This window comes from Melospiza melodia, chromosome 1, assembly GCF_035770615.1.
Source record: "Melospiza melodia melodia isolate bMelMel2 chromosome 1, bMelMel2.pri, whole genome shotgun sequence".
In the NCBI taxonomy this organism is placed as follows: Eukaryota; Metazoa; Chordata; class Aves; order Passeriformes; family Passerellidae; genus Melospiza; species Melospiza melodia.
The window spans coordinates 86,499,048-86,643,226 of NC_086194.1; the positions used below are offsets into that span (position 1 = coordinate 86,499,048).

The 144,179-nt window shown below is 43.0% G+C and overlaps 2 protein-coding genes across 5 annotated transcripts in view; one reads left to right on the top strand and one right to left on the bottom strand.

The window, feature by feature from the left end:
• The first annotated feature begins 18,643 nt into the window (after positions 1-18,643).
• NEDD9 (neural precursor cell expressed, developmentally down-regulated 9) lies at positions 18,644-120,475 on the top strand. 4 transcript variants are annotated; one of them, XM_063160739.1, is made up of 9 exons: positions 18,644-18,780; positions 33,795-33,951; positions 47,294-47,507; positions 98,451-98,891; positions 113,895-113,996; positions 114,849-114,944; positions 115,373-116,596; positions 116,933-117,022; positions 117,879-120,475. In XM_063160739.1, the coding sequence occupies exons 3-9, from the start codon at positions 47,505-47,507 to the stop codon at positions 118,368-118,370; spliced, it is 2,448 nt and encodes an 815-aa protein (XP_063016809.1). In that variant the 5' UTR covers positions 18,644-18,780; positions 33,795-33,951; positions 47,294-47,504; the 3' UTR covers positions 118,371-120,475. The 4 variants fall into 4 exon arrangements, with proteins under 4 accessions (XP_063016809.1, XP_063016818.1, XP_063016805.1 ...); XM_063160748.1 differs by lacking the exon at positions 33,795-33,951 and having other exon boundaries at positions 18,670-18,780; XM_063160735.1 differs by lacking the exons at positions 18,644-18,780; positions 33,795-33,951; positions 47,294-47,507 and adding an exon at positions 83,273-83,322.
• A 13,139-nt stretch (positions 120,476-133,614) lies between these two features.
• SMIM13 (small integral membrane protein 13) overlaps positions 133,615-144,179 on the bottom strand; it is a 12,018-nt gene continuing 1,453 nt past the window's right edge. Inside the window, exon 2 of the mRNA XM_063160771.1 lies at positions 133,615-137,033. Coding sequence (XP_063016841.1) covers positions 136,840-137,033 — 194 coding nt within the window. The 3' untranslated portion in view covers positions 133,615-136,839. The remainder of the gene's footprint in view (positions 137,034-144,179) is intronic.

Below are 144,179 nucleotides of genomic sequence, written 5' to 3' on the forward strand. Positions count from 1 at the left end.
AAGCATTTTTGTGCAGTATAGAAACGAGTGGTCTTTTACACACAGTTTAATACACAAAGTAGGAGAAACACAGGTTTTTTACAGTGAAAGTCACATTTGTGCTCTTAGAAAATCTGGATGTTTTTCCAGAGAAAATTGTTAACATTAGAAAAAAGACAACACTTCCTCCTTCAAATTACAATGAACAATTGTGGGGTTTGATACACCTGGCCATTATTAGTTCTCTCAACTCTATTTATCTAAACTCCGTTTATAATCATAAACTCTCTTTATGATTATATCCAATATATAACACATATTGTAGCACGCCAATAAAACTAGATATAAGAGTCACACCTTAGACAATGCAGAGTTCAAGGACTTCACATTCATCTGTTGCTTTTATTGCTAGCTGTGGTGAACTAGGCCAGTTACTTCAGCCCTCCACCAGGAATGGAAAAATACCAGCATGGCAATTCATGTGATAGCAATCATCAGCTTTTGGGGTATGACCATACAAAAAAGGGAGCAAAACAATCCAGGGAAGGGCCACTACTGCTTTTGCCTAATGCTTTCACTCTGCGCTACAAATGTTGTAAGAACGAATCCCTAAACTTCCAGACTCCTTCACCCTGTGCCTGGCTCCCTTCCAGCTGGGGAAGCACACGAATACAGCAGCTGGAGACATGAGAAAACTCAAAGGAAATAGGTTAACTAGGGAATGTTTAAACTCCTTTTTTACAGGCCCTTGCTAAGGGCCTGAAACCAGGAACTGTAGAACTTTTAAGAGCTTATTTTGTATCATATTCAGCCCAGAGTATTTATTCTCTGTCTTTGTCACAGAACACAGGAAGGAGAGGATCTTCTGCTGGACTGACAAGGAACCTTACCACTCCTCTAATTTCCAAAGGTTCTATTGTGGTTCTTCCTTTAGGCCTTCCCAGGACAATGGGGCTCTCAACAACACCTGCAGACAGGACACAAAGCTGTCTCCCTGCCCTGCTGGGCTGCTTGGCATTGCTGCCCCCTGCACAAGCTCCCTGCAGCTTTGTGGGCAGCTGTGCAGTGCTGCCAGCCTCTGGAAACCACCTCCTTTTTCAGTGCCTAGCAAAGGGTTTCCTTTGAAAATTGTGGCCATCATCATTATCTGGCAGTTTAAGAAAAGGTGCACTAGATATTTCCCTGGAAGTCACAAAGTTCCTTATTGCCCTCTGATAAATATCTGACAACCATTAAAAGCCGTGTTCTGCAACAACCCAGGGCAGGGAAGTAGCATTTTCCTGTCCTCCAGAGCTTAGAAGTACAGGTGTGCCCAGCCCAGTGACACACTAAGCCAATATGGAATATCTGGCTCTTGTTGCAGGGCTTAAAAATATATGTTTCTCACAGGGCTCCCCTCTTCTCTCCACAATCTGGGGGCTGCTTTGGAGGAAGTAAACACACAACAGAGTTTTGAAGTGTTCCTGAAATCCACCTCCTGCCTCTTCCCACCCTGAGTCACTCAGAAAAGTGCTTTAAAAATCTGGATTCAAGCTACAGGAGGTCAGTGTTTGTCCAGCACACAGGACATACCTAGGAGCTTGGCCTGCTGTATTTCCTTGTCACACTGCAAAGGAAATGGGATCCCTCTGCTTTCCCAAGCCTCACACCTCCTACAGCCTCAGTGGCCCTCCATGACTACTCAGCCAGGAGAGCAGCAGGGCAGGGCAGGTTCTGCTGCTCCCCCCCAGGCTGTGGGGATGGGGAGAAGTGCAGGTACTTAGACCTGTGTCAGAGCTTTTGGTATCACAGAAATCCTCCAAATCCCCACCCAAAGCATAACCAGCTAGCAGTAACAACAACAAAATAACCCCTGAGCACACTAATGCCAATTTAAAAGGGCAATATCTCAGTTAGTGTCAAGCTGTTATGAAATCCAAAGGGGAGAGCAGCATTTCCCGTGGGCAAAGCAATGGGTTAGCTCTTAGGGGTTTGTCCCATGTGCAGTCAGAACTGATATCCTATTCTATTATGTTATGAACATGTTGGATCTAAAAAAGGAATAACTTTTAATGTTATCAGAAACATCTTCTCTTCATGTCCCTGTGCAAGAGCTGATAAGAAACACTATGGTGACTTGCTATCACTGTTTTTTGTACATATCTTTTAGAAAGGACAATGACAAATTGGATTTTGACTTCCTCCTCCTATTTTGTTTAGATTCAACTTAATAGTTGCTACAGTTTCATGTAATGGAGTCCACAAACACATTCTCTCACTGAATTTGTGGATTGTCTGTAAGAGGCTGAAAAGAACAATAAATCTGAGAGTGTTCCTTATTCAGAATGATGTCCCTAAACATTTCTCAAGCTGTACATAGTTCGTAATCACGTGGATTTCAATATTCAAAGTACAAGGCAGACTGGCTAAGTCTGAATGGCCTGATGGACCACATAGAATAGTTTTTGAAAAAAACATTTATACATCTCAGGTGCCCGTTGCAAAGGAAAGCCCCATTAAGAATAGAAGGTCATAACAGCTATACAAAAATTACAAGGATGGAAAAGAATAAAATAGTCAAAGAACAGAGTAACACAGGTCTATGAAATGCATTTGAGTCTGCAGCTCCTCTTACCCTTTCCATTTCAGGGGGAAAAAAATGCACTCATTGTGCCAATAAATCTGCACATTTGGAGGCATTTTAGTGCATGCCTAAATGCAAGTCTTGGCTTACAAAACCGAGGACTTAAAAGTTAAGAAATGGCAATAGGAGGATTTCTTTTGCAATCTGAGATATCTCCTGTCACATATGCAGGCATGCACACCTCAGTATGTAGTTATAGGTCTCCCAGGCGTAGCAGGGATAGAGAATCTGTCACATGTTCTCTCTGTCCTTCAAAGTACAAGGCCAGCTGCAGGAATGACACTTTGCTATCTGCTGGGGACAGGATGGAGTACATCCTAATCAAGAAAAAAGCTTATGGGTAGAAGCAAGGTTTTTCATTAGCCCAATTAGGATATTTAGGAAAAGGAGAAAACCTTATAGGTGGACAAGTGCTTTTACAGGTCAGAAACAGAATCAGCAAATTCCCAATAAAACTGCAGTCATTTGCTCTGAGAAAAAAAAGAAAAAAAAAAAAACAAACCCAAAACAACCAAAAAATCCCCCTCTGCAACACCAGGATCTGAGCTCCATGGAGGCAATGGCCTCCTCAGCAGACAATACAAATCCCTGAAGGTGAGTGCTTGTCTGTCACAAGGGTTGAGACCTGCTTTTCCCCCAAGCTGTGTTTCCTATCCTGGAGGGGCCCTGCCTCCCTGGCAATCACTGACTGTGGCTGCAGAGGTAGAGCAAATCAGGCTTCCCAACTGCTCTGGGGGACAGAAGAGTAATGGCACAGGCCATAGGAGGATGGAGGCAGCACAGGGCAGGAGCTAATCCCTCTGCACCCATGACAAGTCACGGCAGCCCCACCACCCAGCCCACAAGGTAGATTATATTATATATGGTCTCCCCTCCCCAGCTAAATCACCTGCAGCCAGCCTGAGGCATCACTGTGCTCCAGCTGCCCATCAGCACTTTGGCCCTTGCTCTCACAGATCTGTCTTCCAAGAAAAGTTATTTTTCTTGTATGCTTCCTCATGGTGTTGGCTGAAAGGTCTAAGAAATGCAGGAGCTGCATTATGGAAAGAAAAAAACCCAAAACAAATAGAAAAATAGAAAGGATAAATAGGAACATTATGAAAACAGTAGGACAGATACACCAAGATCTAAGGTGGGTCTGTTAGTAATTTGGAATGCATTTCTCATTTAGGACAGCTGGTACCAAGGGCTGCAGATCGTAGGTGAATCATCAGGTATTTACAGGAGAGTAAGGGGGGCAGTGGCTGACCTGGCAGCCTTGCTGATGTTTTTCTGAAACTGGAATATGCACATAGCAATTCTTTTCTCCTTATCTAGTCCTCAAAACTGCTTGTAAGTATGCATGCTTGCAAGTCACCCCAGGTTAGCTGTGTCAGAATAACAACTGATCATTCCACATACACAGGCCTGGCTTTTTGGAATTCCCTTTAAGGTTGAAAGCCACTAAGTTGACATGTTTTTCTCCGTGTGATTCTCCTGGTATGGCTTTGTGGTGGCCTGATGTCATACCTAACCACAAAAGATCATGATCTAATATACCATAACTGTTAAAAAAATATAGTGTCCAACACATTGGTTTCCAAACCTCACAGGGAAAATATTTATGCCATAAATCTTCGCAGCTTTTCAAAGAGAAGGGCTTTGAAAGATGACATTTAAAATACCATATGGTATACTTGATGAGTAGGAACATTAAATGGGTGAATTTTTTAAAATTATTATTATTTTACAAAAACATTTGGTACTTCTATAGAATATGGAAAATATTCTAGAGACGTGAAAGAATGTTCCTTTCAAAGCCCAGGTCTCTTTCATACCACACTGGCAGTTCAGCAGTTTGACATTACTGGAGCAGTATAAAGCAGCCTCTGGGTGAGAATCTGGTTTGGGCAGTGGGGAATTGCATTTTAACAAATCAATCATTTGCAGGCTGTAATTGAAGAAAATACTTATAGGAAAAAATACACAATTAATCTGTGGCAAAATGATGTTAGCGAGGGTTAGGCAGCAGAAGATATTTTCAGGACATTGTGAACAGGCAGGAGACTGAAGGGACAAAAGCATATTAAAAAGACAAACCCTTCAAGACAGACTTCAGTGTTGCCATTTATCGCTGTTTTGTTTCCAGCAGCTGAGACTCTGTGCCATTTTACAAACACGCTGTTTGTGTTTAGAGCTAAATGGGTTTATCTTGAAATGCAGCCCTTTTCCTGAGGCCTTGTGGCCTGTACAGCTTTCTTTCTGCCTTTTTTTTTCCCTTTGCCCAGCTATGGCTTCATTCCCACATTTGACCAAGGTGGAAGCTGGCAGTCCCTCAGAGGCAGGGGAAGGGCTGGAATTTTCCAGGTCACATGCAGGACTCCAACCTTCTCCCAGGCATGGGGCGCAGCCTCTGAGCAGGAAAGGTGCTTACAGCTGCTTTCTGCTCTCCAAGACAAGTTCAATAACGTCACTGTCTCAGTTAATTCGTCCTCTGCAGAGCAAGAAATACAATCAGCGCTAACACAGGCAATCCTCAATGCATGCATTTCCATTTCCCTCTCCTTGCAGTGAGTCAAGGAAAAGGTGTTGTTCATTTCTCTCCTCACTGATGTCTCACAGGATTTGTCCTGCAGCTGACTGTGGCACCTCAATGATCCCAAATCCAGAGATGAAGGCATGGGGGCATCAGACTTTCGTGGTTGCAAATCAGGCTTGGCCAGATTTTCCTGGGGGGCAGGCATCCCAGCTGGTCCCTTACTCTGGTCTGACACCAGGCTCCACATCTGGGCTGATGCAGACATAGATTTGGACCAGAGCTGCGTGTTTGGGACAGCTCCAGTGCCCTGGGCTCTGCCTCCGGTCTGGCAGGCGGAAACTTGGGCTGCAAAAGCTGGGAAATCAGTCTAAAAATATGTATTTCAGTAAAAGTTTGTTTTTCAGGTCTGTTTTTCTGCCTTACACGCTAGAAATGTTGGGCAAGTGGTTTTTGGTACCAAGAACTGCCTTTTCATTAGAAAAGAATGTCCCCACCAACCACATCCCCATGTAAGGAAAAAGCAGCAACTTACTGGTAAAGCTGTTAAGTGGGAAGGCAGAATTACATTCTCTGCTGAACCTTGCTGTCATTTCAGTGAGGTTCCATGGTTTCAGCAGCTCCTTACCAGGAGTGATGTACACACAGAGCCCACTGGGCTCAGCTGGGGGCTGCTGAAAGCAGGAGCCTCACCAGGGTGCCAGGCAGAGCCTCTGCTCCCTGCTGCACCCAGGGGCTGAGGTCTGTGTGTTTACAGAAATCAGAGAAAGCATGGGATGAAATGCTTCTTCATTAAGGCTGCAGCTGGGGTCGTGCCTTCCGATTCTTTGAAAAGCCCAGAAAAACAAACATTTTGCACTTACTGTTTTTGGATTGAAGGAGGAATGTCCCTCTGACAAAATGAATGCATGGAGAGTGTTATGGAAAGAGGTGAAAAAGTTTCTCTTACCTTGCACAGAAGTGTGCCACATGGGGCTTGATCTGTCAGCTGAGGGAACTCATAAGCTGTAACCAAAACTTAAAGGCCAAAAGGTAATCACTGCTGGGCATTTGTGTGAAGAAAAAAAATAATAGTTATCCATATACATATATATATATGTGTGTGTGTGTGTACATATATGCACACATATACATACACATATATATGTATATATACATATACATATATATATGTGTGTGTATATATATATACTGAAAATAAGAAAATAAAATAATAAAAAATAAAATAAAAAAATAAGAAAAGAAAAATAAGAAAACTGAAATCAGTTTTCAGTCTGATTTTGTACACAAATTCTGGTTTTACGATGGAACAATCTGAAATTGCAATACCTGGGGAAACAATAAGCAAAATGGAAAGTTTGGGAGATACAAAGTCTGGACACAGGATGGCATTTTGGAGCACGGATTCTTCTCCTGTTATAAACAAAACCAAATGCTGAACTCTTTAACCCAACCACAGCATCCTGCTGATTCAAGAAGCCCTTCCATTCAAAGAATGTAAACTCTGCTATGACAGGAGCTGAGAGCTCTCTTTTATGGAGAGCAGGAAACTTTTAGAAAAGGCCAGTTTATGACCTGGTTGGAGAGCTGGAAATAATTAAGTGTTCTTGTCAAAGGCCAAAGTCATAGGGTTAAATTCCTAGGAACTCAAAACAACCCTCGGTGACTGTGCCAAGACTGATCATTTGGCCCTTTCCTGCCCACAATGGGCAGGCACTGAGCAGCCTGGGACAGGAATGAGCCATGCCTCAGTTATCTGCTCTTTCCAAATCCAAGCCTGACATTTTTAGACTCATCACACGCTTGTGGTCTAAAAAAGCAAAGCTGAGGTTAAAAAAATAAAATCTGGAAATAAGAATTGCAGCCAAATGACCTATTTATATCCACTCCAAATATGAGCTAAACAATAAATGAAGATCCTGATTCATATTCTTCTTCTGATGTAACCCTGCTCGATTTGATGAGCCACCAGACTCTGCAGGAAGAATCTGGCCCTTGGGGAGCTGTCACGCTCTGCTGTGCACACTAAAACTGCAGGACCCTCTATACCTATAGGGATCTTGCTGCTTAAATTGAAGCTGTGCATGGTGTTCCTACTGAGCAGGGCTCAAAAATGTAGTGAGGGGGAAGGGGGAATTTGGTGATTTTTAACCAAATGATGACATCAGAGGAGCAACAGACTGTCTCCCCTTGTGACACTTAGCTGGAACACAGTGCAACAGTGGGTTGCCAACATCCCTAAAGCAAGTTATAAGTTTGTCCTGGTGACACTCTAACCGATGCACTCAGCGGAGGCAAGAGGAGAGCAGTGGTGGAGAGGACCAGGGCTTGCTCCACAAACTGTGTGACAGGGGAGAAATGTGCTGCTGCCCTCGGAGTTGCTTTTCCCATTGCTTCTCACTCAAAGTCTTTTGCCCTGGTGCCTCCAAAAACTATTTGACTCTTGCTTTGAGCATCTTTATAAGGCAAAAAAAAAATGCCCCTGAAATCCTCAGAGAGTGTTTCTCAGCTCTAATTGCAGTCAAATTGTCTGTTACAAGCCAAGCAGATTTTCCTTCTACACCAGAAGAGCAGAATTACAGTTTTGCTCCACTGCTTTAAGCTCAAAATCATCTCCACTCAGCCTTGTACAAGGAATTGGTTTGTCCAAATCCCTTGCTTCAGTCAAGGCAACTCATCTGGTATCAAACTTCTCCTTTAAAGGTCAAGGTCTCAGACCGGATCTGAAATGTTCACAAAACTTGGTGGACATCTTGCTTCACAATGGGATGAAATGAGGTCAAATTATAAATATTTCTGCAATTTTGCAGATCAGATCAGGTCCTGGCACAGTGGGATGAGCCAGTCTCTATTGAAGGTGGCCCTTCTGCTTGTGTCTCTTCTCAAGCTGTGGTTCTGCCAGTCCTCAAGCAATCCTGCTCCATCAATTCATCCTTATTCATCCCCCTCCTTCCTCCCTGTTCAAATTTCTAAACCTGAAGAGCAACTGAGACCATCCGGTGACCTCCTGAACTGACTGTTCTGTCTTTTGTGAATCTAAATTGATTTTCCTTGCATGGGAACATCCAGGATCTACCCTTTGACCTTCAGACTGAGGTTCTGTACTAGGAGTAAGAGAGAATGCAAAAGTGGCATTTGACTGTCAGTGTTGCCAAGAAATATGAGCCATTCTCTACTAGGAAACAGTCTGTTTGTGTCCAGTGCCTGGAAATATGGGAATTGCCAGACTTGCTTAGAAACAAGGGTCAATATCCTGTCCCTGATGCTAGCCAGCACCAGATGCTTGAGAGAAAGGTCTGGGAAGCCTGCAGCTGGGCAGATATGGGATAACTCCATCCTTATCTCCCTGCTTTGGGGAGCAGTATAGCAAGCATGGACACAAACACGGACACAAACACAGACACATGCACACAAATACATGCACACCGGAAACCATGTGCCTCAGAGAGCTCTTTTCCTGGGAATATTGCAGTATTCTGTGTCAAATCAAGAATTTTTAATATCCATTACCACGGCATTGAACAGGGATGTGGCTTTGTTAAGGAAGGGAGCGAATAAGGCACGGGATGATGAAGGTTCAGGAACTGTATTTAGCTCTTGGTTTTCCATCACCAGTGTGCAGCTAATAAGTCAAATTAAAATGGCCACTAAAAATAACCCTGTTCACATGCCCAGGAGCTAAAATACCATCATTTTGCAAAAGAACAGTGTTCTTGAAAGAAATTGCAAACCCTTCACCCATATTCTACATGTGGGCATATTTTATAACCCGAGTATATTCCTGATCATGGGTTAGGGCCCTTTTTCCATGCTTCTAGGGTCAACTGTTAGGCTTCCAGATTATTTTAGGCAGGTAGTCAATGGTCTTAAAGTCTCTCAGGTATGTTCAGCTTGCAGTAATGTTCCTTCTAGTCCCTACACACTGGAGGGGAGATGAAGTGGGACCAGGCTGAGCCTGGATGTGTTTCTACACTACCCTGAACAGATTGCCCTTTCTACCTATGATTTAATAATGCTGGATTTTGCTTTTTCCATAATGGCACTGATTCACAGGAAAAAAGAGGCTTTCTTTGTGTCAAGCTACAGCTGGGGATTTGATGTGAGGTTTGTCAGGGATTCTGGAAAGCTACTGGAACAACCACTGTGGATTTCCTGGCCCAATTTCTTTCTGTGTTTTGAGTATATCTGCTGTTACATAAATCTGATGATTATGAAAACACTACACTGTTTAATACCCACAGCTCAGATGAGAGGGGGAGGAGGAAGTTTGTGCTGACCTGTAAGAGAATCTTGTTATTGATACAGTTGAGGAAAACAGATCTCAGCACACTTTGCTTATTTAATTAGTGTCTGTTTCTATGCCTCAGCTGTCCCACATAACTCTTTCTGTACCAGTAATTAAAACACATAAAATTGTACAGAGCAATAAGATGATAATCCACATTATCTGATACTGCTGTTATTTGATAGCTCTTCAAACAAAGCACAAAGCAACCCTGACCTTCCTTACAGGTTTTACTCAGAAAGAGACTCAACACAAAGAGACATATAATTCTGCCCTCTAAAACCAGTGGGCATAGAAAATAGGATTGCAATTTCTTGGCCAAAAAAAGAAGTGTTTCCTTGGTGTTAGTGGAGTAAGCTGTTTTTAGTTTTGTTCTGAAATCTTTGTGAGGGGCCTCTCTGAATCAGTCCAAAACACAAAGTCCTCCCTAATCTGGAGAACATTGTACTCTTTCTCTTGCAATGCATGCTATTGAACAGCAAAAGAATAACCTCATGGGCAGGTTTTTCTGGAAAGGTTTCTCAAATAAAAGCACCTTCTGTCCTCCCTCATCCTTTGTAGATGCAGCTCCATCCAGGGCTTACCAGCTCCTCTGCAATCAAAGGACAGCCAGGGCTGAATTCCAGGATTAACTCTCTCCTAGGACTGTTCTGTGGGTATCACACTTTTTCCTCACTTCCCAGCAGGCAAACTTTCTTCCCTTTCTCTTTCTACTCCTCCCCATCCTTCCCTCAAGGGCAGACAAACCATAGAACTGCTTCTTTTTCTCAGGCAGGGCATAATTTAGGAGAAACAGTAATTCTCTAGATACTGCTAGTTGCTTATGGGAAACTGTCTGGCCATGTTGGGCAAAAGTCAATCTGATAGAAATTAATTCTGCTGGCTCAAGGTGATAAAGAAGTGTTGATGGTCACCCTGCATTGGCAGAATTAATACCAGGGCAGAGCTTTGCCAGCAGCACAAAGCCCCCATAGGAGTGTGGAATCAGCAGCATAAACCCTGTGCTGCAGTCATCATGTCCAAATGTCACTCCCTGGTGATGATCAAGCACATACTGAGGAGTGGCTGCTCTAGAGAGTCTTGCAACAACAAACATGATACTGGGTGCTCCAAGGTCCCAGCAGGTTTGGCAGTGCCATCCACCATTGCACCTCTGCACAGGGACTTCAAGAGGGGGAGGCATGATTCCAGCTTGTCAGATGCTTTCTGGCCTGCCAGGCAGAAAACCCTTCCTCACCCCAGGCTGTGGCATGGTCTTTCAGGCAACTGAGCCTCATCAGGCAGAGACATCCCCTTCACATGGGATCCTGAGGACACCAGCCCACACTGACTCCTGGCTGTCCCCAAGGGTGTACTTCAATCTGATGTGTCCCTGCAATACCAGTCTTCAACAGAAACACCAGTTTGCAACCAAGAAACCTCTCTTTATGTCTTGGTCCATCTTGCTTTCCCTGAGGAGCACAGCCCAGCACTGGTCCCTCACCTTGCCAAGCCAAGCCAAGCCAAGCCAAGCCAGCTGGTTCAGGGACTGCTTCCTGAGCATTCCCAAAGCTGCTTGGCAGCAGCTGCCCTGTAACTGATCCCACCAATCTTGGTGGGACAAGCCTGGGCTTTCCAAAAAGAGCCACCTTAGGATGTAACAGGAGAAATTTGGGGGCCTTACAGGCTCAGAGCCTTACAGGCTAAGTGCTGCCTCTGAGGATGCTGTTCAATGTGGCCAATCCCTGTATCTGCTAAGGAATAAATTGCTGCATAAAGTCATTCTGCAGTCAGATAGAGCCTCAGGAACATGACTGTCACCCGAGAGCTGTTGAGCCCTTGTAGTTAGTTGCTTGGTGTTACAAACACCCCCTAGGTTATAAAAGCTTGCAGGAAAAACATGTTCCCCCATAAGCCCTGTTGCTAGGGCTGAGGCTGTATAAGGTATGTGGTCCTGCTGGGCAGCCCATCACCTGGTCTTTGAGCTGAAACAAAACCTTTTTCCACTGCAAATGCCTTCCTATGTAAAAATCAGGGTGCTGGTTGAAATTATCCATCATGCCCACCTAATAGAGAGTAAAACATAACCACTTGTTAAAAGAATACCTTATATGCTCCCAAACTTAAAAAAAAATAATCAAAACACTCTAGATTTCAATATGCAGACCAAGTCAGTGTTTTCCACACAAAATGTTTTTTAAAAGAGTGTCTCTTTTAGAGGCACCATCCACCTTCCTATTTCCTCATTAAATAGTCAGGATCATACAACTGTTTTGCTGTTAACAGTAAAATAATGAAGTTATATGGGAAGTTCAGAAACAATTTTTTCCCTGCTTATCCGTTCATGATAAATTACATTTGGAAGAAATGTGAAGATATATGATTGTGGAATTTATTTTTTAACCGAAAGAAAACAGAGATAATTGCTTTCTTCTGATCTTGACATAAGTCTTTTTCCCTGGAGACTGCAGGAAGAATTTCCTGTATTTTCCCATTAGCGATGCCCTGCTCTGCTTGATGCCTTTCTATGGTGCTCCATTCTCAGGGATCACATTTGCCCATATGCCAAGGCCCTGCCCTTCTGCCTTCCAGCTTCCTCACTAACTTCACAGAGCTGTAGGAATTAAGTGGTATAATTGAGAAGGAAGATAATAGGCCTGAGTCCCGTAAAGTTTTCTTTTAGCAAGTTGAACAGCCTTCATGCTAAAGAGATAATGTGAAATGTTTCTCTTAAATTCAGAGGTTGAAGAACATCGCTCCCTCAGTGCTCCCCATCCATCTCTTTTTAGCCCTCATCCCTCTCCCTGCCTTAAGGATAGTAATAACTAATGAGTTCAGGAATAATTATTCCTTTTGTTATCTGTGCCATTTCCAGACTCTCAGTTGATTTCTAACTTTTACCAAGCCTGGAAGTTCTTAAACTACAGAAAAAACTTACATGAAAAGCGCAGTGCTCTGTTCTAAACAAAGCCCAAACGCATTTTCCTCATTTCTTTACAAAAGCACAGTGATAACATTGAAGCTATTGCCAAAGTATAACTTTACAATGAAGAGCCATTATGTGCAGTACCCCACTGTGTTTTTTGGGAATGGGAGGTATGAACATCCCTCACACGAACATAAAATGTGAATAATGATGATCCTTGCAGGTATGTGCTCTAAGAAGAAAAACATGGGTCCAAAAGCACTGCACATAACTTTTATCCCTGCGAGTGATTAAATGCAGATGGCTACCAGGAAAGCTGGGTTTCACAATAGCAATCATATAGGATCCTTCAGACTATTTGGCTAGTAATTTAAGTTAGGAAAGCTATTTGCAGAATGTGACCTCTGGAATGTAGTTCTTCCAGGAAGATGTAACATATTATCAAGGAGTGAATTCCAGGACTGAGTTATTTCTGGTAACAATTGAACTATGACAAAAATATTTACAACTAACTTATAAAATAAAAACATTCAAATATTTGACAAGGAGTTTATTTACAATGAAAAGTTTCTGCAGATCTCATTAGTTTCTACTTAGGAGAGAAATAAAAGGACAGGGACTTTGGAAATGATCCTGTGTGTTCATTTACAAGATACATACCATTCCCATTAATTTTAAACAACAGGCCTATAAACTGCAAAGGCTAACAAGACACGCAAGCCACAAACTGCTGCAAGTGCCCTGCTCATAGCTCAGCTCTTCACAGAGGTTCTCCATTTCTTCACAGCTGGTCTCCATATGAACCAACAGCTCGGTCCCAATGAGGACTTTTACCCTCGTCCAAATAAACCCAAAGCAAAGGTAACTCAGAGCAATGGTGCTGCAGCTCTTTGCACAGACCTGTGCAAGCACAAGGCACTAGAAACACGAGGGAAGATCTTAAATGCTTCCTGTGTAAAACTGCCCACCAACTAAAAAGATTTTGCTCTCACCACCAGATATTGTAAACTTTGCTGAAAATGAGGACAGAAGATTGGAAAGGATATTCCAACCCTGTGTCATACAATGCCTTTCCATCTGCATGTTCAATGGAGGTTTGTTTTTTATTCTACCAACACTCCCTGCTCTCATGGGTAGAGGTCTCCTTTCAGGGCTGACATGGAAAGCATTTGAGGTTCATTTATTCTTATGTCAGAGTTCTTCTTCAGCCTAAACAGCTTTCTTTTTTTTTGTCAGGGAGAATTTGCTGAAGTTTCTATAAGCAGCAACTGTATCTCCTTGAAGATTTTGTTTTGCAAAGCTAAACAAACCATTAGGCATTTTAATACCTTTTCCTAACAAAAAAACAACCCCTAATCATCTGCTTAATGAACCTAATGACCTCTCTTGGCATCTGTCCCAGTATGAATTGATTTTGCTTGGAAGTAGGTGACTAAATTTCTAGATAACATCTTGTTGGTACTTTACAAAATATCACTGCTATTTCTATGCCCTGCCTGGTAATTTAATTCCTTTTCCTTCAGGGCAGGTCACGTTAGTGACCCTGGGTGGTCTTGTGATCAATTAGTACACAACTGGCACCCTTGCATCTTTCCTTCCCCTCTCTACACAAACCAAGCATGGTGACTGCACAAGTCACATTCAGGCTGACCCAGCAGTTCCTTCATCTAAAGCTCCTCTTGCTCCCTACACCAGCCTTGGCCCAGAAATGCGGATTTGAATGGATGAATGGTATTTCACCCAAAAAAAAACTTTGCCTCTGAACACCTCCCACTTGTAAACAACCCACAGACCTTAACTGAGTGCCACATCTACGCCTTTCTCATTTTGCCTTCCCTGTACACTAATACCTGACTCTTCTCTCCAAAAAGGCCTCCCAACCACCCTGCTCACTCCTGTCTTGTCACAACACTGTACACTCGTCAGCCTCTGCACTGCTCAGGCACCCATGGAGTCAGGTTTTACACTGCCTCAGGGCCACCCTTGGCTGGTTTGCCTGGCACCCACAAAAAGGACAAATGCTTCACTCCCAGATGGTCTCTATTGCTCTGTCCTCTTCTTACCACACTAAAAATTACTGAACAATGCACAAACTCTTGCTCAAGCAATGCCAGTTACGTACTTCATTATTTCAGGGAGACCATTTTGCAATAGCTAAAGATAGCCCTTGAGTTTCTTATTTACTTAAGTGTGTGTTGAGCAGTCTAACCTTAGCACAGATAAACAAAGTATCCCAGAGAAATTTTAGCACAATAATCTATGTGTCCTTAGAGAAAGTCATGCCTCAGAAGCTTCCAGTTAGAAAGCAATAGGAAAATGGAATTTCAAGTGCAGCTCACTATACATTATTAAGCTGATAATTTCACAGTCCTTATTTCTATTATTTCTTTTGACTGCAAGCATCCCAAAGGTGGGAGGTGCATCAGAACCCTGAGGACAGCTGAATTGAATCTATCAGGCCCATTCCAATGGCTGTGCTTATGCTGTACCTTCCCTTCCCAGTGGTCCCAGAACTGCTTCATTTGAGAGACACAGGGCCCACCCAGACTGTTGTGCACTGTTGGCCCTGCTTCCTGCGAATTTCTCCTGCACTGAGGTACATAAGAAAGGGTTCAGCTTGCCCATTTATAACCCAGCTGTGTGTCATGCAACACCACACTCAGAATCCACCTCTTGGATATGTATTTTCAGTTTTGTAAAGCACACCTGGAAGCCACAGTTATCTTTTCCCCTCAGAGCCACTGTTTTACTCAGCATCCAAACCAACAGAAGTCAGGAATACCCTGTTTCCACTGGGTGAAAAACATATCAAATGCTTTGTCCTACAACCTCCCTGGCAAGACACAAAAGTCACTAAGTCATACTGATTTTCGGATTGCGATGTCAAAGCAGATGTAGGACCAGATTTGCTGTAAAAGGCTTCTTCTGGCCTATGAATGGTCCAGAAAACCTCTAATGCCCTGAGCACAGTTTGGAGCAATTATACCCTCACTCATAAACCCAATGAGATTTATCATTTCACATAATTTTGACACAAGCCCAGTTGAAACTCAGTGGATTATTTTACTTTTTGGTACCTGCCAATGCTTCAAGACAGCTTCATTCCCTCAGCAAAGGCGTTAAGTGTGGCAAAATGAGATAAAGACAGTTTGTACTGGTTTCAGTATCTCTATATTTGAGATATTTTAACACAGATTGTTGTCTCAGTGAAATATGAAAAGGTTTTTTGGAGTGCTTAGCAGAGTCAGAACCAAATCCCCAAAACACAGATCTATCTGAAATGCAAGTTTTCAGGAAATCCAAAAGAAGTTGTTCCCAGGACCTCACTGATCATACCTCACAGACACCCACAAGGTATAATTCCTATTTTTTAGAACCAAGTCTCACTAGTTCCTTTTTCTTTATTGCTATCATTTTTCAAGGTTTGTACTGAGGATCACTTCCAATGTATCCATCCATCTAATGTAGTGGCCAGGGGAAGAGGAAGTAGTTTGTAATGATGTTGAAAAAAACACAAGCCAACAGTCAGTCCTGACACAAAGAAGCTCTGCAGTTGATACTGCCAGGGAGAATAAGAGAAAAAGGGTATTAAAAAGATGCCAAAATTTCTTGTTAGAGACCACATTCCATAGCAGAGCTGGGAAAAAAGCCTCAAGCCTTTTAGCCTTCAGTCCACTGCCTTAACCTTCTATACCAGTTTTGTGAACACTTATCTTACACTGGGTGGCACATCCATCTCTTCCTGAGTATTGATTCTGCTTGCAAGCTTCATCACAGGTCAATTTACATCAAGGCATAGGAAAACTGGGAAAAAAATGCAAATGAGACACAACCAGGGGCTTGCTCTATTAAGCTTAATTAGCTAAGCAGTGCTCCAGGAGCAGCTGAGGGACTGCAGACCCTGTGTCAGAGGGCTGGACAGGACTGCCTGCCATGACAGCCACATTCCAGAGGCAGTGAAAATGGGAAAGGGGCAATTACAGAAATCTCCAAGACTGCTGTGTCATTTTGTGCAATATCTGTTTCGTGTCATGTCTCATGCAACAACTGTGCTACGTAAAGCAATTGGTGTAAAACTCCCTTTTCCTGAGGAACTGGGGTGCAGATAGAGAGAGAGCTCTGGGGGCTGAAGCTCAGACAGAGCCTGATGAGTCTAAACATTACAAGACACTAATTACCTCAAAGGGGGCCATAAACATACAGATTAGTGGGGCTGTGGAAAGATGATTTGGCCGCAGATTTATCTAGGAAAAAAGAAAATGTTGGCCACTGGGCTTTGGGGAAAATTATTACAGGTACTGTTTGGGAAAATGAATGGGTCTGTTGGACCAGTGTTGAATAGGAAAAGGATTTCTTTTAAATGAAGAACACCTCTGGAAATGTTGGCCAGGCAGCAGTGTAGGCAGTAAGAGAATAAAAGAATTAACAGACAGCAAATCATTCACCAGTAAAGCCACTGGTGTTTATACCATGAGTCCTTCTGTGAGGAAGAGGCTCTGTGAGCCAAAAGCGCAGCAGTAGCTGCACTCTGAAACAAGCTGAAGCTGCCTGAAAGGAAGAGTCTGTTTTCTTTTGGTGTTTGAGCAACACCTTCCTGGTGTTTTTCACCAACTCTGTGGCCATCAGGAAGGATTGCCAAATTTCTTTTTTAGGTCAAGAAAGCTTGGAATTTATTATGCAACCAAAAATTTTAGAGAATAATGAGTTTCATACGTGGAAGAACAAACTGACTTCCATGTCCATTTAAAATAACAAGACACACAGCTGGCACCAATCTGGACACACAGCATCAGTTTGTCCAGCTTTGGAAAATGAGAAGCTGGGAGTGAAGGCTTTGACTTGAAAGAGATGGGAAAACCTAAGTCAGTATATTTTTATGCTCAACAAATTGCAGAAAAAGCATCTGGTTATTCCTCTTCCTCTAAAGTCAACCTTTCATTTCTGAAGGAAGGAAGCTCCTCAGACATGTTTCTTTCCATTTACTGCAAGATTTCTATTATTTGACTTTTCCAGGAGCATCTATCCATATCCCAGCTGGAATTTCCTATTTGAAATCACATCTCAGAGTTTACAAGCCTATGATGAGGCTTCTGAGGATCAGGCAAATGCTCCATCTCTCCAGTGACACAGACAACAGCGATCTCCCCAGTGCAGCAGAATTTAATATCAAAAGGGTAATAAACACCTACAAAAATATAAATTATTTTTACCAGTAAGAGGTATCTTTTGTCGATATGCCACAGTATGCCCTGAGGACTGTGCAGGTTAAGAAAATAAAACTTTTACATCATCAGAATAACAAATCCAGCCTGTTCAGGCCTGATGTAGCGTAACTAGTTGGATTTCCTAAGGTTTTCAAATTCCTGAGCACCCTTTTTGTCTTCTGCCTGCCCTGTTAATTCAGAGGTAACAGATACAGCCCAAATACATGGTTGCAGCTCCTGCCTTTGCTAAGGAAGGTTCATTTCTGTGGGAAGCAGATTTCCAAACATGGCCCACAATAGCAGAGGTGTCTGCAGGCTCTGGGTCACCATCTAAACAAGGAAAAGGTGCAAATGGGGGAGGAGTCCTTGTTGCTGCAGCTTGGTGTCTGCCCTGCTTCAGCTGCAGCAGTCCAGCACAGATCGGGTCACAAGCCAGGAGCTCAGCCAGCGGGCTCTGTGGCCAGGTTGAAGTTGTCACCAGTCATTTTGGGACACATGGTCATACTCACAAAAGCAGGAGCTGGTACCTTAGCCAGGCTGCTGCACCTGCAGAGGTGATAACCTCTGGGCCAGGGCAAGGCAGGCAGCATGTTTTTGTGGACCTGAATCTGAAGCCCTGATATTGCCACCTCAAAATGCATTAGCAGCCATGGAGCTAGGAACTGCAGCCAGCTTGGATCATGAAGCAGAAAAGAAATACACTCTTAGGAAGGAGACCAGCATGACCATCTGCTGGACATTAGTGCCTTTCTCCTGAGTTAATTAGATTTTCCCCTGCCTTGATCTGACTTTTCAGAGCTGCAAGGCTCTTTTTTAGCACTGTAGCAAGACTAGAAAAATCCTCAGGAACTGGGACTGCCAAGGAAATCATGGTGACAAAATGAAATCATTACCCATCATAGCTCCACAAATTTGGTGACTACAAGGCAGTCACAGATGACCACTGGACTCTCCCTGTGGACTCTGATTCGAGGAGCACTCCTCCCGAATATCTGACAAATATCTGCAGCTTGCAAAAACAAGGCCTGCCAAGTAGAGGGGAAATAAGAAAACCGGAAGAAAAACACTTGTGGTTTCTCTCTTTCACCAAATGTTAAAAAAAAAAAAAAAAAGAGGGGGGAGGGAGTAAAAATGTACTCCTGCAGCCAAGCCTTACGGATGGAGCCAATGGACAGAGGTGGTTTCCTTGGACTACACTGACCTACCAAGGACTGGAGAAACCTGATGAGAAGGGCTGGGGAGGGAATCAGGAACAGAGCCCCTTGCAAGGTAAGGGCTGCCCAGCAAAACCTCTCTGTTTTGATTGCTGGTGTTTTGGAGAGGAGCTGCTGTCCTGTAGCTGAGCCTGAGCCTGCAAGCCTATAAACAACCTGGTCCCTCTCCATTTAGATGTGCAGCCACCTTCTTGAATTTCTCAACAACATAGATTTAAAGTCTGGGCTTGTAAAAGGCCAAATTAATTGCTGTTTTACCCTCAAGGGCTTTTTTTGTTGAAATATTTTTTTCTGTGTGACAACTGACCATCTCAATTTAACTCCTCTGACTGTTTGGGTCCTGCTAAGCTGTTTAATGAAGATGCATTTCATGAGTAATAAGGGAAGCTCTGCCTCATTTCCAAAGGCAAATCAGGAAGCTGGCTTGTAGCAGTGAATTTATTTGCCACTCCTGTTTGAAAAGGGGTCAAAACCCATGTACTTGGGGTTTGCCAAGAGGAAATACATTGTAAACTCTGTTGGACAAAGACCATCTTTATTCCAAGCTATATGTTACCAAACAGATCGTTATCTCTTAATTGTGTCACTGATTATATTTATCAGATAGGAAACTTTTAGTTTTCTCTTTAGCATTGAGTTTACAGTAAAGTACACTTCAGTCTGTCCTGGAAGCATCAGGCTATACTGATAGCTCTCTAAGCATAAGTTTAATATGTGACATAGTTAAAATATAATTAAAATAGAGTTTTAAAGACAAAATATATCACTCTTTGCAAGTGCAGATTTCACCCTAGGTCTGCATCAGTCATTCCAAGGCTTTCTAGCCTACAGATTTTCATGTGGATGAATTTATATTACAACTTCTTTTTTTTCTTTATTTAGGCAATTTGTAGTGATGGAGGAACATAATGTAATTGCTGTACTTTTTAGTCTGTGGTGGTCGGTGAGCTGTTTTCTAATGCTAGTGGCATTTGATTTCTGAAGTAAAATACATTTTGGTAAGAAAGCATCTGTGAACATTATTTGAATAATGACTACAAAGCTGTGTCAGCAGTACCTGCCCCTCTTTCACTTTTTGCAGCTGTTCACAACTGCTCTGTGACTGTACAGAGAATGAGTAAGAATACTCAGGAAATATTATGTGGACCTGCCACAGGCAGCCCAGCCTCTTTCCATATCACAATTCAGGGCATGGCAGGATATGACAAAAGGTTAATGAGGGTATGACTTGAGCCACATTTTGTACTGAAAGCAGCAAATGCATTATTTTGCCCTCTTTCAGACCATTTGAAGGAATTATTTCCTGGGCTAAAAAAATGCTCTAGGAAAAATGCTTGCAGAGTAAATTTTGCTAAGTAATTTGCAAGTATGGGGAATTTGTACTGAACTGAACAGTTCTGCCAAAAAGACAAGGCAAGGCTGGAGACACCTGTGCAGCAGCCTGAGCTCACTAAAAGCAACCCTCATCAATGTCCTTGTAAGGTGGCATCCACTAGCTGCACATCCAACAGAGGGACTTCTATTGATGCAGGGAGCCCCCGATGTGGGAGTAATGTGCTCTGACTCCATGATTCAGAATGCTGAACAATTGCTTTATTGAAACTATACTACATTACAGTAATACTATATTATACCTATACTAAAGAGATACTATACTATACTATACTATACTATACTATACTATACTATACTATACTATACTATACTATACTATACAAAAGATACTGAAGAAAAACCCGTGACTGTCTGAGACAGTCAGGACACAGTTTGGACTCAATTGGTTAAGGAATTAAAACAATCTTCAGTAGAATCTAATTGACAAACAACTTTGGGTAAAAAAATTCTATAATGCATTCCACAGGTGCTAAACAACAGGAGCAGTGAATAGAGATAAGAATTGTTTTCTCTTCTTTTCTGAGGTTCTCACTGCCTTCCCCAGGAAAAATCTTTGGGAAGCTGTGCCTGCTGCTCTCTGTGAAGAGAGCTGTGGCCAGAGATCTCCCTAAGCCAGGAAATCCATCTCAGTGCCCAGCCTTCTTCTGAAGCAATGCTGCCTCACAGGATCAGCTAAAAAAAATTAATCTTTGCTGGTAAAAGTGGGGTATGAGCAGTAGGCAAAGCTTAACCAGGGATGGGCGTTGGAGTGTTGCGCTGAGGTTAAGTGCATGGAACATGAAAAATTTTTGCCGGCTTCACAGGAAAACAAAAGAGAGCTGATAACAGCAACTAGTGTTTCAGTAGACAAGACACACTGTCTCTTGGGATGAGCTGTGACCCTTCCACTGGAAGAGCCAGGGAACCCACTGTGGCTGATAGATACAGCCTGCAACTGGAGAGCAGGAATAAATGAACGTGTGGGGACCAAGTCTTGAAGATGGGTGAGTCAAAACACCTCAGAGCAGGAGCATTCATAATTCAGGTCTGTGACAGAGGATGTAAGAGAAGTGGCAACAGGGAAGGAGGAATCTGGTTTTTCAAGTGGGAAGGGGGGTGAGGAAGGGAAAAGCATTTTGGGGAAGGTACGGCATTCTCCGTCATCCTCTGAACTGTCCACATGAATTTCTTCTGCCAGTATCCCACCTACTCTTCTCCCAGAAATGAATTTTTCTCCTTACCACTACACCACATGTTTTAATCTGCATGGTTTGCCACAGAGAGCACAAACTTGATGGAGCTGTTACACAAAAATGTAGATTCCTGTTAGCAATCCCCTAGTATGTATCCAGCCTGACCTCCTACATGCTAACTTAGGACTGTCCTCTGTTCCTGGAGTTTGCCCTCAGTAATCAAAGTGGGCTAATTGATAATGATAGTTGAGATGATTTTATAGTTACTCGGAATAACTTCAGTGGTAGGTTATGGCTTGGTTTTTTGCAAACAAAATACTTCTCATTAGCATACTCTCACTTAATTTCGCTCTTTCAAAGCAAAGTATTCTCTAAGTGCCCAACCATATAAGCTTGGTGGAAGGCATTTTATCAGAAGTAGTGTATTTTAAAGAAATATTGGCATTTTAAAGAAATCTTAAAGTTGTGCTTCTAAGAATAAAATGGGAAGCTATTGTTCTTGCCACTCAGTGGGAAAACGTTTTGAATGAATCACACACTAACCAAAGATTATGTCATGAATATAAAATACTTAAAACACTCCTAACAGCATCTGGGGAGCAGCCTGAAAAGCAGAGACTCTTTTCTGCCTGTGAATGATACAACAAATAGTGAAGCATATGCCATTACTTGGTTTGGAGCATGTGAGGGGCTGTGCCCAGACCCTCAGACATTCTGTCCAAGATCACATCAATAATTCTTCTCAGGCAGCAGTAAAAAAGAGATCTAAACAGATTCACAGAGGTTTTAGGCAGATCAGCATTTTGCAGAACAACAGTTAGTGGTCCTCAATTAATCTTCACAATCCCTCTGATTTAAAACTCAATGGTAGTGTTTACATGGCATGACAAAAAAGTTGGAAGGGCAATATGCCCATAATTGGTGCACCCTGTATTCTTTTTGGAGAGACTCTGAATATACATTGCCTACACATCTTCCCTTGGGTAAGGAACAAACAGGGATCAAACTCATCTATATATTTGTGATCTTCCCTCTGCCTAATCAAGGTCTTCCTGTCCTGTGCCTGAGCAGCACTGGGCTCCCTGCCCAAAATGGGTATTCCAGCTGTGCCTGTTGCTGCATCATGGGTTCCCTGGCCAGGTGAAGGAGCTGGAACTAGGTGGTGTTTAAAGTTCCTTCCAACCCAAACCATTCCATGATTCTGTGATCTTCTACTTATCTTTCAGAAAAAGTGTAATCTTTGTTTCTGGACCTTACCTGTTGTTGTGGAAATGACTGAAATGTCCGTGCATTCAGCATTAACAGGAAAAGCTCTAAAGGATTCTGTGGCCTTTAGGGATGCTTAAACCAGGGCTGCTCTAAGTTCTGTGACATTTTTTCTCTGGGTAGCTTGTCAATCTGTGGCTTCCTCCTACAGGTTGTCTGATCCTAGAAAGTGCCCAAAAGGTTCTGCTAGAGGGAATACCAGGGACTGAAACATCTGAGGAGAGGTTTATTGTTCATGTGTTCATGGAAAGACAGGAAAATGGCTCTTACTTTGCACATCATCTGAAGTGCAAGAAAAGACCTCTTCTCTCCAGGGTTCCAAGACTGAGGGATGCTGCCTTGGCTCGCTGGGCACCAGTGTGTCCTTTCCTCACAAGCTCCAGATGATGTGCTGAGGCAGGCAGTCATGATGGCCTGCTGCAGGGACTTGCTTATAGGGGGTAGATGACTCTGAATCACCCTCATCCCTATCCCCCTTCTTTGCCCCAAGCCACAAGGAAACAACTCTGCTTTTACCAAATGTCACCTCCGTCCAAACAATAGCTTATTTCTCTCTGAATGGACAAACTCCTGTCTGCCAATACAGCATCTCTAAATGCCTCAGGCAGGACACCTCAGCATGACTTTGCTTTGCATTACTCTGGTATGGCTTTCTAAAAATAAGACACCCTTGTGTGACAGTAGCACTGACTGTTTCTACTCCACTTCAAAGTAGAACAGAAAATGTTCTTTTTCTAAGATGTAACCAAGGAGCTTCAGAAATTTTGATTTTCAGAGGGGCTTTCTCCTTCCTCTACAGTTAACAGTTGGACATTGATAGACAGAAGTAGCAACTTATGCTGTTTCTGCATTAATTAAACAGCAAATTAAAAGTGGTACAGAGGTAAAACTTCTGTCATGCCCTGCCTAGACCCCCAAAAAACAACCCTCTTAACACAGAATGTCTTGAACTGAGGTGAGGGAAGAGGAGGAGGATTTTACAATCATTTAAGCCCCCATGCAGGTACACAGCTCACTTTTCAGCCCAGATAGGGACATGACCCGCTTCAACGGAGATGAGAAAAGAGCTCTGCCTTTCATGAGACAGATATTCCTCAATTTAGTTTATGGCTACAGATGATATAGCTGTCTAGAGGCACTCTGGTGAGGAGAAGAGCCAGTGTGGAGGTGGAGAGCTGCAACTCTGCCCCTCCATTTGATGTGGTCTCTTTTAAAGGTCACCCACCGGGACCTGACATCAATCAAACTATTTTAGTAAAAATGAAGATTTATATAACACATTTGTGCTATAGGTCTTGGTTCTTCTTTCTTAAATTACTTAAAGCAATATAATAACTTTCACAGGCACATCATAGGAGACTGCCAACATTTCAAACATTTCCTTGATGTAGGATGATCACAATTGAAAGGAATGTGAATTTTATCCAGCCGTCAGTGAGGTTTTGTTTTCCTTAATCCCTGAGACTAAATCATTGGATAGTTTTCAGCCTCCAAACTAAATCTTAATTGAGACAGTTGCCTAATGTCATTTAGGCAACTGCAGGACTCTTATAACAAAAGAACCTGGGTACATTTGAAGAGAGACTGGGGCAGTCCCTGGGATGGGGACCCTCAGCACTTCTCATTAGTGTGAGCTGGTTGTGCAAGAGCTCTCCAGTACATAGGAAAAAACTGGAGAAAAACTGGAAAAAAAAGGAACTTTATTACTGACAACAATCAAACTTTGTTGTCAGTAATAAAGTTCCTTCATTTGAAGTGCTCTTCCACTCATACCTGTGAGAGGTGCATGCCAGCCAGAGTTCCCACAGATTGGAAATAAAGCTGGTGGTTTGTGTCCCAGGAGAATGCCATTTTGCTTTATGCTGCATACACATGAGGGATTTTTTTTTTCCTCAACAGGAAAGGTCAGTTTATCTCTCAAACTGTACAAAGCCAGCACCTTCCATCCCCCAACAAAAGTCACTAGCAATAGGGTTCTATCTAGACCTCTTCAGAGGTGTTGAAGATAACAAGTGGTTCAGCTGTGACACTGAAACTAGGAGACAAGACTCTCACACAGAGGGGGAAATTACAGATATTTCAGTGCCATTTCTACTGCAATAACTTGGAATACCTCCAAGCACTCTGGCAGGCAAAAGGCAATATTTTTCCACAAAGTAAGTTAGGTCCCTTTTCATCAGGAGCAGAGGGCAGTTTCTGTACCCTTTGCCAGGATCATCCACATGATGGACGGAGATGAAAGGAGATGGGAATGGGAACACCAGGTACAGCCCTCTGTTCACCTCCCCAGCACCAACACCAGTGCAGGGAAAAACCAACCGCCCCAGCACCAACACCAATGCATGGAAAAAGTCCTGTCAAAGGTGGGAGTGAGGGAGGAAGAAGAGAATAGTGTGTTTGCCATGTCCCAAAGTTTTCCCTCCCACCCTCCACCCCCCTGCCAATCTCCATGGCACCCCTCAGGCAACACAAGGAATGGTCTGGAGGCTTTCTTTGATTTGGAGGAAAACCTAGAAGTACTCTCAGTTCTCTGTGACTTGTCTGGGGAAGAACCATTTTAGTTGTAATGCCAAGGCTTAGCTTTAATGAGGATTTTAGCCCCAAGCCTTACTTAAAGATTAATAATTTAGATGGGCTGCTCAGGTTGTGCCAGTGCCAGTGAAAACAGACAGGCTCTTTCTCACCCTGAAAACAAGTAGGGAAGGGGTGAAATCCAGGAAACCCTGCAGGGACCCATTTCTCCCTTTCTAGAAGGATTGTGGATTCCTAGCCTGGGACTGCATATCTTACATTCTGGCAATTAAAATTAGGTCAGAGGTGTCAGGCTTTCTGCACCATGGCTTCTCTCTGTTAAACAGAGAGTGAAACTCATTCCTGCTTCACAAGGGAGTCACAAGGATGAATTCAACGTTGTGCACATCAACGTTGTGCTGAGCACCAGCCTGAGCCCCTCAGCACTTCATAACTTTCATTCCAAACAGCACCAGCAACTCCTAGAAACAGAATTAAATGTTCTTTTCATGTGAGCTGGTGAAAGTTCACACATCAGTTTCATACTTTTTCATGTCAGGATTCAGCTAAATAATGAATCCCAGTGAGCATTTTGCTTTAGAAAAGGATTCCAAATAAATACCAACAGGCTTTTGATATTTTTGAAGCTATACTGAATGGACAGCTTAATGATAATGAATGGGTGACTGCTGCTTCTAATCACAGCTCTCGGCCATAGAAAAGTTTGCCAAAACCCTGCTAATGGAATATTACAGATTGGGGAGCAACTGGCTGCAGGAAGGGAGTGCTGGCAGGGAATGAGTTACGTGTGTGCTGGCAGCAGGGACAGCTGGCAGAGCCCTGGGCTGCACTGGCAGGAGCATGGCCGGCAGATGTGGTGAGGTGGATTTTCCCCTTTGCTCTGTGCTCATTGGGGCATATCTAGACACGGTGTCCAGTTTCATCCATCCCATCCCCCTGTGCCAATACAGGAAAGGCTCTGATAGCCTCGGGTGAATTCAGTGTAGGCCATTCAGCACAATGGCCATGGCTGGAGCACCCAGCTTTGAACAGAGGCTGAGGGACCAGGAATCATTCTGCCTGGAGAAACTGTGGCTTTGGGGTGATCTATCAGTGGCCTTACAGTACCTATGAGAAGGTTACCTTGAAGACCAAGACAGGCTCTTCAGAGGCACATGATGGGAGAATGAGAGACAAAAGCTGTACTTCAAAACAGGGGAATTTCTGATTGGATGTGAGGAAAGCAATTTTCCCCAAGGACAGCCAAAGCATCAGCAGGTTGCCCAGAGACATCACAACATCTCTGTCCTTGGAGGTTTTCAAGATCAGCTGAACAAAGCCCTGAGTGATCTGGGACCTACTGTGAGCAGGAGGTTGGGCTAGATGAGCTCAAAAGGTCCTTTTCCCACCTGAACTGTTCTGACATTCTTTATATTTGTCTTTCATGACAAATAACAGTACTGCAAACTGTTATTTGTCATGAAAGAAACAGTATCAATCATCACTGAGTATCCCTTGACACATAGGGCAGATAAGCTACAATGACCTGTGGGCCTTCTCTCCAAGAGCACTGTATCCCCTTAGTTAAGGGACTTCTGAGGCAAGAACTCCCAAAATTACTTTCATTATAACTACGTGAGCGGTCATGACTAAATGCTGATCTGTCAAGACCTGGTCTGGAGCCAGGTGAAGTAACTGGAAAGTTTGAGGGTACACATCAGCTGATGTAGATGTCCAAATTTGAACTCATTATTGGCAACTCAATTACGCTCCGTGAAAAGACGCACTTAGGCAGAAAACTAAAATAGGTCAGAGTGATTAATGCCAAAACACATTTGCTCTGCCCTGCTACAAAGGCAGCCTGACTACTCCAGCCATAGCTATGTGTAGTGCACACCTGTGCAGTCAGATCAGGAGGTTCCTGCCCCTACTGACTTCAGCAGGGGTATAAGGTGATGGATTATGCTTGAAGTCTATTGAGGTCAGCACAGTCAGACTCTGAACAAAAATGCAGAAAGTCCATGCAGAAATGTATTTCTGGTGCATCTTATTTGTTGAGAATATATTTTCCTCCTTCACTATCATGGGTGGTACTGTCTCAAGGATGATAACAAGAGACTGGGTGAAATTTTACCACAGAAATCATGAGGAAGGCCAAGGAGAAAAATACCTGACTACTAGCCATCTTACAAGTTATGACTGTGCTGGGGGATCTGATAACTTTTCCCTGAAGCCTAGATACATTGTGCCAAGCTTCTTCCCAAGTCCAGGACAAAGCCAATATGGGCCTGTTCTCACAGCCCCAGCAGAGGAAAAGGCTGGTGCCACCTTCCATGTTATCAGGGGGAATGTTTCCAGCAGATGGAGTTGAGCTGCCCAGGCTGAGAGGGGCTTTGGGAAGCATGAAGAAGCTGGGGTTAACTCTGTAGTTTCACAGTCTGTTTCTGTTGGCAGAGGCAGGAGGCCATGGGGTGAAGCCAATCAAGGCTCCAGGGTTAAAAATAATAGCGTGGGAGGAGAGGGCTGCTGGAGGGTGAGGAGGGAGAGAAGGGCAGTGGCCAGCTCTGCTTCCAGACAGGCAAGTGCCTGAAGGATGAAGGGTGGGACTGCTGCTCCAGGCAGCCATCAGCTCATGCTGGCTGGGACCTCCTCTAGAGGAAGCTCTGGCAGCTGAGGAGCTGAGCCTGGGTGAAGGAAGGTGAATGAGGGTCTGACTGCTGTCCCAAAACACCCCCAGTGGGGAAACAGAGCAGAAAAGAGTGAGTGACAACTGCTGAAAGACAGTGTCATTCCCACACACTGAAAATATGTTTATCCTGGTCAGTAATATGTTTAGGTTGGAAATTAGAATAAGGTTTCATTTCCTCTTCATTTCACTTATTTTCTTCAGTCTTCATCATTTTTGCCTCCACAAATAAAACAATGTCCAAACCAGAATCCCTCCAGCATCCACTCTCCATGAATAAATGCCTGAAAAATTACTTCTCTGTCTGCACCCTGGTGATGGGCAGAGCTACAGTACTACAAGAATATAAATGACAATCAGGTCTCAGAGAAGCAATAGCTTGCATTAGGCAAAATGAAATTAAGAAAACAACAGAAAAACTCCCAAGTACAGAGGTCTGAAGAAATGTCAGGTGCCCAAACCTTATTTGTTTCCTCTTAGCAAATATGCCAGCCTACAAGTGTGAACTTCCCCCATTCCCCACATTTTTCTGAGTTGTTAGGTTTTCAGCTCACACTGTCCATGTTTCCATTTTATTTCATTTCCATTTTGTTTTGCATTCCTCCTACATTTACTAAGCCACCTCCAGGTACTCACCACCTGTCTACCTACACAGTGGAGCTCAGGACACAAAGTGTTAAAAATGGGACAGAGATGATCATGAGGCACAGCATGAGCCCTGAAGGTCTTGCAGGCAGATCCAACACACTTGCCTAGGTACTTTGGAAACCCTTTGATAAAGATGTATCAAAGGTCCTGAGTATTCAGGCCTCACCTCTAGCTTTCCCCCTGCATATTTTACCCCTCTCCTCCTGCAGAGCCCTGACACTTGCTCTCTAAGTAGCTGGCAGCAGGCACACAATAAACTCTGGCTTGTGCTGCCTCAGCTGCCTCAGAAAAACCCACGCTGAATGAGCTGCACATCTAGAAACAGCTCCCACCCAAAGGAAAGTTTTACAATTACCATCACTATCACAATTACCACAATTAACATCTCATCTCAACCCCCAAACACGTAACAGAAAATTCACATCCATTTCAGACCCTCTTTTCCCACTTTTGGAAAGTGGCTTTGCAATTCTTGTGTAATTACTCAGGAAAAAAAAAAAGAAAGTAATAAAGCCAATTATCTTGTCCTTGAGTCATGCCACTTGCAGGCTTAGTGCTGCGAGCTGAATTCCCCAGCTGACCTCACTGAGAGCTCTGTGGAAAGTTGACACAGTGTTTGGGAATGCCAAGCCAAGCAAGCAAGCAGTTTATCAAAACAGACTTTTCTAAATCTGTCCCATGAAGCTGAACAAGCACATGGGTAACACCATCTCTATGGAAAGTGGGACCCCAGTCCTTAAACCAACTCCATACTTTGGCTCTAGCATAGCTGTGAAAATAAATTTCTGTTAAAAATCACCCCATCTAAAACCTGCTCAAAGGGAAGGCCCCAGTATGGACACAATCACATTAATGTCACAAGTCCTTCTTCTGATGGTAACATTTTTTCCAGTTGGGAAATTATTCTGGGCTACAAATGGGTGTAAAGTCAAGATTCTTTCAGCTTTCCAAGAAGTCAAAGTACATCAAAAAACAAGATATGTGTTACTCACTGCCTGTGCAAAAAGCCTTGCTCTGCAGTGTTTGTTTCAGAAGGAAGAGGAAGGCCTTACAGACAGAATCAAGAGGCCTTTTCAGTGTATTTGTTCTGCAGGCACTCATTCCTGGCCACGGCATGTTAAGCAGGATTGTTAAGGTATCAAACACTCACACAGAGGATGTGGATACACATACATTTTACCACATCAGTGCAGCTCACACATGCCAGAGGCTGCCCATGCTGACCTCTGAGGTGGTGGAGGCAGATTGCTCAAGAGTGAGACTGTTATCTCTACACTGAGTAATGACTCTGTGTCTCTCATTCAGCTCCTGTCTCCCCCTCAGAGAGGTTAGTGAGCCCCTGCCTCTCACTCCTACTTACCTCCCATCACACCTCACACTCTCCAGAGTGCAGTCACCTCATGTAAACCAGAGGTGCTCCTGCTCCCCTGTTATTTTCAGTCTCCTAAATCAGCAAGGAATGCCTTTGCAGTGTGCCTGCTACCTAACAGAGCATGCCCTCTCTTACATCCAAGAGCAGCCAATATCTAACATTCCATCCCTATTGCACCCATGGAGGAAAGCTGGCGATGGTCAATCTTGATTCACGTGTGTGCAAGCCAGTGCTTTCAATCACTGACAGGTTCCCACTGTCCCAAAACTAGGATTCAGATCCCACAGTTGACTGAGAAGCTCATCCTGATATAGACTTTCCTAAGTACAGATGTGCAGTACATCTGTTACTGCTCAGCCTTTAACGTGTCTATGTACAGTTTGCCTAACATTTGAATCTACATTATTTATATACTGATGATATAACAAATTTGAGAAACAGTTGTGGCACAAAAATTCAGTGCCTCACAGGCCCACAAAAAAGCCATCATTTTTATTACGAACTTTGTTCTTTTATTAAGAACTTTGTCCTTTCACATTCTTCTTGAAAGGCTGCCCACAGCCCAAAAACTACAGTGAAAATCTTCACTTTTGTTTATTGCTTGCAATGTTCAGAAGTGAAGCAAACCCAATAGTAACATCCTGGCTGCAGAACTAAGTAATTGGTAGCCATGAGGTGAAAATGATTATTAGATCTGTATTTCATCCTTGCCTGTGTTTTGAACAGGTTTGTGATACTGAGCCAAAGTCTGGCTTTCCTCTGCAGGGAATTTAATCTCTAGAATAGCACAAAGCACGTATAAGGACAGACCTTCCTCCCTAAGGCCCCCACAGTGTTACCACAGAACCACCCCAGTGAGCCTTTGCTGGGTCTCCTCACACATCTCAGCTCCTGAGCACAAGACGCCCTTGCCCAAGGGACCAAGGAAAAGCCTCAGGCTATGGAGATGGGGGTGTATCCTGCCTGCTTTAACACACACCAGGAATGGCAAACTGAGCTTAACACAGAGTGCTGGATGTGGGACAAATCAGCCCTGTCTAAAGCATTTGAAACTCATTAATTCTCTTAGTCTGGCCTGCTTGAACTATAATGCCCACTGTGCCTTTACCACAAGCTCTTCTTTACCAGAATTGTATTTTTTTGAAAAGGATTCAGTGCTTATTCCATGTAACAGGCAAACCCTACATCCTGAGTTAAGCAGTCAGTTGCTGGCACTGAAAGAAAAAGGCATTTTCAGTTGCCCTTTTTCTAACCTGTATTTGTCCACAACCAGCACCTAACCACCTTGCTATGTCCAGAGATAATCTGCCATTATTAATTGTCTCCCTGCTTTCAGTTGTTAGTGGCAGAATATAAAATGTCATCTTTGACAAAATAAATTTATTTGATAATAAATTGATTTAGATTCTCTTGCCTCTCTTTAGACAGCACAGTTCAGCCCATGCTCATGCAGCTCAGGCAGTCTCTGTTCTCGGCCCATCTGTCAAAATCCTTTTAAACCCATAAACACTTCAGAAACGGTCTCATTAATGCTGTACACATGGAAATGTCACCTCCTTGACCTTTACTCAGCAATCTGCTCCCATCAGGGACAGTAACATTTGCTTTTGGGTACACTGTATCACACAGGGAGTGCGTGTTTAGCTGGCTATCCATTACAAACAAGCCTGAGTCACTGGTTTCCAAAACACAAACTCCCAGGCAAATAGCACAGCTCTGAAAGCACATCTTTGGTCTGTTAGCACCTTGAATTTGGCTGAGGGTTCAAATACATATTTTTGGGGATGAGATCAGTTTACCAGACAATGCAGAAGATGCTAAAAAATAGGCATGTCCTTGACATTGTCATTTATTACTTCATGTCTGGTTGCATCACCATCATTGTCTTTGTCTAATGAAATAAGTCATGGGTTCTTAGGTAAGAGCCCAAGCAACTGAGTACTCTGAGCCTCAAAGAATGAGCCCCTTGGTAAATCCCTCAGGGACATCAATTCTGAATGCCTCCTCATTTACAATTACTTTAGAAAGCATGACTATTAGCTAGATTGCAATTAATTGGATGCCTTTATTTATTGTTATTGTCTAATATTGTTAGAGCGTGGGTGTTTTGTGTTTTTTTTTACTCAGAGCATCACGTGGAACAAAATCACGTCTCACAGAAATTTCAATAGGTGTGTGTTTAAGTTGGTATCAAAAACTTTACCAATCAAACAGACACCATTTTACCAAAAGTACATTGCAATTAGTTCACAAGACAGTTTTACATTGATTACCATGAATTATATCACCTTTTCCTAATCCCTTCCTAACTTCAGTTCTCTATTGGCTTTCCTGTGATTTGCCCTAGAATTTATCAGGTTGCTATCCACTTTTCAACTATTTGAGCTATTTTTTTCCTTATTTTTGGCTTCAATGTCCTGACAACTGACTTAATTATTTTCCAGTTCTTGGTGCTGAAACATGACAGAAGTACATATGAGTGCAGTAAATACTGAGAACACACTTTTTCTCAGGCTGCAGCAGAAAAAACTGATTTTTCTTTGTCATTCTAACTTCTTCTACATCATGTCTCCTCTGCTGGATTAGAAAGAAAATTTCTGCATATGTGCACAAACATGGCTGCTAGGGAAAAAAAAAAAAAAAAAAAAGAAAACCTTTTAAATGTTAAACTCTTAAAAAAACCCGAAACTTCAAACTCTCAAAAGTTTCACCTTTGCTCTTCTTTTGGTTAGGAGAAGAAACCTGTTGGAAGAGTTGCAGGTGGAATCTATCCCTTCTCACACCAACATCTTTCTGAAGTGATGCAACTCCATCACTCCGAGCCACATCATTTGTTAAGTTTTGGGCAGCACCAAAGTCAAACACAGCCAAATCTGACAGATCCCTGCACCAGCACTGCAGTGCAGTGATGAAAGGATAAACCAGTAATGAGGGGATAACCCTCCTGTCATCCTTCAGCACCACCTCCCCCTGAAAGGAGCAACGGGTTTAACTCAGGGCAAGGAAACAGGGCAGATCCAACATGGAAAGGAAAAGCCCCCACTCTAAGCATATTAGCCCTTGACTCCTCTGATTCCTTTAGGATAATCTCTCTCTATGGCACACAATTGGAGCAAAGGCAGACACCAGAGGAGGAAGGAAGGGACAAGTGGCCTTCAGGAGATGACCATTTCTGCTTGGTTCATCCCTGTGCATGGTCATTACCATAGGTCTGCACAACTTGTGCTATTTAAAGAAGGGATAAAGCTGTGACAATTTGAGATTAGCTGTCTGTGTAAAATGATAGTGAGAAACAGAACAGAAACATCCCAGCCTGGACCCGGTAAAATGGATTAGTAAAGACCAGTATCTCAAATTTCAGGCTGGAGTCCGCTGCTGTTTCTTGTTACATAAATGGAAACACAGGGCAATCTATCAATTCACTGCTACCTCACACTCTAACTCATGCTAAATGCCTGCAACAGGAGCTCAGGTCACCTTCCAAATCCAGGTGGAAGGTTTTAAGAACTGAATTATTACTTACATACCACAGGAAAGTAACTGATACTCTGAAGTGTCTTTGACGAATGTATTTTGTCTAACATTTAATGTGCTCCAAAATTGAGTCCTATTTATCACTTCTGGCAAGAAATAGGATCACTTGTGTGGCAAGCTTTACTGATTAAGGTTGAAAACAATTTGTCCAATATTATTGCCACCTCTGTTGAAGAAGGAACAGCTGCTACCCCTCACACCAGCTTTAAAGGGCAAAGATGGATGGCTGGAATCTGCACAGGCATTCATGTGGGAAGCAGGAGGAAAGGAAAACACTGGCAAGACCCATGCTATAAGCACATCTGGGCTCAGAGAACAGGCATCCACTATTTTAGGAATGGCTCCCTGATGCTCAGCTTTGAAACTGGAACAAATATTTAGTGCTGGCTCTGAATTTTCCAGCTTTTGAGTTTAGAGCAACATGAAACAGCCTTTGCAGCATGGAGCCATTCCACACTCATTTGCTCATTGGGTTTGGCTTACAGGGCTACTCTGGGGATGGCCAACCCTCAAGAGGTGATCCACTGTGCCTTGGCTGGCTCTGGAGTCAAGCCACCAAAGATCATCGGAGGTTTCCAGAGGCCTCATCATCGCCTCATTTAAGCACCATTTCCTTGCTGGTGCCCATACTTGGAAAACTAGGTAAGAGTTAAGGATTTTCTGGAATTAAACAGGGGTGTGACACAAGATGATTAAGAGGATTTTGGGAGGGGACCTTGCACAAAGTCTTGGACTCCACCTTTTTCTCCCTTTTCGTCAGCAACACGCTTCCTCTCCCACAGCCTGCCATGGTGTTCTCCCTGTGCCAAGCCCTCCCAGCAGGAAGGGCAGCAGCAGCTATCACAACAGCAGAGTGGCTCAAGCCTCACTGACCTAAGGTGTTTGACATAAAGCACGTTTATCAAGGAGCAGCAGGCAGCTGACCTGCTGGAAGGGACATTTTTCGTCAGCCTTTTTTAATGCAGGAAAGGGTGAGGATCATTTGTCTGAGGTGTCAGTGGAAGATGGAACAAGAATTATTACATAAAGCCTCTTTCAACCTAGCTCATGCTGTTTTCTCAGGGCAAGTCCTCTAGGACTTCCCCAGCAGCTCTACTGCTGTGCTTGTTCCTTTGAGAGAATTCTCTGCAATTTCAGATTGGAAATTTTAAAATATCATTACAGGACAAATAAGTATTAAGGCTGCCCTTGATGGCAGCAATGGATGGATTTGCTCAGACTCTGTTCATGGCAAGTCCTAGGCTGTGACTCTTCTCATTGGCTCTCAAAAGCAGCAGGGAGCAGGGGAGATAAAAAGGGAACAATAAAACTCTGAAGGAGGAAAACTCAGTGAAATAAAGCACCAAAGCAAAGAGGCAGAGAAGAGAGTTCCTGAAATTAAGTCTTATAGGAAGTGGCAGAACAGAAGAGTAGGTCAGCCTCCAACGCTTCCTGCTCAATCAGCAAACAAATCATCGCTCCCAGGATCTCATCCAGATTATTTACAAGCCTGTTTAGTGGCAGTGTCAGCAGCCCTACAGACTACACAGCATTGCTAATGGCTGTGGGACAAGCCATGGGTAAGGAGGGTGAATGATTTCAGTCCTGCTTGGTTGGTCCTACAGGGACCTACCTGTGTTGTTGGAAAACCCTGTAGGCACTGCAGCCTTCTTGAAAAGCCTTCTGTTCATCACAAGAGATGTCAAGAACACTCCCCCTTACCTACACACACCTTTGTGGTCTGTGGGGGAAACATCTCCAGCTCCTCAGCATGGCAAAAGAGGGTCTGGGCAGAGCTATCATGGCCGGGCCTCCACCTCCTCCACGGAGGTCTCTCCTCCCTTCCTGCAGGGTGAGGATGTCAGAGAAAGCTGGAGTCACTAGAGGAGAGCAGAGGAGGTAGGGTCAGGATAGAGCGCAACAAAATTCAGTTTTCCTGTTGTCTGGCCTCCAGGTTGTTGTCCGGCCTCCATGCTCGTGCATTCAATGGCACTTCCCTGCACAGCCCAAACCTCCCCACACCCCTCCCTTCAGAGACACCATCATTTTTATTTTATGAATGCTGTCTGGAAAGCATCAGAGAGAAAGTAAGTACCCCTAACATCATGTGGGAAAGGCCTCTGGTTTGAGTAGTTCCACTAAGAGACTGAATGGGCCAGATTTCCTTCCCTTCTCAAAGAGCATTTGCAAAACTGTCTGTCGTGGGGGACACTGCTTTACTGCTGAATCCATAATAAACTGGACTAGACACAAATCTTCTGCATCAGAGAAAACATTTCAGGCTTTAATGGAATTATTCTAGAGAATAACCTAAACGTACAAAACAAAAAAAAACTAAAATGCACCCAGCCCTTCTTTCTCTCATTTTTTGTTGGGTTTTTTTCCTGGCTTTGAGGACTTCAAAATATATTGATTTTTCCTAGTTTTGGGGTCCCTATGACTAAGTGTTAAAATTAAGGTAATTTTGAGGTAGAGCTTTAGTTTTGAGCAAGAGTTTACTATGCAAAAATATCAAACCAGGACATTCAAATAAAAAAATCTGAAATTTTCACAGCTAAGTCTCTCAGAACTACCAATTCTCATAGAAAAGGTTAGTTTTAGACAAAGTAGGATCTAGTTTTGATAAAAAAGGATCTGGAAAAAAAACATTCCCAAACAGCTTATCTCTAACCAGTCTGTCAAATGCCTTGTGTTCTCGTCCCAGGGAAACTGTTTTGTAAACTGAAACTTATTGCTATTGCAAAAGCAGGAAGACTCCTCTGACCTCCACAGCTTCCACGCTTAGAAAAGCACGTTCCAGTGCTACCAGAAAAAAACTGACCTCTTGTAATACTCCTCTGAATGCACAATCTCCTCTGTCATTCGCTCAACAACAGCAACAAAAAAGTTTATATGCAACTATGAGTTTGTGACGGCTGGCAGACCGAAGCAAAAAGATTGAAATTGCTTTCTGATTGCCCCTGTGTGCATCTGAGCGCTGCTAGGGCCACCAGAAAGTTACAAATCCCAATCCTGTCCAGTGTTAATCACTTGGCACATTTAAAAAATGTGTCACCTGTTGAAGGGCAAACCCATGTCCTCTTTCCCAGCGTTTGAATCTGCTGTCAGATTTGACAGAGTTGGCACAAGCAGTGGGATTCACTCCTCTCACAGCAGAAGGTTCCCACAGAATCAGGGGACCAAGTCATAAAAAAAATGGAGGAGTGGTATTTTAGACCTGTTTTCATTTGTTACATATAGGGGCAACCACATATTTTTATGGATACAGCCAGGTCTGCTAAACTAAGCAAACAGAATGACCCCTTTCATTTTCATTTGCTACTTTTCCCTTTGAAATCATTCTCAGCTGCAATTGAACATTAGTTCGTTGATGTTGTTCATTGCTGTTGTGCAGAACTAACCTGGGCAGAACCTCGAACTGTCAGGTCTTCACTGCAAATTGCTCAGTGGTTTCCCTCCAGAGACCTGCCTCAGGAAACTACAACTCTCCCTGATGCTCCAGTAGCTGCCTTTTTCCTGCACTGAGCTATTTGCACTGAAGACACAACACCATGTTCAAGGTTCTGCCCAGGTTAATTCTGCACAGCTACACTGCAGTGAACCAAAGTGATCAATTATCAGATCTATCTGTAGCCACAAAGCATGGAATAACTGTTCCACAGGCACATCCATCCAGACAGCCCAGAGATGAGAGCAACAGCTACAACAGCTCTTACTCCCACACAAAATGATGCGGTTGTGTGCCGTCCTGAACACCCCAGGGAAAAGGGATGGTCTTGCCCACAGGAGGAGCCGAGGACTCCAAATCATGGTCAGAGCTACACAACACACCACTGGACTGAGCCATTAACACTATATTCTAGAGTCATTGCCCTTGCAAGGGATCAAACTCTGGTTTGATTACCAGACCCTCTGAATGACAACAGATTTGCAGCACTGTGGGCAAAACAGTCCCAGCCCCACACTGCACCACGGCCTGGGCTCCCACGGGCTGAATTCCCCTGGAGCAGACCCAAGTCAGGGTCAGGCTTCAGTTCCTCATACCATCTCCTAGGGGTGCTAACCCCTGTGGCACAGCTGCTGGAGCATGAAACTCTCAAGAGTTGCTTTTGCACATGAGAAAACTGAATAACTGGTGTTATTTGCATGGGTGGCTGAGCCACCTCACACAGCACATTTCATCACAGCCCTGTTTGCCTGCCAGGGGGTGTCCACCCTGCTGCCACCCTGCACCCACCCCCCATCTGTGCCCTGAGCTCATCTGACCCCCAAGACAGTGAGTTCCAGGCAAGCATCCAATGCAACAATTCAGACCTTGCTGCAAACAAGTGTTTTTCATTATTGTTGGAGTTTAAGGAAAATAGCTTACAGAACTTTGGGGACAAATAAAAGGAAAACAACAAAAACAACCAAAACCCCATTGTATATTTGTATATATATATATATACATCTATGTCAGAGGATTGCTGAACTTGGAGAAGCATTTGGTGCCAAGTGGCTTGCCCTTCTTTTTGTCAGCAAAACCAACATATACATTTGGGCTTGGATGATTGCCTGACTGGGATGCTAAGGAGATGTTTATCTAGGGATGTAACTTGCTGTGACTGGGGGAGGAAAAGAAGCCCACAAAAACACAGAGGAAAAATGAATTACAAAAATGTCACCAGTGGTGTTTCTGTATTTATTCCAACCCTGAGAACAATTACCCTTTGGCAAATTTTCAAATTCTGTTTATTTGACAGTGCTGCACGTAAGCCAGGGGAAAATAAGCATGAAAGGGAACAAACTGATATTCCTGATGCAGAACTGGGTTGGCATTTAGAGGCAAGCATACCCAACTTAACCTCCAAATGTCATATGCACGTCATGACATGAAATGAACGAGGTACTATTTATAGGGCTTCAAATGAGTAGCTGACAACTGATACTTAACTAGGCACATTTAAATACATATCTTTCTTAGGTAACTCCTGCCTTTCCCATAAACACATTTGGTTTCAATGAAAGGGTATGCTTGGGGATTTATTTACTTTTTTTCCTCCTGCCTCTGGCACAGCATACAGCCAGTGTAAGCTCGTGTATGGTCAGAGCTGCTCTTCTGGGTTATGTTCACACAGGCAGGAGCAGTCTGGGACAATGACTTCCCCAAGGATCCTGGCTGCACAGAGGGGTCCCATCTCCTTCCAAATACATGGGCTTGAACAGGGTGGAACACCACCCTCCTGACAGCTGCCTAGGCAGAACCTGAAAAGTGCCTGCAGCTCCTCTCCACTGGCAGGCCAACCTGGGTTGCTCGTTTACTGCCTGGGACCATGCTGGTTCCTCATAAATTGAGCTTGTGTACCAGAGACTGCACAAGGCTACGGGTTGATGCCTATCTGCATCCATCAGGCACCAGGGGGGCTCCTGGCATGCTGATGGGAAGAGTAGGACTCCAGGAGGCAGAGTTTGGCACCCCCCAAGGCTCTGCTCTGCTGCCTGTGACTCATTCTTCACCTAAATTAGAACACGAGGGCTCCTGCTGATACATGCACTTCCAACAGGACAGCCAAGTGTTATTTTTTGTTAGCTCTCAACTATGGTATTTACTTTTACATTAACTCATGTCTGCTCTGTGTGCTGCTCATGAGGCCCTTTAGTACCCCCTGTTCCATGAGACTTGCCTCCTCCTACCCACACACACCCCTCAGGAATCAGTGGGTGGCAACAACACTGTGAATGGGATTAGGTGAGTCTGTAGATTTTCCCAGGAGCAAGTACGTGTACAGTAGGTGTAATCATCTTCCCCGGGCACTTCTCTCAGTCAGGACATGGGTTTGAAGCCTCTGGCTTTTCCACTGCCAGGCTGCACCTCCCAAAGTGTGGTGGGAAAGTGGCAGGGCCTGGTGCACACTGAGTGCTCACTGGTGCAGGACGTGATCCCTGTTGTTTGGAGGTTTAATCCCAACCAGAAACTAAGCGCCATGCAGCCACCCACTCTCAGACCCTGCCACCCCTGCAGTGGGATGGGGAGGAGAATTGGAAAAAGGTAAAGTCCACGGGGTTGAGATAAGAACAGTTTAATAATTGAAATAAGATGATAATTATAAAATAGTAATTGTAATGGAAAGAGAGACAACCAGAAGACAAAGAGAAATAAAATGTGAGAAGGACAAGTGATACAGAGCGCAGTTGCTCACCACCCACTCACTGATACCCAGCCTGTCCCCAAGCAGCCATCAGCCCCTCCTGGACAGCTCCCCCAGCTGACAGACTGAGCAGGATGCTCTATTGTATGGAAAATCCCTTTGGCCAGTAAGGGCCAGCTGTCCTGGTCATGCTCCTTCCTGCCTTCTTGTGTACTTCCTTGCTGGCAGAGCATGGGAAACTAGAAAATCCTTGACTTAGGGTAAGCTCTACAGAGTGACAACTAAAACATCAGTGTGCTATCAACATTACTCTCATACTAAATCCAAAAATACAGCACTGTGCCAGCTACAAGGAAGGAAATTGACTTTAACCCAGCCAAAACCAGGACTCGGATCAATCTCTTTATCATTGTTCCCTACTTGCAAATATGTTGAGAGAGGCCCAAAGCAACAGCTTATACCTAAAAGTTCTCAAAAGTGGAAAGTACAGAAGAGTATTACAGCGCTTGCATCCATCTGCTGTAACTGCCCATGCGGAATTTCCCAGCGTTTTCCTACTACTCTGCAACAGATGGGACAAAAGCTGCCAGACACTTCCAAGATGTAGCCCAGCTTGTTTTTTTCCTGAGCATTGAATTAGCACTGCTGAAAATCAGGCCTGGCACAGTTTGCTCAGGGAGCTGACAGAGCTCAACCCAGCAGCTACAGAGCATGCTGTCAACAGAGTGTCAGCAGCCTTTGCTGTGCCCCACAGAGAAAAGCTGCAACATCCACACTCCTCTGACATGGAAACACAAACAAATTTCATCCACCTCCAGGAGCAAAAGGCTGGAAAAACTAATCTTTGGTTTTGTTTTCTTCCTCTTGCTAACCTCAGGCAAGGCATTTACCATCCTGCTGCAACTTGTCGTGCCAAAACCAACACCTTGCGTCAGCAGGATATGTGCTGCAGCCCACTGTTTTTTTGTGAATTAATACGGCAAAATAACAGAGGCAGCCACCAAAACCTCTCTTCTCCCTTGTCCAAGTGCAGCCTCCCTACCGACACAAGAAGCATTGTGCATGCCACACTTAGCTGGTAGTGCAGGGCCCTGCATCACCCTGCTTGCTTACACCTCTCAGGAAGGCTGAGAAGCTTTAGGCCCCCACTGCCGAAACTGTCCTCTCACAGGCAGAATAAAGGCTGGGTGAATAAAAACCAAGCATGGATTTCACATCAGCATAAATGCTTTAAATATGTATGTCCATAGATGCACACACACATCAATCCTCCCTACAACATCTCAGTCCAGCACTACTAGCATGAAAAATGTTTACAAATTAAAAGAATACTGTAGCTACGATGTCGAGTACTCTGAACCCAGACTGTACAAAAACAGCCTCTGTGTCTGCATTTCTTAGCTTTAGTCCTCATGCACATGCCCTTTATCACCTACTATTTGCCCACAAGTCCCTTACCTCCTTCAGTGCCAGTACTTCAAGTGCTACTCAGGGGCTGTGCTCTAGTATCCTGTCTAGAAGAACCCTGCTTTATTTTCTGTAAAAAGTTATAATAAGCTGCTGAAGTAGTGAACATTGTATTGAAAGAAAAATCATGGCATCTTATACCAAAAATGCTTCCATAACTTCAGATTGTATCCATGACATTTGCACAGTTCCTGCAAAATGCCTATTACCTTATATAACCCCAGACTTTAAAAATAGTTAATTCATATTCATCTACTTCCAATTAGTTACACTGAAACATTTTTGGCCTGCTGTGCTAGGACGGTACATACATGCAACAACAACCAAAACCAGAGGGCTATACTTAAATTAATCAAGTAGCATAAGAAAAATGTTATGTATGAGTAAAAAGGGTTTGGGATTTCTTCCCCTTAATCTCACAGTTCATTTTGACCTTAAACAAATCTGGTTTTCATTTACACCAGCCTGTGAGCAAAGCTGGGACAAAATCAGTAAATAGTCGTCAGCAAGTATAACAAAAAATTCAAGCATTTAGGTTTACTCTTTCTCAAAACAAAACTGTTTAAGAACATAAGTATCTAAATTTTGATATTAAAAGCATGTTTAAGTGGAAATGAAAAAAATATTTTAGATTGCACGTTTTTACATCACTAACCCCCCCAAAAATTGGAAGCAACAGACTTCAGCTCAAGAGAGGTTTTAAACATGCCTTTCCTCACCCCTGAGAAGTGGCTCAGATGAGATGCCTGATGGCAGGTGCAGCACATCCTGCCCTGGATGATGATGAATTAACTTACTGTGCTCCTCTGCTCCTCCCAAAACATTGCCTCTCACCACTAGGCAGAAAAACACTGTATGGACATCTACAACAGCAGCACTACCTGAGAGCCAAACATAAAAATAACTACATTAGCTCTGGGCTGAAGGGGTCATAGAATATCCACCAGATCATGCATGGAGCCATACAATGTGAAAAGGAAACTGACTGAGTGTGCTGCATGACAGGGAGAAAAGTTTTATGATTCTCTTAACTTAAACTAAAGGTCATATAGATGACCTTGACTTTGGCATGTATCCACTATTGAAAGTACCATTAGAATTATTGAAATGCACAAACTCACATTAATAGGATGCTCCTAGTATCACTTAATGTTTTACAATAAATATACTGACACAACAGATTTTCACTTGTGAAAAGGGCTCTTTGAGCGACATTTACACCTCTCTGCTAGAGCTAGTGCAATAGCCTATTATTACTCCCTTTGGTCCCCCCAAAAGGTGGGTGAGACAGCTTCCAGCAGGTTTGCAGTCTATTGCTGAAAAAGGAAATGCAGACCTGAAGGAGAGTGACCTCTGGGGTAATGCTCCTCGACCAGTTACTCTCCAGATTGCTTAACAGGCTGAGAGTATTTATGGCCTAAGTGTGGAGATTAAAGTTGCAGCCCAGTGCAGCCATCAGACCTGGCCCGTGCAGCCGCATCAGGAACTGGGACTGGTTACAGGATCTGTGCCTGTGGTTTGACCCCAAAGCCATCAGCCCACCTGGTCTAAGCCTGGCAGACCTGTAAATGTCGGGATCTTTAGCTTGTCAGAGTGACCCTGAGAAAAGTTCTAAGGTCTCTTTTCTCAGCCCAGCACTTGAAGAAAGACTCAGGGCTCTTCATTTCTCGGTCTCAAGGTTGTTTATTGTATCTTATCTATAAAATTCTTTCTCCTGTCCTGCCGAGGTCTGTTCATCAGGTCAGACAGAGGCATTCTGCCTGCCCCTGGGGTGGTGTTATGTCTTTATACGAAAAATTACGTGTAAAATATTTACAATTACTTTCCAGTACCTATCACCTATGTTAGACAGTGAGCTTCTACTCTAAACCAATCTAAAAGTGCCACCATCACAGCAGAAGATGGAGGTCAAGAAGAAGGAGGAGAAAGGCTGGACACGCCCAGATCCCTCCATCTTGCCCCCTGAACCTCCATTCTAAAAACCCCAAAATTTACTTTTCCACCCCGCGATAACCTCACTATTATTCTACTTAAACTGTTGCGGCTTGCTGATCATATAAGGTTGATAATTTGCTCCACGGGTCATAATCAAACCCACAGGTGTTTTGGGCTCCGTGCCAGGGCTTCTGAGCCCCCCGGCAGGGATCTTGGCCGTCCTGGACAGCCAGAGGGGTGTCCTGGGTTCCCACATGTAAACAGCTCCAGGCAGGATCTTCCAAGCCAGAAGCATCTGACAATTCTCACTGCAGGTGATTTGGAAATTAGGACACATTCCCTGAATGTAGGGTATATTCTCAGTTCCCATGCACGTTCTGAACGGCAAAACCAAAGACTAACCAATCAAGGCTTATGTCTCAGCCATCTAGTGGGAGGTCTCTCTGTCCTTGGCAGTGGACTGGAACTAGATGATCTTTAAGGTCACTTCATACCTAAACCCAATTTTGAGGTGAAGTAAGGTCACTTCATACCCAATTTTTTGATTCTATGATCTATCCCTTTATTTAGTCAGCTTCTTCTGGTTCTCTCCACTCTTACCTACCAACACTTTCTTTTGCATTTCTACACCTAGAATTCTTCTCACTGGCTCCCCTGTAAACACAGTATGTTAGATAGCTATTTCCAGCTGCAAGGGACTACAGCTGGAATCCTGCCATAGAGAATTGGCAAAGATGAGACCTTCCCATGATGCCTAAAACGTGGACTCAGTTGCCCAAGCCACCCTTACAATTAATTTCAAACCCTCATCCCAGGGCTCACACTCTCACTGTTACCTGCTCAGCTCACAAGGATTGCCCCTGCAGCCTGTTCCTCAGACTCTTCTCCTAATCAGAATCCAGTAACTTCCTGCAGCACTTCATTTGTACCTGAAAGGGCAACAATTTGAAATACACTGGTGAAAACAATATACCTAAATAAAAGGTGAATTCGGCGTCAGGGAATAAATAATCTGTTTGTGAAGCAAAGGCAAAGAGCATTTGTTCATTATGGAGCAAGAGGAGGAGACAAAATCCCTTATGGCAGATCTGGAAGGCATGTGGGTTGTGCCTTATTTTCTTTCCTCACTGCTATGAGAGGGTACAAAATAAAACCATGGAGTACACAGAGCAGCAGTCAGCCCTCTCAGTACAGAGTTGCCCTTCTTTAGAAGAGGGGGGCTTAAGATTTTATGTTTGCATTTGACAAGGATTTATTTAGTGCTTTTATTTTAAAAAGTATTTTAACTATCTGTCTTTCCATCATCTTTAGTAGTATGGTTTACCCTCAAAAACCATATGGATCAATAATTTGCTCTGGTATCATCTGGGGAAAAAAAAGAGTTTTTTGTGTGCCTCAGACTGCACTACAGAACTGAAACTATTAATTGGAATGTCAGGGTACTGATCCCAAAACACTCATTTGAGAAACCCTTTTTTACCTCTGGAGTGCTATTTTGTCACCTAAGCTATAAAGTCAAGCTCAAGTATCCTGCAGGTTCATGGGATTTAGCATGAGGTCACTGCTGCCTAACACGGTGGCAAGAAATGCAATTTCCTTCAAGAGTCTCTGAAGTAAGCAAGAGAAATGAATGCTCTGAGCACTTCATAAACTGGTTTCATGCCTTACTCTTGGGCAGTGGCAAAATCCCACTCCAGCAGATGAAATAACATGTCAGCAGACTTCAGACTCGATGCCCTAAACAAAAGCCATTCTGCTTTGCTCTGTTATGTGGATTCCCAAACCAGTGGCTCTCTCCAGTTCTGTGTTCCTTCCCAGGCTCAGCATGCATCATCATCTCCAGATCACATCTCAGGAAAGCAAGGGACTGCTAGGATCAAACATATTGCCTGTCCTGCCATAGCTGAGAGTTATCACTTCATAAATATCTCAAGGGGACTGAGCTACACTCTTGATCCACAGGCATAGGCTCTGACACTGGCATCACTGCAATGGCATAACCTCACCCTACAGCCCTGCCTGCAGGATTCCCACTGCCTAAACAAACTCCAGCAGTGCTAGCACACTTCCTGGGGCACAGGAGAGATGTGTATTCAGCAGAAACAAGAAATCCTGCCCAAGCCATCACTCCCCTGAGTGGACACAGGGCAGGCACAGACAGCCCTTCCTCAAGGTCACACCTTACAGAGGAAAAGGTGCCCTGGAGGGAATACAAGAGAGGGAAATAAGGCTCCTGCCCTGTGCCTCAAGAGGAGGGACAAAAGCAGCCTATGAGTCACATACCACAGGGGCTGGAGAGGAGGAAGAGGGGAGCAAAAGTGATCACTAAAGCTTTTTCAAAACAGGGTCCAGAGAGAGATGAACTAAGTAAGGCCAGCAGCAGCAGCCCTGCAGCAAGGCAGAACATGCTGCTTTCATGAGGAGTCCCCTCAGAGCCATCTCCAACCTGGCCAAACTCTTTGGCAATGTCTGATCACAATTGTGACAATATATTGTACTAAATACCCTGGGTTTGGGGCATCACCTCTGGCTCCTTCATTCCTCTGAACTTGAGGTATGTGATGTACAGAGAAGTCTTTGATCCTGTTCTTTCAATCTTCTGCAGGCTGGATGAGGAGTAAGCAGTTGGGTCCAACATGTTGAAAACATTTCAGAAGTTAGGAGGACAGAGGGAGTAAACAAGAAAAAACGCAACCAGCAGCCAGCAGCTACTTGCACACAAAACTGTAATTTCTTTTTCTTTCCTGGGAAGTTCTGCTTCTGTGCTTAAGACCCAGACAGACAGGAAAAGCCCTTGCCAGGACATCAGTTTTCCTCATTTGTGGGAACAGAGAAGGGAGGCTGCTGTGCAACCTTTACCTACAGTCTTGCTGTCAGCTGAAGGACCCTACAGCTTACTCAGGGCCTTTCTTATAAATCTATTTTGGTTGGGAGTGGTGGCAGCTGTTAATGCCATGATGGAAGCATACTTTAAGGCAGCAGTCATTTTGTGCTGTCATGTCTCCTGTAACTTTGGACAAAGCATTAATGTAGTCTAGAAGACCTTGGGGCAGGAAGGAAGTCATGCCTCCTGAATTCTCCACATGCTACCAAGAGGATAGTGAAAGCATCTGAAGTGCAGGAGCCACTGCCACAGCTCAGAGACCCCCCCAGCCCCAGGAAGCCAAAAGAAACAGAGGCATTTGTTACAATCCCTTTCCTGGATTTGGAAGTACAAATAGTGAAAGTTACCAAGCTCTACAAAAAAAAAAGCAAGTGTGCTCTTTTTCCAAGGTTTCCTCCAGACTGATTCTCCTGGCAAACAGAAAAGATCCCCAAGCCAAGTAACTCTACTCAGCCTCATCCTGTGCCTCGCATGCTCAAAGGATTAATTTATGGTTTACTGCAGCCATACCCGGAGCTCGCCTAAAACTTCACGCCCTTCATGGGTAGCATAAACTCTTTGCATATTCCTTTAACTCACAATTTTCTCACAAGCTTGCTCAGCTATTTCCTGACACCTCCCACGGGTCATTTGGTGGGTTTTTTCCATGCAGTTCATCTTTGAAACGTGAAGTGTCTCAGAAAATTCACAGTGAGTAATTGGTTGTCGGTGGACAGTCACCACTTAATGCTCTGGAGGCAAATTCCATGCAGAATCACAGTTTCAGCATCCCTTATCAGAACAAGGGTGGGGCCTCAGCACTGTTATGTTTATGTTTGTTGCTCAAGGCAACAAACAGGTTTAAAAAACAAATCAAAATGACCTTTGAAAGTTGTGACAGCACGACTGGTCATTTTAAAGCTAGATTAATGATCTTCAGTGTAGAGATTGACCCTTTATTTTATGTTTGCATAATCCATATGGTGGGTCTGGCTCCAGACACTGTCCCAACAAGAAGAGCAAGAAAAATATTTTTTAGAAGTCTGAGTTATTCAAACTCATAAAGCATTATAATTTCAAACCAAAATTTTGATTTGGTTGTGCTTTGGTTTACCAACTGCATTTCTCTCAAAGCTTATTAGTGAAGCCCACAAAGTAGCTGATTTTACCCTGGATGAGATCTGTTTGTACTTTAGGTTCCCCAGCACAGAGCTGCAACATAGGCTGCAGATATGCAGATGAAGGTACTGCTGAAATAAGTATTCCAGAGCTATTGGGTATCAGCCTCCCCCATAAATGTATAGGGAGCAGTAAAGTAAGGCTATGCAACATGCATCAGTTTATACCTGCCAAAATTCCTTCGACCTTAACAGGGATAAAAAAAAGCCATGCCACTGATTAAAAACATATATTGCTGACAATGGCAAAGTTATTTAATGACATTTTGGAGAGAATCAGAGCTTTTTCCTGAGAAAAGTCTTGTGCACCATCAGGAGAGGCATGCAGGGAAACCCTGTGTGGAACAAAAGTGTTTGAATTGGCAGGACAGCAAGTAAATGGAAGGACATTTTCCTCCTTTGCTCATCTCTGTTTCATTGACCTTTTCTTTCAGAGGGTGGAAAAAAAGCACTTGGGTCTGTGAAGAAATATTTGGAACAAGGAAATCCTGCAAGTGAAAAGAAGTCCTACAACTGGGAAAGGCAAAAAAGCAGCCAGTGTAACCACAATACTGGATTTCCTATGGAGATAACCATCATCAATGCACAAAGCTCCTGTGTTCCTTCAATTAACATACTGTAGGTGGAAGCCAAAAACACTGGATAATGGTAAGTTTCACTTTCTACAAAGTCAAAAGCTGTTTTAATAGAAGCTTAAGTGCCTTTCTTTTCAGTTCAGCAAGAAAGAGAGTATTTTCTCAGAGGCTGACTGAACACCCACGTTGTTCAGAAGCCAGGCAGAGCGCTCCCTGTTAAGCTTGCTTGCAATTAGTTGTGGAGTCAAAACTAGCAAGAGCTGGTATCCTGGGTAGGGATAATGCTGAAAGTCCTGGTAGTGAATGCATTTTCATTGAACGTATTGCCAAGAAGATTTTCTCTGGCAAAGAAGGGGATAGCTTGTCTCTAGTAAATGATGTCTCAGGGGATTGGTACTGCCTATTGGGGTGCAGTACATAAGCACAAAGACATGAGCAACTCAGTCCATCTTCCCACTAGACATGAACTTTTGAAGAACACACCAGTCATTTCTCATATTTAAGGGAAAGTTCTAGATGTCAACAGGAAAAAATTGAGTATCTCCTATACACAGTCTAAGGATATAGGAGGCCCTGTATCCAACCATTCCAATACCTTCACAAGTTCCCAAATTCATGCTCCCCATTTGCTGGTTGGTCCACAGCAGCCAAATTTCCCTGCACAGGGCACAAACAGTGAAAGAAAATGAGATTAAAAATGCTGCTGACCTGCACATTTAATGAAGCATTTTTTCTTCTTTCTGTCAGCCCAAGACACAAACATACAGGCATGTCTATGCATTACCACACACCTACTCCTCAGCATTTGAAGCCTAGATGACCCTTGAGGCAAGAATCACGTCATGCAGAACAAAGCACAAACTCCATGCCATCATAAACATTTTTATCAGTAATGAGACCAAATTGGAGCTGAACTACAATCTTAACTTTGCTCCTTAGCTTTCACACCCAAAGAACACTCATAGAACCTACATCCTTACATGGGCGATAGAAAAGATAAGGAAGTATATTTATGTTGTAATTAAATAACTCATGCTGGTCTCCAGTAATGAACCCATTTCTAATTATCCTGGAGTCATCTATTTTGCCTGTGCTGCTTGCACACTCATTTAAGGTGCTGCCAGAGAGCCTTGTCCGTAGGACATGGCTGCCAATAGAAACTTCACAGCCCAAATCTGAAGCCAAGGCTTGCATGCCTGTCCCAGTCTCTAGCACTGTATTAATTCTTGAGAAAACCATTTTAAAAGAAAACCACAGAGCAATTTTGAAAGGGGTCTGTATGTAAGAAATCAAATAAGATCTTGGAATTGATGATTTCATAAGCAACATAAAATACTTTTTCCACTTCATTTTAATAAATGAAATGCTTTCCAACTTTCAACATCAAACAGCCCGAAGGGTTGGGTTTGATAAAGGAGAGAAAGAATCTCCAAGTTTTTTTTTAATCCCCTAATATCCCAGATGCATCTCTTCATATTTTTCATGAATCTTTTAACATATGTCTTTTTCCAGAAGTCATACTTGTTTAGGGTTTACTCCTTGCCCCTTACATTCATTCTCCTCACCTTTTGCTGTTCCCACTGTAAATGAAAGTCATGGTTCTTTTTACCCTTTTTAAAGAAGATAAGTGCATAAATAATCACCAAAAATGTGTCCTGCATAAGGATGTCAGTTATACAATTAAACATTTTCTCCTTCTCGTGATATGTTTTATTGAGGTATAAATCAGGACTACGAGGCAATTTAGCACAGACAGGAATTTTATGGAGGGGGTGTGCAGATCCCCTGGGCTTGTCTGGAAAATGAGAAACATACTCATAGATGATACAGCTTGCTGGGTACAAGATCCACAGGAGCTAGAGAGCACTCTGTCTAGACTGAGATTTAACTCTCTCATTTAAATCAAGTGAAAAAGGACTGTGCTGGATGCAATTGCATTAAAACCTTTCTGTGGTGGATTAAGGAGCTTTTTGCAAAGCCAAGTCACACTGAAGAAATTGTGCGGGCAGAATGAATTGGTGCCAAATCACAGGGAGAAAGCAGGAGCTGAAAGGTAGCAAAAGTCTCTCTGTGTTTAATAAGGCTTTAGCTGCACTCACTGTCTACCACTAAGCAGAAACTTTCCCTTCTCTCCTGCTACTAAGACAGGCAGAGAAATCCTTGGGACACACTGCTTTCTTAAAGTCAGGAGTCTCAGTTGCAGAGCCCCCTTATTTCCCTCTAGGAAGGTGTAAATTGAGGTCAAATAAAGAACTTTGGCTTGCTTGCATCTGGAACGTGCCTGGAATCAGACAGCAGGATTCAGATACAGCTTTTTTCTTACCCTCAGACACTGGCCAAAACCACCTCCCTGCACTTTGGCCAAAAGGCAAAGTCCCCATGATGGAAGGGAAGTCTGTGCCTTGCAGTGCTGCCCAGCAGAGGTGATTGTCCCATTGCCACTGATGGAGGATGGAGTGATCCTGTTCCTCTCTTAGCTGGGCTGTGAGATGGGTACAATCACATTTGTCCCCATGTATCCCACTCAGACATTCCCTCCCACCACATCCCAAGTCCATACTCAGAATTTAGAGAAGGAAGCACCCCAGTGCTTTATCTCTCCAGCCAGGCCTGCACCCAAGGATCTGGGGCATTAGCATCCACCTCCCCTAACAAAGCCAACTAGCCTTGGTTGTTCTCTCCATAGTCAATAGGATCTGGTGTTAGACCTAACAGGCCCTGGAGACACCTCACTCTCAGCATCTCAGCCAGGCAGGACACATTTCAACCTTCCTGCCCAGAGAAATATAACTATATAACTAACACTAACACCTTCCAAAAACCAGCCAGCTAAGCTCTGCCCACATATCTTAATGCCTGCGCAGCAATGGGGCAAGGGCAACATTTTCCTCTCTGTGCACAACCCAACCCACACCTGGATTCAGGGCAGCTGCATGAGTCAATTATATTGTCCTCTTAGCTGCTTATTTGGAAGCAAATGGCAGAAGCAAGGCACAGCAGTGAGTTACAAGCTGAAACAAGTGCACAGGCTCAGATGGCCCCCAGGCAAGTTATATTTGAGTCAGGTACCTCCCTCTTGACATGCAGCACCTGAAAGCACACAGCATTCATTCTTTATCCTTATGAGCCTTCCATTGTCCAGCACTGCCAGCTCATGATACATTCTCCAGAGAACAAGACCATGTGTCCCACCAGCTCCCAGATTTTGCAAGAATCCCAGCATTCACCTAAATGTTTTAGCAAAAAATACATGATTTTTACTCAGCCCTCAATGCTTTATCTGCTTCTGCAGCTCAGACCACAAGACCCATCCATTGGTTTGTTCAAGCAGCAACACCAGGCCCTTCCTGAGGACCTCCTCTCCCAAGGTGCCACCGTGGATTTTCTCTGCACATTCCCTGGTGCCTTGCTCCACAGTAAATGGAGCTGCTCTGTGACACTTGTACAGCAGCTCATCCCCAGCCCCTGACCTTCTGCACTTCCCCCTCGGCTTCCAGCCGAACACATACACCCTGGCTGATTGTTAGGGTTTCCAAACAATAGCTAAACACAGCTCTGGCATCAGCAGCAAGCTCTGAATCAGGCTTCAGTAAAATTGCCTGACCAGAGGCTAGCACGGGGAGAGGCCCCTTGCCAACGGAGAAGGGAAACTGGGATTAATATTGTACCAAGACCCACAGAGAAAGAGTGGGAGGGCTGGAAGAACTCCTTGTAAAGAGAGTGAGGGTTAACAAGAGAGCACAGTGCCTTTCAACCCCCTGTTTTGTTTTGTACTTCAAGGTGCAGTAAAATGTATTTATACCCAATTCCTCAGTTTACAAGGAAAGCAGGTTGTCTTAAAGGTTTTAAAACTGAGAACTGCTTCTCAGCAGTTCTCCCGGACTGGATTTTGGGGATTACATTTCACTCCATGAATAATACTTTCATTCATTTTTTCCATCTACAACCTCTACCTCTAGTTGACAGAGATGGTTTATTTTCATCTCCACTGAAAAACAGAAAGATAAAGGTCTGAAGTAGCAACTACCTAAAATACAGGCAATTACAGAGATGTTGTGCATAGAGATTTAGGTCATTAAAAATCCTCATGGAGAAATTTGGGAATAGTGCTGAGTGAGACAGCAAGAAAAACAGAATGGATTTTGAAGAAAAGTGCCAACTTTGATTTTTATTTATATATATATATATATATATATATATATGTACGTGTATATATATATTTAAGGGGGAAAAAAGGAGCTTCAGACTAAATTAGCAGTGGAGGCAGAAAATATACAAGCATGCAATGTAGATAGAGTTTCGTATGCTTTTCATTTGTTTCCTATCTGCTGTGCAAGTAGTTAGTTCATCAATATACATTGGCCACAGTTTATCTAAAGGAAGCCTGGCCTTGGGAGCAGCTCCTGCATTTACTGATCTTTAATACAGCAGTGAGACCTCAGGGACAACTCATAAGCAGAAATTCCATCCTCTGATAATCCTCATACAAAAGAGAGCAGTCCTCAGGACATGCTGGCAGACACACAAAGTGTGGAAAAAAGCCTAAGCCTGCTCTGTGTTACCCTGTGTCCAAAGCAGTAAGTCCTAGACTGCAGCCAGGTTCAGGTTTAAAGCCAGCTTAGTCCTCCTTCCTTTCCAAATGTGCCAAAGTGCAAGCGAGGCATATCTCATGCTCCAGCCAACTGGAGAGTAATGAGAAGCAGAGATACAGAGACTTAGCTGAAATTTAGATTATGGATTAAAGCATCCTTGGATTAAGGTATCCCTAAGTTAACAAGGATGAGTGCAGAAGGGAGAGCTCAGGGTCTAGATGACAAGTTTAACAGCTGTTGAGCTATTCAAGGGCTGGGCTCTTCCAGTGTACAGTTCTTTAATATTACCTTCACCAGGTTAAAGACAGCCTCGACTTGTTATGTTTCACTGTTGTGTGGGGTTACCACAGTGTGTATCTGGACACCAGGATTCACCTAAGAAACAGCAGAAGTAAACACACTGGGTACCAATATAAAGCCTTTCTTTGAATGGCCATTTTATATAAACCCCTATCACACGGTCACCATTGCTATTCCACTGGAGAGGGGGGGATCCAGAGCAGCTAACTAAATACAGATAGATATAAAAGGGCTGGAATAGGTCAGTGCAAGCATGAAATGCTTAGAAACAACACTTTGATGGTCAGAAGCAGTCAGATATCAGGGACAAGTCAGAGAGAAGTCCCTTTTCATCCGGCTGAAGCCATTTGTTCTGAATAGCACAAAGAGAAAACCAAAGCAAAACAAAGCCCCTACCTTTCACAGTTTCTCTAATGTCACCAAAGCCAGAAATACTCAGATTTTACAAGAAAGACGGATCTACAACACACCCAGCAATGCAAACAGCTCAGTGGAGTGTGGCAAGGCAAGACACCCAGAGGGCCACCCTGAGAGCCGCCCACACATGAGCTGGCACATGCAGGGACACAGGACCAGCCACCACACCTGCAGGCTGGGCTCACACCCAGGGCAAACATTTGCCTTTCACAACAAAAACAAATTAAGGCTTTGGGTTGCCCCAAATGAACATAAATATTTTTCTCTAGGAATTTTTCGGTTTTATTTTTTGTGTGCATTTCTTTTTTCTTTAAGCTAACACAGAGCAGGGTACACGTGAAGGGGCTCTCTGAAAACACTATAAAGATGTATTTACTTTAATACTAAAGCAAGGGGATCTAGCATCTACTTCAGTTCCACGAATACATAAATTTCTTATTAGCAGCATTATAATGCCATTAAAGAACAGATTCACTCATCTGCCTACAAATTATTCTGCCTTTGCTCACAATGCCTGTTCATTTCCCAGAATATTTTTAAGAAGTCTCATTTAATGCTAGTCTTTTTCACCCTTCTCTCATTCATGACATTTCTGTATGCTCATGATTATTTATCTGGCATGGCATTTTGATGTAAGAGAACAGCCAAGCCTTGTGTGCATACATAGCACAGAATTTCCACTTTAAGGGACTTGGATTCTGGAATTTATAGATGGCACAAAAAAATAACTTTAGGAGTGAAAGCTGAGAGGTGTTATCTGTGCATGGCTTTTGGCAAGACAAATTGAAGTAATATCATCAGCTTCAGCTTTAGACAACTTTTGCCCCTGGCCCTGAACACAATGTGGCACCTTGAACCTTGCTCTGCTATTGAGCCAGAAAAAACATCTTGTCTCTATGCAGCTGGCCTGCTCTAGGGGACTGCCGTACCACCAGCAGTGGCACCCCAAGCCTGCTCAGGTGGACAGGGGAAACAAAAGGGTGGCTTGGCTCAAGCTCTCTGCATGAGAGCTTAGAGACAGACAGCTCTCTAATTTCCTCCCAGAGACACAGAGCTTCTCCCAGAGCCGGGTGACTTCTTTCACAGCTCAGCCCAAAGCCATTTGCAAGCAGCAGAAGGATTTAGTGAGTGACTTGACCGGATTGCGGAGCTCACCTTGCTGATAAATCACGCTTGCCCAGGTTAAGCAGCAAACAAAAACACTTCCCTGCATCACACAAAGGATGATAGCAGCAACACGGGCCATGCCTGCTGCCTGCTTGCCCACAGCTATGCAAACACTAACAGCTACAGACACCTGGAAAAGGAACTGCTGGCTGCTTCCCTCCCTGCTAATGAAGCATTTGAGCTACAGCCATTGTTTATTCAAGAACCTAATAAGAGATGACTGTGGCTATTTTCCACTTAACATCATTAGTTAAAAAGAAACTGATTGCAGATGGAGAACAGCCATTGTATTTTATTACCAATGATTTGTTTCCTGGGATTTAAGAGCAGATCTAGTTTGGCAGATCTGTTCCCTTAGGCTGCAGACACTACAAGGTGTGGCCACACTCCGTGTTTACAAGCCATTACCAGGGCTCCTTTTGGCTTTTTTCAGCTCCAGGCATGTCAATAAGTCTTAAAGGCTCTGTGTGAGAGAAGCTGAGTAGAGCTTGGTTTGTTTGTTATCAGTCAAAAATTGCTGACATGCTTTATCTCATAATAGAAAAGCTATCCACTACAGGTAATCATTACTTGCTTTCAACAGAAGACCTCAGCAGCCTTGAACAGAAATGGGCAAAAAAAGGAACCTAAATGCTTTTATATATCTTAAGTCCTTCAAGCGAAACACAAAAGAGAGCTCCAACCCACCCAGTTTAATTTGGCTGGGCCTTGCCACTCCCCCTATGCTGTATCAGATCAGATTTGAGGAACTACACCTGCAATAGCTGGCATGCAAGATTGAACATTGTCAGGCCCATCTTTCCACATTAACACCTAATGCATACGAGATCCCACTCAAAATTTTCAGCTGGTGCTTATTAAAAACGAGACCGAGCTAATTAAAACAAGCAATGGGTGTTCTATCAAGCAAATAGCTTCAGAAATATTTACTGGCTCCCAGGACATAGTGGGAAACAGTGCAAAATACCACTGTTGAAAATCTTCTCCGGAGCCTGTATCAGATTTTTTTGCCTCAGATATCCCCCTTCTGTGTCTTTTCCCCTTTGATACTCCAAGGACAGGTGCCCCAGGTTCCCATTCTGCAAGGTACCCTCCATTTATGGGGGATGTCAGCAAATGACAGCACTGCTAGGGTCTTGTAGGACCTGATTCTCAGCATTTAGCCATGCAGTATCTCTGGAGCAATGATGTTACTGGCAGATCCCTTTCACTGTGTGCCCTCACCATCTGATGGAGCTTCCCTCCCGAGCCTGGCAGCTGGAGGACATAGGAGCCACCACAAAAACTAACTGTCCTCCTGATCCATGTGCTGCTTTAGGTGTAAAGCCAACTGTCTTGCTGAGGTACAAATAACCTAGCAGTGTCCCCAGAGGAGATGTTTGTCCCTAACTTCCATTGGTTACAGTCAGCTCATGCCTCAGGTCTGAAAATTTATAGCCCTTCCACTGGCTTCTGACCCATACCGACCATAAAGCCATCAAATACCTGCTGGCACCCAGCTTATCACTGGGATGGATAAACTCAAACAAAGAAATTGATAGATTGTCCTTCCAGGCTCCCCATGACCAGAGGAGCACAAAAAAGAAATGGTCCACCCTGAACCTTGCCGTCCTCACTTCGCATGACCGTCCATGGAGACACATTTTCATGAAGGCCAGAGATGGCAAAACTGTACTTACATATTTTTTTTACCTTCCTTCCTCCAAACAGAAAATTTCAGGGAAAATATTTTCAGGGAGTTACCGAGACCAGTTGCAAAATGCTTTCCATAGTGCCACATACAGCAGCTGATATAGAAAACACATGGCATGTATTGTAATATTTTAAATACAAAGCTCAATATTCTGCTGACCCTCCCTAATGTTATGTCACATTTCAGACTAACAGCTTGGCCCAAACTTGGACCAAATTTGCAGCAGGTACAAATTATGCAGGGCATGATTTCTAGCAAATCTAGTTGGCTAAGTGCCACAGAGTTTTCTTTCATGTGACTATTTCCTACCCAGTACAGTGGTGAATATCAAGTGCAACAATGGGAATTTCTTTCTCATATGAAAAATTCTGTATTATTTCTCAATAATAAATAAATAAATAAATTCCATAAATAAATACCATTAATAAATTCATATTTCACAAGAATTAAAAGTCCATCTGCTGTGAAAATCTACACAGTTTGGTGTCACTAATGGGTGTGTTAGCACAGCCTCCTGTGTGACCTTGTATAGTGGTATGGCCTTTGTTAGCTTGTTCAATGGCACTACAATCAACTTGCAAATTCAGATTTCATGGAAGAGTTTTTGTTCTTAGCAGCAGGACTGCTGGCAGCACTGTGTGTGTTGTGTGAATTGCATGTGGTGTTTTGTGCAATATCATCTGCAACATTTTATTTTAGATCATCCTCCCTGTTCCTCCCCAAAATGGGACTAGACCCTTTAAGTGTGAGAATAGATTTTACAGTGGATGATTGAGAGCTTAAACTTCATGGGGCCTCAAGATAATACTCCATCTGTAGAAAAAGAATAAAGAATCTGCTGCAAATACATTAAGATTAATGCAGTAATCATCTGCTGGCATGGCACACCCTGGGAAAGAGGCTAATTAAAAAGGATTTGTGGAAAGTCACGTAGGATTACTCTACTAAAAGCAGTGGCAAGATATTTGGGTTATCAGTGATTTTTAAAATTTCTAATTAAGGTTCTAGAAAACAGTTTTACCAAGAAATTGAGACCTTCAACTTCATCTACATTGGAAATACTCTTCATATTAGTTCTGCAAGCATTTACAGCTTTAAGAAACTTGGAAAAGTAAAGACTAGCATTCTATTATCTCAATACTCTAAATCCTCTTCCCATAAACTGCTGGGGTAATGACTTCCATTTACATCAGTGACATGGTCTGAAGAGAGAAAGCAGTAAAGTTCTGCTAATTTTATCAGATGAAGTTTGTGATGCACAGGACCTGGCTCCCAGAAAATTAAACTAGCAACCAAATTAAGGAGCTGAAATGCCAGCTCTGCTCTTCTGGCAGTTATTAATTTTTCCCAAAAAACACATAGTGTTGAGTTTTTAAAAGAAAACTAGAAATTGCATCAGAGGACAACTCATTTTCCATCTCTTTTCCTTTGAGGACACTGCTGTGCACTTCAGGAACAGATGTTCATACACCTGGTTTTCACCTACTACCAGGAAAAGCTTGATCTTTCTTGCATTCAGAGAAGGAAATAGTTCAATTACAGAACATCTGTAGCACGACCAAAATTCCGTCTAACAACAAAGAGGGACAGACACAGGCAGATGTGATTTGAGGAGCAGGCATCCTTTGGGGTGCCATTCATAAGAAGAGACACAGATTGTGTCCCTGAGCACACAGCCTCCTGGGGAAACAGCTCAGGTGCTCCCTCACGCCAGTCTCAGTCAATCACAAGCTACAGCACATGTGCAGGAAAGCTGCATTTCTGCACTCTGTCCATCACTGGGTCTTGCATCTTGTCCTGGCCTCAGAGCAAAAGGAGCTGCATTGTCAGGGCCACGCCAGCCAAAGTTCTGGCTGAGGAGCATTGAGGGGTAGTACAGAAGAGTAAATTTGAGGTAATCTTTACAGAAAACACAATTTCATGTCATGATAGGGCCTCCTGTTTGTAAACTGAAATGTCTTAAATCCCCAAGCCAGAAGGAGAAGAAAACCTTCCTTACAGAAGCAGCAAGAACCAAGACAAAGAACCTTTTTTCTTTGCTTGGTAACAGCCAAGAGAGATACTTCATGGTTTTGTAATGCCCTGAGAGGGCAGAAGTAGCTTTGTGCACAGATGTGGTTTGGTGGGATGAATGATGATGTGCATTTAATTCCTGTTTTGGATTACTGGGGAATGATGACTAGAGAGGGTCATAAACCATGAAGTTCAGATCCAGGTCTGAAACACTTTGAGCATTTCAGAGCATGGGGTGACAGACCTGGGGCTTGGGTTTTGCTCCAGATCATTGCAGAGAAAATGGTCAGCAACACAATTTAGCTCTGGAATCTATCCTGAATTTGTCCAGATTCATGGTTTTGGCTTGGACCCTTTAGTGGTAAAAATTGTGAGCGAAAGCACAAGGGAGGAAGAAAAGATAACACAATAGCATAAATTCCAGTAGCTCCTGGAAGAAATACATTTGACCTTTATTATCTACTAACTTCTAACTGTGATGCTTAACTGTGGTTTTTCTTTTTAAGATATTGTCCCTGGCAGGATGGAGTCCAAGGAGAAAATAGACTCTGGAAAAAGTGTGAGACTCTGGGGAGACAGTTATTTACTGGCAGTTTCACAACCATCCCTGCACTTCTAATGAAATTTCATTTGTCAAATTCAGTGCAACTTGGTGACAAGCCAAGCTTATTCTGTCTGCCTTTTAGCTTAGACACATCCCTTTGGTCTCTTGCTCTCAAAAAGTGCCTTTAATTCATTTGAGATTTAAAAAATAAAAAAATTGCAGCTTGTAGCTAAAAACCTGTCCTGAAGCTCTCATGGACACAATTTCTTATTTTATTGTGAAAAATGAGTTAAAACTTTGAACTGCTGTTAACACCATGTGTAATGAAACATGTTCCTCACCAATAGTACTTCAAAGGGAAATAGATACAGCTTTGCCAAAAAAAACCAAAAAAAACCAAACCCAACCCACAACTGGTTATGATTTTCTATGGACTCACCACTGTCTGGGATGAGGCCACCTAATATGAGTCTGGTCTTAACATCCTTCCAGCACTGGATAAAATTCATAGCTTCTAAAGAGGGAATGGATCTAACTCATTATTGATGTCTTTTAACAAGTGAGGCAGTGTTTGTCCACATAGCTTGCATCACATTCCAGTGGTGGGTAAACCAGCTGAGCTTTTTTGACTTCTCCTGGTTAAAATACTACTTTAAGCCTGTTGAAAGTTTTTGCATGTTTGGGTCTTAGACCAGAGCTGTCAACAGAAACAGTCACAGGTTTTCTTTGGATTTAAGGAAAAGGAGAATTAATGAGAAGGGTTAGCACAAACAAAATGATCACACTTACTCCATTGTTCAGGAAAAAAAGAAGAAATGAACCCAGTGATTTATTTTAGACAGCCTGAATAGCTGGAGACAGAGAGCTAAAATATGGCAAGGAAATTGCTACCCTAAACAAGTTTCTGTGAGGAATTTGTTGATTTTTTTTCTTTTCTGCCTGAGTTATGTGCCCTTGGAATGCACATGCCATTGAATTGCTTGGTAATTTGCACAAACATCTCTTCCTGAGGTCCTAAAGCCACTGTATATCCCTGAGTGGAAATATTACCATGATAGAGAGGGACAGAGTCCAACTGTTTGCCAGAGACTGGCTACATAACCCTGTAAAAAACAAGAGACACTCCAGCTTCTCCCAGGAAACATGGGAGCAAGTGAACATGTGCTGTCACACAGAGAGCAGTGAGCATGGGGATACACACACCCACTCACCCTTCGCTTGAAAACTTGAAATTTCTGTTCAAAGCTACCCAAAATCTCACAGAAGCATCATTGCTGGGGAATTGAACTCCTGGCTGCATGTCTGGGGGTGTGAGCATCTCTACTGAATGGGGCCCCTTCTTCCTGACCTGTTTGTGCCATGAAATGTTTTCTTTTGTTAAAGAGATTTGTTTGTGTTTTTGTCTAAAATATAAACACAACCATATTTACAAATATAAACAGACCACAGTCTTATGTGATGAGATTTCTGTGGGTGGTTTGGGTGCCTAATTGCCATGTTCTGCTCAAAGCCTGTGGTTCCAACCATGGGAACCTCTGCCTGCAGACACTTGTTTTCTCTTCCATTAGCTCCAAACTGCTTTGTGCCTACTAAATGTTAAATACTGGTTAACTACAACCCCCCAAAATACATGCTCAAGTGGAGGCTATGAGAACTATGCCACTCTTTTATAAAGGGAGCCAATGGCCAAATTCGATTTCTGGGACAGCAGAAGCAAAAGCTCAAATTTTTCTTTGCCTGGTACGAAACAAACTGGTGCCTGACAAAGGTTTCTCAGACTCCCAGGAGCAGCTATGTTACAAGTTTATCTGGGAGTGATCCTCCCAGTGTCTCACCAGAGGGACTTACTCCATTCTGCTCCCTCACCTGAACCGGGACAGAGATGGCGCGGGAAGTAAGAGGGTACATCAGTAAGTTGAGTGCTCACCTGGAAGCTGGGCATCAAGCTGCCTTTCAACATTCAATTACATCAGGGGCACTCACCATGTGCCACCAGGGAGAAGGAGACCTAAACTGCAGGACCCCCTCTTCTTTCAGTTCTTTGTTTTCCCTGAGGAACAGTGGGCAGACTCCCTCTGAACCCTTGCCCCAACACCCTGCCAGTCCCAGAGGCCAGGGAGGGACCCACTGGGAATGGTGCAGCTCACAGCCTCACCCTGGGGAGGGACTGCAGTGTCTCCATGTTCCCTCCTCCTCCAGCAGCACAGTTCCCAGGAGGGATCTGTTCCTCCCTCTCAGGGTGCATCGGGGGCACCCCGATTTCCAGCAGTCGGGGATTGAGTTCACTGACTCACGCAGCTCAGCCTCCTGTCTAATTCGAAATTTATCTTAGAAAATTAAGCCTGAAAGAGACCTGCTGAGATCATCTCATATCATTTTCTGCCCACAGGCAGGGTCTAATATCTGTGGGCTAACCCCAACACGTGTTTATTTAACATGCTCTGGAAGGCATACGAGAAAGGAGAACTCATAAACTCATTCAGATTCCTGCTTCACTACTTTATGCTTACAGAATTTATCTTTTTTGTCATACAGTCAACTAACTGATCTTTACTTCAAATTTATTTTCTTCCTCTCCCAACGTGTCTGAAAGGAAATATTAACTTGATGTTAAAGTACTGAAATTAAATTTCAAAGTTAAATCTGCTCCACTGAAGCTAGTAATTAGTAGGCAATTTTTCAAAGCAAAATAAAAGAGAATTGCTAAAAAGAGTCATATCTTAATGCTGTGTCACTGTGTATGGAACCTCCTTTTAGAGCTTTGCTGTGGATGTGGCAGCTCTTTGTTTATTTTGAAAGGATAAGTTAAGCAGTCACTCAAGGATGGGTAGGAAAAGCCTGAGGCTGGAGATTACCATGTAGCTTTCTAATTAGACTGGAATGAAAATAGGTCTAAATCCATTGAGTAAACAAAATACTTTTGCATACTTGGTAATTGATAATAATTATGGTTCCCTTTAACAACACTAAATGCTTAGTTGTTATTTTGTGACCTCAGGCAAATGAGTAGGGTATTTGTTTTCCTTAAGCTGACAAAACTTGTAAAAGAGGCCACCACAATGACATTCCAGAGCACAGGGAGAGCTGTCATTTCATCTGCTGGCTGGTAAAAAAATAATATATGATTTCATAATGTCATCCTACTAAACGCTTGAGGTATTGCACATCTCACTAGCTGGAAGGATCTGAGAATTAAAGTTGAACAGTTCTAACTGTGAACAAACTTGGTCTTACCTCAGTGCAGGATAGGCAGCCATGTACACCAGCAGCAACACAAGAACAAGCTTGTTCTAGAGAAACCAGTGGAAAAGTCTGACTCTTGTTTCTTTACATTTAACAAATTAAAGAAAAGCAATCAATAAGTCAACTTTCAAAATACCCAAATGCAGACACAAACTATGTGGTGAACATGTGTTAACTGACAGGCAAAAAATACGTAAGGAATCATTGTGGTTATCTAGGGAGGGAACAGGAAAAAACCAAGGGTATATTCATACAATGGATGGTTGTTAAAAGCTGACCTTTTTCTTTGGGATCTGACTTAAATGGTCAGGACTTATGCAAAAAGAGGAGAGATTTTCAGCTGCATGAATAGAAGTTATGCAAAATCACTCCCAAACCCACAAGCCTGGTTAGCACGAAGAGAGGTCGAGATTTGTATGTTGAAAGCATGACAGCAGCCACACATTGCCTCGTGCTCATTTCTGAGAGCCACTTACCACTGCAGCCCCTGTAAATGTGCCACAGGACAAAACTGCACTCGAGGGACCAGCACAGTTTGTTAAACTTGACAAACTGATCCTTAAACTGACCTACAAAATGCCCATCTGTATGAGTGTGCACCTGTGGGGGTGGAGTGTGTGTGCCTGGTTTCCTAAGGAAATGAAAGCTTCAGGGATGCACGTGTATGCATTTATTAGAAACTTCACCGTGCTTGCAGATGACCATTTCTCTAAACTTAAGAAACTCCCAGCTCTCGACTTCCAGAGAGCCAAGGCTGGTAGCTCACTCACAGCCTATCACAGTGAGGTGGAATTCCAAATTGCCTGTGAAACCCTGGATGTAGGTATAGTAACATCGCCAAGAAAACCATCTCTTTGCAGTGCAGAAATCCCCTTTGTAGCAGACATGCAGCTGCAAGTTGATTTTGCATATTTAAAATTGTGGGGATTTGTCAGGGATTTCACAAAAGGAGATGATCTATCTGCACTGTTAGTGTCTCTGAATACTTATGAGACAGCTTCTTTCTGCATTTTTGGTATTTGGGATTAAACTTGGCAAGAGATGTGGTTTTCAGGTCTGGGAGATATTTAATTTCTGGACATGCTCAAAGCAAGCTGCTCGGTTTTCCAAAGATTTGGGAGATTCATACATATTTAAAAATACTTCAGTGCATTTCAGTGGATGAGTTCCAGATACTACAGTGTCCTGCAGAAGTTTCTGGCTTTATGGCAGCCTGGATTTTAGAGAAGGTTTTATTAACAACAGGCATAAGTCCTTTACAGCACTACCTGAGAGAGCAAGAACTATTCTGCTGGGTAGGCAGGCAGAGCCTTAGTCTTCTTTTGTTTATGTGAATAAATAAACTACTTCAGCTGTTAGCAAAACCATGATGAGCAATAAACAAAGAGTTTTTAGTCTTCCAGTGGAAGGTGTTTACAGCAGTAGACACTCATAAAAATATTGGCCTAAAGGAAGGAGAGGTGCTAGCAGTCCAAGTGCTCCTTGGAAGAGGGAGAAGTCGATCAAGAGCTTAAATTTATTTACATGTTAAACAAAATGAAAATAAAAATTAACCTCCCCAGTTATTGCAAAGGTTTTATTCTCTGTAATTTAAAAATGCAGGGAAATATTTTGATAATCTTAGGAGGCAAAGGGAATAAAACACTTTCATGCAACATCTGTACACTATTCACAACTAGAAACAGGGTACTACTTCCTCAGACTAGAAACCCCAAAGTTTCACCCTCCTTTTGTACATGAAAGAAAAAGGAAATAAATCAGTCAGAAATACCCCAAAATAAAAGCACATTGTGTCTCTTCCCAGAAACCAATTAATTACATTGAAATAAAGATCATTTGGCTTTTTTTAAAAATCTCTGCCACCAAAAGTTTAACAATTCCATGTAGAAAGCCATGCAGTTTTTTTCAATCTGCCTCATTACCTGCTGTAAACAGATTTTTTTGATACACATAATTTATTTGCCATCATGCCACTATTCTCAGGATACAATTTGATGTCCATGTGATTTCATACACCAAAAATACAGTCCCTAGCTAGGCTCTCATCCACCTGCATTTTCAATATAAGGGGACAACATTTGTGGGCAATACAATATTCACAGGTAGGGCATGGAACAGAAGGAAAGAAAGGACATTTTTCTTCATTGTCTTAAAGGTTTCCTTCAATAGTAAACTAGAAAATAATTTCCATAAAATTAATTTAGCTCATAGCAAAATTATCTTAAGATAAAGAAGAACGAACAGTCTTTAACTATCAGCCATTTATAAATCTGTATGGAAGAACTTCACATACATGTATAGTCCAAAATCTATGTAGCAGTTGGATGTGAGTGGTCATATTCCAGGAGAAATGAAGGCTTCCCATTCTGAAAACATCTGCAGAGGCAAGTGGAAGTTCCCAAGTTCCTTAATACAAATCTTTTGCTAGGAGAATTGCAATTCTAAATCCTGTTTTGAAGAAGCCCAGGGAGGTAGGGAACAATGACTTTCAGCAAACACATCCTCAGTTTTAAAACTACAGAGGGAAATGGTGATGATATTCACATTTCCAGCTCTTCCTTGTTCTGTCACCCAGAAGGGGACCAGGTTTAATTACTCCATGTCCATTTACTGATTGTTTGGGGGTTTTTTGGGTTTTTTTAAGCTGAACTAGAATGATGGAAAGATTTTTAGATGCAGTTTCAGAAAGTGAGTAAGGAGGCAAGGGGAACAATTTTTCCTCATTAGCCATCCAGAAGCCCATCCTCTCAAGAAATAGACAGAATTTTCAACCAGAACCATCTATGTTTCTTATTGATCTGATTTTTGTCCTTTTGCAGAGGACTAGCAACAACTACAGAAGTCAAAGATCTATATAAAGGTAAAAGTGAAGCTTTTTCTTGATTCTCTAAGAAGAGGCAATTGAAAGGTGGGAAGCAGCATGCTCTAAAGGTCTGGTACCTCTTCCAATCTAGTAGAAAGATACTGGACTTAATCCAATGCAAATGAATGGATAGTCAGTCATAAAAACCATGATTGATTATCATGTAGTAGAGATCATTTCACTCAGCCATTTTGAAAGGCCAAGTCCCTGATAGTGAAGATGTGAGTCGATTCATTCAAATCAGTGCCTCTGGGATGACTTATGCTAAGCCAAGGGAAAATCCTGCAGTTTTTACACTTCTTCTTCTTCTTCTGTCTGCACTTGACACCAACTGGCGATTTCTTTATGTTTCAGATAAATTGAATTCCAGTGGCCACTGTTTAAAATTTTTTTAAAAGAAGATTTTAGCCATTCCTTTTCCTTATTCAGGAGGATACATTTTAAGTTGGAATACCTCCAGCTCTTCAACTCAACCTCTCAATAATTGATGTCATATGGCATAAAAGAGGAAAAAAATGTGTCACATTCATTTTGCATTCCTTTCTCTTTGAGGTGCTTGTTGCAAAATTCCTCACTACATTAATCGGCAGAGGTGCTTGGGTCACAGTTGGTTGCACTTCCTCAGCCAGAATATTTACTTTTCACTTGCACTAATAAAAGAAGACAGACAATTCACCCAATACCAGTGCTTTGAATGAAGTACGCATTCAGTACTTACTGACTGTGTAAAGGTACACTTATGGTACTTAAAAAACAGAGAAAATTTACCCTATGGGTTGTAAACTGGTTAAACTGTAAAGTGAGTATCTTTACACATAGATATAATTTTCACACATGTAGATATTTTAATATCCATTATTAAATTGGGAGTAGATTGCTGAAAGCCATCATTCTTTTCAGAAAGTACAGAATCCAACATTTGGTTATCCAGACTGAAAACAACTTGGTCAATGAGTAGCATATTGAAATCAGTCATGACAATTCACAAGTGAAGAAAAATCCTCCCCTAGACACAGTTTTAATAATCTGGCCTATGGACTTCTGTAAAACTTCTGTAAGAGCTGCTGCAGTCCTCACCATTGAGATATTTGCATGCCAGGCTGGTAGGAACAATTTGAAATGTAAGTGTTCAGAAAATATTCCGAGAAAAGAATGGCCTGGGAGCAGATCCTGTCAATGTTATTTAAAGTGAAGAGCATCCAGTTCCCCTGGCAAACTTTGTTCCACGTGAAATAACCTACACTATTAGCAGAACAAAATATAGCTAAATGTACACAGAATCAGGCAGGGTTCAGGTTATTAGAACCACATCCTGGAGTGCAAATACAGAACGACACTGCTGTTTGATAGAAAGGTCAGGCCATTTTCACCTGTGTTTGATATTCTCTGAACTTGGGAAATTATATTAGAGAAAAGAGACATGCTCACATGTTAGCACATCAAAAGTAGTGCTGTTAAACTGAGGGCTGGCTCAGTAACCACAAGATCCGCCCATGAGTATAAGCCCCCTTGAAGCTCCTTCATTGCTTCAGGAAGAAGCTTCACAGCTGCAGAACAGGGCTGCAGTATTAAATTAGACATAAATATTGCATGTTGACATGGCTAGATTTGGAACATAGACTGTGAAAAACCAACTAATCCAAGATTTTAGAAACTTTGAATTTTATGAATGATTCAGTAGACCTGAGGCTGTTTAACAAAAAAACCCAACCAAACAAACAAACAAAAAAAACTACAAAAGCAAAACAAAACAAACAAACAAACCCACAAACAAACAAAAACAAAAACCCAAACAAAAATACACAACCCACCTCCCCCCCCAAAAAAAAGAGCTGGAGAATGTATGCAGTTTATTTGGGTTAATGCAAACATGCCCTGAGCTGGCCCTTTATTTTTGCATCCCCGCACTACCACGTAACTCAGAGTGGTTTGTTTTTTTTAAATATGGGCTTAAATTTTGCAGTAACATGAGATCCAGCAGCACTTACCATCTCTTACCCTGAGTGGTCTTCTGCCATACCAGTGGCAGAATGAACTGCTTCGGCCAGAAGCCATTTTGACAGCATTGTGCCACTCATTAAAATCCCAGATGAAATCAAGACCAAAAGTAAACGGTTGTGAAGCCTGTTTTTCACATTCAAAACATATTTATGGGAAAAGGAACCCACCCTATGGATGATGATTATGCTCTAAATATTTTCTTTTGAGAAAAAGAGAAGCTAGTCCAGCAAAAATGAGATACTCTGGAAAATTATTAGAATGTAATACAAAGTAATGTTCTTGTTCTTTTAATAGCTCTTCTTTGAAATGAAGTCATGAAGCTAGGTCGTGGTTTTAGGGAAGTGTTGCTTTTTTTTATGAGGTCAGAGACCACAAATTATGTAATAATCTCAAAAGCCTGTCCTTAAATATCAGTTTACAAACTGGTGGGCAAATATTTCCTTCAAACTTTTTCTTTGGTAGCAAAGTTTCAAATGATGATTCTGAAGGATTTTAGATTATAAAGCTTTTTCTTTTTTTTCGCTGTGTCCTCTAAAGAAGAAAGATGAAGACTTGGTTCCAGTGCCAGCAGTAAATAACTCCATGTTGAGCATGATCCACAGCTCCAATTCTGTTAAATGTGATTCTGATATAAATGTATCAGGGAAAATTAGCAGGCCCTGGCCCTCTGGCCAAAGGCAAGTGTGGCAAATGCCCACAGGATGAGGGCAGATATTGAACAGCCACACACATCTCCTGGTCACACCAGCAGCAAACAGCCTCAGCACACAGCACAAACAGCCTCAGCTGTTTGCCAGTGAGCAGAGGAATGTCATTAGCATGGTAAACCCTCTTTCTTCTCCATTTAATAGCAAATCTGTCACAAAGGAGGACAGAAAATGTTTGGTCTTCCTGTATAAAGATGCACAGACTGCTGAGCTCCCAGCAAAGACTGTATCCCTCCCTGAAGATATAACTCCTCTGATGGTGAGCAATGACTGCCTGCCAGAAAAAAAAGGAAGGACAGTCCTCTTTCCTGTGTTATGACATTCACCAGGATTGAGTTGGGTAAATTAATAAAGTTTCTTCAGCAGCACAGCTAGTACCTGCTGACCTAGCCCTGTGTTCCTAGAAACTAGCTCGTTTAGAAGATGCTTCAGGACAGCACTGCATTTGCTTTTCCCTTTCATTTGGTTTAAGGAGTAGATGTCCCCACCTACGTTTCATCCCGCTAAGCCTCTCATAACTGAATAAGATCTAGTTGCAGAAAGTAGCTCCCACAAGCTCCTCCAGCGAGGCCCTTTGCAGACCCCTTGGCAGATCTTGGAAACCAAAAAGGTGGCAGGCATATAAAGATTCCTTGTATAGGGAAGCTTTAGGTATGGAGTCAAACCAGGAGGCAAATTCTAGTTATGTACTCACCTAGGAGGATGAAAAACTCGAGATTTATTGCAGTGATACCTTCAATATAAGCAGAAACCAAAGCAAAAAGTAAGGGCCAGTTGTACTGAGTATCTGGGCAAGAATCATCATGCTGCATATTTCCATTTGCCCTCCTGTCCTAGTTATTGTCCTACTGTACCCAGAAAGCAAGCTAAACTGAGTCTAGCCTTCCCAGCACACCAGTTGCAGTTCAGAGGACTAAAACAGTGGGTTTCATCTCTTTGTGAAGAATAAAGGCAAAGCATGGATCCCAGCTGGCACACTATACAGCAAACTTTCTGAGACCATTTTGCCCTTGCCGCTCTGTATAGCGAGCTGAAAACCACATCCTGAATGTGTGTTTGAAACCCCCGGTGTGAGGTGTGATTTCAGTCTAAAAACACAGAGAGACACATTTTGTCATGGCAACTAGCAAGGCAGTCTACTGATGCACAGAGCAGGATATTGATGCATTAATCAGTGTTAGATAATCAGTGATAGATTTGAGGGTCTTTTATATATTGTACAAATTAGTAGAAACAGAAACCCGGAGAGAGCAGTTTTTCTGTACACTATTTTTGCCTTCTATGTGCATTCCATCAAATGAACAGGCTTTTCAAAAGTCCTGGGAAAAACTTACTGACTACTTTGAGCACTGAGATGCTTGACTTCAATGAGTCATTTTCTGTTCCTTGCTGGACCAGGGAAGAGGCCACATTGTTTTCAAAGGATCAAAGAAGCAGAGGTCGTGGTCGCCTAAGCAAACAGGCTGTGACAACTTCACAATGGATGAATTTTCACTTGGCTGAACCTTAGGGACCAGAAACTGGCCCCAATTTTTCTACCACTGTTACTCTAACTTCCAAATCTTTCCTGCTCCCAGAACTCCTGGATCAAATTTTTACCTGGAAGCAACTCAAACATATTTTGAAGATGTGATGATGATTATTTTATGTGTTTTCTCCTCTGCATGTCTGGCTCCTACCAGAAGAAATTATTTGAAGAGAGGGAGCAGCGGTTCTCAAACTCCAGCTCAGCTTTGCTGAGCCAGGACATTTAGGTATCTTGGCCATGATCCCAATAAACATTCAGGGGTAAGATTTAAAAGGCTCAGGCCCCCCATTCTCAACTATCCATGCAAGGGTGGGTATAATGCAGCTGGGCACATTGACTATTGCTGTATTCCTGGAGTTACAGCTGTATGTCAGCTGGGGCACCCCAAGACAGATGTGTCCACAGACTCCATGCCCAGGGAACCCAGTCCTATTCCTGGCAGACACACATTTACTGCTGAAGGTCTAGCCCTCAATATTCACATGCCTAAGTGAGCCAAACATCCAAACTACTTTGATTTTTGAGGACAACACAGGCCCTAGAGCAAGTGAAATCCATCCTGGTGATATTTGTAGCACTGCAACACAGGCAATGATGTAGTGAGGGAGATGCAGTGAAAATACAGAAGCCCCATCTATATGTAATAAATCAGAATTATTACCCTACACATATGAATTCAACTATCAGCTACTTCAACACAAGCTTTATCAACTGGACTGGTGTCAAGAAACAAGTGATGACTCAGAAAACTGAGGAGCTTCAGTGTACTTGTGGGTTCTCAACACCACCAAGATCCTGAAGCAATCAAACACCATCTCTAGGATGTATGGCTCATTTAATCAAGCAGTTATATCATATATGCCTTTAAAACTGGCATGCCTGATGTAGCTTAGATTATCTGGGGCACCTGCTTGCAGACAATACATCTGAAATCTAGAACTACAACTATATAAACATGTCAAATACATGTTTGTTTTCATGTTCTGCAGAACAAACCCTGTGAGAGAAAACAACAAAGGCTAAAGCTGAGCTGAAAGCTGTCCAGAGCTGCAGGTGGAAAATTCCTCTCTCCAACAGGTGTCTTTCATTGTATCACCATGCAAAGAAAAGGCTGAAAGATGCAGACATACTTTTTACTCACACAGATTTTTGGGTGGTAATAAATAGAAACAAAAGTGACACAAAATCACAAGTTTTCATGGAACTCCAATTTTTCTAGATAGTAAAATAATGAAACATCTACTGTCATACTCAAAGGTGAGAACTGAAGTCAGCAAACAGAGCAGGCTCAAAGCCTGAGAGAAAGGGACACTTGCTACTCACCATATGAATGGCAAGCAAAGAAAAAAGCAGACCTGACCTTTCAGGGAGACCTGGAAACAGCCCCAAGAGCTCTGGTCATTAAAACAAAACAAAACACACAAAAAGGCATTAAGAAAACCTCACTCCAGCGGGAAGAGGAAGTGGTTTAAAGGGATTAGCTCCCAAAAACAAAGCTCCACTCTTCCTCAGACTGCTGAGGAGCCCCAGAAATCTTCTATATTGAAGAGGGCTGTGAAAATGGACAAATGTTGGCAACCACTCAACAAATGATAGTAATGTGAGGTGACATCTCTGGACCTCAACCAGCCAGCACACAATTGTCTCATTTTCATGCTGTGTCAAATTAAATTCAGACTTTAGCGCTTTGCTAGTCTTGCGCTGTTACCTCCTTTCCAGAGCAGAACACAGAGGAACATTTACAAATTTACACTGACTTTGACCTGCAGACACAAATGCCAGCCCGCAAAAACTAGTGCTGAATCATTTCTTTCCCTAGCTGCGACCTTTTTAGCCCCCCCTCCCTCTCATGTCACACCATTTCTTCATGAGAGGCTCTCCTGCATCTGTATCACAGCAGCTTTTGGGAAGAGCTGGTAGGTTTGCACTGAGCAGCTGCAGGGATGTTTTCTCAACCAGGAGCCTTTCATGCTGGGCAACAAACACGGTGCCCCTTTTCTGGCTGCCCCGGAGCAACAGCCATGGCAACCACCACAGCAACAAGCACAAACCCCAGGCAGCTCAGTAACCTATTTCACAAAAGTGTAATGCCCCAAAACCTTGGGACGTTAGAGAGTGGCAAAGCATTGATTGGATACAAAATAGACATCAGTTCTGTCTTGGCAATGTGAAAATGGGATAATTGTTTAAGTCTTCTCTACCTTGAGGCTAAACTGATGATACAGTGGCCTCACAGCCACACTTAGGTCAGCTTTGACAGGACCAGGATTACACCCTCTCGCTCTTTTACTGGAGTAACTGCCTCTTCAACTGTGCAAATCCAGCCCATCTGGAAGTACTGTTACTGAAGCCAGACACTTTAAAAGCCTTGATGTTTTTTTTGGAACATTAGGAGTCCAGTGTCTTGCTGCATCAAGGCAAAAAACATCAATCGCTTCAGTTGCAAAATTACTCCGAGATTTGAGCTTTAAAATGGGAGGGAGTTTATGGACTCAAAACAGGGCCAAAATTATAAGTCCTTGAATATGTTTAGTTGATTGTGTGACTTCAGGACACTCTGAATTTGAATTTGAATCTGACTGAACAGAGAGCACTTGCAGGGGTGGATGAGGAAGCAGAGATATCAAAATGAAAGCAGGCAGTGCCAGTTGTGGGTAACTGCTTGGGGATTTTTGAAAAGAGCTATTGGTATGACTGCTAAATTAGATCTGAATAAGCCTGAGTTTACCACAGAAAAAGAGGCATATCTTGTCCCAACTGCTTCTGCTCAAGCTGGAAGTACTAGAAAAATTCCCTCTGCTTGTGGCATTTTGGCACTTCTGAGTTTAGATGATCAGTACACAGAGATGAATAAAAGTCGGGGAAGTACCTGAACCAGAATTCTATCCAACATCCATGTATTTGAGAACTCACTGCACATGGATCAAACTTTGTGGATAAGTTCAATGGGAGATGGATACAGGAGAGCAAAAAGCACAGCGATTTCTCAAAAACACTGAAAAACTAACTCTTCTGGAACAGAATTTTGTTGTACAAGTAGACAGAGACTTATCAGGGACCCAGTTCTGTGAAGCACAGACACAGAAATTAATAAAGGACTTGAGAATGTGTGTAAAATTAGGCATGTGCTCAGTTGCTCTGCTGATCAGAATGTAGATTCTACTCCCTAGCAGTCATTTCCCATTTGGAAACCCTTGTCAGGAAGAGAAAGGGGAAGAAGGATGGTTGTTTAGCATGATATTTTTAGATAGATTTTTAATGGAGTATTTGTTAAGCTTTCTTCCACCCTGACTCCCCCCTGCCTGCTGTCTGGGTTTTGTGTGTGTTTTTTTAATGGCTAGCAATGCATCACAGTGTGGCTGCTGTTTAAATATTTGCCTGAAAAAATGTAGTCTGTGCTTAAGAAAAGTGGTTTGGCACAAACTGGACATTTTCAAACATCCATTTACCAGATGGATCACTTTGTTCAATTACAAAGAAAAAAAAAGATGGTGAAGGAGTTGAAAATCGAGTGGAATGTTCCTAAGCACACAGCATTGTTTACTATCTGCATGTCTCCTGGCATCCTGTGAGAAACTATCAATAGGCTCTTCAAAAATGTTCCTTTCCTTTCAAAAGTCTGCATTTTTAACTATAATAAAAAGGCAGTAAATATATTCTACAATAGCCTGATGGAAAAATGTGCTAAAGTATTTCTATAAATCAAATGTAGCAGTTTGGCATTAGCTCTGAGGCAGTAAATTTAGTAAATTGGGACCAGATGATTTTAAAATAGAATCTTACATAACTTTCTAGCATGATATATTTTTGTTTTAATTTAACACAAGTTTGTCTGTCTTCATAAAGTTATCTTGGCTGCTACCAGAATGTGGTTCAGTCTTTAAGGACCGTATTTTTTGTTATTTATAAAGTGTAGAATATTTAAAATATCAAAGTAAGAAGTTGAACAGATTTCTCAAAAGACAGAAAAGGCCATAATATGTACTGATCCACATAAGGTGTGGGCCGCTTTGTATCCCTGATGCCCTTATTTCACTCCTGTTATTTTGATTAATAATAGTTTATATCTCTATTCTTCTTGCTTTTTTTGCCCTCCTTCCCTTTTCCCACAAATTCAAGGAATTGTCTCCCCCCATTACTCTCTAGAGTGGTTGCAGCTCCTATAAAAGCAGCTTGGTCCAACAGACTTCTCCCTCACCCATGTGCTTAGGTCAGCATTTGGAACTTTGCATTTCTTATGTTATCCCACTTTGATCTCTGCACCAGAATATCCATCTCTGAGAAATAAGGAAAAAGAAATTATAAGAGGAGTCTAAGGAGCTCCAGTCTAAACCTTTTGGCCCTATCTACACATATATCCCTGAAACCTGCTCTCCCAGCACACCTTTGACTTTCCTTTCTGTGCCAACATTTACCCCACCAGACAGACACATCAGATCACTGCTTATGATCTGAGGAGAGGGGATGTCTGGCATACATTTGTGCTCTGTGGTCTTCTTTTTGGGCAAACACTCAGCCATACCATGGTCTTTCACTGGAGGCAACAACTTGTGGAATAGCTACAGCGAGCCATCCCACAGCAGCTGTGCTCACTAGGGTGCTACAGTGATTGGGAAAGCATGATCCTCTTACAGAGCACCCTTACTGAGCCAGACCAACACCCTCTATCTCAGAACTTGCAGATAAGGGAGGGTCTCTGCAGTGCTGACTCATGGCTTCCAGACAAATGTACTCCAGAGCATTATGACACAACTGGAGAGCTAAGCCTCTCCTAAGAAGCTGTAAGGACACATGCAGACAGACCTTTACATCTCCCAGACAGGGCTGAAATCTGAGGATGTGAAGTGTCAAATCGTTGTGACTCAAGCCCTCATCAGACTTCAGAAGCAAACACCATGAGTCAGTTGGGATGTAAGGGAAAGGGCAGACAAAGACAAGAACTGAGGTGTTGAAGGTGAGGCCAGCCAGAGTTGTGCAGAGTCGTCCTTTCATACGAGCCCGAGACTGGTGCTTCCATCACCTGTGCAAGTATCCAGACCAAAGGAAGCAGAAGGATAACTGAGGTGGATGTTTGTGAGGGCTGAGTTATCTGCAAGTGCTGTCTCCCTCAGCAGAGCCAGCCTGCTGCGAGGAGCCAGTGAAGTCCTCAGTCCAAGGCTTGGGATGCTGCATGGCATGACCAAATCCTTGTCCCAGTCAAGACGAGAGAAGCTTTGCCAATGGGAACATGCTCTGTCCTTTTCACCCTGTCTTTGGCTACCCTAGTGCTGGAAGCATTCAGAGTTTGCAAATGGAAAAGAGAGGGAACAGAGTTCCCACGTTCCTTCTCCTCTAGCATTGTTTCCTGAGAGTCCTGCAACACACAGCAATGCAGTGATCTTTTCTCTAAACGACACCACGCTGAAATGCTTGTTAAAAATAACAGAGGAGGAGGAGGGGTTTGAAAGTCAGTCATTTTCCTTTAAAGAATGATTTTGGGAGAGTAGACCATAAACAGATTTAGATGGCAGCAGAGAAAACCTTTTTTGGCAGTTTTGTAGAGATGCAAATTTACGCTGAGTATGAGATGAGAGCTTAAGCACCAACAACCCAAAGAAGAGAAAAATAAGTCAGACACTGTGAGACATTTCATATGCTGTTCTCTGTTGTTATGGATATCAACTGATCTCCACAGATCTGTTTGAAGCAAAAGAGAGAAAGATGATTGCTTTCCTATCTTATATCCTCCCTCCAAACGAAGGAATTCCTCAAGCTTCAAAACACATCTAGGCTGAGACTTCATGGGAAACTTGGCAGTAAAGGCAAAACAGAACTTTCTCCACTGTATTTTTTTTTTAATCCCAAACTTGCATTTTATTAAAGTTTTATTTTTGCTTCTCCTCCTACTGGAAAAAACTGGCTGCTGGCTAGTGAACAACCACTGAGCTGATGGCCTTACCAGAGAGAAATGCTTTTGGTTTGAAAGAGTTGCTGATGAGAGATGAGGAGAGAGAAAACATGAATATATAAAATACAGCAACAGCAAATATTTTTTTCTGAAAGAAGTGTGGGAGATTTAAAACAAACGGTTTTAAAAACAGAGAGAACAAATCTAACAAGCTTTGCAAAAGGAAAATTACTAGTCCAGTCACAGGACAATTCATTGAATGATGTGTAAAACTGATGGACAAGTTATGGTCAGGAGAGATTATATTTTTGGGTCATTACTGATATTTTGCCAAGTTAGAGTAGTGTGCATTTTGCAAATCAGAGGGAGGAGAGAGTATTTTGACAAGGTTGGCTTTGGTCCTGACTCCCAAAATGGAGTTAAGACACACAAATGCTCTGTACAGAGGATTCATGGGTTTTCAAGGATTTTTATGCAGTATTTTAAATCTATCTAATATATGTATGAGGAGTTCAGCACACCCCCCTTGTTGTACACCATTTTTGTACCTTCATGTGTCGGTACAAGCTCCTTCCACACAAGTTCAGAGCCAAGTGCTAGCATATGTGCCTGGAATTGGGCCTCTCCACCCTGCCAACTGCAGGGCTGGGAAGGCAGGAGGAGAGGAAGGAGAGGTGGACAGGAAAAGCAGACAGGAGCAGGGCACTACAGACAGGAAAGAGCAGAGCTGTGCACTACTGTGCTCAAGAGAAAGCTTCTGGGGATGAGTGTTGCTGCATATTATTCTGTGTGCAGGTGAGGAGGTGAGAGAGGTCGTATCTCCTGAGAAAAAACTTGCTGATCCTAGTCTACAAAACCTTACCTTCCCAGGGTGTCACAGGAAAGTGAACCTTTTTATTCCTGATCACTCTTTCCTGCTTAATTGTCCACACTCACACTCCTGCTTCCATTTAGAAACTCCTCTGCAGGTGGGCTATGTGCTAATTGAGTCAGGATTTTGTTCCCACAAGCCCAGTATGCTGGGTGAATGTATTCAAAAGAAAATAAATTCTCAACTTGATTAATTCCCATTTTAACAGTTTTAGTATCTAGTGGAATAATGTAATATGTTCCATGTGAATAAAATCCCAGCTCTGGAGTTTCACCCAGCGTGGGGAAAGTTCAAGTAAAAAGTTCAGGTAAACATCTGAGCTTTTGGATGCCAGCACTATGAATTCTTACAACTGCATGAAAAGGTTAACATGCCTAAACTTTGTGCCCAAGTTTCTTGTCTGAGGCAATTCCGGTCCCAATTCTGGATTCCTTTCATCTTAAACAAGCTGTGATATCTAAACATACATTTCCTCTTGAGCAACCTCCCCGTATTTATCATATTTCATCAACACAATTGTGAACCAGAGAGAACAGAAGTCCTTTGCAGCCTCCACAGTTGTGCTATTTCTCAGTTTTTCTTAGGAAAAACAAGAAAAACTCTTTTGGCATCAGTAGGTTGAATGGCATGCACGCCACATGTCTGGAAGCAAGCTGGAATTTTTTAACCCATGCATTAAATATATTCTGTGCTGGAGGGGAAAATAAGGGAGTGTAGCCTGCAAGCATGACTGTTAGACTGGTTTGTTTGTTTGGGAAATGAATAACCCTTTGACAGTATCTCTGGAAGGAATAGGCTAGTGCGTGCTCCATGCTGACATTCTTTTCCCTCTCCAGTCTTCCCTGGATACCTCACATTCTTCCTCCCCTCCCATCAATAACATCAGTTCCTAGGCAAACAGGCACTGGAGACCCAATCTGCCAGTCTGTACCCACCTGGAAGCCATGGGCTTCTGACATCTCTCCTCTCACCAGTGGTGCACCAAATGTGCACCAGTGCATGTGCCAAGGTTCCCAGAGTTCCTACAAAGGGCTCATGACCCTTTGTGCTGTCCTCCACAAATTCCTCCCAGCACTGCTGAGAACATGAAGACTCAAGTGCTCCACACCAGCCATCTCCATGGGGAGCTGCTGCACGGATCTGGAAAAGCTTTCCACAGAATCACAGAATTTGCTGATTTGGATCATTGAGTCCATCTCCTGGCCCTGCATAGCACACCCCAAGGGTCATACCATGTGCCCAAAAGCATTGCCCAAATGCTTCTTGAACTCTGTCAGGCCTGATGCTGTGACCACCTCCCTAGGGAGCCTGTTCTAGTGCCCAACCACCCTCTGGGCGAAAAACCTTTGTCTAATATTGGCCTTGGTCATGGCAAATTTGGGAGGAAACTTCCAAAGGGGTCTCTCTAGAAAGCAGATTCAAGTGGCCCCTCCCCCAACTGGTTCAGGAAAAGATTTCCTTGGAGAAAAGTGGAAAAAACCTGTTTATTCAATAAGTAAAGTATTCACAAGCATAAAACCCCAAATAATATTACACAATAAAATCTCTTGCTCTTCTGAAGAGATGGCAAGTTCAGAAAGTCCTTTTCATGGGGTGTAGCTTGGCTCACTCAGTCTCTTATCAGTCCTTCCTGAGCTGGAAAATGCCGTGTCCCAGGCCCAGGTGGGCCACAGGTGCGAGCTCCCGATGTTTTTCTGGGTTTTCAGTCCAGAGCAGAGCTGATTAGTTCCAGGAAAAAGAAAAGCCACAGTCCAGGGAACTTCTCTGCCTCAGCTAGCTAAAAAAACTGACTAAAAAGCAAAGGAGAGCTCTCTCCCACTGTCCATGCTGCGGACAACACAGTCCATGAGAAAGAATGTGTGGGAGAAAGTGGAGCTTCTGCAAACAAACTCCACACTTCTTTTCCCCCTCTTTGCTCTCAGAACCAGTCTAAAAGGTGCAGAACTTAATATCCAGCATAAACAGAACAGACAATTGGGGATAAAAGCATCATAAAGTCACCCTAGGACAAATATCCAACCTGAACTTCCTCTGACACAGTTTCACACCATTCCCTCGTGCCCTGTCACTGGTCACCAGAGGGAAAAGATCAGTGCCTGCCCCTCCTCTTCCCCTCATGAGGAAGTTGTAACTGCATGAGGTCTGTCCTCAGTGTCCTCCTTTCCAGGCTGAACAGACCAAGTCACCTCAGCTGCTCCTCACACGGTTTCCCCTCAAGGCCCTTCACCATCCTCATGGCCCTCCTTTGGATGGTTTCTAAGAGCTCTATGTTTTCTTTGTACCCATGTCCTTTTTCTTTGCTTGTGCCTCCCAGAACTGCCCCCAGCACTGGAGGTGAGGCTGCCCCAGCCCAGAGCAGAGCAGGACAATCCCCTCCCTTGCCTGCCTGGCCATGCTGTGCCTGATGCCCCCAGGCCAGGGCTGGCCCTCCTGGCTGCCAGAGCACTGCTGGCTCGTGTTCAGCTTGCCATTGATGAGAATAATTTCTGTGGCACTGATTTCCAGTGCTGGAACAGAGATAAATTTACTTCTTTTAAATTTTACATTACTTTTCTTTTCTCCAGAGAAAGATGTGTCCCTCATGCTGTTTTAATAGCCATTCCACTGTTTCCCTTTCCCTTGTCCATTCTCCCCTGAGAAAGTGACTGCTTGCTTCTCATAACAAATGAAAATTGTAGTGGTATTTATGCCCACCCTTTTTTTCCTTATTTTTTTTTTTTTGTTTTTTGTTTTTTTGGTTTTTTGTTTTAACTGAACAAAGTTTTCAGGTTTTATTCACTGAGTCAGTCTGGTGGCTTAGTGACAGCCAGTGCCAGAATATCTAAATTCCAACTGCCTTCCATGATTTCTCAAGCTAACAAAGGCTGGATTCACTTTCAAAACCTTTTGGGTGGGAGGAACACCAGTATGTTTCTTTCTGGCTGGCATTTGAAGCAAAACAGAGAGGATAGAAGGAGCTGCATTTATTCCCCTTATCTGAAGGAGGGGCACTAAACAGGGCCTTGATGGTTGACTTACAAAGTTAAATGAGCAATTCCTGATGAAACACTGCATAAAATGCCCTTCTCAAGAATGTGAACAGCTTTTGTGCTTTATTGTGAAAGGAGGTGGGATGCCTGTAAGATTAGTTAGTATATATTAAAGTAAATGTAGAACTCTAAAGCAAGGCAAGTGAACTAACCCTGTGGTTAAAAGGCATCTTAGGCATCTTAAAATGGCAAAGCACAGGCAAATTTAAGAAGATAATTCTATGTCACAATTTTTATTCTCATAATTTGACCCTTGCATTTAAATCTCACCACTACAATGACTGTACCCACTCCTCCATCTGTCAGGACAGATTTCTCATACTGTTAAATAGAATAGAACATTTGCTTAAAAATATTTCCATCACTGCTCAAAGAACAATCAAGCAGACTTTGTTTTGGTTTGCTGAAATGCAAAATATTCCATTCTTTGGGTGAGAACAAAATCTTTTTCTTGTTATCTCTTAGTGAGGTGGGAGAGGGAGCCTCTCTATGCAGACAGAATCCTGCCTGTGTCAGTGGTGAACTTCTGTTAACGTTCCTCTCAGAAAACAAGAGCGTTTCATCTTTTTTAACAGATATATCCAAACAAGAAAATTCCACCACTCTTGAGTGCGTGCACAAAACCATTCTGCACTGAAAAAATTCCATCCCCTTCATATCTGCTGAACCAGCCTGGGTAGTATTACATAGGTGACAGGACATGAAGCTAATTATTACTCCTATGCTCAGAAAGTGCAGTGGCACTATAACTAAATTAATTTTAATCCAAACCCCCTGGCCAAGTATCACAGCAAGAAGAAATGCAGATGCCGCACAACATTATCCAAGAGATAGTTAGGCCTTTGTGAAGAGGGGGGAAAAAGAAAAAAGACAGCTCAATGTTTCCCAAACACAGAGCTCACAGACCCTTCCTGAAAAGACTCTCTCAACTGTGAGGGAGACACTCTGCTGTGTCTCTCTTTTCTCAGATTGTGTCAATGGGGAAACGGGAACAAGGGGATTTTTGTTTGAGTAACCTTTCAGAGCAGGATATCTGTCTCGTGTTCCCCTATCAATTGTCACAAGGTGATAGCTGGCTGCTGTGCTTCAGCGGGTATTCCCTCCCCAGCCCTCTGGCAGCTCTGCTCCGTGCTGCATGCCGAGGGCTGGGGCAGGCCAGCCGCAGAGCCCAGCTGATAAGCAATCCCTGTGGCTGCCCCATGGGATAACTTCACCTGCTACCACCTCCCAAACACCTCAGCACCCCAGCTGGCAGCCAGGAGGGCAGCAGGAAGACACAGAGCAGAGACATGATTGGACATAAAGCGCGCAATAGGCTCAGCAGGATGGGGTATGAGAGCAGGATACAAGCAGTAGGCTGCCCAAATGAGCAGAGAGTAATATTAATTGCCCTCAGCAAAAGCAAGGAAAAAAACAAAAGCCACTGACAGAGGCACAAGACGAAGTCACAGAATCCATTTGCTACTCTGCTAGAATTGCAGTGGAATAAATATGAGGCAGTGAATCAGGCCATTGCTGTGCTGTGAAGCAAAAAGGGCACATTACATGAATTACCCTCCTGAGAACTTCAATGGGACCTTGTAGTTATAAATCCTGGCAATAGAGCTCAAGTTGCCTCTGAAACACAGACATCAGTAATGCCTGGTCCCAGCTTCCTCATCAGCAAGTTGCATTGTATAATTGAGCTGATTATCCAAGGCAACCGCCTCAAAACTTCCCTAGGCTGTGCCTGAAATACAATATTGCACAGCAAAGGCACGCCCGCCGCCAAGGTCACCAAGAGCCGCGGGGCGCTTGCACCAACCACAGACGTGCCTGCTGCAATCCCAGCTTCTTACAGCAAAGCAAGGAGCTCAGCAGATCACGTTTACAAATCCCTCTTTCAAGGTATATCCAATTCCCGATATCTGTGATAGACCACAGAGCTCCGCCATGCTGCCGGCTCTGCTGCGAGTGTCCCTATGAGTGGGAGTGTTCCACCCTGGGGGAAATGAAAAACTCCCTGAGGGGAAATGCAGTAGGTGAGAGAGGGGCAGGGAGGGTGAATAAAACGAGCAGTGGGACTTTGCCGCGCAGTGCTGAGCGATGGCAATCTATTTTTCTCCCCATAAAATACCAGTTCCTGTGCCTGCTCCTTCAGAGTTGTGAAGTACAGCTACTGAGAGCACTGTAAAGTACTGTAAAGTACAACACTGACAGACTTTGGGGGTTTGTGCCCAAAGTGTCATTCCAGTGGCATCTAAGTAAAAGTATTTAATTAGAGTTGTGGAGAGCGATACAGGCAAAACAATACACGCGCAGGAACGCTCCAACCAGAATTTCATACTGACACATCTGTTGCCTCATATTAAAATCAGTCAGGGACTTTTTAAACACATTAAAAGCAATGCAAGCTAAAATAATAGCAGAAGGCACAGCTTCTCAAATGTGCTTAGGTTTCATAATGTGATTGTAAAGCATTCTGAAAAAACACCAATTACAAGAAAAGCACCACTACTGGTGGGATGACTGGAAACCAGATGCTCTCTGAGTTTAAATATAGGTGAAGTCAGAAATATTATGTTACTTATTTTTGTCTCCAGTACTTATTTGGTTCTTGCTGACGTGGTTCTACAGTACTTAATGCATTTATCTTCACGGTAATGGTGCCATGGGAAGAGATTAAACAGAGTTTATTCAAGGAAGGAGATCTGGATGCTAGTCCAATATCACACTAACACCTTAGCCATTGCATCCTCTGTATCTAAAAGTAATTTTCTACTTGGAGTATGAAGAGCAAAAACGTGCGAAAAGAAAAACAGTGTTTCTTTGATTCTTAACTCTACAATTAAGAAATGCTCCAAAGAGATTTGCACTCTCTTAATAGTAAGCTGGTTATACATAATCACTGGAGGAATTCCTTTCTTAATTAAGGTGTCTAAGGACACAGCACGCAAGTGAGTTTTAGTCTCTTGAAACTACCCACATTTATTTTGATGCTGCACTTGAAACAGCCCTGCCCGAAACCCAGTGCACATAAAATATCATCTGTCTCACGTTTCTTCTTGGGAAATCAGAAGAATCAACAGCAACAACAAAAATGGAAAGAAAGGCCCAGAGAAAAACCCCTACAAGGGGTTGGAGCAGCAAGGCTACAGCCCAGCCACAGTGGCTCAGAAAGCAGGAGCTTGTCCTTCTCACAAATTTCTGAGACTTATTTTGTACTGACGGGGATACACAACCATGAGCTATTACAGCATGTGCAGTCAAGAAGACAGCATAAGGGAAAAAAAAAGCATTTTTGTATTCAATTAGTAAATTTGTAGAGTACACATTTGTAGAGCCACATATTTTATGCTGGAACTGGAGAACAGAGGAGATTGCAGATAAAAGTGTGACATTCTTTATCAGTCAAGAAGCCATTTTAGCAATAGGATCCCTCTCTAGAGGATTAGTCACATGAGAATTTAGGGATAACATTGTACTATGGAATGTAGTTATGTTTGTAATCTGCTAGTACAAGATTATTCTTTGCTATTTTTCCTTAGGCCACCAGAAATAGCCTTGAGTCCATCTGTGTCCTAAAAATGTTGGGTAAGATTCAGCTCGGGCAAAAAGGAGAGAATTTATTTCCTGTTCCTCTAAACAAGCTGGAGTATGTCCCATACACAAAGATTCCTATTACGTGCACCATATTAATCATGCCTGATTAAGAGATCTATCTTGAAAAGCATGGAGGATCACCACACGTCTATTTTACCCGCTCTTTCTTGCTTCTAAGATACCAGAGTTAATTATTACTCTCTTCCAAATAATCCTTATTTACAATGGTCACTCTTTATAATGGACATCTCCAGGCCATTAAAGTATTCTTGGCCTCTGGAGTCTAATCAGTGTTAAAATTGCAGCCAGGCAAAGCCAACACTTGGCAGATTGATTTGAGCAGTAGTAGTTGAAAACGATCATCTTCTGAGGATGAGTGAGAACAAAAATAATTTCAAAGACATGAACAAGGCAGTGTTCAGCACCTCCAAGAGCTGCACGTGAGAAAAATGCCTCTGGGAGGGATGGACAGGAAAGGTTCACAGAATCAGTTAGGTTGGAAAAAGTCTCTGAGATCATGGAGTCCAACTCTTGACCAAACACCACCTTGTCAACTAGGCCATGGCATTAAGTGCCATGTCCAGCTGTTTCTTGACATTTGCAGGGTTGGTGACTCAATCACCTCCCTAGGCAGCGGATTCCAATGGCTTACCCACCCTTTGCATGAAAATATTCTTCCTTATGTCCAACCTGAACACCCCCTGGACATCTTGAGGCTATGTCCTCCTGTCCTGTTGCTGGCTCCCTGGGAGGAGAGACCAAACCCCACCTGGGTACAACGTCATGTCAGGCTAGAGAGTGTCAAGGTCCCCCACTAGCCTCTTTTTCTCCAGGCTAAACACCCCCAAGCTCCTCCAGTCTTCCTTCACAGGACTTGTGCTCCAGACCCATCACCAGCTCCGTTGCCCTTCTCTGGACCTGCTCCAGCACCTCAAGGTCTTTCAGTGAGAGGTCCAGAAGTGGACACAGGACGTGAAGTGTGGTCTCACCAGTGCCCAGTACTGCTGGCCACACTAGTGCTGATCCAGGTCAGGATGCCATCGGCCTCCCTGGGCACACGCTGGCTCCTGTTCACCCGTTGTCAGCATGTGCCCCCAGGTCCCTTTCCGCCGGGGAAAAGTGAAGGCGAGCAGCTCTGAAAAGGCATGGCGGGGTCCCTGGGAGCAGGGCCGCCAGCCCTCGCTCTGCGGGGCTCTCTCTCCCCGGCCATCGGCGGAGTGAAGCGGCGGAAGGCGCCGCGCCCGGTCTCGAACTCGCGGCCCCGCCGGCGCCACCGCGGTCCGGGCGCGGGGGGGTGCGGGGGCGGGGCCGGCTCGTGCTCGAGCGCCATGCAAATGAGGGCGGTGCTATGCAAATGAGCGCGCGGGGCTGGCGGGGCGGCGCGCGGCGGGGCGCGCAGAGCGCGCGGGGATGCGGCGGGGCGCGGAGGCGGCGCAGCCATGAAGTACAAGGTGAGCGCGGGGGCAGCGAGCCCGCACCGCCACACGCACTGCACTGCGGGCCGGGCCCGGCCGCTCGGGGCTCCCCTCCGCACCCCCTCAAGGCGAGCCTGTGCCCGCGGGGCGGCCAGGTCTCCCTTTTGCCTGCCGCTGCGCTGCCTCGGGGCGCAGAGCCCGGGAAGGTGCCCGCGCGGAGTGGGAAACGAGGGCGCAGCGGAGGGGTCGGGCTGCGGGGACCTCCGGGTGCTGTGGCAGTGTTGGCGGTGCGGGAGAAGGAGCTCCTCTCGCTTTTCCCGCCGGTGCTGGCTCTGAATAACGGGGTGAGCCCGGGATCGCGGTGCGTGATGGCCAGGCGCGTTTGGGACAGGTACCCCGATCCTCCCCGGAGCTCATTCACCTCCTTCCAGGCGCTTGTGGATGTTTCCTCATCACGGTGCGGTCTGTTTGATGGATCACAAGCGAGGGGGAAAAAAAAACCCTAGCATTTTTAAAAAATGAGTAGCCTATCCCCCATACTAATTCCTCTCATCCCCGCTTATTCAATAATCACTTTTAGCGACTTTTTACCAGAGGGGGTTGTGGTTGGTTGGGTTTTCTGTTTTTTTTCCCAAAAGACACAAATGTGGAGCCTTTTGTCCTAATAGTACTCAAAAACGTCTGGGCAAGGTACAGAATTGCCCACGGGGCATTAGATTACTGTACAGACATACCGTAATCTTGTGCGATTGGAAAAAAAGGGGGAGGGAAGGAAAAACTTTCCTTGCCCTGCCAAAAATAACTTCAGCGTCAATAAAAAGGTGATTTTGGAAATGTCACACGCTATATACTTACTTGGAGACTGAGTTGCTTTGGAAGTGAAGTCCATCTCTGTACTAAAGTGAGGCATTGTGGTGTGAAAGGGTGCTGATGGAGTGGCGGTGTGTGTGAGAAGTACAGTGATACCCAGGTAAACGTGCAGGGATTTTTGTGCTCCTCTGTACATCTCTGAGCTGAGTCCAAGTTTTCGGAGTCTCTCAAGCCAAACTTTGGGAAAGGTCAGAGTTAAGTTTCCAAAGCAGCTGCCAGTTTCTCCATCTCATGGAAAGACAAGGGAAAAGAAATTGTGTTAGATGTGGAGATGTGGGTTGACAAAGGTAATCCGTGGCTTTCACAATTTTGAGGTGGAGCTCATGGCGTTTTTTTTTTTTTTTTTAAATCGTATCTCAAGCAACTGACTGATTGGAAGTCTGAGATGAATTTTATCTGTTCTCCTCTATCTGCTCCACCTCTGATCAGCCCAGGTAGACTTTATACCTGCCTAGAGAAGGTGTTACTCTGAGCAGAAAACATCAGGCACTTGAGGGTAGAAGAGCAGTGTCGCTGTTAGTCCAAAGCTCACAAACTGCTTTCAGGCTGCCCAGGGACAAGGAGCACTTGTATCCCAGTAGCAAAATAAAGGTCCTGCATAGTTATACAGCTTCCTGATTTCTTGCATGCAGGCCAGTGGTGCTGCAAGAATAGGGACAGATAAGGTGGCTCAAAAGGGGGAAGTCTTCCCTGCTCTGTAATGTTTCCTTTGCCCTGTATTGTGGGAATGAGGATTTTGGATTTGGTTTGTGATGATGTAATTCTAGACAGAGAAGACTAGACAGAGGAAGAACAAGCCATTAAAAATAAATAAATAAAAAGAGAAGAATGAGGGGTTTGGCCTCAAAAACCTTCTTGCTGGATTACAGTGTTTACTTTCCCTGGGAAATGTAAAGTAGTTACAGTGTTTAACTGGGACAAACATTCTTAGATCTATTTCTTATCCCTAGAGTAATACACAAAGGAAATACCTGCACATTCAGTCTTTGTTCTTTTGTTCTTTCTGTATTTTCTCTCTTTCTTTTATCTTCCTATAGAAAAACATTATTTTTTTATTGTACACATGAAATAAAGGAACGAAGAATGTTAATGGCCTGCCTGAGGATATATCATCACTTCAGAGGAGGCTTAGCATCCAGGTGCGGATTTGGCTCTGTTTACCTGCTCCCAGTGTTATACTGGGGCCTGTCATTCCTTCCTTTCATTGTGATAGTCTGTAAGGCCTCATTTGAAGAAATTATTGAAATGCTCATTGTAGTTTAATTCAGAGTTTTAACAGTAGGACAGAACAGGAACTGATTCATGGGTGAGACCCTGAATATGTCTCTCCATCACTCATGACTTTGCTTTCAGTGTGACTAAACCCAAGGTCATTTCTGGTCTAGAAATCCTTTTTGGTACACAATATATACATTTTTTATTCAGACATTTTCAAAACTCGTTCCCTCTCTCTCTTCCTTTATCTAAGCTTCTTTTATTGTCCATTGCATTTTTCCATCTTAGCACTCAAGTCTGAATCCTCTGAAAGGGAAAATACCTGTGGACTTAAGCAAGTTCAGAATTTTACCTTAAATATGTCTCTACACCACTGTCTAGCTTTTGCACACTGTGTGAAATTCAGTGATTCTGTGACTATTTAAAGCAAAGAGAAACTTAACCCCAGGTCAGGTCCTGCTGTCGCATTCATGTACTGCTTAAAAGCCTGAGAACACAGAAGTTATTTTAACTGAGCTATGGAAAGATGGGAAAGGTTAAGCATAAGAAATACTTCTGTTGGTTTGGAGCATTTCTTAGTCTTGTTTGTCTAAGAGCTGCTTTCAGAAGTAATTCCTGCAGGGGTGCAGTTGCATGAGGGCAGCACCTCAGCTCTTTGAGGACAACAGCTTGCTTTTGAGCTAAATCCCCATGTACAACAAAACTGCACCCCATCAAGTTCTCACAGGACTCCATTCCAGTGTTCTGTAGTCTGGAGTAGGGTCAGCCTTTTCTGGAACCAAACACAGGCTGTGACTCCAAGGATGGAGCAGTTACAGCTAGCTACAATGCACTCTGTAGCAACAGAAATTCCAGTGGGTTTCCATGATGAGGGAGGGACACGGATGGGAGAGGGTCTATCTGGCCCCCAGTTCCTGCACTCTTATCTCAGGCAATAAAAGTGCAACAGAAGCAAAAGGGAGAAGACATTATCATAACAAGGCTTTTGTAGCTGGGTGGCTGTTCACATGGAAGACAAAATAAGAGGGGGAAGGATGGAAGAAAAGGGAACTTGTCTGCTTACTAAAACTTCCAAACAGTGAAAGAGGAGAAGAAAAAAAACCCTGCATTCCTTACCTCATTTAAGCCAAAAGGAATGACGTAGATGTAAAGTATGAGGTCTTGATTATCTATTTTTAGATAATTTGTTGGGCAAGGAAGAAACCTAAATAGGGTTCGAAATGCCTGCCATTTGTGCTAAGGCACAGTCCTGTAATATATAGACTTGATTACAATGTCTGCATGCCAAGACAAACAAAATAGTGTCCCTGGGAAGAAATACAATATTCCCAACCAGAAGTGCTTGTGAAAAGCTGCTTGTAACCCTGGCAATGAAAGACTTTGAGTGCTGGACCATGTAAAAGGAAAAGAACTGTCTGTACTTTATTAACCAAATCCTCTCTGTTTCATTTATTCCTTCTTCCTCTTCGTTTCACTTTTTATTTCCAGTATCTCAGCAATCACAGGGTGGCAGTCAAACTCAGATGTAAATAAGAACTGTAAAGTCTTGTAAAATGTAGTTAGGAGAAGAACAAACTGACAAGGGGAAAACCTGTCCAAGTTTGTGCTGTCTCTCTTACTGCCATGGGTTTAGAATGGAAGTTTCATGATTTTTCTCTCACCTGTGCACCTGCAGGATGAGGTGGCTGAGGCCTAGCAGGGTCAGGCCCACGTCAGCAGCAGCACCAGTGAGATGTAGCCAGAAGAACTGTCCCCTTCAAAAAGTTTGGAGGGCCACTGTCAATTTCATGTTCTGGCTGTAGCCTCTGTGTGCCCTCCTTCACCTCCCATTCTCCCCCTGTAGATTCATATTTGTATACTTAATAGAGGAGAGTGCCCCAGTACCCCAGGGTAGTTGAGAAACTCCAACAGTTGTGTCCACTTGCCCTACCAAAGTCTTGGTGGGACAGCAGAGTGCTTCTAATTCTGTTATATATGGAGCTGCTGAGGCTTAGAGATGTTACAGGGCTTATTTCAGAGGAAGAATAAGAGCCATCACAAAGCATTGCAGCCAACAGCAAGCAGTTTTTTAACCTGATTTCTAAACTTCTGTCTTTTTATGCTAACAGCTGCTCCTGAGTTATGTAGCTGTGAATCTGTTGAATCAGAAACTGGCAGCCTAATCTGTCTCTGTCCAGTAGTTCCTAGTGTTTGATGGGGAAGCAGAACTACCATACGGACAGCCTTCCGTATTTATTTGATTGTCCCAATTCAGTTTGATTCTAGATAGAGCAAGAGGCATTAGATACTTGTCTGGGATGGTTTTACTTTTGCTTTTAAGGTCCTGCAGGAGGTTGCAGGTTGCATGTTAGACTATTACTTGGCCTAAAGGTATCTTGACTCAACTCTACTGATTCCAAACAGTGCCGTACTATCAAAATACCTCATCCAGGGGGACCTATCGGATCAGAGAGCAGGAAAGCTGTCTAATAGTAAGACTTTATGGAAACATCTTCTGCAAAGGAAAAATGAAAGCACATTTCAATGGTTATTGTCTGAGGCTGCAGAACTCTGCTATTTTGCAGAATATAGTCTAGACATCAGAGAAGTCTCATGAAGTGTTATTGGGAACTTGCTAAAGTTCCTAAGACTGCAGACAAACTCATCTTTGGAATCTTACCATCTCAAGCCCAGCAACAAGTGGGGTTAGAAGACTATACTTGCACTGATACCTGATCACTGAACACTGAACTCCTGTGTGTGGTGTCTGAGGAGAAGTTTGTATTTGTATATTGCCTGTGCTCTGTTATAAGTACCAGAGTAATTGCAGCAAGGCCAGGTGCATCTAAAAAAGTAGAAAACCAGGAGCACAGAGCTTCCTACATGTCCTATTGCTGTTATCAAAGGTGTTAAGGGCATAGGAGTGCCTTCTGCACACAATAGATCTGCTTAGGTCACTTAAGGGCCAATGGGAAGTCACTCTTGCCATGCTTATTTTATTTGGACTAACTTATTACAGCATTTTAAGTATTTAAATCCCATTCATACCAGTAGCAATTAGGAACCCACCTGTCTCCCAGGGTCCAGAGTTTAATTCCATTTTTAAAGCACCATGAGTGCTTAAGAGGAGTATGCACAGTCTCAGCCTTGGCTGCAGCACTTGTGGAGGACCCTTATCTTGCACTGTTCCCATTTCTGGGTGCACTTGACGGAGACAAGTAGCTGAACTTCTTAGGACATAAAAGTCTACACGCCTCTCTAGGAAACCACTTTCAGTGACATTTGGAATCACAAATGCCTAAGTCACTTTTGAAGAGGCTTCTTTACATAACAGATGCTCTCTGAGCATCCATGAAAGCAGTGGACATCTCCTGTTAGAGCAGTGGCCCCTGAAAGGTGCTTTATGCTGAGCCTTCAGTGGGCTAGATCAGACTATGAAAACAGTATTTATGGGAGGTATTGAGCAATGTTTATTAAGTCAGGCCACTGCTAAGAAAAGCTGCATGTAGAGGCACTTCTGCCTGTAAATGGCTGCAGCTCTCAGCACCAGTGAAGCTGGGTCACTTTACACAGCTCAGAGTGCAGCCTCTGCGTATTATTGCCTGATTATCACAGCCTGCTCTTGGCAAGTGCCCGTTTTCTTTTGCCTTTTGGTCTAGACATTACAGTAGTGGAAACTGTCTTAATTTTAAGGAGCTCATTTTTCCACAGCAGATTTGGACGTAGTTTGTGTTTGACATGAAACAGGGCTGCTAAAGCTATAGTTCACACTCCTAGAAACACAAGGGCATAGCATGACAAAAATTGTATATTTTTTTTTGTCTATAGGGATGAGGCCTATTCTCACCTTTCTATTTTTATGTTGGTTTTGAAAACACTTTCTTCACAGTCAGAGTGGATCAGCCTGCCAGAAAAGGAAGAGAAATGAGAATGGGTTTACTCTACAGGAATGCAAGTCAGCACATCAGAAGCCTTTCTTAAGCAGGCCTCATCGACAGCAAGGTTGAAAATTTTAGCAATAGCAATACCATAAATCATTTGGTAACAGCAAGTCTTAGAACTTGAAGGAGCCTAGGATCAAATCTCAGTTCTTCCAGCAAATGACCTGCTTAGCTGAAGACACAGAGAGGAAGATACAGATCATTAAAAAAATCAATAATTCTCTTTCTAAAGAAGTTTCTGATCCAAAGGGTTAAGTACAAGACAACCAGAAGTGTGCACTCTGTTTAAGATACAGCTAGCAATAGGTGGTGTCATGAATGCCCTTGTCCTGTGGACTTTACATCCCCTTAAAATGCTTAGGGTAATAAACCCATTTTTACTGCTACAGAGGGGTGTATTTACAAGCAGATATCTTCTTTTGTTTTCTGTCTCTCTTTTTATACTGCTTTATTTTATTTGCAGCCCAGGAACTGCCTAAACCAATCTCTCACAAGATCAAGATCTTACATGATGAAGCTGAAGTTGAGCTTCAGCCTGAGATTGAGCAGAGTAACCAGAATTGCTTAAAACTGATTTGCACCTTCACCATCCCTTTCTCTGGGGGTACACTTACCCAGAAAATGTCAGCTTGCCAAAATTGAGCTGTTCTGGGAGGCTTGGTGACTTTTGGCCACTACCTGTAGGATGGAGATGGCTCTGACTGGACCTGGCAAACATCAGCTGCCAGCCAGGCTTGGCTCCCCTGGAATTCTCATTCACAGGCAATGTGCCTCCTGTCCCACCAGCCTGCTGAGGGCTGGAAGCAGCCTGGAAAGAGGAGTTCCTGAGCTTGCTTTTCTTTAGTTGGCTGGACTCTCAGGGCATCCCAAATTGTAGCTGCTGTGTAGCATCCCAGATGGTGACACTGAAGTGACAGAGTAGGATGGCTTTCCCTTCTAATGAATTTTTTTTTTTTTTTGAGAGACCTGGGGGAAGAAGAACATGCCCTAGTTCATCGAGGTTCTAGACTTTAAAAAAAAAATTTAAAAACATACTTTTAAAGCTGAAGCTGTCAAACAAGTGAGTTGGTGGCAATACTGAGGTCCTGTGTCTACATAGCTGTGGTTTCTTGACAATCAAGTGGGAATTGTTTCCCCAGAGCCGCAGAAGGAAGGGTTAATTTTGGAAGGAGGGTTTGGGTTTGTTTTTTTTTTTTAAGGAAACTTTGTCTGGGAGAGGACTGCTCACAAATGCCAGAAAGTAGAAAACTGAGAACTCAAAACACACGTTTTGGGATTCTTTCTTTCCGTACTTTTTTTCGCCCTTCTGCTCTGCTTCTTCAATTCTTTAGCATTTAACATCTGATCTCCTTTCATTAAGTTTTTAATTGCTTGCCTGAGGGAAAGAGGTTAAGTTTTACATCTGCTTTTTGATTCTGATGTACTGTGGTTTAATCACAGTGAGATCATATTTACTCTAAGGGTATTGTTTGCATGCTTGATTTTTTTTTTTTCCTCTCTCCCTGTTGATGTCACAAAAGGCACACAGCCCTGAGACAGATTTGAAAAGGCCTTTTAAAGTCATGGAACGAGATCACACCCTTCCTTGGGTGGGGGGAAAGGAAACCAGTTACGAGGGTGAAGCATATACAGAAAGCTTAGTGAGTTAGGTGTGGTGGAATTTCCCAAAATATTAATAGATCTTGAAGGTAAGTCAGGAGATGTGATTTGTAATCCCAGAGAGAGTAAAGAGAATGCTATTCCGGCACTCCTGTCCAACCCCAGGAGTTCAGGGGGAATGAGAGGAATGAGAGGAACATGCAATGAGTGGATCAGCGCTCTGCCTGGCTCTAGGTGTTTCTGTCGCGCTGCGTGTGTGACGCCCACGATGGCAGCATGGCAGGGTGGGTGGTGTGCCAGCCCAGCGGTGCCTGCTCGGTGCCAGGCTGTTGTCCCAAAGGAGCATTGTCCCAGCCGTGTCCCCTGCCCGCGGAGCCGGGACCGCCTGTCCCGCTGGCTGCACGCAGGGAAAGGGAGCGCCCCGCTCCCCTTGAGCTCCTCCTGCTCTGTGCCATGCACGTGGGGTTTGGGATGAGGTACAGCCCTGGCGGCGTCAGGAACAGCTTATTTAACACCTAGGATGTTATGTTTCTGTGATTGCCTTTTTTTGCCCGTCGAACTGATACAAAACTGGGCAAGCCAATAAACCAAAACTCAGTCAACAGATGAAAGAATATCGTCTGAGCAAACAGAGACAGCCTGGGGGTTTTTTTTCCCTTCTTGCCAATGTAGAATTATCATTTTGTTGCTCTCAATAGATACGGAGCCAGAAATCTTTCTTTTCAACTCACTTTTCCATTGGGAAACATCAGGCATGGCAATAAGCTGACGCACTGAGTGCAGAATTGTGAAGTATTTTATTCACACAGGCTGGAGCACCAGTTGGAATTGTTTGGGTGAGCAGCACTTGACCAGAGAAGTATCTTTGCTAAACCAAAAGCTTGTGGGTTTTGGTGTTAGAAAGCAAGAGAGTGCCTGAAAAGCAGAGCTATGAGCTTTGCCTGAGGAGTGAACTGAAGCATTACCATGGTGAGCACTTGCAGCTGGGCTCCTTATTTTGTCATCAGCTGGGAGAGCCAAAGGAGCTCAGAGTTCCAGAGCCACGCTCAAGCTGGGTGCTCGGGGCCTTTCCCCTGCTGCAGCTGTGGTAGCTGTGACACCCTGCTAGTGCAGAGGCTCTTTGATAGGGGCTGTGGTAGCACTTCCTGCCGCCTGTCTGTAGCTGCACACTTCATCTTGACATAAAGAGCAAAAGCCTGCACACACTTGTTGCTGGCAATGAGTTGTTTCAGGGCTGTACATGGATGGGGGCTGTTGTGGCCAAGCGTTGCCATTCCATGGTCCGTTCCCCATGTCACTGCCCACAGGGACCTGCCCAGGAACATACCAGGGCAGCTTTGTGTGTATCAGGTACTGCCTTTGCTGTTCACACTGCCTTCTTCCAGGTTTGAGCAGACCAGCAAAGACATTTTTTCAAAGCTGAATGTCTTATTCAGTGACCTCTGTCGACTTCTGTTTAGTAGCCTTTGTGATAGGTTGCTTGTTACAGATAGACCTGTTACCTGCTGTGCCTCAAGAGTTGCTTTCCTTGCCAACACAGCACAATGAATGCTTTATTCCAGGGGCAGTGACAGTGAGAAATAGAAAAGGAGAAAAGAACCAAAGTTAAACTGTCCAATGACTCTTGCACTGAAACCCTTCTGTCAGAAGGCACAATAGAGCTAAAATTTTCCTCTCTTCTATGAGTCCTGCTTGTAGGCAAATGGTGTATCTCAGAATAAAACTTTTTACAGGGTTTTCAGAACAATCCTTTTATCTCACAGGCAGATCATTACTGCTGGGCCTAATGCAGCCCTACCAGGGTATGTAAATGTTTAAGCTTACTTTGGAATACCAGTCATTCATTTTTAAGAAATCTAAAAGATGGGAATCTGTATCAAAAATATTATGAGATGGATAACTAAAAGTCATCCAACCAAAGTTAAGCTACTGGTTTGTTCACAGACATTGCCCCCACCTTTCCTTCCTTTGTTCCTCCCTTCCTACTCCCAAGCTAAACATAGGAGAGAAGCTGTTTCTCATTTTAAGAAACAGTTTGCCCAGTAATAGAAAAAAGGGGTCCCACCCTCTTTCAGTGAAGAGCAGAGGCAATTTTCCCAGTCGTGTTTGCACATAAACTCTACACACAGGAAGCAATATTCTAAAACAAGACAAAGCTGAACCAAAAATACGCCTCAGCAGCCAAGCACAGAGCGGGGATCAGTATCCTCCTATTGCACCTCTGAGGGATGCAGCAGGAATCCTTTGAGCTCATGGTTGGTTGAGCCTTTTCCTCGAGCGTTCATTCATCGTGGAGCTGGCAGAGAGGTTCGAGTGGGCAGCCCTGTGCTGGGAGCCTGGCACCGCCGCGCTGGGCCCTTGAAGAGACCATTGTGTTTAATCTCCTGGCATGTCATTTGTTATTCCTGCCTTCGCTGCCATGGCTCTGGGCACCTCACACGCTCTCGTTACCCACGTCACTGCCTATGTTTACTCTAACGCAAGTGGTAGATGTTTCCACTCTTCTCTTTAACTCTTGCCTCTTTTCTGCCACTTAGCCTCATCAACAAGCACCTTCTTCATCCTCCAGACTATGAATTACAGAATTCTGTCAGTTCTCCTCACTGCAGAGAAGGGCAGCCAAAACAGGTGGTGATCTTCAAAGTATTTTCATGTGTCTTCATCCAACTGCAGATGTGTCAGCCACCAATTGCCACAGGCTAAGGAGAGAGCAGACACCTCTGACAGTTCTGTAATAGACTTCATTTATACAGCTGAATTTGGCATGTTGTTCCTCCAAGATTTGAGAAGAAAAATAGTTTACAGAGTCTTATTTTTTTTTGTTTGGGTTCTGCAAGTAGAACAGCTGACAGTTTTCAGAGCAGCATCTCTTGCTTACTGGGTCATGCATCCTAGGTGCAAAAGAAAGAAAAATCTGAGGTGTACAGAGAATACAAATTGTCCCTTTCCAGCTTTTATCTAATGGACTTTAAATGGCATTAAAGGAAACCTCAGACAGAAGTTTCAAATCCCAGGTTCACTTTACCTAGAGGGAGCTTGAAAGCTTTACTTTTGTCTCAACCAGTGTAGAAAGTTGGGACCACGGGCACTGTAATCTGCATTTGATCTTGAGAGTATCCATTTCCGTTCCCTTACTTTTAGACAGTTTCTGACAGAGTCAGCAGAGTCTGCTGAGCCTTTTCCTGCAGTATGTTCCAGCTGAAATCCCCAGGCAGCAGTCATTAGGGTCAGGCTCCATTTTCACTTTGACCTGCTGACAACTGAGATAGCACTTTGTTAAACAGAAGACTGTAAAACTTCCGATTTTCAGTGATTTTACATAAGATGCTTTCTACTGCACTCATGAGCCCAAGGTTAAGAGGAATTTAAGCTTCTTGAGAACAAATGTGGGGTTTTCTTGTTTTGCTTGTACAGAGCATTAACACCGTGGGGGCCTGACCCTGGCTTCAGCTTCCAGACATCCCAGTATTGCTAGCAAGGCTTGACACAAGAAGCTGAACTGAGTCTTTCCAATCCACCATTAGCTGCAGAGAAGCACTCATGACTTGAAGTAGGGCTGTTACAACACTGGGAGCTCAGGAGAATGCAGCTGCTGTGCAGAGACCACAGGGACTTTTGAATTTTGAGGAGGGCGCCACTGCTCCTGTCATGTAGTTAGTTTAACTGGACCAAAGGAGAGCAACAGACACTCCCAGTATTAGTCTTATTAAAAGAAGCTGGTAGCTGCCAGTATCTTCATTTTGTGAAATGCAGCTGATTTCTATAATAAAATGAATTTTTTCCCTATCTAGCATTAGGTAATTTTCCCCAGCCTTTACAGAACTTGATTTTGTAGCTCTGCATCTGTTGCCCCCCCTTTTTTTTTCTTTTTTATTGGGAATATAAAGTCCCTTTAAGGGGACTTTTGTGCAACTTACTAGTTTTGAAAACAAGTTCCAAGGCAATTTTCTCATTGCCCTTTCTCTAGGAAACAGACAAGGTTTTTTTAGCATTTAGTGATACAAAAAGGTCACTGCTGTGCTTTTGTCTTCTCATATCAGATCTTAGTGCTTACTTGGTGCCAGTTCTCAGGCAGTTGAGTGGACAGATCCATGCCTCTTCAGAGCAAGTCCAATTAATTTCATGTAACTGTCCCCACTCTCTGAGCTGATGAGACCAATGAGAAGGAATATTGATATATGGGCTACGGTGCCCACAGAATGAGAAAATGATTCAGATTTGTCAAATCTTTGGAGATAAGGCCCACAGGTGTTGAAAGATGTCTTTGATCAGAACTTCTTTCCGCGTGATGAAAAGTAGAGACGACCATTGCGATCACCGCAGCAGGTAAAAGGTACCTGTGGTTTCCAAAGCTTGCTTTCTGTGGTCACAATTGCAATTTTCTCAAGGCTGATTCTGCTGACTTGTGAAAGTGACTGACACTGTTTCTGAAGCTCACACTAAGCAATCCTCTGAAGGAAGAATGAAGTGAGGGAAAACACAGAAGGTTTGCTTAGCAGGAGCAGCGCCTTTGCTGCTGGCACCAAGCAGCAGGCTTGGTGTTTCTGGTCCCAGTGCTTATTTGGAGGAGTATTTTTCCTGCTTCACTGCTCCATCAGTGAATGGTGCTGGTGGCATGGCTCTGGGCTGTTTAAAAGGCCTCGGGGAAATGGCTGTGAAACAAGTGGCAACCAATTAGTATAATTCACATACTGGTGCCTGAGTTAACACCAACAATGAGAATCTGAAGCTGTTTGCAGCAAAGAAGTTCCTGAAGCACATCCAGAAAGTGTTAACATGCTGCATGCCAGGTGGTGAGAAGGTCACTGGGACAGAGATAATGAGCAGCTAGAAAAAAAAATTCACATGGGAACTTTTATCTGCTCTAATTCTACCACCATTTCAGTTTTGTTCTGAGAATTGCTTTGCTGCAGAAGCTAATCAAGCTTTTCAAATACCTTTAAACACCAAAGTACAGAAAAATACACATTTATCATTGATTTTGCCTGTGTGGTTAGTGCCTCCCCCACCTAGCTGTAATCTTCCTCCTTTAAACAACTCCCCCTGTGAAAGTCTTCTTAAAGTTGCACAGGCTCTTGTCCCATTAGTAGATTTCCCCTGTGAAAGACATGCTAGAAAGAAATGTGGAAAGATAAGAGATTGACTTGAATATTCAGATTAGGCAGGGGCTTTTGTTTTCTGATCTTCAGATCCACTAAGCAGCCTGGTTGACACAGCAAGAGCATAGAGGTAGTGCCCAAGAAAAGACTACTGGTTTTGACCATGCTTAAATAATAGTTCTACAGTCCTGCCAGGGTATGGACAAAAATTGCTCCCTGCTTTATCTGTATTGGGATATCTTAGTGTTGCTGACTGATGAGCTGAGTAAACATACATCAGAAGGAATGGTGGGCCCCAGTGCTGCTGTTTACATGGGAGTTCAAAATGGCAATCCTGCTTTTCCAAGCCAAAGCTTAATTTATACCAACCTCGCTAATGATGCTGATGAAAGGTAAAGCCAGTGTTTCTCATACATTTGAAAGCTGATCTCCCATTCAGAGAAGAGGAAACTGATCTCGTGCACCCCATTTCAACCCTGCATGTCTTGGGAAATGCATGTTCACCTACCTTTTATGTGATACCTGAGCTTATCCCCCTTCCATCCACCAGACAGCCCTGCACACAACCTGCTACACTGAGCAAGGTCAAACTAAAGTCTCTGTCTTGAGGAAGCACAGGAATGATGGGAAAACATCAGTGTGTCAACAGGGAAAGATATAACAAGTGAGGGATGGTTAAAAGAAGAAGTTCTGAAGTGTCCAAGAAGGAAGATAAATATGACAGATAAAAACACTAAATTGTACTTGACGCTATTCCTTTGATATAGGAAAGATAAATCTTTAAGGCAGCTGCATATCCTTTTTGGTGGCATAGCACCATTTCAGTTTGTGTACTGCATCCAGATATTTCAGCTTGAACACTTCAGATCCAGGGCTCTGTATATTTTTTCAAGTGCTTACAATTGGATTATAACCACCTCTGCGGACTGCCTTCACTGAAAATCAGGCAATCATGGAGCAATTGTTTCCAATATGTCTGGAAATATCACCAGAGCCAAGAAATTAAATCTTCATGGCCTTTTTGAGGGGTCCAAGAATGTTAGTGCAGATAGCCTGCCTACTTTCCATTGAGTACCTTGGCCAGTTACTCACAACTGGATGTGCCATAGAGGCCTGCAAAGAAGAGGAAAGGGAGGTGGGTCCATCTGGGAGAGGAGATGGTACTTATTAGTAGCACATCACAGCCAGCAGTCTTCCATCAACTCAGAGCTGGCTTAAAACTGCATAGCAGAGGTGCTGCTGGGAGTAGAACCCCAGCAGGAGAGAAGTCAGGGCAAGCTGCAAAGCCTGCCTGGAACTCTGGGCAAATGCTTGGGAGTAGAGCTGTGTGAAGCTCCTTGTGTTGATGGTACTGCTCTACTTCACATAATCAAGCAAAGTGCATCTAAGAGTGCTTAAACTGTGTTGACACAAGTCAAAGACGCTCTTTGGCTGCCCTGAGTCTCCCCTTAAGTTACACACAGAGGCTCTTTGTGGTGCTGGTTGATACCTACATTCTTACATTCTTTTAGATGGGCGCTACTTTCCTCATGGCATGGGCATGACCCTACTTGGGGTCACTGGGCACATTATTTTTTAGAATTATATTTCTCTCTTGAAGATCTTTCTACAGAAGGTGGGCCTCAGAGGAACCATGTTCTTTGAAGTTGGTTTGGAGGGTTTTTTTTTTGTGGGGCTGGTTTTGAGGCAGCAGGGGAGGAAGGGTTTTATCTATTAAGCTACTGCTGTGCTATGCTGTGCCCCTGAAGAAGTTTGCAGAGTGAGAAGGCACAAAGCTACATGCAAAGATGAGCATCGTAGCTCAAAACCTGCAACATTTTGTCAACTCATTTTTAGATGGTCTTTCTTACTAGGTGGTCTAGAGATTCATCACTTTTAAGGCCACCTGCAGGTGTCAGCTAAAAAAGCCAGGCCACTGTCTTTACACTAAATGGGATCTGCACCTCCCTGGAAAGTCTTTTGGGACCCCACAAATGTAAAACTGGTTGGGAAAAATGACTCTGGATTACTCACTCCTTGTGAGTCTTGCTCAGGTTTATTTTTAATGGCTGCTTGCTGGCTGTAGCAGTACACAGAGCATGTTTGTAGGGAAATCAGTGTCAGGAGATGAAGGTACAAGCCCCTCATTCACAGGAAGAGCACCTCAGTGCCAGGAGCAGCACTCTCTTGACTTTCTGTCTGTTCAGGGGACTAGGCCGTATAAAGAGCTTCTATCTGACCCACTGTTGTTGGAAAATTTCTCACTAGCAGTGTTGCTAATGCATAAGCCTCTCATTTTCCCAACTTGAGACAGAGGAATCCTGTGCTGTATGATTTTCCTTTTTTTTTTTTTTTTTTTATTTCCTGCGCACTTCTTTTTCAAATTCAGTCCATATTTCCTATCACTTAGAATGTGCTTGAAGATACGGAAAAATTCTGGCTTGTTTGTTGACGTGCTATTCTTGCCTTTGTTTCTCCACAGAATCTTATGGCCAGGGCCCTCTATGACAATGTCCCCGAGTGTGCAGAGGAGCTGGCCTTCCGCAAGGGAGACATCCTGACGGTGATAGAGCAGAACACTGAGGGGCTGGAAGGATGGTGGCTCTGCTCCCTGCACGGCCGCCAAGGCATCGTCCCAGGCAACCGCGTGAAGCTCCTGGTAGGTGCCGTGGTGCAGGACAGCCCTCCTGGCCAGGATGTGCCCAGCTCAGGACTGATGAATCAGCCCTTCAGCCACCAGAAGATCTACCAAGTTCCGAGCTCGCACGCCCCGGCACGGGACCCTGTCTACCAAGTGCCGCCTTCCCACCAAAACCAGGGAATTTACCAGATACCCACCGGTCACGGTCTGGTGGGACAAGAGATTTACCAGGTGCCACCCTCCATGCAGAGGTGTATTGATGGTCCAGCTGTGACTAACAAGGTGTGTGCATTTGCTTTTATTTCATAGCTGCAGAGCAGCTCACTTGTGCTGAGAGAAGCATGGGATTCAGGCTCCTCCCAGGCTGAAGCACATTTGGCCTGTGGCACTCTCACATTATATGTTCAAAAGAGCTGCTGCAACTCATCTTTATCCTCATGAACTCTCCCACTTCTTAATGAACAGTTACATCATCTGCCCAAGTAATTTTTGTTTAATTAAAAATTATATACTGTCTTGCTGGAGCAGTCCCAGTGGGTCTAAACTACAAAGAGAAATCAGTGATTGATGTGACAAGGGCCATACTTGTAAGAGTGAGGAAACAAGAGAATAATGATAATGAGGGATGTTTTAATACTAAACCTAAACCTTTTAAGAGTGCACTTGATGTTTATCTACAGTTAAATTTCTTGGTTGAGTGAGAGCTGCAGCAGCTCCATGATGCAGCCATTACTGCAATATTGCATTTTGCAAGGGTCACCCCTTGTTCCTGCTATTCTTCTTAAGTTCTCCCCATCATCTGCCACTCCCTGCCAGGTACCCTGGTGACAGAAAAGGATTAAGGAGGATACCCAAGGAAGGAAGTATTACAGAGCCAAAAAGAAATTCTTTCAGTCCTTCCATTCCCGACAGCTCCAGATATCAGCATCCTGCTTACCTTAAGAGCTCAAAACATAGCATTAATATCCAATTTATGTGAGTGGATGATGGCTCTCTCAGGAAGTTCTTTACTGGTTTAGACTTTCATCTAATTTAGTTTGGCAAGACTGTCTGTTTTGTGTTTTCCCCCCACATCACCCACAACTCAGCCTTTTTCGTATCAGGCCTTTGGAAGACATCTTCTAATGCTTTTATTTCCTTGTTATAATTTCATTTTCCTTGATAAGAATAAATGGATTTTTTGTCTTCTGAGCAAGAAAGAAAGATCTGTGAAACCATTCCAAGTCAATTTATAAAGAGGTTTGCTTGCTCAGCTTTTCCATAGTTATGCTTTATAGGCTGTGCAGGCAGATAATACAAGAAAATTGCACTTGCTGCACAGGCAGAGATAGGTGCTTTGTTGGAGCAATTATGTGAGTTTTCTTGATAACTCCCATGTATTTTCTCACATTTCCTTCTTTCTATATAGACCACATACATTGAAATATTTTCCAGGGATGGTATTGTTTGCATATCCACAGTGGATACCCTCCAAGGTAGTTAGTGAGCACCTGGTAAATAGTCTGTTGATGGGGCAGCAGAGAAGAGATCTCATTTTAGGGTATGGCTGCAGGAAACATTTTACAGCACTGTTCAGAGATGCCTCAGCTATCCAGGCTGGGCACAGGAGATGCACCATACAGCAGATCTGCACTAAAGTCTGTAGGAAAGCCCAAGGAATTAGTTTGGAATGAGCACTATGTGCCTTCATTTTAGTACCTGATTTGCGTAAATACTATTAGGATAGTTTGCTTAGCATAATTAATGTGCATTTCTACTCCACGCAGAAAGAATTTTCCAACTGATAAGAGGAATTTTCTTCTCCCTCCTCCCACCCTCTTCAGCTCCAGTGAAAATAACAGGACATTCTGCATAAACCTGTTGGCTGCTAGGACTGTGTAAAACCCTCGAAACCCTAAGAGACTGAAATCTTTGTTTTAGTCTAAGTGCAAAGTTCTTGTTGAGATACAAAAATCAGAAGCTGTGAAGCTCCTGTTTTCTCCAAGTTTCTGCTGAGAAATTTTTTCAGCAACCTTGATTATGATTTTTTCTGAATTCTTAATAGATAACTTTAGAAAGTTATCTATTTGTCAGAGTTGTGACTTGTTTTCATTTAATTCCTTGCCACCCATGAAAGACCAGCTATGCTGCTCACTGTAAAAGAACTAAACATACACGTTTATAAAGCATTTCATCCTCAATCAAAGTAAATGCCAACCTGCTTAGCCCTAGCCAATATTTGCTACTTGCTTTAGTCCTGATTTACATTTATTTAGCCCAAGAGTCCTTAGTCTCAGTATTCATTGTGTTGTATTAGTGGCTGGCAAAGCTCATGGCAGCATCCTGCTTTGACCAGAGGTAGATATATCCTTGCTCCTTGGGATTGCTCAGTTCTACGCTAAAAGGAACACATTGGGATTGAATCCATGGCAGGCAAGAGACAACTTAGCAGTGAAGGAGGTGTCTAAGGTAAAATACTTTGTTCTGTATCATCCTGATCTTGCTAAGCTGCTTTTTTACAGCTACAGCTGCAACTCTGCTAATGCCTTTGTGAAAGAAAAGCCTAATTAAAGGGAAGCACTTCAGCGCTTGTCTCCTTTGTATGGAGGAAACAGTCTGCCCTCCAAATCCTCCTCCTCTAGGGATCAGTAAAAACAATCCTTAATACTAAGAAAAGCTGGGTATCTTGAAGGTTTGATTTGGGGTCTCTTTGCCTTGTCTTCCAAACTGAATGATATCTTGTCTCAGGCTTGTGACACCTGCTTCAAAGGCTTAAATGAGCCACTCTGGCTCCTTCCATCAGCGCAACCAGCTGGTCAGCAAGCTGTGTATTTTGGTAGTCATAAGGACATTGAGAGGTTTTGCTGCAAGTTCTTGCTGTATGCAAGCCTTCTCCCTTCCCACAGCAGGAGCTAGAGAAGAAAACTCTGTCCTCTGGACACCATTCCAAGCAGGACCAGCAGCAGTTTCTGTGCCATCCCTTTCTGCACGTGTCTGCTTGCTTCCCTTGTGCAAACGTGCTTGGCTGCCGTGCAGGTTTTGCAGGCAGGGCTCAGGAGCTGCTGTCAGGCAGGAATTGTCTAGCCTGGAGCAGCAGTAAATCAACAGCAGGCATGTTATTAAGCTGTGCTGAGGTAACCCATCTCCTAAGCCAGCAAGGCAGAGTGAGTCAAAAAGGAGTCCTGAGGCAGGTAATTACAGTGATTAATTGATTCTGGCCAAACTGGTTGCTGACAACAGAGCTGTATTGGCTCCCTCTATCAAATGAAAATAGCACCTTCTAGAACTAACCCTACCAGTGACAGAGATAAGGAGCCTTAAAATTAGCCTTGGTTAGCCCCAGGCTTTTGCAGCTCTGCTGCAAGTTCAGTCACAAAACCCCAAAGCGTGGAGAGCATCTGAGGGGTGTAAAGAGGTGGAAGCTGTGTCTTAGAATTTATTCCCTCTTTCTGTACTCTGCCTTGGAACTTACTCTCTTTTGCTGCAGCCAGCAAAGAGAAAGAACCTTCAGACAAATCTGACATTCAGGAAACCTGGTTTTTATCCTTGTTGCAGAATTCTGCATGGTCTTGAGTGGTTCTTTTGCATCTCATCTGCAAAATATGTGGGTTAATTATGAGGGAACTCATTCTGTACAGATTGCTTTGAGAACATCCTTTGGGAAAGGTGCCAACAGAGCACAAAGATTCTTTTGCATCTGATTAATCATTAGTGATTAATCATTAGTTCACACCTAAGCTGTGAAGTAGGGAAGGCTACACATGAAAAAAAAAGTCACTGCCATAATTTAAGCACTCATTTTCTGGTTCAGTGTTTCTCCTCGCTGATCTGTTGTGCTGTCCCTGCCATCCTGAAAGTAGCATTGGCCAAAAAAATTAAGGGAATTATTTCCTTGTTGGAAAACAGCTTTCTGTAGGAACCAGTAGCTGTCAGGAGAATTGTTGGTCAAGGAAACTCTGCACAAAACAGAGTGAGGCTGATGTTTGTCCAGAGAAGAGACCGGACTGTGGGAGTTACCAGCCCTGAACTACAGCTCCCACAAGGCACAGACCAAATCAGGCAAATAGAGATTAATGCCAACTTGCAACAAATCACCTTTTTTGTTTGTTGGTCTGTTTGGACTGGAACACTTCAGTTCAGGAAGCACTCAGATTTATCCACCTTTTAAAAGTGGATAGAGCGGAATAGGGAAGGAACTCATCTTCATCCCCCGCCTATTTCCAAGTATAAACATGTCCTTGACAAATCAAGGGTTTCACACCCCACCATCCTACTTTATCAAGAGGTCACTGTCTTCAGCAGGAGATTTGGGTAAACCATGGCTATGGGAACGGACCTTGTTCCCTGGGTTTTATTTATGTTAAGAGTCATGCTGGTTCAAAGCACGAGAAAGTAGAAACACCCCCCCACAAGCAGCACCACCCTGACAATTCTGGCACAGACTTCAGTAGCAGGAGCCAGTTAGCCACATTGTGACATTTTTCCTTCCAATTACACAAGTACTGTCCTAGCTGGGAAGAAACAAATGGCTCCTTATAATGTTAGTTCCAGAAATAAGCCTGCCTTTACATTATTGTCTTCTTTTCCTTGCCTATTTTTACATTTATGAAATAAGAAGATAAAGACATTAAGCACAGTAAAGAGTTGTGTGACAGATTATTTTCTTATCAGAAAGAATGAGATCATATCTAGTGTTTTGCAGTTTGTTGGTAAAATGTACTTACATTCCAAGATAACGTCCCCATTTACCCTCAGGCTGAAATACCAGAGTTTCCTGTGATGGGGTTTCCATAAATGGCCCGAACAGTGATCATATAGTCATTCTTCTCTTCTGCTTTCACATTACAAACTCTACTTTGGGGAATTGTATCCCTCATAACAAAATACTGCTTCTGTGTTAAAGTGCTGAACACACAGGAAGTTTGCTGAGTGCAGCAGCAATGGTAACACATACCTCAACACTCAGAGCTTGCTTTCACAAAATGTGCTCTAAAAGATGAAAATACCTCAAGTTAAATGCAAGCTCAGTGGTTAAAACAGCTCACAGCTGTTTTCTTAGGCTCGGGAGTTTCCCTTGTAACTTTCCATGTGACGTTAATAGGAGAACAACCATTTTACTGATGAAAAGTCAGTGCATTAATCCCTCATCCACAAGGCAGAGTAAGCAGTAGTTAGTCACTGATGTGATTTGTAGAGAAGTATTTCAAGAAAAAAACTGCATTTTATTAGGCTGAGCAAATATATGAGCTCAGCATTACTCCCTGTTCCTCCCTGAGCACAGGGCTCTTTTTCATCAGTTCTATTTGTAGACCAGAGGCGTGCATTTTTCCCCTGGAGTATCAGAAAAAAAAGCCAGTCCTGCAGTCTCATCCAATAACTGAGGGCTCCAGGGGCACAAATCTGTCTTCCCAAGAGCAGGATCAAACCTTTGCTAAAAATAGTAAAACAATAACAATAGTAATAATAAAAGAAAAATGCAAGCTTATGGGCTCTTTCTTGGTGGTTAAAAACCTAACTGAGCATTTGGTTATGTCTGAAACAAAACACCAAATTCAGGTAATCTAAATTGCCCTCTAAGTACTAAAAACTAAGCACAGCAGCAGAGCATTTTAGAAAAAAAAATCCACATGAGTGGAAAACTGATTATTCAGAAAGTGAATCTCATCATAAGGAGGAAGTGTGGTTTCTGGAGATAGGAAATGGGTAGATGAAGACAGGTTGCTGGCCATCAGAAAATACAGTTCTAGTGAAATCCAAAGTCTTGGCAGGCATTCTATGATTTTTTAGATGTTTTGATTTGAAGGATGACTAATTAGCATCAGAATATCATCATTCCATATGTTTGCATGAAGCATTTCAGTTTTTCTTTTTTATGTAGCAGTGGCAGTATTGCATCTTTTTTTTTTTTTCTAACATGAATCTAAATTAATCTTTCTCCCCAAACAGATTGTTAAAATGGGTGCAAAGTGAAATTAAGGTAGCTAAGTTCCTAGGAGACAGGAACCTTCCATAAACCAGTCTATCCCTAATCCTTAAAAGACAGTAATATATTCCCATTGGGTCTTACCATCACAGCTTTTAAATATACACAGACAGTCATGACTGAGGTCTGGCAAAAAAACAATTAAGGATGGAGTTTATATCTGTTTAAAAGGTGTCTTTGCCTTCCATAAACTTGCCAAAGCAAGCTGTGCTAATCTAAACACCACTTACTAGAAGCACTTGTCTGTACAGCTGCCCTGAGACACCCATGCAGAAATGGAGCCAATACAGCTTGTGAGCCAGAGAGCCTCTACAAATGAAATAAAATCAAATCAAGCTTCTTCCTCATGGAAGGTTTTATTTGCCTCTCTCTCGCAGAGCAGTGTAGTTCCCAACTTAAATGATTTAGGGGCACTTCCATTGTTTCTGCCCAAGTGTACCTTTGAGAGCACTCTTGTGGAATTGAAACTCTGGCAATGCTTTGTCTCAGCCATTTTTTTGCCCACTGGGAAATGCCGATTCACAAAAACTGAAATTGATGACAGGGAAGGATCTGTTCTGAGAAATGTCTTAAAGGAAGGGAAATGAGAGGTCATGGAAATACCCTGTTACAACAATTCCCAAATGAAGCTTTCTCCCTAATCTAGAAATTCAATGTAGGAGGAAAGAAATAACAGAAAAAAGATGAAGCACCTCAAAAGAATTAAAATTATTTGTATGAACTGAACCAAACTGGTTTTTGATTGTGAGCCTTTAGGATTTCATGTCATTCACAGCAAGACACAATCTGCCCTATCTGTCTTAACACCTCATCCTTTTTCTTTCTTTCCTCTCCTCTGCCAAACTTGCCCTAAACTTGGGCTTCTGTCTTTGAAAAGAGACAGTCATAGTATTATGAGCACAGAAAACAAGCTCTGGTTTGCAGTTGGTTCTTCATGTGACAACCTTTTTAGAGTGGGGAGACTAGACAGACTGGGATGGCCAAAGCAAGATATTCTTTTTTTTTTTTTATCATGGACAAGAGACCCAAATGCTGAGGTGCTGAGTTTTGCCACATACTTTTCTTTTATCAAAACTGTAGCTCAGACTTAATCACAGTTTTTTCAGAGAATGCTTTAGCAGTCATGCATATTTGTCCACTAAAAATTATCACACAATAATTGGGGGAGATTCTTTCTCTGTAAGACCCATCCATAGACATTATTTCAGAGTTCATGCCTGTTCTATCACCAGTCCTGTGACACATCAGCTTTTTAGCTCTGTTGACCAGAGCATGCAAAAATGATGATGTCTCTATCTGCCTAAATATGAGTAATTGTCATGGAGATGACATGACACTGGTAAAACTCTTATCAAGAATGTTGGACAACTATCCTCTTCACACTCCTCTTTAAATGCTGATAATTTAATAGTGATGGTATGATTTGCTCATCTCACTTGTTCTCTTCCTCTCCTCTCAAAAATAGGACGTTCTCAGAAGTGTTAGTTTGACTGTCTTCAATTACATTTTGTGAGCAAGAATGACTCTTACCAGAATCTTGGAAATACCCCTTCCCAGTCAGCCTTGCAGTTCAAGGCCAGCCTGTTCCACTGAAGCAAGCAGAAATGTGCTCATAACACAACTGGCAGCAAGCCCCAGAGCTGATGTGAGAGTGAGTGGGATCATGTCACGAAAACATCATAAAATAAAGAAAAAAAAAATTCCCAGTAAAATCTTGCCAGTGACAAAGCTGTTGAGATTTTTTTTGTGTGTTTTTGTACAGCTCATTTAGTAAGATCTGGAGATACAGACCTTTTTATCTTCATTTAGTTTGCAGTCATGAACATCAGTGAGAAAAAATTCAACGTTCTCATCTAAAGCTACAGCTAATGCAAGTTCAGCACTATTCCACCACACTTCATAGAGCCCTGTCATTTTATAATAGTCAGAGCTTAGAACATTTGTGTAACTCTACAGATTCATTTTTTTTAAAAGTAGTTTGGAAAGACTATAAACCTGCACTTCAGCTTTAGGAAAAAAATGAAACTTAAAAATATTGTAATGACCCTGCTTTTGTGTACTGATTAATGGAGGAAGTCATACCAGAAGTTAAAAGTTCAGGATTAGGCTAGTTGCAAAGCAGTTGGTTATACCCTTTTCACCAGCAGTGAGGGTTTAAATCCAGGCCAGTTTGTGATGTCACATTTTTTATCTTAAATTTGTTTCACAACTTGTCCTCTATATCTTCAAGACTCACAACCCAAAACTTGTGTAAGTCTTGTTGAAATAATGCATCCTCAAAATTGTAACACCCATTTTCCTTACATGCTGTTATGACAATACCACAGGGGTAGTTTTTAAGACTGGACATCTACTGGTGAGGCACTTCATAGGCACATTAGAAAGTTTCTGATTAAATGCCTGAGCCTGAAGAGCTAAGCATTTTTAACGCACCACAAATAAGTGACATCTGGACCTGCTTTAGGTTTTGAGAGCATTTACAGCAGAATCTTCATAGGTGTAGGTCTTGGACAGCAAATGGAGAAAATAAGCAGGTTTTTCAAAGATAAAAGTAGCATCAAGAAATGAACCAGCTCTGTACTAGGGTAGTATTTGTCATGTGTCTGTCCTTTTCTTCACACATCTGAGTATTCTAAGAAATCTCAGTGGTGAACGCCCCCTCAGAAGCAGGCAGAGGTGTCACAACACTCCTTGGTGCTGCGGTCCTTCTTGCTGTGTGTTACAGCTGATAACCTGCTCAGCCCAGAAAATCTACACAGCCATTTCTGTCCATTTCCTCTTGCCTGGCAGAGACATTTGGGCCTTAGCACTAAAAACAACTCATAGTCCAATGCATCAGAAAAAATGCATCTACAGACGTCCTCTCCTCCATCCTCTTCCAGCTTGTGAGACTTGATCAAAGCTCTCCAACAGCTCAGTCTTGGCAGAAAATACTATGCCAGAACATTTTATAGTGGTCCAATGTTCATGCATTATTTCGATTTAAATAAAGTGCTATGAGTTCATAATCTTAAGACCTTACAAACCCAAGCATTGATAAGAGTATCCTTAGCACATGTGAAACCTTTACTCGTTGGCAGCAGAGAAATACACTGTCATTGTGTACAGCAAATAACTAAGTAAAAACATGTTTGCTTGGTTTTTTCAGAGCAGGCAACAGAAAGTGATATGGTAGGTATTACTGTCAGGAAATTTATTATCAGTCACTGGAAATCCTGATGCAGCTTGCAGAATACATGAGTGGAAACACTGTGTGCTTTCTGTAAAAATTACAGTTTTAGCCAGCTAGCCAGGTTCTTTCAAATACCTAAATTACCTGTGTGCTTTTCAGCTCAACCTTCCTGCAGTTCAGCTTAGCCACTGAAACATCCTCAAGAGGAAAAAAATTGCAAAACATTTAAAGAGACACACATGGCTTCCTAAGTACATGCAGCAGAACAGAAAGAAGGGCTAAGAAGTGGTTCACTGCCTGATCTGACATAATTCAATGGCCACTGTCCCTGCCTTGCAAAAGGCTAGGACTTCAAGAGAATAGGGAGTTCTTTTCCTCTTAATTCTCTCTGATATTTCCCTATATTCTCTTTGTCTGTTTTATGCTTGTTCCAAGCCTAAGAGAGCCCAGGTGGCTGTTACATACCCACTTAAGGGGCTCAGCAACAGAATTTCAACAATTAGAGCTTCATGTTAAATCTGAAGAAGTAATTTACAACAGTAAACAGACATGACTTTTTTTTTTTTTTTCATTTCCTTACACTTTGATTCATTTTTCCCACACCCATGCTTTATGCCAGCCCCCTTTTATGCACCACCACTGGGGCAGAACTCTTCCCAGGGTAAGCAATGGATGGCAGCAGCTCATCAACTGCTGAGCCCTGCCCAAGGGGTGAAGAGGAGAGCATCGTGGGGGGAAATATGTTTTAATGCAGATTTTTGTTCCAATTTAAAATATATGCCACTTCTTTCCCATCTTCAAAAAGCACTATTTATTTAAAAGCAGTCAGCGGGCATCAGTGGGCTCTTGGGGTTGAGAGGCCATACTGGGAAATACCAAGCTGTCCTTTTTAGCTCCCCTCAGGCTGGGCTGGGTGGGTCAAGGTGCTGCAGAGGTGCAGTGTACCTCTGATCAGTTTTACCACCTGTAAAACTCACTGGTTTCCCATCATTCTGCGTATCAGGAACTGCAGTTCATGAGAACAGGCCAAATTCTGCCCTCATGGTGCTGCTATAAATTCAGAGTAGTTTTGTTTGCTTCAGTAGGTTTATTTGCTCTTTGTCCTTGTGAAACAATTTAAACTACAGTGTTGTGTATCTGCTGTAAGCACGAGAATGAGAATGGTCTTCTTGTTGCCGCAGTTAGGAATGTTCTCTGTTGCAGCCCAACATGCCTTTTAATTCTGGAAGAAATAGAATGTTGGTTTCCCCCCCCCCCTATATTTAGGAAAGCGGGATTTAATGAACCACAGAGCTGGATATTTTGTAAAGTACATGCACATTCAGCTCTTTTTTCTTGGTTAGGGACATGCCATTGGCATGGAAAAGGCCCAAGTAATTGCTTTTGGAAGAGCGTGGTCTTCAGAAAGAACAGAACAAACTTTCTGCTCAGTTGTCTTTGTTTTGCAGTACTGAAAGTTTGAAGGCTCATTACACGTTTCAGCAGAGCCAAAGCTGGTCCCTGTTAGCTGCTCTGCACGGATTAAGTGGTTAACAATGTTTTGAGAATGTTGTTGGGCTAGATAGTTTGTGGGAACACCATCTGTTTCCTTTAACACGTAAACAAGGAAAATTGCTGGTTTGAAATGCAGGATTATTTTTTTATACTTGGGTGACCACAGGCATTCTTGAAAGAGAAGAGGTAAAAGGGAAAATAATCCTTATGAGGTATGAAGTGCAATGACATTTGTTAGAAAATGAATTTGTGAGTGTCAGATGGAGCAGCTATCCCTGTTCTAGAAGTGGCTAATGTGGAACGTTTCCCTTGCAGTCACCTCCTTCCTTCTGAATTCATCTTCAAAAGTAAGCTACCATCAAAAATAAAACCATAAAAATTGTTCAGCAATGCATTGGAAGGGCTGAGCATCCCATTCAGAAGCAGCAAGTTAATTTAATATATATATGGGTAAATATCCAAAATGAAAATTACTTCTGACTGGGTTTGTTATCTTCCATACTTCATCTGCCCAGCTACACCTCTCTTCCTCAGACAGAAAAAGCAGCACAACCCCATGTCCTGATGACCCATGTGAGGTCATGAGAGTAAGAACAAATGCCCCACATTTTTCCTTTGTCAAGTAGTGGGGGCATTCTTTTAATTACTGTTACAGAATATTTACTCAAGAAAAGCTTTGGTGATGAGCTTCTTCTGTTCTGAATTGACCAAGAATAAGCAGTCCAGCTTAAGGAAAAGCATTGGAATGAAAGAGGGGTGGAGGTACAACAGGAAATATTCTTGTACTCAGTACAGACCAGATTATCATCTGCAGGAGAATTTGCTGTGAAATTGCTCATAACATGTTGTTACTGGATAGTGATCCTCCACACAGGAAAATATACCCAAGTCACTGGGAGAAAAAAGCTGTCTTTCATGTTATCAGCAAACCTTCGTTGTTGCTGGTTGTCTTAAAATCATATTTTCTGCCTTTCATATGACTTGTTTGAAAGCCTAAAGAGGAGCTGACATAAAAGCATCTCATGCATTTCTTTTGGAAAATAAGTGCCACCATAAGCAGAGTGCACTGCTAACCACAGCCCTGCAGACACCTCAGGTCCTCTGTCCACAGTCGCACTTGCAGGCAGACTTTAGTCAAGAATACCCAGAATCAAGGATTTTGCACTTTAACCTCTCACTTTCTTTGACAGCAGTTAGGCACACCCAGAGCGCATTTTTGTTTCAACCAAATTAAGAGTGACACTGCTTGACCACTGCTTCAGGTCTGGGAAAGAGCAAATGATATAAAAAGTCCTGCAGTGCTGAGTGAAACTGGTTTCCTTTGTGTAGTCCATCTAGCTTTAGTGTAACTTTTTAGGGTTGTATCAGCACAGTAAATAAAAGCAGCACCCTTGTAGTACTGTAAATCTTTCATATGGCATCTGGTATGTCAGGATTTTTTGAAAAGTGGGAAAGGCCTCTAAAGATGGGCTACCAGAGTAACTGCAGCTGCATGAAACTCCCGTGTGCAGAGTGAGGGAGAATTTCTCAGCAAGTACTGAGCATGAGCAAGCCTCTCTTCCATGCACGTTCCAGGCTCCATGGTGCAAAGATATCATCTGTTTTGTGACCAGGGATTCTTGATACAAAGCAAAATACCATGTTTAGCCATGAGAAGAACAAGTGATTTTACTTGTGTGTGCTTAGGGACATGGCTTAGTGGGACTTGGCAGTGCTAGGTTTATGGTTGGACTCACTGATCCTAAAGGTCTTTTCCAGCCTTCTGTGATTCTGTGCCTTATTGCCTGTGCTGCTTGGATCAACTCCCTTTTTTATATTAGAGGGCTGTGACTTTGTTCATGGAGATCAATTCTCTGAGCAAGAAGAGTGGTGGTGTCTTTTATCAAAGAATCACAGAATGAACTAGATTGGAAAAGACTTTGAGATCATTAAGTCCAACCTGTGACCTAATATCTCCTCATCAACTAAACCATGACACTGAGTGCCACATCCTCTCTTTTTTTAAAAATGTCCAGGCACAGTGAGTCCACCTCCTCCTTGGGCAGACCAGTGCCCAATCACTCTTTCAGTGAAGAATTTTTTTCTAACATCTAATCTAAACTTGCTCTGGCACAGCTTGTGTCCTCTTGTTCTGTCAGTCATTGCCTGGGAGAAGAGATCAGCCCCCAGCTGCCTACAACCACCTTTCAGGAGCTGTAGAGAGTGGTAAGGTCTCCTCTGAGCCTCTTTTTATCCTGAAGCAGTTCAGTCATTCAGTTTCTGGAGCAGAACAAAACTGAACAAGTGGGTATAAAAATTTCACACTGAGCAACCAATATCTGTCTTTTTGGAGCCTGACGCATCCTGAGTCCTGCATTGTCCATGTAGGCAGCGAGCAGCAGGTGAAGCAGAGCCAAATGCAGCAATGCATCATTCCTCCTGCTTCCAGCGCTGCGTGTTGCCTCTGGCTGCCTGCCATGAACACCCTGTTGTTTCTTTTCTCTGGGATGGTCAAGCACTTTCCCAGCATATTAGCAAGCAGCCTAATACCACTGTGTTCACAGCAGCAGAAGGGCTGGTGGAGATGGGCTACCCAGGAAACAGCCCTTTGTTTTTACTGTGCATTGTCAGTTCTCCCAGAGGATCACTTTAACACACTCAATGACTCATTGAAGCAACTCCATGGTTGTAATTTTGGAGCCCTTGGAAGGAACCTTTAAGTAAACATGACTTAAAACCAAATCCTTCAGTTCTTGACTTGGGTAGAAAGCATTTGACTGGTAGTACACAGCTGGAGGGAAAAAAGGATTCAAAATGTACATGGCAAGCTATTCTAGTCTGGTCACTAACTCTCACTGGCAGAAAAAGCATGAAGAGGTGATGTTGATACAAGTTAGAATTTTCTCTGGCAAACAGAATAATCCCAGTACTACATGAGAGTGGCCTGGGAGGGATACTGTCTGGAGTGGCTCATTATGGGAAGTTTCCAGTAACTTCAGAAAGAACTTCCTTTAAAGTTTAGCCCATAGATACCTTTAACAATGCAGTATGTGACGCTGTGGGACAGGAATGGCCTGTCATAAATGCAATATTTTTAGATTCTTTTTTTAAAAAACTCCTGTGTGTGTAAGCCCTATTAGCCCCATGCCCAATTGAGCAGTTCTCTCATCTGCAGCACTCTGGAGACTATCACTTCCAGTTCCTGTGTCTGATGGCAGTTCAAGGAGAAGCACTTGCAAAAGCCATGGTCTTCCCCCGCCTGCCAGGTGTGACTGTTCCTCCTTCCCCCAAGGCCCACAGAGTCAGGGCAGGGCTGGTGCTGCTTTAGGATGCTCACTGAATCAGACCTGTCCTGGTGCTGGCAGGGCACCCACCCGAGGGGGAATCCAGTGGTTGTTTCATGGGACAGGGACAGAGACTGCACAGCCAAATCTGGGCAGCAAGTGAAAGGAAGGAAAGCCTGTGTTGTTAACATGGCAGAGAAGAGGTAGGGGGTCAGTGTGAGGGACTTGCCCTGAAGACCTCAGTCAAGAAGAGCTCACTGTGAAATCTGGCCAGGATGTGAGGATTCCTTTGAGCAAACACTGCCACGGGATCCTTACTGAGCATTTGGGTAGAAATGCTGTTGGTATGCCTCGCGTACATTTCTGAGGAGAGTTAGGTAGCTTTGGTATAAAATTTTCCCCAGCCGAGTACAAAGCCACATCTTATGTGGCCTATGTAATTTATCATGTTGTGCCTTTGAGTTACAGTATTTATATTTTTTTCTTAGAGCTAAATAGCACCAGCAGAGGTTCAGATGCCAGCATTGCCACTACAAACCCAGTTCTCTTTTGGGGTTAGGTAACATTTATTTTATACCACACTGTACTGAAATTCTGCTATGCAGCTGCTGTCCAAGACTTAAGGCATTTATTTTTTACCAGATTTTATTTGCAGTCATTATGGTAGTTAATGGTTTACAAAATGTCAGAAAATGTAAATTCTAAGCTTTCTTGTTTTTCAGAGGCTGTTATTGCATTATATACTTCAAGAATGGCTTGACATTTCCCATGTCTTAGCCACTAACATGAAAAAACCAAGCAGAGACAGCAAAATTGAATGTCCTGCTTTGGAAAGTTTAAGCATGGCATTTTTATGTAAAGAACTTCCAAAGCCTCAACTCACACTCAGTTCTCCAGGATGTTGTGCTGTGGAGCACAGTAACACATGGAGTCCTGCTGGAGTAGCTGGGAAATACCTCTACAAGCAAAGGTGTAGGTTCCCAGAGACTAAACACAGTATTTTAAGCCTCTGAGAAGGAGTGGGGACACTCACACCTCGTGGGATCAGCCCTGATCTCAGCGAGTGGGTGGTGCAGCCATCACCTTGTGCAGTCTGTGCTAATGGGTGGTCAGTGGGAAGAAAGGACAGAGCTCTCAGACCTGCCCAGAATCTGTGCTTGGCAAGTAGAAGACAGTGTAGAGCACTAGCAAACAGTCATGTCAGGGCTGGTCTGGAAAGAAAAAATGGTGCATTTGTAGCTACTGAGACTCGTTTAAAGTGTTCAGCTCTCAGAAGGGCATGCAGACTGGTGTTACTAACATTGCCAATGATGCATGAATGTTAACAGGATTGGATCGTTACAGAGAGAACATCCTCAGAGACTTAACATTTCCTCTTTTTGCTTTACCCACAGGTAATAACACCAGTCAGGTCAGGACAAGGTTATGTTTATGAATTCCCTTCTAAGCACCAGAAGGATGCCTACGATATCCCCCCCATTCGCCCTCTCCAAGGGGTAAGTACCAATAAAAGTGCCAACAGGGTTGACAGAGCACAAAAGGTGATGAATTTCTACCAGACTTTTATAAGCAAGGCAAGTTCTCTCATTTCAGAGAGAAAATATATTTTAATTAGATGCTGTGGCTTATTCACAGATCACAGACGTATTTCAAAGTTTTATTTGATGTTGACTAAGATTTGGCAGCACACCAAACGCAAAAGTCCCATTTGTTCTCTCTGTTTTGATCAAAGAGTATATCTAAACAGAATAAACTTGCTGCCTGGGAACATTTTTTTCCCCTGTACTTTGTTGAGGCATAGTTGACAGTAATTCACTCAGTAAGGGTAAAATTATCGCCCAGATGAACAGCTGCTATGCAGGGAGTTTTTTTCACCACGTATTGGCTTGCACCATGTCACTGGGCTTGAACTATAGCATTGTTCTGGAGAGCACCCTTAGCAGTGAGTGCCCAGGACCACAGGCTTGTAGAGTGGATGCTGGCAGGACCTGGAACTCAACCCCCCTGAATGGAAGGGTGTGATCAGTTCTGGTTACATGTTCACCCCAAGAGGTGTCTGCAATAGACTGACCCTGATTTACCTCTCAGGAGGGAAGTCAGCCTTGACTTCATCTCTCCAGCCTGCTGTCCACACCATTGCCCAGAGGAGACCTGGCAAAGTGCATTTCCTCCTAACTGTCCAAAATTCTAGGCAAATCCAAGATGTTCTCTCATATAAAAAAAAAACTGAAGAGCTCTGGTCATGTTCAAACTTTCTGAGAGGAAACACAGAAAATACGAAAATCCATCTAATAGCAGAGCTTTCCCTGAGGTGACTTGTTTCTGCAATCCATTTATTCTTTCTTCAGATATATGACATTCCCCCCACATCGGTTAAGGGGCCTGCACTTCCAGTTTCCATGGGAGAAGCAAAAGGAGTGTATGACATACCACCTGCCAAGGGGGTAAGCATTACTCTGTTTCCACAAGATCCTGTATTTTCATGTCTGGCCAAAGACGTGTTATAACAAGGATTCATGTAGAATCCTGAAGGAGAAGGAGATTCAGTACTTCAAAAACTTCCTTAGGTTTTTAAATTGTTAAAACTGGTGAAGTGAAGCACTGCATCAAAATTAAGGTTATGAACTATAAATTGATAATTAGACCTACATTATCTTTGTGGCAGCATGCTGCCTTTTTGGATTTTGCTGTTTGTGGGAATTTGTATCAAGATGAGTGATAAAAATGAGATATTAAAACTGACTCTCAGTCAAACTTAAGATAAGTATCTGACTCTTTGAAAGTCAATAGCAGATCTTCCATCCCAAATGGAAGATGGTAAATATTTCACCATTCTAGTCAAAGGTTTCATGTTCTGTTTTCTGTGATTCAGGTCTATGCTGCAGCTCCCTCTGCATGCCAAGATGATACAGCCCTGAGGGAAAACTTGCAGGATTTTTCATCTTCAGTGGGCCACAGTGTAAGACCAGAAGGAGTATATGATATTCCTCCTCCCATCACCAAAGCAACTGGAAAAGAACTTAATAGATTTTCTCCTGAGAGCCTATTATTGCCAGGTGGAATGCCACAGACACATAGTGTTTATGACATCCCTACAAACCATCAAAACCATTTTCTTGGACAGCAAATTGCACCTGAAAAAGATGTTTATGATACCCCGAGGGGAGTTGCATTCCCAGGACAACAGACAGGACTCAGTGAAAATCCCATTGCAGAAGGAAGAGAAGGTGTCTATGATGTGCCACCACCAGTCCTCCAAGACAATAAAGGCTTACAGGATGTGACTGATGGGATGAATAGGTTGTCTTTCTCCAGCACGGGAAGCACGAGGAGTAACATGTCCACATCGTCAACGACATCAAAAGACTCTTCTCATTCAGCATCAACTGCACAGGACAAAAGACTAATCCTTGATCCAGACACTGCTATAGAGAGGCTGTATCGCCTCCAGCAGATGGTGGAGGCAGCTGTCAGTCACCTCACAGCCTTCATCACACCAGACTGGCGGTCCTATGGGTATATGGAGAAACACATCAATGAAATCCACGCTGCTGTGGATAAGGTAGAGCAGTCGCTGTTGGAGTACCTCCAGTTTGCCAAAGGATCGGCAGCCAATGCCTCCTGCCTGCCTGAGTTCAGCCTCCTCAACAAAATGAGGAGAGAGGTGCAAAGGCTGGAGGACTCTCACCAGATCCTTACCCAAACCAGTCATGACTTGAACAGCTACAGCTGGTCTTTGAATGTCCTAGCTGTCAACAGAGTGCAGAACAAGTGCGATGACCTGGATCGGTTCATTATGGTGGCAAGGACGGTCCCGGACGATGCCAAGCAGCTGACCACCACCATCAGTGTCAACGCTGAGCTGCTCTTCAGACAGGCACTGGGCAGCTCCCGTGTCAAAAACACAGCAGAGAACATAATGAACGCTGCTGACTGTGTGTATGACAGTCCTCAGATGCAGCGGCATGGAGAAAAGGCCCAGAACCACTGCAGCTCCCTCCCGCCGCTCCTGGGTAAAGGCCAGCACCCCTACAGTGCCACCAGTGAGGGCTCAGAAAAGAGCTGGATGGATGACTATGATTATGTTCACCTGCAGGTGGGTAAACCCAACACCTTGTTCTGCATGTAGAAATTGCTTGTGGTTTTTCTGGAAGCTTCTTGTGGGAAAGCAGCAATTGATTGCCATGCTAATGCGTATTCAAGATTTTTGATAATTTCACCCAGATGATTACTTCCTGTCAAAGAGGACTGTTGGGTTTCTAATAGTGACAGCCTTTTGCTCTGCCACACTATCCTTTCATTTTCTGTACTCTTGGTGGAACACTACCAGTGAAAAAGCCAATAGAAAGCAGCCTCTTTCCTGACCTCTGAGCTGCCATTTAGCTCAGAAGCAGTTTTGATTTAACACAGTCTCTTATGTTATGCAAAACAGGGGAAAGAAGAGTTTGAAAGGCAACAGAAGGAGCTTCTGGAGAAAGAAAATATCATCAAGCAGAGCAAAATGGAGCTAGAGCACCATCAGGTATGTTCTCCCTGATATTTTTTCTCCCTGATACAATTGCCCTGAAATGCAGCATTCCTCCCACCAAGGGGCACTGGTCAAATAGAGCAGGAGGGGATCTGCCCTTAGTAGTGAGCAAAGGATACAGATAATAAAAAGCAAAGAGTTTAAAAACTCTAAAATTTCACCACAGAAGAGAAACAAGCTTCTGTGTTGTCTCACAGCAGGTCAGGCACAAAGCCAGCTTGAGAACTTGGCTTTCCTGACCTGCCATCCAGGGCCTTAATCACTGAACCATACTGAATATGTGCCACCTTCACATCTGCTCAGGGAACATCAATACCATCAGCTTAAATGTTGTGCTGAACATCACTTTTAGTGCTAAAAACAGTAGGTTCACAAGATCAAGGGCTGTCACTTTTCCCTCATATTAATTCTTCAGTATGTTGTTGCCATATTGTATGGCAGAAAATTGTACAAGCAGTGAGGAGGTGAGATTTAAAGGGTTTTCATCTCAAAATCCCACAGAGATGACAGCTTTTTAAAGATTGTGTAGGAGTCATTGCCACTTGGATCCATCTCTCTCACTTGTGATTTCAGAATACTCCAAATGAGCAACAGCCTGTAAATTCAGGAGTTTGTGTTGTTGGGGTTTTTTAATGCAAATGAAGTATTTTAGATGTTTCTCCATTCTGAACTCTGCGTGTTTGGATTTACGGCAATCAAAGCACTTGATCCTAGAAAACATACTGTTACTGTTTTTACTTAGCATAAGGTAGGATACCCAGGGATGTCCCGAGGCACAGAGTGAAATTGCAATACATAACAGCATCTTACAAGAATACTTGCTGATAGGAGCTTTTGTTTTTCCTTTCAGATCAATCAGTTTCAGCGTCTGGAGCAAGAGATCACAAAGCCAGTGGAGAACGACATCTCCAAATGGAAGCCCCCGCAGGCCCTGCAGACCTCCCACGACAGCCGCCTGCTTCTCTTCTACTCCGACCAGTGTGAGACTCACTTCAACTCCCTCCTCAACGCCATCGATGCCTTCTTCAGCTGTGTCAACTCCTCCCAGCCCCCGCGGATCTTCGTGGCACACAGCAAATTCATCATTCTGAGCGCGCACAAACTCGTGTTCATCGGGGACACGCTCGCGAGGCAGATGACGACTCAGGACATGTGCAACAGAGTGATGAACTCCAGCAACCAGCTGTGTGAACTGCTCAAGAGCGTTGTGCTGGCCACCAAGGCGGCTGCCTTGAGTTACCCCAACACGGCATCCCTGCAGAGGATGGTGGACAGAGTAACAGAGCTCTCTCATCACGCGCAGTTGTTCAAACTCTCACTGGCCCAAATGGCATCCTTATGAAAACCCAGCAGAATCCAACCATGAGCGGCAAAGCAGAAGAGCAGACAAACTGGAGCTATTTTTATGTAAATGTTATCTTTTTTTAGATATTTTTTATTAAATATTTTAAATACATTCTTATGCTTTAGAGAGTCTAATCAAATCAGGGATCTGGGAATGTTGTTTGGTTCTGTATTATGTTTCTTATACACATTTAGATTTATATACACACCGTATATGTATATGTTGCTTTTTTCCCTAAAACATCAATTAAGCACCTTAAAAATTACGTGTCAGGTAAACAGTGCATATCTTTTGTATATACAGCCTGTTTCCTCAGCATATTTGTTAACTGGATGCTACACTCTTTTTGTTTCATTCCATCTTGATGCTGGTGCATGGACTTGGTTGTGAAACCTACTTGTAGCAATCCATGGAGCAAGTGTAATGGTTCTCATAGAACTCCATTCCCTTTTTAGAAATTACTTTCTATAGATTAATTCTGTGAAGTTTAACTCCTCTCGATGTTACTTTGTTGTGTAAAACATTTGGTCATTCTGACCAACATACATGCACAGCTGCAATAAGCAACATATCAAGCAAGGTGTACAGCATTTGGGAGAAAAGCATTTTTAGGCCATGTAAGAAACAGGACCTTCAAAGGAGGAAGGCAGAACTGTATATATTTAATATCTTTTGGCATTCAGATTTCATTGTTTCTAATAACTGTGCAACATGGGATTTCAAAACCGTGGATGGATTCCAAGCAATGTAATTTTATACATGTTTACTTTGTATGTCCTTGCATTGGCAATTTAATTTAGCAGTCAGGCTTGAAAGCCTTATTGTTTATGGACTCGAGTTATCCTGAGGGTATCCCAGGATCCATTGGGCTCATCTTTTGAGGCTGTGGATGAGCAAAGTTTCAATCCTTTCAGAAGGATTAACATACAAATTATGTTTTGTATGGAAAGAAAAAGTTTAATTTGAAATAACAGATATTTAAACATCTCTATAGCATATACACAATTTAATGAAGAAGTAGCACTTAATTTTCTAGGACGTATTATTGAGAATTAATTGCATCTGTTGCAATTCTGATTTCCATTAAACTACTGGGCTTTTTTTCCAGAATTCTGTTGTGTAGATGCTGGTCTTTTCTGCACTACACTGTTGCCAAAAATAATGTCCTGTTTTAATGGGACCGTTCCATCAGTAAATACGCACAGTCCTACCTAGTAATTTTCAATGTAGACCCTTAAAAATTGTTAGCAGTGTGTTAGGCTCCTTCAGAAATTTCATGTATGCTGGTCGCTCCAAAACCCATATAAGCTTATTTGTCATTGCTGCCTTCTGTGAACCCCCTAAAAATAAGTCACTGAACACCATTTGCCTGTGGTCCACAGGCTAAAAGCTGTGCTTCAAAGTGAGCAGTAGCTCAGGAAAATTCCAGGTAATTCTGGCATTTTTAAAGCAGAAACACTACTGTCCTTATTAATTCAAGGTGGTCCCACATTAATGTGTTCAGAACATTTGCCAGATCACTGGTAACAGCAGGGTTCTGAGGTCAGTAGCACCTGGGAAACAGGCACTTCTCACTTCTGCCTCACTCCTGCCTTTCCCGTTTTGTAGCCAAACACGTGCCTTACTGAAGTGGGATTTGTTGTCTGAGGTGACAGAACCATTTCAGCTGTGTATGAAACCCTGCAGCCTTAATGTATTGTCTTAGAGCAAAGACCACTGTTCACTACCATAACATTCCAGAGTGCATAACATTCCTGGAAGGTCAGTGGAAGCCAGCACAACCCAGCTGGCTCAGGATGGGCTCCAAGGCTTGGCCTGGTGTAACGTCCTGAAAGAGCAGTTGTGATTTTGTAACTTATAACCAGTTGCCAAAAAGCAATCGGTGTGAACCTGTTTTGTACTATTGTTGTTTGGGATTTCCTTGTCCATTTTTTTCACTGTTATTCTTAGAAAGTGAAAATGTGTTTCTAAGTGTAGTGGTTATGTTGATAGTTTGTGCTTTCCAAAGAAGAACCTTTATTGCAACCCTGTATTACAGTTTGTTATCTCGTAGAAAGTAATTTTTGAATGATTAAAATTGCTAGCTTTTTTTATATAAAAAAGGCTGCTTCATCTTGTTTTTTCTTGTTTTCAGAGTCTTCTAGGTATATTAAAAGGAAATATTGCTGCTTGCTGATGCTATCAAAGCCATTCTAAAATGAGGAACTCATTTTCCATCTTTTCACTGGTCATTGCTTATAGTGTGAAATGAGAACTTGGTGATTTAAGAGGAAGGGACAGACAGTTTCTCTGCCTGTCCAGAAGCAGCAGGTGAAGCATTTATACAACTCAGCCACTCTATCAAGTCCAAAATACATCTGTGAGGGTCTGCAGTACACTGAACCACAATCCTGCCCCATTCCTTGTGTGCATTCCTGCTGCATAAGCTGCATCCCAGACCACCTCAGCCTGGCACCGACAGGCACTTCACCTGAGCGGGGCAGCTCCTCTCAATACGATCCCACAGGAAGGTGGGCTCACGGGACACAGCTGTGCCTTCCACCCATTCTGGCCTGCTCCCCCTCTCCAGCACTTACTGGTGAAGCCATTATCCATGCAGGAACTGGAAAAGCAACTTTGCTCAGTACAGGCACCTTTCTCCCCATAGCCAGTGGTAAGAGCACCCCTCTTCTACTACATGCCAAGCTGAGTATTATGTGGGTGTGAGTTCCATCTGAAACAACTCCATGGCTTTAAGGATCACAAAGTTTTCCCTAAAGTTACTTTCACATTTCACCACTGCCAAGGCACTCACTGCCCAACCTCATGTCAAACACCTAGGGGTGCAAGGAGGAGAGAGAAAGCCCAGGGCTGGCGCTGTCCTTGACCCAGTTTTTGGCTGCTAATGCCAGGAAGTGTAAGAGCAATGAAAACCTTGAGAGCAAAATGCTTGGTTTGGCTCACCATGTCCTTGCAAGGGGACAGATGGGGATACAGGGTTGCTCTGTGAAAGAGTGCTCCATTTTTGCTCCCCTGCTAAATGTAAAAAGGTCAACTAACAACAAAGAAGGGACTGGACAAACAAAATAGTTCAGAATAGAAACCAGAGCCTCTTTGTTCCCCTCCCTCGAGCCACAATGTCTCCGTGCAGTTGTCAAGAAACTGCTGTTGTTTGGCAACCAAGATGATGGCCAGTGTGGAAAAAGTCTGCCTCACACTAGTGGCAGAACACACATGGCTCTTTACTGCATCCATTAAGTCATTACTGTTTCATGTTTATAAGAAAAACCCTTCCTCTTCCAGGATGATGAGTGAGGGAGAAAAAACCCAGGCAAAAGCCATCCTTGAAATGAGCATTATTGTTGCAAGGAGCCTCTGACACAGAAATAAAGAGCCTTGACTCCATGCTTTCAGAAGGCTGAACAAAAGTTTTATTAAGTTATACTGTACTATATTACACTACATACTATACTAAACTAAAGAAAAACCCTGTGACCCTTTCAGACAGTCACAACACAGCTTTGACCTAATAGGTGAATCAATCCAAACAACCATTACCAGAATCCAATTAAGAAATCTCTCTTTGGTAAACAATCTCCATAAAACATTCCACATGTGCCTAACAACAGGAGCACTAAATAGAGATAAGAATTGTTTTTTCTTTCTCTGAGCTTTCTCAGGATTTTTCCTGGGAAAGTTGTGCCTGCTGGTCTCTGTGAAGAGAGCTGTGGCCACATGGGCATGTTTTACAGCAGTTGCCAATTCATAATAATATGACACAGGCCATAATTCATACTGCACAAGGCCCCGCTGCTACCTCTGCCATCTCTTGCAAGCCAGGCTTGTGCATCTCCTGCCCTTTCCACAGCAATGCACTGCTGCAGCCTCAGCACAGGCAGTATGGGCGAAGGACACGCACTTCCCACACCATCACCTGATGCCAGAGTACACCCCAGCATCTTCACATCCCCCACAACTTCTAGGCCCTGGAGCTTTTGGCACTCTCTGACACGAACATCTGGGCTGCATTTCACAAGTGTCCCTCCCACACCTGTCACCAGCTCTTCAGAGTGTTGTCACAGCCGTGACACCTTCCCTCTGCCTACAAGCCAAGCATCTGTAGCTTTTCAGATCCAAATTCAGCTTTTCCTTATGCAACTTCCAGGCTGCCTGCTCTACCTTAACATGCCTCAATCTCAACCTAAAGGCTTTAGAAGCTCATGGGATTTTCTCCAAAGGTAATTCTTAACCTTCCCTTGCCATTTCTCCTCTCACAATGTCCATAGCTTTAGTCAACATTTAGACAGAAACATTTCCAGGGCAAAGCCAGGGTCATGCCAGTCCCAGAAGACAACACAAAGCATTTCACCCTACTCTAAAATATGCCTGTTCATTTCATCTTAGCCTGTTACACTGGCAGTTTCAAAAGCTGCATGTGAGTATCTTTCTTAAGTCAGCTGAGCCCTTTTACTGCTAGAAGGCTTTCCCATCTCAGAGATGGACTGTCTAGATAATGCAGATTTGGGGCCTTTTATAAAATAATTTATTTTTGTTACTTGCACACAAATTCATGTGACAGCATGCTTTCTCTGTCTAAGACCCTGGATATAGCTGTGTGGCTTTTCAACATCACAGCAAAGCTACAGTTGTATCTAGTGCTGCAAAGTCCCTCCCTGAAATTCTTCTGACTTGAAGAGGGCATTGAAGCCAAGGCTTGAGAGTACCTGCAAAAAGTGAACAGCAGCAGGAAAAATATCTAATCCAGCCCTATTATAAACCAGTTGACTTCACAGAGAGCAGGAATGATGTTTCACTTCCTGGGAGGTTGCATGAGGGGTAGCACAGGCTCTCATAACTTGTACTACTTCATTTTCCCTCTGATGTGCTGCCCAGAGACAATTTTACTTTGATTAAATTAGAGCTAGATTTGGAGTGGAGTTCACATCATGAGCAAGGCCTGACCATGCTGGACATATTGCCAGCTGTTGGATTCATTTTGAAAACCCAAGTACATCATTCTCCATTCAAAACCCAAATATTTAGCCTTCAGTGCCAGGGAGTTATGGAGGGTAGGAAACAGCCAGTCAGCTGCCTGACCTTGGAAGAAACACCTCCCCAGGGCATTGATTTGAGCTCCTGGGAAGCTGCTGGGTTCACATGAAGGGGATCTTCATCCCCCCACCTTCCAGGTCAGCGGCTCTCCAAGACCACTTAGGGGGGGCTTCCCAGAGCAAAGGACCAACAAGAATAATTTCTGGTCAAAATTTCAGGGCACAGTCTGGGCATGCACACAGCTGCTGTAGGGGCCTCTTCTTCAGCTCTCAAAGCAGCAGACAATCAGTAGTTGCCCATCCCATGGGCAAAAGCTCTTGGTGACTCCTGATAAACCCTTGTCTCTGCAGAAACAGCCTTTGCTCTCAGATGTTGTGGACTGCTGAACAGGAGAAGCTGGAATGCTCAGAGGGAGAGGCAGTGCTGAGCAGAAGATCACTTTCCCATCTCTCCTGGGGTTTAATTTGCAATAGTAACCTCCTCACAGCAGATTGTGCTTCAGTTCTGTCTTTTCAGCAGACAGCATCATGCTTGGCTCGACCCACAATCCGAATGCAGTTTGCTTTTGTCTTTCTGCACCTCTCTGGGTTTAACTTTGGGCCCTAGCCCCCACAGGCAAAGTCCACTAAGTCAATGCTTCTCACAGGAGTTCACCTTGTTGCTATTGGCCTCTCCATCTCCAGGAGTCCTCCCAGTCCCTGCTGAGGGCAAAGCCCAGTGCCTGGGAAACCAGTGCCTAAGGAGCGCTGCTGCAGCTGCAATGGGCTCGGCATCCTCAGCACCGCCCTCACCTTCCCTTTCTCTGCTGAACACCAAGGGACAGGATGTCTTCTGTACAATTCCACGTGCCAGGCTGTCTGTGGTACAACCAGGAGCACAGAGCAGGAAGTCTCAGGTGTCCAGGAGATCCATGAAGCTCAGCTCACCTGCTCTGCGCTGCCTTTGCAGCAGGAACAGCAGCAGCTGCCGCCCCTGCCTGCAGCGGGCTCCCAGAGGGTTACACATTCCATAGGGCCAGGCACAAATCACAATCCCTGCTTCCGTGCAGGCTTGAGCCCACAGAGTATCTGCTCCTGTCAGCCAAGGGAGGGATGTAAAAATCCTGCTGCTGGGTTGGGGGAAGTTGCCCTCTGCAATCATGAGGACTTTTTTTCTCCTTCCACGTAATTTCCCTTAATTACATAAAGAGCGATCAGGGCCCTTTCCTTGATGTAAAGCTGCAGGAAACCAAATTCAAGAGGCCCTTCACAGCTTCCTACTTAGCCAGCTTTATCTTGCTCAACACTGCAGCCAGGGCAGCCCAAACCATTGCCAACCAGGAAAGCACAGTAACAATGTCCCAGAAGTATTTGCTATTTATATGAAGGCAGACAACTGTGGTTAAATGAAGGTTACGGTCAAGGACAAGCAGAAAAATCTGGAGGAGAGCAGAGAATAAGAAAAGACAAAGAAAAAAGCCTGCTCTGGCTTTAAATTTTCTTACAGAAAGGAATCAAAAATCTTACAACTTTTGTGCAGTTAGAGGACCCCAGAGCATTTTGCTGCACAGTGATCCAAGTTCTCCTTTATTCCCAGTCAAGCGCAAAGAGAAAAAGCCCCAAGGGTGAGTGGCCATGAACATGAAAAAGAAAAAATAGACTTTTGCTGGTGTTTTACCCTATGCTTTGTTTTTATGAAGGATGTTGGGACCAGCCCACCCACAAGCCTTTTATCTCAGGAGGTGACTTGAGTTGGAAACAGGTACTTGTAATTAGTTTGCATTCCAGAAGGGGAGAAGTTAATTTACCTGGCTTTTCTCCATGAGGCATTTCAAAGAGAAATTAATTTTTGATGAATGAGCATGTGCAGTCTGTTGTGCCTGACCTGAAGCTAGGTTTTGCTCTAGACACAGCTTTCACTTGTCCACCCACAGATGTACTAAAGGAATAAGTACAACAGCCTTGCTGGAAACCTGTATCACTTTCATGGGAATTGCTGCAATGACCAAATGGACATTGCCAGAGCAGGGCTGCACTGCACAGGACACCTCATTCCACCCAGAAGCAGCAGCAGGTGGAGCTGCCTGTGCTCCTGAGAAGGTCCCTCAAATAGAGGCATTACACAGAAGCAGTAGTTCCATCTAAGAAGTAGAGCTGATGAAGACACCAAGATGCACAAATAAGAAAGCTTCTTCCTCACTCCCTCCTTTTCTCTCCATGGGTGGTGATGTTCAGAAATGCCTCAATTTGGATTAGCCTGTACCTACTCTCAGTGTGAGACACCTCAGATGCAATCCATTCTGCCTATCTAAAAACATTTGCTTGTGAGAAATATCATCAGAGTCCCCTTTAAGCTGATCAGGGTGCAACCTATATGATTTAATCTACTTTAGGATGAGACAAATCCTTGACACGCTGCAATGATTGACTGCATCTTCTTAGATCTTCAAAGACAGCCAAGACAAGCAGCACAGGTGCAAATGACCACATCATACACTCCTAAATTTTGAGGATGATGAATACTACCTGGAGACCTGCCTTCTGAAACTTGGTAGGGCCACAGGTACAGCTCAAGTCACAATCTGAACACTAAAACACTGTAGAAACTCATGGACTGCCCCCGGCCCACCAAGCCCAAAGCTGGTATTGGTACCATCAAAGCACTGGTCCTGAGGGTTCAGCAAGTCAGGGCACTCCCGGAGCCTGAGCCAGCAAATGTCACAACCTGCATCCAAGCTGAGTACCCCCAGTCCTGCCACCTCCTCCTGCCCTCAGACAGCCTTCAGGCTTTGCAATCAGCCCTGGCTCTGCAGGCTCATCAAAAAAACATGCTCTGTGCCACATAGGGGAAAAGTTGGACATGCAAGTAACTGATAGCTCTGTGCCTCCACTCTCCCAGCAGTTTTCTTGCCAGCTCTTGTGCTTGTAGCAGTGCAAAATCCAGGTGGTTACAGAGCTCCTTTCTTAGGAACTCCCAGCCTGAAGGATTCCTGGGTTAGGTTGTTCTTCATTGTACCAGAGCAGAGAAACACAGGAGAAGAGGAAAATAAGGCAGATTTCCTTAAGGTCACGGGGCTGGTTGACAGGTGAGGTGTAACTCCCCTCCATAAGTAATCTGCATATATCTCTGCCCCGCTGAAAAGTGTAACCTGCAGTTTCAGACACTCATTTCCAGGGAGAGCATGCACCAGATGCCAGGTTAAATGGCTTTGGCACAGGAAGGGCTGAATCACCAAGAGAGGCTAAAGGAAAATAAAATGATAGAACAACTCATAATTTTGAAATGTTGGTTTCAAAATTATTTTCTTACAAAGTGAATTTGCTGTCTTCTTCTAGTTAGAAATGTTTTGTGAAAGTCTTTTTTCATTTACTCTGAATGCTTCTCCACTACAGCACATATGCCTCATGCCATTTTTGTCTGTTTTTCTCCTCGTATGGGAATGAGGATGACACAACTGCAAACAGTAAGTACCTTACATGGTGAGTATGTAGATCTAGCTGACAGAATTTCACATTTTTATTTTCCTCTTGAGAAAAAAACCAAAACCTTCTAAAGATCTTATTCTTGGTGCTGCATCAGCCAGGCACTGCCTATGTAGTGACCTGCAGTGGCAGCTGGCAGCACAGGAATAGAGTCACGTATTTAGGCACTGTGCTCATTAGCTGCTAACCAGATAGAGAAGTGTCACAATACTCCTAAGCTACTCGTGTCCCACAAACAAACAACACATTATTGGACAAAACAAATGCACCCACTTGGAGGACAGCACAGGATACCAGTACTGCCATATAATCCAGAGCCCTGCAGTTGACAGGTTTTCCAGCACGTGATTCTGCCTCAGGCTGTTCTAGCATGGGGGGAAATCCCATCATTCATATATTTCATATGGAGCCATTACAGCTCATCAGCTACTTATCAGAGGGGGTCTGCTACAGTTGAGTTTTTATGCCAAAATTCCCATATTAGGCAGAAACAGGAGCCTGTGGCATCTCTTCTACAGCAAACCAAAATCTTTGGAGCAACCCATCTGATCCATGTAAGTTATTCACAAGTAATAACTTCAGCAGAAAATGCCAACCTCTACTTCCAGGCAAGGCAACAGAGCATAAAATCTCCATGCCCTGTGATCATTGCTCAGTTTCATATCCTATGAAAAAACCAATCAAGGAGAAAAGTGAAATTCAGTGTTTACCACATGAATGCATCCATGGATTCCCAGGAGGACATTGTGTGACAAGCAGCTAGGAAGCCATTTAAGCAGGCTCTGTTCCTCGGCAATGCTGCTTTTCCATGGGCTCAGTGATGAAGACACAAGCCTTACACACACACGCCACAGATGTGGCTCCATCACCAGCTGATATCTATTTTTAAAGCTGTCTCCATGTACACAGAAGCAAGTCCTCCAAGCCTGATTTTTCTCTAGCCCTTGCACTTTAGGTAAAGAACAAATAGGAACTTTTGCACAAGTAGGAACTAATTAGCTCTTCACAGCTCCCCTACACAGGTGAAATCAGCTACAGGAGGGTGGGACAGTCTCACACCTGCTGGCTGCAGCTCAAAGCCCAAAGGCAGAGCCCAGCTCTGATCTCTGCTGGTCCTGCTCAGTATGCAGGGCATCCCAGGCAGGAAAGGCTGCCATCTCCTCCCATGTGCTGCACTGAGTGCTGGCTTCTTACTGACTGTTCAGAGCAGTAAATAAAGCTGTTTGTGAAACAAAGGAAGGGTTTTCTTCATTCTCAACTTGGAAGACTTTTTAGTTGAGGGAATGTGCACGTATTCCATTGTTTTTTTCTCTGAGCCTTTCTAGCTATCAGCCTGACAACACTTAAGTAAGAACTTACCAGGTGGGTCAGGCCATGGAGCACACAGCCCCATATTCACTTTCTGAAGGGGCAGGTGGGTCTGTTCAGGGTACATACAGAAGCTGACTCTCTCTAGTGCTCACAATCACTGGATATTGGATGTTAGGAAGCTCAGCACTGACTACACCTCTCATTATCCTATAAACTTGGGATTTGTCCATGGAAGTATCTATTAGTTGGTATCTGCAGGTTCACAGCCTTATCTTTGTGACATCCTGCAGCAGCAGATTGCAGGTTTTCCTTACCTACTGTGTGAAGTGTTTATCCACATGTGGGACATCCCAAGAAACTTGGTGCTGCAGCCACCACTGAAGTGCTTGGTGATCCTAGAAAAGATACTGCTCCTGTCATGTACCTGTACCATGAAATGGTGTCCTTAGTCTGTTGTGCTGTGTTTCCTGAGTGGGAGGCATGCACTGAACCCACCAGCCCCCTCACACTCCCCTCATCCTAGCACACTTTCTTCCTTTCCCTAGGACAGGCTCACACTCTCTCCATCACAATTACTTCTGAAGCACCCACCAGCCCTGGTTAAAGTGTTGATGACAAGCATATCTCACCTAACATGAACTGAGAGCAGGGGTCTTGGAGAATGGAGAAAATACAGTGTGACTAAAGTATTTTCTGTTTTTGTGGTCAGCTCCTGGCTAGTCAGCCTCGGGCTGGAGTCTGGCTAAGAGAAAAAGAGAAGCCCTGTCTCTTTTAGCCTTAAACACTGCAGATACAAAAGGCTGGCTTCAGCTCTTCCTCCTGCTGGCCACAGGGCAGAGGCTTCTTCCTCCTGTCCACACTCCCGCAGGATGGTGGGTGGCCACAGCTGCAGTGGTCCAGAGCATCGCCACTACTTTCCAGTGGCATCTGTGCTCCTCATGGAGCTGCCAGCTGCCAGGCAGAGGAGTGGTGCAAGAGCCAGTGCCACCCTCAGCCCTGCTTTGGTGTTACAGACAGCCCAGTTTTTAATCCCAGCATTTCATCTCAGTTTTGACTTGGAGAGTCTCGCAAGCACTAGAGATCACTAACTCAAGAGCAGCAGCCCTTCAGACCTAAGCAGCAGATGTCCTCAGGCACACACCTACACAGCTGGAATAAGCCTGAATTTCCCTGACAAGCCACACAGACTGAAAAAAAGGAAAAAAAAAAAAAAAAAAAGAAAAAAGAAAAGAATTTTTTTCCCTTGTTTTTAATGCCAGCAACCCTCTAAGTGTAAATGCTAGATTTGCTAACAGGGACTCACTGTAAGCCTTGAGTAATAAATGAGGGACTCAATAAGGGGAAAATACGTTTCTCCAAAGCCCTTTGACTTTCTCCGAAGTCCTCCTCTTTGTGCAACAAAGTGCTTCCTCCTCTCTTAGCCTGAATACAGAGTCATCAGCAGCACAACTCAACAAGGCTCCCACCATATCTCTATCCACTAGCTTTTCTTAAGAATTTTGGTCTTTAATGCAAGGAAAATGTTACACAGGCTCTCTATCCCCAAATCTAATATTAATGTTGTGCTATTAATATTATATTTTGTATTAATGGTAGTCTACTATTGGACTAATACTAATATTAGACTTTGGGAGAAGGTTTTAAAATAAGCTGATCATAAGCACTCGTTTTACCTGCTCAGTAACTAGCAGGATTTACACCAGCTTTGATGGGATGGAATGTCACATCGCATCTCAATAATTGTGAGAAGCACGAGGATGCAACATCAAGAACTGCTTTTGAAGAGATCTGGACAGCGGGCAGCTTTCCCTTGCCATCAGACTGGGGGAAAACCCCACAAAACCAATACTTTTCCTAAGCTGCTGCAGACAATGGTACAGTATGTTTGTAACCCTAAGAAGTGGTGTGTTTTGTAGGCTTTTTTTCTTCCTCAAGCACGGTGAGAGTTAAGAAAAACAGACCTCTCTTGGCACTTTTGAGACCTCTCTTCCTGAAGCAGACAGCTTTGAGGTCACTTTTCTTTACAAAGTAAAGCAATGCACCAGTGCCCTTAGACTCAAGGCTCCATGCATTCCCATAGGTACACAGTATACAGCTAAACAACAACCAGGCTCAATACCTACAAGCAGCTGCCCTTGTGCTTCCCAATCCCACCAAACAAAAGCAGAATTACTATTAATTAAAATAATAACAACAATAATAACAATAATAAAGCGACAGCAGCAGCAAAGGAGCTCAGCAGCATCGGTCCTGCCAGGAGGGCCCGTCCCCAAAGCCTGGCGGCCCGTGCCATCTAGTGGTGACAAGTGCTCTCCCCACCCAAACTAGATACAAAAGCCTCCAGGATTTTACTATCTATTTCTTTTTTAACTGCAGTGTCCAGTTCAGGGATAAGCGTTTTCCACTCTCCATGACATCACCTGAGGGCTCAGGAGAAACGTGAGGACATCCTGGAAGCCGGGACAAGGAAAAGCAAAATCAAGTCTACACCCTCAATATGTGAATCTTTTGGAAAATGTAAAACTAAGGCTGCAAAAAGTGTCACTGCTAGTACTTCAGTGCCACAATTGTTAAATGAACATTGTGATTTTGCCCAGAGAAGCTGTCAGTGCCCCCCATCCTTGAAAATATTGGGTTGGATGGTGCTTAGAACAACCCTGTCTCGTGGCAGGGAGGGTTGGAACTTTATGATCTTTAGGGTCCCCTCCAGCCCAAACCATTCCGTGATTCTATGATTTTGGAAAATAGAAAGGCTAACAAAGAAATTCAGAAAAAGACCTGCAAATCAGGGCCATAAAGTGAAATTCACAGCTCCCTGCCATGACATGGCCTCTCTGCTGGCCTGAAGGATAGATAAACATTTCCCCACGTGGCTGTAGTACTCATGCTGGTTGGTGTTTGTCAATGTGCCCCCAACCCACTGACACCAGAGGTTGGTCAGACTGGTTCTGTTCTTGGAAAACCAAAAATCAAGCTGTGCCAGGATCGGAAGTCACAGCAGATGTGGTGCCACCCAGCCACCACCACGAGAGGGCTTTAGGGAATTATCATCACTGCAGAGATGCTGCAGACCTGGCACGTCCAAGCTAAGCACATCCTCTGCCTATGCCTTGCAGACAGCTGCACCAAGCTCAGCCCTCTTGCAGCCATCCAGAGGTCACCAGGCAGCATCTTCTGCTTCTCCTGAGGATCTTCTCAAAGCAGGGTCTTTCCAGAACCTGAGGGGAGCAACTCTTTATATTTCTAAAAACTGAGACCACCAATGTTGGAAATAAGTGGTGGGCAGGGACAGATTTTGATGCATTCCACCATGACAAGGAAGTTGCCTAACATTTTTAAACACGTTAAAGACCAACAGCTGATCATCTGGCATCAAAAGATTCATTTGCCACAGGAACTGTAATTAACCCAAAATAAACAAGAAGTTCTCACAAAGACAGAAGGCTCCTGATTAAGTCATTAAGTAAGAAGGAGCAGGGCACTGTGTTAGGGAGTTAAAGATTGACGTTAATAAAAATTCAGTGTTGACATAGCCCCAGTGGTACAACTTAGCACAGTTGTAGCAAAACTTGCTTTGAGCCACAGCCTGTGTTACTTGTGAACAAACAAATTTGCTGCCAGAAGGCTTTAGACTCCCCAAAAAAGATGGTAAAATACTCTAGTGCAGAGGAGAGGAAATTGACGTGACATAGAGCAAGGTGTTCTCCTTTGTAGCATTCTGAGGAAGACACAGGTTACATGTAACTTCTCATTTTGAAACTTGACTGTTACCTGCATAGAAGGCTGGATGTTTTAATAGACTGTGGACCGAAGTCAGCTGCCTGAATTGTTCAGCACACCCAGACCCAGGGAGAAAGGTTTACAGGCAACTACCTCTCAGGCCACAGATCCCACATCTTCTTACCCTTCTCAGTTCAAGTACACTGCCAGCATTTGGGACGAGTCACGGCGGCAGTGACACAAAACAAGCCAGCAAAGACAGGTAAACCACAATTAGTAGGTTATGTGTTCTATACTTGGACAGTGACCAGGGTGGCCACATTATGGCCCTACCCCATCTTTCCCTACATATTAGAGTCTCTTAGCTACCAAAGTTAAATGAACATTTGTGCTATTCATTTCCTGCTATGGAAAATGAGCCCTGTGAATAGAAACACGGAAAATAAAGCCCAAGATGTACTGGATCACATTGTCCCCCTTTGTGAAAATAATTCCTGAAGTGGAGTCCAACACTGCTAGACATGAATACTAGCCCTACACCAGATGAGAGCCTTCTCCCAGGCGCTGTGAAACAGTGCCAAAGTGTCTCACTTCCATCCAACTTTCAGAGATAACACTGTGATTATAAACACCCACAGATGATCAAAACATAAGAGCTTCTGGTCAACATGAAGAACACAGCAATATTCATGTCCTTAACATTTAACGTAAAACTCAGCATATTGACACTGCCAACTTCCAGTCTGATCACAGAAAAAAAATGTTCATGAAAGCAAAACCCAAACAAGATGTAACACTGCTTATATTTTATAAAGATTGTGTATTTTAATTACATACACCCAAGGCCACAGGAGACCCCTGACAGCACACGAGCACCCATAGTACAAGTTAAAACAGCTTTTGAGGCAAACTTATTCAATGGCACCTTCATTCATCCCATTGGAATGGGCCACAAAGGGGTTCTTTGGGATCAGCACCAAAGCAGAAAAGCAACCACGTGTTTCATGTGCGCTTGACACCAGTTGCCCTTCACTGATTGTTCTCACTTATATTAGCCCCCAACACAAACCACCACATACAAATTCAACTTTCCCAGTGAAAAGACCCAGGTGCTCAAGTCACATAACACCAAGACATTTGCAATACTCTGTTAATAGCCCATTTTTAAAAGTAAGAAGATTAGAACAACAGCAGAACAGTTTGTTCTCTCATATTTCAGACTTTCCTTCAGAATCTTTTAATGTCTCATTATTAAATAAAATAACCCAGGATACAATGTATTTTACTCAACAGAAGCAGTAAAGGATGAAGCATGTTTTCACTTCCTTCTCCTATACATCTTCATTTCCAAAATAAGAATTTCCTACTTCATCAAGACACTTACATTAGGAAAAACTAGAGTCTACAACCAGTCTTAGATCAAAAAAAGCAGAGTGGGGAGGTGGCTTGATTTTTTGGGGGAATTTGTTGTTTGTTTTGGGTTTTTAGTTGCTAAAATGAAATTACAACTTTCAAGGTATAAGGCAGAAAAACCACATTTACTAACTACTCTAAAAGATATACACAAACCTGCCCACTACAATGAAGTCATCTGCAGGTGTTACACCAGCTAGAATGTGATTTTTGACAAGTCCTCTTTTGTAGTGCTTCACACTCAAACAATTCTACAGACAAAATCCCACTCAAAAATGTAATCAGAAAATCACTCAGGTCAAACATTCATATCAAGACTGGTTATTTTATTTTTCATCTGTGCAGTCAGTTAAAAGAACAGTAATGATGAATACAGACAACCACAAAAGCTTTAGGTACAGTTTTTTAACACTGAAGAAGCAAATGACCACACTGAACACATTCTTTATGCTGGTCATTTCCAAATGAAACAGAAGGACATACACAGGTCTAGTTCAGTGTAAAACCTGATATTAAGCAGCAATGTGATCACAAATTGCAACACTGTCACATACAACACAGGAAATTACTGCTTATTCAAAGTTACATAGCTCCTGCAACAAAGATGATATGACTGTATTTAAAATAAGAACCCAAAATACATTCAAGGTAACGGCTGCAACAATAAGGCAATCGTTTTAAAAATAGATCCCACTAAACAAAACAAGACCAACCTGTTTGTTGCCTTCATAAGGTTTCAGACTTGGATGGGTGAGTTCAAAGTTAAGTGCTTACCCACCATAACGTTTCAGAAGGACATTGGTAAGAACACCTGAAGACATGAGTATATTGGACTGCCAGCAATCACAACCCAGGTCTTATCACAAGCACATGTCCCACACACGCAGCTTCGCTCTTACACATTTGCATCAAGTGCCCCATACAAAGATTTCACTACGGTTTCCTTCAAGAAAAATTAAGCATTGACAGAACACATTAGCATTTCAAAATTCTTCCAAACCACTTTATATTATATACCTTTGGCCTGCTACTAGTAAGATCATTAAAGCTACACACTAGGGAGACAGCATTATTGGCAGCTATGTCACAACATTAAAAAAATAGCATCAGCTGTTTAAGAAAAGAAAGAGACTGAAAATAACTTGGGGAGTGAAATGTACATCTACAGACGGCATGGAGGGGAGAAGGAAATTGTTTGGCTAGAGCAGATGAGCTACCCAGAGGTTTCATGTCCATCTTATTGCATATTTGATCAGTGTCCTCATTCAAACCCATATGGATTTCTCCTTCATTATCTTGCTCCAGAGTCTTGATTGTTGCACCTTCAGAGCTACCCTAAACTAGCCATATATATTGCCATAATTTCACATTTCTTCACAGCTCCTAGAAGCAGGAACTAAGTTACTGTTTCTTTGCCAGGGACGCTATAGACCTCAGCCTTTTGCTGTCTTCTGTACACTAAAGTCTAGATAAAGTGAAGTGCAGTGGAGTGTCAATATCCTATGTCAGTACAGAGCTAGTTTATTTGTAAGCTGTATTAGCAAAGCTTAAGACAAAGATGCTAATTTCTTCAGAAAATTGTCCCAGTATTTGATTAGCATTGCTAGGCTGGAAGTCTCACCATGTGACAAGACATAAGCACACAAGAAAATCGTGACATTAAGTTATGTGAGGCAAACTGGAAGCAGCAGGGAATAGAATCTGATTGCTTCTGCTCAGTTTGAATAAATGGGAAGTTTACTAATTAAAGGAAAAAAAACGAAAAGAAAAAACAATCAACCATCATTAGACATTCCCTTGCCAGCACGAAAGACAGAGGAGGAAACAATCAGTATTTCAACATGTTTACAGGATATGTGCATAGCATTGCCTAATCATGCTTCAAAACATAACCTTATGCTTAATATATACATGCTAGCAAATGAAACAGTCTTTTGGACTCCAAACGAAGGTCAGGGCTGATCTGTCTTACATATTTTAATACCGAAACATCTAAATGATTTTAAGAAGTGAATGGCCCTCATTGGATTTTGATCACTATCCAAAACTGACAAATTAAAACATAAAGGCACTAACAGAGTGCTCTTTTCCCAGATGTAGGCCTACTTGATGAAAAACCTAAATGCTGCTGCTTTCAGCCATATAACTGAACCAAACCACAATTTGGAAGCCACAGGTTTAAACTTCTTAACAGCTAAAAATACAAGATCGATCTTAAAGTCCTGATTAAGTTTTTATACATGGAACAATGATCCAAACACTACCACATATCCAAACTTTGAGAGAAAACTGAAGCTGTTCAAGATGAGACCTGTTGGTAGTTCTCTCTCATACACACAGAGGTGGTTACATGCATGCTCCTCATCTTTACAAAATCTCATGCATCAATCTTCAGAGTTCCTAGATACACAGAAGTGGAGCACTTCGTTGTGAAGTGCAATGTCAAAACAGCTGCAGAACTCATCCTCAGAGAAAACAGGAGCAACTGCTGATTACTGGTAAAAATCTGTAAGTCCTCCAGCAAACATGAGGTATCGAATTCCCTGCTGGAACACTGTCAGAGTGTCCCAGCAATATCTGACAAACTGCTAAGAGAGCCTTAACTGCTTCAAGGAAAAAAAGTTAGGTTAGATACCAAACACCTGACGTTAAGGTGTACAAGGAGAGCTAAGAGAAGGGCTCATTATCCAAATACCAAAGATGACACTTCAGAATATTAAACAGTGAGCAGTGCATAACCCAGACACCCAGACACCTTCCCGTCTTCAGCACAGGTTGGACTTGGAGTAAGGTTCAGGAAAAACATTCAGAAGCCTAGCAGGACTATTTAAACTATAATCCTTCTTATATACCAAAACCAAGAAAAAAGGTCTTGTTATCCAATTGCTTTCTTTGCATCTCCTTCTTTTTTAAAAAAGAGGAGATAATAAAAACCTCCAAATCAAGTGCACCTAATAGAGTTTTTCATATTTCATTTATACTTTTTATATATACAAGAACTTAACTAAAATTTCACTTTAGAATACATTCTAAAGCAGGATATTCTTTCAACTGATTTTTTAGTTCACATGCTTTCTCAAGGTTGAAAAAATATATATATTCATATACAGCTAAGGAAATAAAACTCAATTTCATTATATGTAGTTACAGTGCTGTAAAGAAAAAATAATTTATAAACTATTTTAAGTCTGAAATATTTACTATGTTCAGACTAATGCAAAGGCTAAGCCTATGGTCCAGGACCTGTTCTTCATCTGCGTGCTGAGACGTGAGACCGGAGATACAGGAGCTCAGCACTTTTGTGATGGAGATTTCTCTCTGCCCCTCCCTTCTTCCAGTACTCTGTGACTTGCTGCAGAAGCCCTCCCCGAACCTCTACTGCAGGAGCATCATCCATTGGTAGCTCAGAAGTAAAGGTCCACAGGGATCAATGGTACCTCAGGTCGGTTTCTCAGTGAGGTCACACCACTGAAGGACCCAGTGCAGAGGTGTGACCCATTCACAGTTTACACAGAAGTTCAGTGGATACTTTAAGTCGTGTCTTCCGTAGGTGCCCTTCGCTGCCGAGCCGATTTCTGCCTCCCTCTCTGAGGCGAGGGTGGAGTTTCCTGTTCAGTTTCAGCTTCTGAAGGCTCGTTGTCTCCCTGCTGGGACCCTGTATCACCTATCAATTCTCTCAGGAATTTGAATTTAGACAGGAACAATTGCCAGACCACATACCATCCTGCAGGAGAGAGAAAAGAGATACTGCTTAGTTACTTCATACAAATTGATAGTCAGCTCGCTGGCAAAGTGTATCACCAAAGGGAAAAAAAATTTTGATCAGCTCCCATCCTCTATTTGCCAACCCCAACAGCCCTCCACAGCACATCCACTCCTTTTTACAGTCCTGTAAAAACCAATTCGACTTCGTCAAGTTCGTCCTCATCCAGAATAACATTTAAGCTCCAGGAAAAGCCCTACACATTCCAAACTGAACTGCCACAGCAAGCAGGTGGGTGATCACCATCACACAGAGAAAGGTCTTAATGGTCAGGAAAAAAAGAAGTCCTGTGGTTATATCTCAAACAAGGACTCAGGATTCATTACACAGGGTCTGTGAAAGCACTAGAATTTCTCCCCTCACCCAGCAAACATTCCATTCTGGAAATCACATTTTAAAAGTTGCATTACATAATCAATATTAAGCACACTTACTCAGAGCCTCAAATTAATATCATATTTTATAGTAAATCCTATTCTGAAATGGACAAGGTCTTCCTTATGTTCACTAAAAGACCACATCCCCCAAATTCAATGAGATCCCTCATCGTGCCGAAATCCCACTAAGTAAAATTAACATTCTGCAGTAAATCTATGTTCTGCTCCACTGCTAAAATACTCTAGATCCCAAAATTATGCAAATAAAGAGCTGAGATGGCCACATTTCTAGAATCTATCTTAAAAAATACTTAGATCCACCTGCTCCTCCTCCTCTGTCTTGTCTAAGTGTTTTTGTAACTGGTAGCCAAAAAAAAATAGAAAAAGCAGATATAAATATATCTAAACCTAAGCCAGAATCTTCATTTTAAGAGAACCCACCAAACAGGAATACAACTTCTCTGTGAAATACAGTTAAGTGGAGCAAAATTTAAACAGCTCATTGAAAATAAATGCTATACAAACATCGTTTGCAACACCACAACCCATCTGCCTGCACAGAGCTATATATTTAATATTCCCATTCTCTGTTCAGAAGGTCTTGCCAGCTATTCAAGCCTATACTGCTGACCTATTCAGATATAAAGAGCCCTGTTTTACAGAGCTAGGGAAAACTGTCCTCCCAATTACACAGCTTCCAGCAGAAGCAGACTTCTGGGAATGGATAACAGGACATAGTAGAAAGGGGGGAGAAAGACTACCAACTAACTAATAAATAACTAAATAACACTTATATAACCACAGCACCTCTGTATTTCTTCCTCTTCTATAATCAGAGTCAATACAGGCAATCCACTCCTTATGACAAAAACAAGATCCCATCCTTCTCCTCCTTCCTGGAATACTTTTTACATCCTGCGGTTTTTTAATTTCAGTAACTTCTCTGCTCCTGAGGAAATTGAAGAAAAACTTCTATATGAAAACCTTTTATGATCTAAATTAATTCCCAGAACCTACACAATATTTCCTTTCCCATGAATACCTAACCCCTTAATGACTTATGATTAAATAGAATCTGTTGTCCCACAAATGTATTAAATTCCCTTGCACCTATAAAAAAAATTTGATGGTAGATGGCTGGGTTTGGCTTCTCTTTTCTTTCAGAACTAGAAGTAAAACTTGAGCTAGCAGCTCTTTGAAGGTTGCTTCCGTTGAAAGAGGAGAGGGAGGAGGATGAGGCAAAAATATTCAGGGCATTCCCAGAAGGGTTTTAGGGCACTTTTCAGAAGCCTGACTTGAGTATATTTGGTGTGAATAGATATCCCATTAAAGGAGGTATTTTAACTTACACTAAATAAAGTGAACTACATGCTTCCTCTACCACTGCAAACAGGTTACTTAACACCCAGAATCACTACGGGGTGTGTTTTGGGGAAATACTAAAGAACATAGGAAGTTCATTTGCACTATCAAGAAAAACAGCACTGATTTCTTTTCAGTGTTTGGTCTGAGTTAGAGAGCAGAGCAGAACGGTCTAAGTATCCAAAACCCCAAGTGCCATAAACAAGATTTTGGAGTTCTCTAGCCTCAGACTACAAACAAGACAGTGTAAATAACCAGCCAAGGGAACTGGTTCTAGCAGGCAAACAAACAGACCAGAGGTAACAGGCAGGTGAAACAAACCACAAGACAGCGGGTTGAAAAGAAAATTACAAAAGGCTAAGCCAAAGGCATTAGTGGGAGGGCAACCAGGCTTGAAAACCAGAACAAAAAACCTCACAAGGTCTCCTAGCCTGTACCAGAAACCTTTAGGTATAAAGTAATCAAAGTAGAAAGATTTCTTTCACTTGCTCTAGTTACTGTCCCAGCTTGGATGGAAAGGTAAAAAAAAAAAAAAAATCCCCAAAACAAACACAACTTGTCCAAATTAAGTTTGCACTTGCCTCTTCAGCTGAGGCTCCCTGTCCCTAAATAAAGAAGAATTTCCTTGGAAATAACCGGACTACTAAAGAATAAGTTATTCTGGGGATAGAAATAAATCTCTCCAGCAACAATATCAGCTAAATACATCATTAAACAAAACCACACAGACACAAAGCCTGGAGGCAGATTCACATTGTCTCTGAGAAATTAATAGAAAGTGCATTGTCTTCTGATTCATTCTCTTAAGAACACTGCAAAATGGTAACACCCGTCACTGTGCCATACTGAAGAACTGCAAGTTACATAACTGTGTTTAAAAAAAGAAAATAATTGTAAATTTAAAATACACACACAAGAAAAGGAAAATGAGCATCTCAAGGCATTCCTTTCTGTATGTGGCTCAGTTTTGCTTTGTGGGCTTTTTGCTGTAGAGCGCTTCCTGGACACGTAAGTGACACCATTGGTTTGCACCTCTAACACTTCCACTCTGTTCAGGTAAGCTGCTCTCAAAGAAGCAGGTTTAGCTTCACCACACAGAAAACATTTGATTAGAATCACTCTTTCAGTGCTTGCTTTATTTTCTTTAGCTATTTGATTTACCTTTTAAAATCATCATTAGCTTGACTGAGCCTGTGGAAGCCAAACAGCACACCCACAACCTGCCTTCAGCAAACAAGCAGTGATGACACACAGTCTATAACACATAATATTTCTACACTAACTGGTGAAAGAAGTTGCCTCTCAAAGCAGAAAGCCAGATCAAACATACATCAGCACAGTGCAAAGCAGGGGATCCAGCTCTTGATGTAGCACATACCTGAATCCAGTGTTACAAAATCTAAGCTACCAGCAGCTAGGCAAAACAGCAGCACCCAGCCTTGCAGAGTTTAGTACTTATTAAAAGCTGGGTGCCACCACCTCAATTAAAAATGCCACGGCCAGATGCCATGCAAAGACACATCTGGTACTGTGCCATCAGTATGTCAACCCCCCTCTAATAAATCACAATGCAATGTGTTTGTGAAGGTGGGGCTGTGAGTCAAAGCCTTTGACTAACTCATAGAGGATGTAGGTAACATCCACGCAATTCAGATGTTAAACAGATTTTATGGTTTGACTGAACTTCATCAAAACTGCTTTTTCTGTCACTTCCCACATCAGCTCCCGGTTCTTTGTAAAGGAGAAAGAAACAGTGATCCAACTACAAAGTTACTCCCACTCCAAAAGTGAGGGATAACAAGTCTCAGGCCCATCTACTTCATTCACCTTTCACTGCCTTGGATGCAACAGCTGAGTTTTCTTTATTGGAGCACATTTTCCTCTTCCATTTGAATCAGGAGAAGCAAACAAAAGAAAACCCCCAGTGTTAATATGGAGCGCTGAGTAAAAGCAACTTGATCTTTCTTATGTGAAATAGAAGTGAAACCAAGAAAGGCAGGATGGTGATGCAGTAACTGCAATAACAGCACAGAGAAAACTGAGCTTCCAGTTCTGACCCTGCTGTGGAATTCCTGTGTAGTTTTGCAAGATAATTTTACTTCTTTGTCCCTACTGATTTGAAAATAGGATCCTATCATGCCAGAACATGGGTACTAATTTAAAATTGGGGTATCACCATGGTGAATGTTTCCTATATTCAAATGCTGAAGTATTCATCGCAGAAAATCCTAAACAGCTACAGCTAACAAAAAAAAAAAAAAAAAAAAAAAAAAGCATGAAGCTCTTGAGATGCTAACCTGCAATTTGGGAGAACAGGGCTCTTCTCTGAGCTCTGTTAGATAACTCCTGCAGCCATGCCCAAGTCACTTCATGCACATCTCTGAAACAGTGCAGCTCTAGTACACTGCCCTAGTGGATAGCTTTGCTATGGAGAGGATCAGCCTGAAGGAAGCACTACTCTGACACTGGGATAACAGAGGACATCAGGTGACACGGTGCTTGGCTCTGCACAGCTCCATAAACCTGCTCCCACTTAATGCAACACTAGCACTTGCTGATTGAGCAAAAGGAAATTTGCCCTCTTCTCATCTCCCATTTACAACTGTTTGAAAACTCCACTTCAAATTAAAGGATATTTTCTCTTTACGAGTGGTCTAATCGAGCATGACTTTCCTCATCTGTTAAGGTATTTCCCAAGAATCACTCCTTGAAGATAGTTACCAAACTCTTTAAGCAAAGCATTAAAGAAAAGTTATGCAGGCAGAATTTAGGGCTGAAATGTTTTCCCATCTGCAACTGAACTCATACTTCTGAAGTGAACCACTCATTCATTTCAGCACTTAGAGTTACATGATTTTTATTTTAAGGTTGTATGTCCCAACCCGCATTTCATTAGCCTCTTTTGACAAATGAGATGAATGCTTCCATCTGTTCCAGTGAAGGCACTTTGGCAATTTCACTTGGCTTCATGCATTGCTACACTGGGAAAACAGAAAAAATACACAGAGGTAAGCAGTACCAGAGTTCACCTTGGCTGGTATTTTATTTTATCCTATATCCTTGACTATGCACAAGTTCCTCCCATCTCAGAGGTACATGGAATACACAAAAGCAGCAATAAGACCACCAGAAAAAGAAAATCAGAAAAGGTGGGGATAAAAGAAGTGGGATCAAGTTATCTTAGTTCCACTTTTAAAAGAGCAACTGAAAATTTGCTGTGTTTACAGTACCTCAGTGGTTTCTGTGTCAGATGTGATCAGTTTACAAATGCTAGCTGCAAGCCTCTCGTGCTTCTCAACTAATTCAGATTAACACTGAAAGTAGCAGTTGCCAGCATTCAGACATGTTTTAAAGAAAAGAAAATCGGGTCATTTATTCAAAGTACATTTACAGACATAAATGCCTAATTCACATTGCTGAAGAACCAGTCAAAATAACTTCTGATAATCTGTGCTCTGAATTTTGTCTTCTCATGTTGAAAAAAAAAAGGTAAAGTGAATGTTTTACTCATTGTTTAATAGCCCTTATCACATTATATGTGGAGGTACAGCAGAAATCCACATGATCCTGGATATTTAAGTTTATTACTCTCTACAGGCAATCACACCATGAGTTCTTTTATGAGCCATTCAAATCCAAGTCCCAGCTCTTTACGCTCTTGACCCGTTCTCTCAAGGCTGTTTCAACACGTCTTGTCAGATTGCTGGAAAATATCTTCATCATCAGATCAGGCTTACTCCAGATTATATCCAGCCCTTCCTGTGTCAGATTTGTCCATTAATTTGTATGTCTCACTGGCTGGCTTTTGCTCACATCCTGTCCCACACAGCACTTAGGCAGTTTCTCTGCCACCTTCTCACCTGGATGTTGCTACTTTTTCCAGCCTTCCCAGGGAAACTGCCTGTCACTAGCACAGATAAACAATTAAGTTCAAAGTACTCTTTTTTTTTTTTTTCCAGTAGTGTTCTTGACACTGTTTTCCTTGAATATTTTCTGTGCAAGAGAAGTTAAGTGGTATAACCAATATTAATTAATTAATAAATGCTGAGTGATGAAAAAAATAATTACAAATACTATAAATCACTATCAAATCCCACTGAATCACTTCTAGCATGGTAATAGTTCAAATCCCTCCCCAAAAAACCCAATTAATGTATCAGCTTCCTGTGTTCAGTACACCTGAAATCTAGGTGACTTTTAGCAATCATTTTATAAAGTCTGACACTGATTAAAGTAAAATACAATGAAGGATTCAAAGCAACGTATTTATGGAATTTAAGATGAATGTCCAATATGTAACTCCAAACAAGCTAAGTATTTACAAGCCACTTAAAAATAAAGTTATTCATTGCTTCTGCTTTCTTTAACCAAGAAATCACTAGGCAAATGATGATGTTATCAGCCAAAGTTAAAGCTTAGCATTCCAATTCCACTTGTCATATACAGACAAAGGCAGAAGGGCCTGAGGAAAACGATGCACAGTGCTTGCACAATTGTATTACACTTTCAGCAAGATAGTAAACAAAGACCTTGTATTCATACTTCCATATAAAAGCCCTAGCAATTGCCATGCTGCATCTTCTAACAGTTGAAAAGTGGCCAGTCAACACCTAATGAGGGTAGAGAAACATGAGAGAAACATGAATAAAGGTCTGCTCAGGTCACTGTTTAGTCTGTAACAACAGACAGTACAGGACATGCAGGAAAAGAGCATGAGACCAAGCAAAGTACAGCCTTGCAGTTCCAGTTATCAGCATTTCACAGATTTCCTCACCCAAGATCATGACCAAGACATTGACCTCTCTTCCAGGAATTTAAATGGCAGAAGTTTCAGCATGCAAAATATTCCTTATTAACGAGCTTGCAAATTATTTCCCCATAGTGTAAAAGAAAATTTTTTGTTTTCAGCCTGTTGCTCGACCATTTAACTTCATGTACTCCAACTCCTCTGCAATGATGACATTTCATAACGCTTCCCACTTCACTTTTGACTTGCTAGTCAGTGATATACCATCACCCCTTCTCCAGTCACCTATTTTCCAGGCTTGACAGATCTAACCTGTTTAGAGCTTCTTCATGCAGGAATAATTTCACAGCTCCAACAAAGAATTGCTATGGAAACCCTATCTTTTCAAAAAGAAACTAGGATTTCATTTTTTTAATGAGGTAATACACTTTAACAAGAAAATACACTGTGTGAGACACAGGCACATGGATGATTCCTATAGCAGCATAATGACATTTTCTCTTCTATTTCAGGCTTCTGAAGTTTGATTGCCTGTTTGGTAGCTACAAAGGATTACAGAGATATTTTGGAGAAATGCTTGCAATTACTTCAGCTAATCCCTTCTTTGGGATAATAGCAGCT

Coding starts and splice junctions, on each gene's coding strand:
- NEDD9 (XM_063160735.1), top strand. Junction 98,892..113,894: donor GTCCAGCTGTGACTAACAAG/GTGTGTGCATTT, acceptor CTTTACCCACAG/GTAATAACACCAGTCAGGTC. Junction 113,997..114,848: donor CCATTCGCCCTCTCCAAGGG/GTAAGTACCAAT, acceptor TTCTTTCTTCAG/ATATATGACATTCCCCCCAC.